Source organism: Agelaius phoeniceus, chromosome 12 (assembly GCF_051311805.1).
Source record: "Agelaius phoeniceus isolate bAgePho1 chromosome 12, bAgePho1.hap1, whole genome shotgun sequence".
Classification (NCBI taxonomy): Eukaryota; Metazoa; Chordata; class Aves; order Passeriformes; family Icteridae; genus Agelaius; species Agelaius phoeniceus.
In genome coordinates this window covers 12,880,001-13,012,002 of record NC_135276.1, presented here as the reverse complement: position 1 = coordinate 13,012,002, position 132,002 = coordinate 12,880,001, and the positions used below count along the sequence as shown (strand labels likewise).

The 132,002-nt window shown below is 41.3% G+C and overlaps 5 protein-coding genes and 1 long non-coding RNA gene across 11 annotated transcripts; 3 read left to right on the top strand and 3 right to left on the bottom strand.

Moving 5' to 3' along the window:
* Positions 1-16,737: 16,737 nt before the first annotated feature.
* Positions 16,738-33,309, bottom strand: DUS2 (dihydrouridine synthase 2). The gene is made up of 15 exons (XM_054640686.2): positions 33,153-33,309; positions 32,203-32,248; positions 31,402-31,493; positions 30,511-30,554; positions 29,777-29,837; positions 28,626-28,673; positions 27,962-28,027; positions 26,290-26,360; positions 25,802-25,888; positions 25,528-25,696; positions 24,449-24,570; positions 21,675-21,818; positions 20,426-20,513; positions 19,735-19,808; positions 16,738-18,530 (listed from the first exon to the last, which is right to left on the bottom strand). Exons 1-15 carry the CDS (start codon positions 33,273-33,275, stop codon positions 18,293-18,295), a joined length of 1,473 nt encoding a protein of 490 aa, XP_054496661.2. The 5' UTR covers positions 33,276-33,309; the 3' UTR covers positions 16,738-18,292.
* A 380-nt stretch (positions 33,310-33,689) lies between these two features.
* Positions 33,690-36,002, top strand: DDX28 (DEAD-box helicase 28). The gene has a single exon (XM_054640683.2). The coding sequence runs from the start codon at positions 33,717-33,719 to the stop codon at positions 35,349-35,351; it is 1,635 nt and encodes a 544-aa protein (XP_054496658.2). The 5' UTR covers positions 33,690-33,716; the 3' UTR covers positions 35,352-36,002.
* A 689-nt stretch (positions 36,003-36,691) lies between these two features.
* LOC129125301 (galanin receptor type 1-like) lies at positions 36,692-49,478 on the bottom strand. The gene is made up of 3 exons (XM_054640685.2): positions 48,417-49,478; positions 47,492-47,557; positions 36,692-38,139 (listed from the first exon to the last, which is right to left on the bottom strand). The coding sequence occupies exons 1-3, from the start codon at positions 49,122-49,124 to the stop codon at positions 37,822-37,824; spliced, it is 1,092 nt and encodes a 363-aa protein (XP_054496660.2). The 5' UTR covers positions 49,125-49,478; the 3' UTR covers positions 36,692-37,821.
* An 8,518-nt stretch (positions 49,479-57,996) lies between these two features.
* LOC129125292 (dipeptidase 2-like) lies at positions 57,997-71,181 on the top strand. Of its 3 annotated transcripts, none has more exons than XM_054640673.2 (11): positions 57,997-58,244; positions 61,187-61,463; positions 62,263-62,389; positions 62,865-62,994; positions 63,314-63,455; positions 63,906-63,975; positions 64,468-64,644; positions 65,149-65,236; positions 65,825-65,900; positions 67,524-67,659; positions 68,903-71,181. In XM_054640673.2, exons 2-11 carry the CDS (start codon positions 61,330-61,332, stop codon positions 69,086-69,088), a joined length of 1,266 nt encoding a protein of 421 aa, XP_054496648.2. In that variant the 5' UTR covers positions 57,997-58,244; positions 61,187-61,329; the 3' UTR covers positions 69,089-71,181. The 3 variants fall into 3 exon arrangements, with proteins under 3 accessions (XP_054496648.2, XP_054496647.2, XP_054496649.2); XM_054640672.2 differs by lacking the exon at positions 57,997-58,244 and adding an exon at positions 59,396-59,615; XM_054640674.2 differs by lacking the exons at positions 57,997-58,244; positions 61,187-61,463 and having other exon boundaries at positions 62,891-62,994.
* A 2,476-nt stretch (positions 71,182-73,657) lies between these two features.
* On the bottom strand, positions 73,658-79,040 carry LOC143695135 (uncharacterized). The gene is made up of 2 exons (XR_013184076.1): positions 76,673-79,040; positions 73,658-75,383 (listed from the first exon to the last, which is right to left on the bottom strand). It is a non-coding gene; the product is annotated as an uncharacterized LOC143695135 (long non-coding RNA).
* A 1,069-nt stretch (positions 79,041-80,109) lies between these two features.
* SLC12A4 (solute carrier family 12 member 4) lies at positions 80,110-127,298 on the top strand. Of its 4 annotated transcripts, XM_054640904.2 has the most exons (26): positions 80,882-81,105; positions 81,992-82,120; positions 96,528-96,805; positions 100,233-100,327; positions 101,615-101,746; positions 107,625-107,771; positions 108,346-108,400; positions 108,735-108,865; positions 109,493-109,734; positions 111,516-111,730; positions 112,627-112,791; positions 112,871-112,969; positions 114,603-114,660; positions 115,464-115,638; positions 116,031-116,149; positions 116,633-116,731; positions 117,035-117,154; positions 117,895-117,999; positions 118,943-119,111; positions 120,347-120,542; positions 121,226-121,395; positions 121,573-121,704; positions 121,801-121,908; positions 122,588-122,772; positions 125,693-125,826; positions 126,143-127,298. In XM_054640904.2, exons 3-26 carry the CDS (start codon positions 96,634-96,636, stop codon positions 126,232-126,234), a joined length of 3,315 nt encoding a protein of 1,104 aa, XP_054496879.2. In that variant the 5' UTR covers positions 80,882-81,105; positions 81,992-82,120; positions 96,528-96,633; the 3' UTR covers positions 126,235-127,298. The 4 variants fall into 4 exon arrangements, with proteins under 4 accessions (XP_077041345.1, XP_054496872.1, XP_054496879.2 ...); XM_077185230.1 differs by lacking the exons at positions 80,882-81,105; positions 81,992-82,120; positions 96,528-96,805 and adding exons at positions 80,110-80,379; positions 123,498-123,512; XM_077185231.1 differs by lacking the exons at positions 80,882-81,105; positions 96,528-96,805 and adding an exon at positions 123,498-123,512 and having other exon boundaries at positions 82,063-82,120.
* Positions 127,299-132,002: the final 4,704 nt, after the last annotated feature.

Sequence of the window (132,002 nt, the reverse complement as noted above, 5' to 3'; positions counted from 1 at the left end):
TCAGACAAAAGATCAGACTAAAAATAGTTTCCACATTGGTATTTATACATCTTCAGAGTATTAAAAATAGTCTTACTGGATTTCTTGGAGTTTTTCTCATTGGGGATTCCCTGACAAATAATATTGAGGCTGTAATAAAATTGATTGTAAGAGTTTAAAATTAAGCTTTAAAATTAGTGTAGAAAACATTTGTAAGCCAATAAATGTTAGAGCAGAACTTGAAAGAAATCCAAACTTTTTAAGGCATAGAATTACACATAGGATATCCAAGCAATGTTAACTCTTTCCTATAGTAGTCCTTTAGTTGGAAAATAAATTTGATCTACTTTTTAATATGCTTTTAATCTGAGATTACAATCTCTTCTTACAGTAAATGATGTCAAGCATTGGCTATTAATGTACAGCATTTCTGATGTCAATAACTTTGTGAAATATCTAAAACTCTTCAGTTAATTAACTGTAACATCAATTGCCTGTGTGAGGCTTCATGTTAGGAAATAGTAGCTATATGTGGTTTATATTGCTAAGGGAATCACAAATAAGAAATCCTAAAAGGAAAGGAATGGTTTCCAGTAAACTGTACAAGACCAAAGGTTAAGTAACTCTCAGAACATGAGGTTATGGGTTGAAGTAGTTAAAGGGGAAATATTCCAGAAATACATTTCAGAAAATAAACTAATTAACCCATAATATCACCAGAATGACAGGTATTTAAACAAAAGGGAAAGGGTGGAAATAATCCCTTTTTTGGGAAATCTACTTCAATATTTATAATTTAACCGGCCCAAATATGACACAAAATTAAAAATTTAATTAGAATTATGCAGGATTTAAATTCCTTTGTACATTATATCCTTGCATTTCTCAGTAGTGGCTCAATTGCTCAAGAAAAAACAGTATTCTGGAAGGGAAGTTTTTCTGTTTTTTCTGCTTCCATTCAGGGTGTTTTTCTCTAACACCTTGAGCCAGCCTAATTTACAGTTGCCACAGCCTGGCCTCCACCCTCCCTGTGCTGCTGGTGATTTGTGCTGATGCGAGCGCTGCGCTCTGAGGCAGCTCAGGGAGCTCAGCCAGCTGAAGGCTCCTGCTCCAAAGAAAGCAACTTTTTGTCTCAGTTCCCTGAACTGGCTCATTATCCAGTAGCATGAGTGGCAGCAGGGAGGGAGCTCAGCCAGCTCAGCTCCAGGCTGGTGTGAGAGGAGGTCCCAGAGAAGCCTTGGGACCCTCAGTGTTGGAGGTTAACCACCCTGCTGGGAGCCCCAGAGTGATGTGAACTGTAATTACCTTTGGACAGGTAGTAAATTAAACAGATGAAACTTCACCAAACCCGAGGCTTCCAACACGGGAACAGTAACATCTTTCAGCAGAAAAGTCACAAATGGCCCAGCATGACTTGTTAGAAGTGGTTTGCTGGAAGCAGCACAGTAGAGGTGCAGTGGGATGGATGCTCTAGTTGGACATTTCCCTGTGTGGAAAGGGGGTTTCCAACACTTCCCTCCCTATGACCCCCCTGTATGAGAACTGCCTAAACTCACTCAACCAGATGGAAATGTCTCACTCACTTTTGCTGTGGTAATTTTCTGCCTGGGGCAGAACAAGGTGGGAATGGAGTCATTTTCTTTGGAAGCAGGTTTTTCAGCTCAACTCAGCTCAGCCCATCCTGTTCTCTCCTGGGCTGGGGACTGCATGTCCTGGTGGGATGGCTCGGGGAAGGGGTGACCTCTGCCAGGCACCCACAGCTCACTCAGTGACACTCCCTTGCAGTCACTATTTAAATAAGCCACATTACCCACACAGCTTAAACTGAAGATCTTTCCCTGTGAAAATCAGGATGGAACCTGTATCTCAGTCACAGGTTTATCTTTATCACCTCAGTTTTCACCAACAGCCCACCTGCCTATGCCTCAGAGCCAATTCTCTGAGGTATTTGATGGGTGTGTACCAGAGCTCTCTCATTATGCACCAATTTTGCAATGAGGCCACAACAAACATGTAAAAGACAGGGCTTTGCATGTAACCTTTTCCTGTTCCTCTATTGTTGTGTCTCCACACCTTCTCCATAAAACTAAAACAAAAAGAGCAATTTGTATGAACTGAACACATCCAGTTTCAAAAATCAGGTACTAATAAGGATAGACCTGTTGCTTCAACAGAAATTGTCAATTGCTTGCCTTGTGCCAAACTGCAGAGAGTGGAGTGAGGAAGAAAAAAAGCTTTTAAACCATGAGGTATCTGAAGGTTTGATCAAAGAACAAAATATGGAGAATGAATGCAGGGCAGCAAAGGCATAATCACAGGTTTCTGACCTACAAGACTTGCAGGAAAAGCCAGCCCAAGTCAGGTACAGTACAGAAATCACTGGAATTGGTTCAATTTGACTGAATGCCAGAGCACACTCTAATCCAGGGAACAGAGCCAGACCTGACCCCATTTGCAGGACCTTTGTTGCTGTTTTAAACATGTATCTTTACTGTGCCAGATAACAAACCAAAGATGGTATTAGCCTAGCAATTAAAGAATAATCAGCAAAAGAAGCAATGCTTTGATCCATACCAGTTACTTAGACTGCCATTAATGCCAACTGGGGTGTATTAACTATGGATTTTTCTCTAATGATGTTTTAATAAATTTGAATAAATAAATTAATTTAGGCTACATGATAAGTTATAACACCTAAGTCTCAAATCCTCCTCCCTTAAAATCAGCAGCCTAGCCATTAAAATAGATTGCAGTTATAACTACAAGTATTAGGAAATAAATTTAATATTTTCATCTGTTTGTACTCTAAGGCTTACAAGAACATGGTGTTAGGCAATGCCAGTGTAATGGTTTGCTCCTTCCCTCTATGCCCTGCAAGCATCCCATCTGCTCAGCAGAACCATTTGTGAGACCACCCCGTGAGCCAGAGCAAGGAACTGACCCAGCTCTGGGCTTTATTTGGGGAGAGGGGAGGGTGGTCAGGGCTGGCTGAGTTCCCCTGCTCACGTCCCCACAAAGAGCTGTGTCAGCAGGGCCACGCGGGGCTGGGCCAGCGGCTGCAGCAGGAGCACAGAGCAAGGGTGGCTAAAGTTAGTGCTGCTGTCATGAGACAAAACCACAGGAGCAGCCTGGTCACTGGCCATGCCCACGGCAGCCCCAGAGAAAAGCTCCAGCACTGAGGCAGCCACGAGCCCACAGCAGGAAACACCCCCTGAACCAGCATAGGGAGGATGAACAGATGGCATCTCCAGGATAAAGGCTGGGAATACTTTGCTCTACAGTGACTTTAGGAGAAAAGCTGGGATGAGGTTGATCAGTAGTGAAACTTGGAGAAAATGAATCTGAAGAGTACATAATGAGGCTTATTGGAAGTGATAAATACAGGGCTATTGAATTGTTTGCTAAAGAATTTCCTCACTTTATCCTTTGTTTTAAAGACATTTTGCATGCAGTAAAGAAAAGGATAATCACTTTAAAGGATCATTGTCAGAAAGATGTATATGAAATAGTAAATCAGGAAAAACAGGCTAAAGCTTAGTTCAAATAGGAGAGAATCTTTAAAACACTTAGACAAAAATTCATCAGCTTTTCCCCTCCTCACAATTCATAGCAGTAACTTTGAAAACAAACAATTTATCCACTAGGGATGATTGTTGCTCTAAGCCATGGCCCTGATGAATGTATTTTTTAGTCTCAGATATAAGGAAAGCTACAAAAGGTTAAAAAATGTGGGTATAGTTTAGATAAACATCTCGGAGTTTGGAAATTCATCTGAATGCTTTCTATCAGGAAAAAATGTGCTGTAAGTCTTGTGAGAAAAAAGGCTTATTTGTGATGTTGGCTCTTTTATTTCTGTTCTCAGCTGGAATATGATGAGAGTAGTCAACCTCACACATGGTGTTTTGTCTTCAAGAGTTGTGGGGAAAAAGTTCAGTTCTAAAAATAGAAAATTATGGTGAGACTTTCATCCTACATAAACTCACTTAGCCTCTTGTGAGAGGCAGAGACAATAGGATAGCAATGTAAAATTTTGCTTAACACTGAAGAGTTGCATGCAGTTAAAGAACAGAGAATTGTTTTCATTTTACAAGTTCAAAAAGCCCCCATCTATTCAACTGGAAATATAACTTTTGTTCTGATTTTTAGTTTCATGGCACAAAATCAAAGATGCCTCTCAGCTGACTTGAATTGTAACTGACACCCACCAGGTTCTTATGACAGTGCCTAGAGATGAAGCTTGACCATACACAGCAGTACGACTGGGTCTTAGCAACAAATGGAATAAGTAGTCTACCATCAATAAATTACCTCCAGAAACTACATTTCATTTCCAAAATGCCTTAGACATTTTTTTTTCATTTTAAGTCAGCTGGATGTGGCCTCTAATATTAGTCATGAAAATGAAACTTGAAATTTTAAATTACTTCAACTTATTGAAATTTTCCTACCAACAGTTTTATATGATAAATGCACATATGTGCAGGGAAAGGCCATGGTGTACATGTAAATTCTGTGTGCTCTGCCTCACCAGGGGCAGCTGAAGAAATCACATCTCTTCCATAATGGCTATTCTCCCTTTTGATAGATCAGGAGCTTTTTTTATCCTGAAGCAAATGGGTTTGGTTTGTATTTCCTTGGACTAACTCTGCTGGGAAGCCTTTAATATTTCTAATGTCACAGATATCCACATCAACAAAGGTATCTACAGGACACAGTCTGATAAATGCTGCTTTTGCCAGCAGTTCTCTCTTAAACCATCCTTATCTCCAGGCTCCTTGTTCCTTCCTTTTCTTTCTGCCTTGCTGCCCTCAATGAACTGTTTGGAGGGGGGTGGCAGTGATGTGGAGAATACAGGTTTTAACCTGCAAAAGCTCCCTGATCCACTATAAATCAGACTTGCACTATTAGGACTGAGGAGATTCCTACTTAAAAAGGGTCACACACAGCCCTGCATGGCCTCTCCTTCTCTCTCCCAGCCTGGATAAGGTTGCAATTTCACACTGCTTTTGTATGAACCAGCTTGTTGTTCCTGACTCTTGCAGTTTATTGGAAAATTAAAAATTAAAATATGCAGACTATTTTATAACCCCACATAAATGTACAAACTTCCAAGATTCAGTATGTTTGCTGTCCCCAAACCAGATACACAATATAGGTATTTGTATGTAAAAATTCATAGACCAAATTTTAAAGGCTGTATAACACACAAAAAAGAGCTGTCAGGCAGCTGCTCATTCCCCACTTTTATGAATAGAGGGCTGAGTTATGACTCCATATAATAGAGTACTTGTTTTTCCATGAGGCAGGAGGTAATCCCTAACACTTATTCTGTTTACAGGTCATATCTGCTTCCCCAGTGATTCTTCCAGGGCCTGGTATATTTTCTGAAGGGCAGTGGGACTAGACTAAGTACCTTTCACATACCAACCAGGGTATATGCTCCCTATTTAGAACTCTATAAAGAGATTCCAAAGAATATGCTTTTGTTTTAGGGAACAGAGGCACATTTTTGTTTTGCTCCTCCCCTCCCAAATCTTTTCCTTCAGAAACAACTCTTGGTAATCCTTCATGCTTGTGTTTTTTTAATCTATAGACAAAAATCTGGAGCCAGAAGTCAGAAGAAAACTCAAATGCATAAATCCTTTTAAAAGAGCTTCTATCTTATCTAGGCTTATATACATGTGGTAGGAACGTGGAGACTGGAGCCAACTGTATTATTTTTGCCAATGTGCCTTCAAGTGTGAATAATGTCCCAAAAGTTTATATGCTTTCCTAGATATATGTTACATAGCTCACAGATAACTGTGTAGTTTGTCTGTCACCTATCCCAGCAGCTGTGAGAAATACCTGGACTCCTCAGGAAGACATATTGTTCAAGATGTCATCACCTCATTCATTTAGAAAATAATAAATTCTCAGGAGCAGCATCAAAGAGTAGTGAAAAAAGGTTACTGTGGATCCTGGGACAACTTTTTTTCAGTTCTCTCCCCTGGATATTTTCCTTCCCCTTGCTTTTTCTATCCCTTATGCTCTTTGGGACCTGTTCAATACAGAGGATTGCTCTGCAAACCTTGGCTTCATTCACAGTCAAGGAAAGCAAAGGATCAGACTCATCTGCATGTCTAGAGCAATCAGAACTTCAGATTCAGAAATCCTACAGACCATAAGCTGAACATTTATTTGGCCTCTGTATCACAAGGGACTTTGAGAACAGAGTTTCCATCTCCCCTGCCTTGATCTGAGATGGAGCATTACTGAATTTGGGGACATGGTGGGAGCTGTGCAGCTGGTCTGTATCAAGGGATGAACTCCTTCACACCACCAAAGCTGCCAGTCCTCTCAGATCTGCAGTCTGACTACACATGGAGACACTCCCTAAACTGGTTCTGTCAAAATAATCTGCTTTTTGTGGCAAACAATCAGAGAACCATAGGAAAGGAATGAAAGAAAAATGTTCCTTTTTGTTGGCTCCTGTTACTCCTGGGACTGGACAAGGTTCTCACGGACAGTTGGTTACCATGGCTATAAATACCTTGATAGAAAGTGAATGAATACCATGATTTAGAAGAAAAGTGAAATCTCACTAGGAATATCATAGGAGTAGGCAACTGTATAGTAGCTTCTTTAAAGAGAGTAATTGATGGCTATTTGGAAAAAAAGTATTTATATTTAATGATTGCAAAGTTTAGCCTCTGGCAAAACTATTTAAAGATAATCTTACAATTAAAACCAGTTAACTCAAAAACTGCTGCACGATGAAATATATTTGTTCTCTTGTCCACACTTTGAATTGGCACAACTTTTTTTTTTGCTGCAGACTGACTTCCCTCCAAACATTAAATGCTGCTATCTTACATAGCATAGAGAAGAGGCACAGCATCTGTTACCCAAGTCAAGAAACAAGTCTGAGTGCTTCACTGCCAGGAAAGACAACTCACTTTGTACAAGAATGCTATTTGTCTGTTAGACATACAAGAATCCACTTAGCTTCCATTTCAGCTCATTTGTAGTTGCCAATATCTACCCTTTAAGTACTTCCAGCTGCCACTTCTGTGTTGAAAAGGTATCTGTTTTCATCTTTCATTTAGGACTGAGACATTGTCCAAAGCATCTGGTAATGTGAACTGTGGGGCCCTGGGTAGCCCAAGAACTACATAACCTGGTTCAGAGAGGGGAATAAAGGAGATTCCTGAGTGGTTCTTCTGGTCCTTTGTTATCAAAAAATTCTACCTAACAAACCCACTTTCTTTTGCAGGCTTGTTTTTAACCCTGCATCAGTTCCCCAGTCAAGCTGGCCAGATAGCTGTAGACACAGCTGCACTTGCAGAACTGAGAGTGTAATGCAGGGGCAGGGAGATTTCCACTCTACCCTTCTAGAATTTCACAAGTCACACTTGTAAAACTGACTTGACCACAGTGCATCCAAATCATAGACAGAGGACTTCAGCCTACAGAGACACTAACCCAAACCTCCTCCACAGCACTAATTCCTCAAGCAAACATCTACAAATAGGCTGTGGATTCAATAATGATTTCAAAATGTTTGTTTTCAGGAAACAATAGTGGGAGGATAAAGGAGGTAAAACAAGATATTTTAGATCCTACACTTGAGTGAACTGTTTATCAGCTGCCACGATCTCTATTGAGAGCTAGCAAGAAGTAATAAAATATCTAGGGCTTAAAAGATACAGTCTTCCCTAAAATCACCATCTAGGCTCAGAAAAGCAGATTTCCATCACAAACTTGCATTGCTGTCATATGCATCAAAATCAATGGCTAGTCCACCTGGCCTACAACTACTTTAGCCATTCAGTAATGGAGATACTGCCCAACAACTCCCCAGTGTGTCTGACAGTGTATGGACACTCAGTGTCTGGACACTGCAGGCATTTTTAGAGCTACAGCTCATGAAAGCACAGCCAGCCTGGCTGTAGAGCAGCTGTTGTTAGCAGAACTCTTGCAGCACAGATTTCATTGCAGGGGTGCATGATGTTCTACAAAACTGAACAAATACTTGAGAAGTATTATTAGCCAGCTCAGAGATCTGTTTCAGTCTAGCTCTTCTGCCAGTAGCCAGTTATTTTAACTGGTATTTTAACAATACAACTTCAATTACATGGAAATAACATTTGTCTTAACTGCTCCCAGAAATCACAGAACTTACAAAGCAAAGTGTCTCCCAAATTCCTTGTTCAGAAGGGCTCTTTTGCCATGACTCTCATCATCTGTAGGGATAATTTGATGTAAAAAAGTTACAAGTCTCATTTGACTTATATGAATGCTGCCCATAAACTGCTGGGAGGTATTTCTCTGGAGCTGAAGCTAATGAAGCTGTGGCTGTAGTGACCTTTCCTGGTGACTAATACAGGCCAACAGTCCCCATTTTCCCTCTTCAGGCACTCTCCATTCCCAGGTACTGTTTCTCACTGAGGTGCCATCCTTGCTGTTCTGCCACCACTGAGACTTGTTTGGTCCCAGAGTGAATCAAATCAGGGAACTGATTCAGCTGAAAAATAAAAGCAACCACAAGCAAGTGTCGGTGTTGGCAAAAGGGAGGAGGTAAGAAGCAGAAGAGGCTGCAGTAAGAAGCAGAAGGCAAGGACTTGATACCTTGGTTGAAACCACAGCCTATTACATGAGCCTTGCTGACATAGTGCACCTATTCTAACAGAGGATCTGGAACTGTAAAGGCGTGAAATTACTGCTGAGTGGGAAAAGGTCAGTTAAAGGGTTCAGAATAGATGTCAAGTCAGCCTTCATAGTCCCTTGCCTTAGTTATAGCTCCACTCTTTCCTCTCAACAAAGAAGGAATTTAAGAGGTTTGAATTCAACAGTACAAGAGGTTTTTTAGTAGCTTTGAGTGTCTCTGAGAAGTGTGTGCTGTTTCAAGAATAATTAGTCCAAGAATATACTGGCAATATAGTTCAAACAGGGTCCTTCCAATACATTTACATGACTCAGGGGCAGGTACCAACTTCCTTAACTTTTTGGCATTCTTCAGTTCACCTCCCATCTCAGTTAAATACAATAAATTTCATGAAAAATCTCATGCAGTCTCCATGAATTACTGCATATCAGTTCCTTCCTCTTAAGCACACAATTAAAAAATTTCAAACAGAAAAGAGCTTGGAGCAAAATTCCTTAGCTAAATAGCTTTTAAGTTTGTGAGAACTTAGATCCAAAGTATGTTACTGTAATCCATCTAATTCAACCAGCATTTCATCTTTATAAGTAATTCAGTCTAAAGCTTTATACTAGTGAACTAGTGAAACTTGAAAAAATGCTGATTTCCATGTTAAAGAATCTCCTGTCAACATTCATATATAAGAAAGTACATCAATACTTCTCATGTATATAGTAGGTAGATCTGAATTCAGGACATCATCCAGGATTTTGAAGTCATACCTAAATTACCAATAAAAGCACTCATGGAGATGGCAAATAATTTTCCCCTGACATAAATATTGCTTCATATGACCCCAGTTCCAGATCCCTGTTTCTGCTCACCAGTTCATCCACAACACAATCTTTTAGCTGCTTTGTATAATGGTTTTCTTTCTCCTTTGTCTTGATGATACCATGAGTCCACCACATCCATTCTTGCCACAGAGCACAAAAATGCAAAAATATGTACTCCAGCTTCTCCTCTACTCTTGTGAAAAATGGGTCAGTCAGCTTTGTGCTCCTCCCTACCTTTCACCCTTTGTAGTTATATCCTGTCTGCTCTATTGTTCAGATTTCTTCTCCTAGATGGTAAATTCTTCACAGCAGACACTCCATATACACTCAACACTTGGCCTATTTTGGATTTTGCTATCATACAGAGGATAACAGTATATTCCATACAAACCTCAACTTTTTCTCATATGAACCAAAAAACCCCAAACCCTGTGCAAAATTGCCAATGTTTTTGAGTCAGAAAAGTAATGTAGGAGTCTATTTTTAGACACTGTGTTAAGTTTCACTCACTTCTGATAATCTGTACTTTCCTTTTATGGAGCTATGTTTTGTTTATGGCTTAGAAATTGTGCATGAGATCTCACACGATGACCTTTAAAATAAACCAAGTTTAACATCTTGATATCCACAGTGGCGTGGGAGTCTAAAGATGTGGTTGCAGATACCTGTTTCTCGTTAGAAGGAAGCTAATGACAGATCATGCCACTTCCTCACTTATCAAGGAAGATCCTCTTGATGCAAGTTTTGTGTTAACTGCAACAGTTCACCATGCACTGAGGGTGTATTTCTGTTCTATGGATACAAGTTGTTGACAGAACTCAATACTGTACATTGTTCATCAATTGATTAATCCATAGAAATGAATAGAATATATTTAATACCTATGCAAAGCTCACGAACTCGTCTGCACAATATTGAGCAGGCAATAAATGTGAAGTACAGTGGATAGAATTTCCAGACATTTTCCAGTTCCATCTCTTCAATCACAAGGAAGCATAACAGAAAAATGCATCTGTTGGTCTGTATGTTCTGATGGCACTAATTTCTCTGCTAATTTGCATAGAAGTGCCAAAGAATGAAAATTATTACATTCTTTCAGGAGATGAGCTACATTACAGACAGTAACTGTACAAACTCCACAGACACCCTTAGCACTGACCCGAGTCCTGATCTGGACATACTGGAAAAGACTGAGAAGTATTTTAATTGTGCCCTTTCCTTTTCCTGCCACTGATGTTTGTGCTGAGCTTGTCAACAGGATGTTTTGTACACACATGTTCTTGAGGATCCCAGCTGCAGTGAGAGTGAGCAATGTAAGGAAAACCAACACTGGCAGCAGTTGGATGCTGCCAACTGTGCCCTACAAACCTCAAGGAAGAAGCTCTGTAATGATCTCTACTACAGAAACAACCTTTGCAGACCAAAGACTGGAAACAACTGATGTACTTTTTTGTCACCCCAGCTAAAAATCTTCTTGAATGGAAGTCAATACCTGCACAATACTGTTCAGGTGTAACAGCTGCATCCCAAATTCATCTTAGTTCTCCTGGGGATGGGTAAAGAAAGGCTTGCAATGGAAATTCCAGGATTAACAAGGTGACTATTTATGTTCAGCTAAAAAGACTGGTCAGCTTGACATGCCTACTCTAAATACTGAAGTGGAAGAAAAGAAAGGTGTTTACAAAAGCTAACTTTAGCCTAGTAAGGCTAAGAAAACAACTGAGCAGAAGCTATCCTGATTTACCATTCGAAAACCCTCTTCCCAACCCACACAGACCTGAGTGAAGAGTACCATCAATATGCTAAGATCAGTTTTTGTCAATATCCCAAAATCTGTTAAAAAGTTGCAGATGGCTTCTTTAAGGGCTGAGTTGTATTTAGTGAAAATCAATTTCAGTTACAGTCCTAGAACAGCCAATAAAAATTCCTAATGCAAGAAGGAATAGAATTAACTGCTCACTGTGAGTCTGCACTGTCAGTACAGTGACATGGAGGGTTCTAAAGCACAGGGGAAGTGAGAGGAGTGAGCTGTGTGGGTGAAATGTTCTCTCTGACCAGGTGATCCCGTGAATTCGCAGCCTGGGCTGAGAGGAAAACAGTACACAATAGCAGCCAGGCAGTGATAGGTGAAGATGCAAGATGTTTTCTAACAGGATGAGGTTAGCTCTTCCTTTCATGAAAATATATCAACTTTTTCTGTAAAACCTCCTCTTCATCTAAATTGATTTTTTTTTTTATGAAGAGGCATGAGGAAAATAAAGTGTGGGTGGATCAAATCTGTTTGTCTTCAGTTTCTCTATGAAGTTAAATGGAAACTCTTCCCTCCATCCTGTGGAGAACACAGAAGCTGTGTTTGCTTCTGTAGCATAAGGCATCACTTTCAATAAACACTGTATTACACACTTTACCTCTAACAAAGAATGGAGAATCTTACTACAAAAGTGAGTTTAAATACTAAAAATAAACACAATAAAAACAGGTAAATGTTTAATCTATGGGTAAATGCTGTACCAGTATTACTGCACAGAAAGACAGCAGTGACTAATCTTATTTCTTTTCTCTCTCTGTCCCTTCAGCCAGCATCACTGCCATTATGGGATATGCACTCTCAGGTCATGCTGCACAGTCATGCATGTTACCCACACCAGTGAGCAAACCAACACTGATTTCACAGTCTACATTGCAACACTTGGCATGCTGATAAAAGTTAATGGGAGAGAAGGTAATTTATTAAATCCCTATTAATTCAGCATTCATAATGCAGTATTTCTATAGCCTACAGGCTATAAACTTTCTAAGAACTACAACTCTTTTCCATGTTCAGGCACTGCAAAACGTGAAAGCTGCTATTAGCTGTAATAAGAGAATGTCACAGGGCAGCATGACATAATTCCCATGCCACTGATGTGACAGGTAGGCATCATGGTCTAACTGTACAGTGATTTACTGCCTGAATCCTGCAGTCCTAATATTGCACCTCTCTGAAATCAGAGCATTCTGATGCCCTTGTGAACACTCCACCTTCCATTCCCTTCCACCTACAGATCTGAATACACAATGTTAAATTAACTGCTAAAAAAAACCCAAACCCTTACAAACACCCCTTTTGTATGCCATACAGGGGAAATAAATGCACACTTCTGCTCAAGTGAAACTGTCTCATATTGTATTTAACACCCTTCAGATCTCATGGGTTTTGTGGCTCGTGTAGGTGCCTCAACTCACACATGTTTACTTGTGTTCTGTCTGGTCTCCAGGATTTGGCTCTATTTCAGCAGTAAATAAAACAATGGCTTCAGCTTTTAAACTTTTTGTTGCCTGGGATTTAGTATGGATATGTAACTAGAATGGATACACAGATGGCCAGAAACTTTGCTTTCAATTTTATAGCAATTCAGAAAGCTAATGAAACAGTAAACTACCCCATAAATAACCAAAAAAACACCCCAAAAAACAAAAACCCCCTTTTACTGCCTGAAAAACTTATAGAGAGCAGCAGAGGTCCATTTCTTAAGTAAATAAGCACACACTGAACCAAACCAGGTAAGTCAGTGAGAAGCTTCCCAATGAAGTTCAATTACAGCCTCTTTTTTTTTTTTTTACTCACAATCTTTGACAATGCTTAAGATTAGAAAAGATTAATTGTAGATAAATATCTTTATAACGCTCACTTTTCTTTGACCACAATGAGGGAAACCACTTTATCAGCTTCTGTTTAAGAAGTTTAACATGAAGGCCCATGACCAGCTGCTGACAACCCATGCTAACACCTGTGCACAGGCAGTGGAAAGTGCACAGGCATACACAGCAGCCTAACACTGCTTAGAGAAGTTTGCAAATCAACAAGAAAAGTACTAGTAAAGGGAATGTGTTTATACTGTTTTAAACCAGCTAAAAAGCAGGTTGAAGATCTGTATTCAAATCCAGTTCTGCCAGCTCCATGCAACAGAATACTCATCAAAAAATGCATGTTCACAAATGTACATAGATTATATCCATTGGTTGCAATCACCAAGCAATAATTTTTCAAGGCAGCTGAACAGGAACACAATGACATATTGAAGCATTAACAAACATATGGAGTTTATCAAGGAAAATTAAGTTAAAATGAGTAAAGTATCAGATTTGTACGACAGTGCTCTTGCAGACAATTTTCTAAAAACAGAAAACAGAGACTCTCCCACCACACCAGGGCAAGGGAAAAGTATTTATTTGTTTTACTGATAGATGTTCAACAGCTGATTCACATTAGCTCCTGCAACACAGTTTCATTTGGGAGCGAAGTGAACACAAGTGAGGCATTTTAAGGCTCCTCTCACAAACCCCAACTGAGGCTGGAGGTCCTTGGAATATGGGTGACAGAACCAGACTCCCCCTGGAGCTCAGCAGTTTTTCTCCTTAACTGACCTAGAGAAGTGTTTTTTAACAATGCATGATGCACTCCCTCCTCACCAAAGGCTTGCTTTCCATGTTTAGCTTTTAATGTTTTTCATCAGCTTTGTCATCAGCACCTCTGACTCAAAGCCTCAAGCGTTGCCCTCCTGCACAGTGGCACAGATGGAACTTAAGCCTTACAGGCCATCTCATCACTCCTTGACTCAAAGTCCAAATATAAGCAGGTTCCTGTTTAAAAAGCCAATAGCTCTCATTATGTTGAGCTCCTAGGTTTGATTAAAGAATGGCAGTAAAATGCCTTTGTGAATGAAGACTTTTTCCAGCTAACACCTGTGTGGGACCTCTCTCAATCTTGCCAGCTGACGTGTTTGAAAAGCACGTTCTTCTGCGTGTCATAACGGGTAAGGGAAAACCAAACCAAAACAAAACCCCTCCCACCTCCCCCTCCTTCCCCAGCAACCCGAGGCATGCTTATTCTTTGAACTGGAGAGCAGCTGAGCTGACATGTGGCTCACTTGCCAGTTTCTGAAACTGCAGTGCTGGGCAACTCTAGGATTTTGATATTCAAACTCTGTATTTGTACCGCCAACATTTAACCTCACATTCCAGGGCGGGGCTGGGCTCAGAGCCTGGGACATTCCAAAAAGCATTCCAGCCTGCAAGGCCCTGGAGGTAGACCCTCACTGAGTGCATCCACACTAAAGGCTGGTAAAAATATCTCTGCATTCCCATTCACATTGCTAGTAAGCAGAATACAGGGAGGACAAGTTACACTTCTCCCCATACCCATGGACCAGACTTTGGCAGGTATCATTACAAATACTCTGCAGCATCACTATCAAGTAAAAAAAAAATACAAATGCTCTTTTGTTGGTTGATGGTACCCCTGGGACAAAAACCCCTCCAGTTGCTTCACAGAGTTCCATAGGATTAACAGTGAAACATTTTCACTAAGCAAATACTTAAAATAGAGCACAGCTTTCATCAGTATTGACCAAGTATTATATTCGCACTGCATTAAAATTAAAAAAAAAATATTCTGAAAAGTGAAGCTAAATATCCTGCAACCCAGCTGTGGTCTCAATTGCCACCCTATGCAAGAATGTTGAAGTGCAACGGCTGGATTGGTAAATACTGCAGAAGACAGTGTATTTTTGTGCCAACAATAAAAACACCTGCCACCTTCTGTTTCTGGAAGGTACAGCAGGGATGAGAAGCACGGCAGAAACTCACACAGTAACCAGTTGCTCTTTAAAAGCAATGTGAATGTAAGGATTTCTAGGAGGAAGGCATTAGTCACTGAAGTAATTACATTCCCACCAGTGCTGAGAAAGGAACACACATGATAAATAGAGTTGTCCTATCTGCAGAACTGGTCAGGACGAATTCAACGATCAAAGTCGTCACACATTAGTTGTAACAGAGTTACAAGGAATGAAAGTATGTAACAAAATGCCATTAAATCACAACATTCTGGCAAGCACACACACACACACACATATATATATATATATATATATATATTCAAGTGCAACATTTCTTTGGTTCTTCCTGAAACTGATCAAAGGTGTCAAATGTTACACTTTCTAGCCATTTGCCAGAATTACAGCCCTTCTATATTTAGCATTAAAAGCTCATTCCAACAGAGTGACTCCTCACTCTCATTTTCACAGGCTCTGTTTGGCCTATCCATAGATACAGCACAGACAACCCCATTAGTGTGTGCAACCACTGCAGAGAGCTATGAGAAGTAAGTGTAACATTGGCAACCACGTAATAATTTCAGGAAGGATTTGAAAACATGAGGTTATTAATAACAGAAACATCCCCCCCAAGGTTTAGCACCCATTTGATTTCATAAACACACTTTTCAGGCTAGAGTTAACACAGAATTTGTTTCACTCACAGCAAACTATGCAGCCAGCCTTATCCAAATCTCTCCATCAACCAAGCCATGTATTCTGTGATATAAGATGTGTACTGAAGCACCTCCAGGCTGGTATTCATGCAACCTGAGTTAAGGTATCTACCTTCAACTACAGTTACATGGGAATGTTTGACAGCATCCTGCAGAAATCTGCTCAGTGATCAAATGAACCCAAGATTTACACCTTCTCAGGAGCACTGGAACACCAAGCTCTCACCACAAACTCGTGCTCTGAATTGCATGGAGTCACTGGCTGAAGGAAGCAATATGAAAAGTCTGCACAGGCTGTACCTCACTAAGGAGGCAGGAAGAGGCACATTCACATCACATGACAAAATACCAGAAATAAAATCCCCAAGGTACAAATACTGTTATGAAGTCTTGGCTCCTAAATTCAATGATCCTTCTGTAAGAAGTTCAAGTCAGCAGAACAATTTCTCCTGAGTAATTTTTTGGGATTTTCTGGGTCAAAAAACGAAATAACATGCTTCTCATGGCTGACCTATCTATAAACTCATCCCAGTCCACTGGAACTCCCACTGATCCACAGAAATTGCTGCCATACAAGTCCACCCTGTACTTTCAGGCACCACCACCTGTATTACCCAAAGATTCAATTTTCATTTTAGACAGACAATGATTACGAGACTAAGCCAGATCCTTCTGTGTGGCAGGACAAGAGGCAATGGGCACAAATTGAAATACAGGATATTCCATGTAGAAGAAGGAAAAAACCCCCACTTTTGCTTACCTTAAGGGTGCTCAAACACTGGAACAAGTTGCCAAGAAAGGTTGTGGAGTCTCAACCCTTGAAGATGTGCAAAACCCAGTTAGAAACAGTCCTGAGAAACCTGCCCTAGTTCACCTTGCTTTGAGCAAGGAGTTTGGACCACACAGTCTCCAGAGGTCCTTTCCACACTCAAACATTCCATGATTCTATTACATTAGACCAGGCAAATCACACTGGTAGCAGGACCTAAAAATTACTTTTTCTTTATTATTGTGGCTTCAAATAGTTCTGACAAATGTAAGATATCCAGATAGAACTTATAATAGGAAAAGGGCTACTACTGAAATTTCTGATTAATACTGCAAATTTTTTTAGTGCTTCAGAGTAAAGTTGTAGCACTAAAATGATATCAAACATATTAAAGTGCATTTACTGTAATGTACAAATTGAACAAGAAAAACTTCCTCCTTCCTAGACTGTATAGATTTACTGTTGATTAATCTAAACAGCAAACATTTTAACTTCACAACCCTGAGTATTGTCTGATGAGATATTGTTTTTCCTTTTTAAAAGAATGGTTTAATGTGGCACTACCACTTGAGGAAAAGAATCAAATTTTTAAATAGAAAGATTCTTTATGAATTACAGCCAAATGAATTATATCTTGTACATTCTTTATACAAAGTACTTTAGAGATCATGGCATGATACATCGCCATCATTTTGTTTTCAGACCAGAGCTGATGACCTCAAGATCCCCCACACTGTTGAGGGAAACTAAGCCACTGTTTCAATAAACTGCTAATAACAGATCTCTCTGAATTCTTTTGTCATTCTTTTGAAGATTCAGAACTCTAATTTGAATCAGACAAGCTCAGATGAGTTGTCATGAATTAGACAAGGTCTGTATCCTCTCCTGGCACACAGCATTTACTTACAGTTTACTTTGACCAAGACCCCTGTATCTCCAACAGCTGATTGCTGAGACAAACAAGGTCACATTTCAAGAACATAGAAGGCCATATTTGGGTGGCCATTACTGCAAGTAATCTCCTTGTAGACATTTACGAGGATTTTCAAGTTCAAAAGACAAAAAGGACCTTCATTCAACAAAGTCAGTGCTACCAGGCTTGGCTCCAGTTCCTTACTGGAAAGACACAATTGTTAACACCTAAGACCAGAAAAGGACAATTCATTCTACTGCCTATTTCTGAAGGTAAAATGTAGTAGAAGTTATCACAGAAGAATGTTATTTTAATGCTTGTCTTACAATTAAGTCCTTCTTTCCACAAAAAAACTTTTTCTTGATACATGAGGGGTGTAAACAAAGCTTGCAAAACATGCATAAAACTCAATTGACACAAACATGTCTACTTTGCTACTAATTATTTTCCTACATTGATTTTTCTGATTAACTACACAGTTCCAATACACAGATTCCTCTGTTTGTGGATGATGTATCAATACATCTCTTACCCGCACACTGTAGACTTATTAAAAATAAAAAAACAAGTAATGAAACCAATGACAAAGTTGCTTTGAAAATACCTGATATTTTAAAAAAGTTTTATTACTGGGATTACCTTCTCCATGTTGTTTAAAATCAAGTTCCTAATTATCGTCTGAAAGGCACCATAGGGACAGTGAGTGGTGAACAGTAAACATCTCAGTGGCTTTTTTTACAACTGGGAAATTTATCTGTCTCTGAGAGAATCCAAATGAAATGTGAACAGCAAGATATACAAACAGGAGCTCATTTGTAGCTGCATAGGCATGAAACCTCTAATTTCCATTAATTCCATGCTATCGTGGCATCTTCGGCACATTGATGTCAGAAGTTTCTTCAATAAAATTGGCTTTTTTATGGGAAGGCTCAGCAAGGTCCTCTCCATGGTCTCTGCTAATCAAGGGCTCCTGGTCCCCCCTCTTGCGTTTGTTAATCAGGTGATTTTCTCCCTCACAGAGCTTTCCCTCTGGGACACCCAATGCTCTCAGACACACAATAGCTGCAGCCTGTTCTGCCAGTTTCTTGGACTTGTCCCTGAAGAGCAAGCACACAGAGCACACGTGAAAGTAGAAACTGAGGTCTCTACACTGCCAAGAGACAATTTCCTGTCTCTGATGCAACATCATGAAACAAACAGCATTTGTAGTCATCTCACAGCAGAAAAACAAACCAGGTCAGTTCCAGAAATTATTTCAATCTTGCTAGGTGTCAAGTGTTGATGCATCACTCCTGATGCAATATTCCTAGAAAATCTGTCTCTATCAGGGCTTGTCTCTTGAACACTCTCCATGTCACAGGTACACAGCCAATGTGTGTTTGCCCCACAGAAAGGAGGCTTTTACCAATCTGATCACTAAACAAAACTGAGTTATGAAGGATCACTTTTCTTGAAAGAGGCTCAGGGGTAAGTACATTCTCTGCCAGCTGTACAAGTTCATTGATGCTGACAAAAGCAGGAACTGTTCCGTAATAATAAAAATTCTGTCATTTCTGAGAAAGACTGCCCATCACACATTTGTGGAAGTCAGTATTTGAAAACGTTTTCTTCTCAAAATTTCGTATCAGCTAAGCATAACTTCCTAAAGTCTCTGAACAGGAAGGCTGCAAAGCAGTTGTGTGTGCTTGTCCTGTTTAAAATGTTCAATGCTGAGCTCCAGCTTTGCAGTTAAATCAAGATCCCCTTAAGTGCAAATGCCTCAAATCAACTCTGGTATTAATAGATGATTATATAAAATACCATCAATAAACTTTAGAGCAGGCCTGGATGGAGCTGCTAATTAACTGTGATCTCCAAGAACTCAGTGCACCGTCCTCTGCTTCACTGAATACACACTTAGTCCTGACTTCTTATTGGAATGGATCTGCTGCAGTGGCTGAAGACATAACCTGCTCCAACATTCCCCTCTGCCTCCCTTGGCTTCTTTCTGCACTCATCACATACAGAATGGAACTGGGTCACCTATTTGCTCCCCTTCCAATACAGCTTGTGGACTAACACAAAGTGAATTAAAATCTGTTAACTTTACTTGATTACGCCAGTGCTTACTTCCTCTTGTCACATTAAATTCTCAGAAGTTCTTTATCCTTTTTCCCTCCTAGAAGTAGCTTTAGGAGGTAGCTTTTAGTGGACCTTTATCAAAGCCAACTGGAATAAACTGAAATATCCTTTTAATACAAGATTTTAAGCAACATTTCAGAAACAAAAATCCAGCTGAAAAACCCATTAAGGATGGCTTACCACAGAGTTGATCGGTATTTTCGCTCAGCTACTGTCACTACTGAACAGAATAACCTATCCAATGGTCTTTGAACCTGTAGAAAAAAAGAAGTAAAAGGAAAGGGGTTGTCAAAAACCAGTCATGTAATTTACAGGAGAAACAACATCATCAACATTCCTTCATATTTATAAAGACAAGGATAACAAGTAACATAACTTTAAAATTACTCTAATTCACACCACAAATTTCACCATACATATACAACATTAAAAAATTAAGAAATTGTCCAAGTTATAGATATTTTTGCTTTACAAAAATAAAAAGTAATCAAATAATGTTCCCATGTAACCAAACAGGTGCCCCTGTCACATACAGCTCCTATCTGTAACAGTGTGCAACAACAGAGAAAACATTCCAAGACTTAATTCTTTACTTCACAGAAGTAGTAGAAGAAAGTCAGTCATGGGCTCCTATATAATGACCAGAAAGTTACAGTAACTTCTTTCAAAAATCAATCAAAAGCAGACTGAAGGCCTGACTTTGGATTTTTTATTTTCTAATAAAATAAGCCATTACCATTTCTGCAGCTGCTTTCTGAAAGAGCTACACCAGAAAGCTGAAGCAGAATTTCTCACTGCCTTGAGTCCTAAAATACTTAATGTCATATACAAGGCAGAGGGAGAGGTTTGAAAGAGTGTTTCATTGACTCACAGTTTCATAAACAGGCTGAGGATGCTTTTCTTTCCTACACCATTCCAGAAGATACATTTTTGGAGTGATCTGTGGTGGATATTCTCGCCTAGACAGAAAAATTTGTTGTCAACAACTGTGCACAAAGTTCTATTTTAAAAAGACAGTGATGCTTTCTGTATTACTTCTACCAGTAATTTGAAGTGTAATTTTACAGCTCAAATTATGAAGAAGATGCTGCTTCTTCTTCTTCTTCATTAGATAACTCAAGTAATAGGTGTGACAAAACATCTAAAATAAAATCCAAAGTTTTCCTGAACATTTACATCCTGTAGTGATATAGCTAGAAAAGACACACTTAGCAGAAAGGAGATTCTAACAAAATATGTGATAGAGATGAAAGATACAGTTTGCTATTGCTTATTATAATCACCAAGTAAACACTAGTAGAAAAAAGGAGAAGTTGCTTCTGTTACGAAGCAGTAATCAAATGAAAAAAGCATAGAAAACATAGGAATTTATTCTGTTATTGACAAAGAATTACAGACCCTCACACATGGCAGAAAAAAACATGTAAAAAAATCTGTATTCAGTTCTCAAGGAGTCAGGTAATATATCCTCTAAATATTAAAGCATTATGACTGCATTTGTGGAGGATTTTACATATCACACTCTTCTTGAGCTGTTTGAGAGGCCTATTAGCAAAACCAGCAAACACGAGTTTAACATGGAAAGTAACAGCAATTCTACAGGCTTCAGAGATTATAGTTAAAAATTATATAAAATAGAATTCAACTCCATGAATTAATTTTTCAAGAAATAACTTATGAGTGGAACACATTTAGAAGACTTCAGATGGGCGTGTTCTCTGCTTAGAAGAGTATTAAGAATTTTTTTCAGTATTTTTTATAGAAAAATTATGTTTTAGGCAAGTTTCACTAAAAATAACTGAACTCTATATTTGTAACACACTTTTCTACATGGAGATGTTATTTTTTAAATTTTCTTTTAGAGCACTCAGCACTTTCAACAAGTTAAGTGAGAGAATTAAGCAGTCTCAGGAAGCCTGGAACTAAAGAACATCTACAACACCCCAATGGCACAAGAAAAGTGGTGATTATGAATGATGTTCACTTACTGCTTCATAGGAATTCACCCAGTAAGTGCTGTTTTGCAAATCATCATTTTCAAAAAACTCTTAAGACACTGTCAGCCCCACAGTTATTATTCAGAGATGCGAGAGAGTGAAAAACTTGATTTGCATACTTACTTGTCAAATCTAACAGCCATTTTTATTACATCTGGATCCTCTGTTTGGTCATCTTCATCTTGCACCTTGGTTTCTACAGAGGTTTTCTTTGCTTCAAAAATAGCTGTGGTTTCTTCATAGAAGTCACCCATTTCAAAGGCTTCACTATTCAAACAGAATTCCTTTATATTAGAGATCAGTTTATACATTTTTGAATCACATTATGACAGAGAAAGAAAATGTAGAAATCAATTGTGTTTACAGTATATGTTAAAGAGGACAGAGAAAGAAGTGGAAGTGTGGCTGTACTCTGCACAGTGACATTACATTGAGCTACAAGTAGGAAAAGGATGTTCTCATTTCCAGCACTACATATGCAATTTGTAGCCTGGAAGTGCAGGCAGAATCAGTCAGAAATACAGGTCCTGCAATGTTCAAGTTATGAGTTCATTTAATAACTTGCAGTTGGATGAATCAGCAAACAAACATCTCAGTGTGACTCCTGGTGCATCAGCTCCACAAGGGCAATACAAGGAAAAAGTAAGAAAAAGAATCTTCTTCTAATTACAGTGATTAAAAATACTATAAGCAATAAACACTATAGCATCCAAACCCCTCAAAATCTCAGATTTTCTGACTTCAGAGTATTATTCACAAGCCCAAATAAAGAGAAGCAGCAACCAGGATTTTAGTCAAAGGCAAAAGCCTCAAACCCTTTTAAATTTCAAACTCATGGCAGGCTGGATCTACTTTGAAAAACTGAGACTAATGATTTTCTGCAGATGATAATGGCAAGAAAACCTGCAGCATAAAAGAAACTTTTACTTTTGGTTATGAAGATGCTGGTTGATACAGGACTGCTCAATGACAAAATGGATTCTGCCCACAAAGCCATCTCCAATGCTCCAAGCAAAAAAGCAATGAAGCTGAAAAATAATAACTTATGTGCTTCTAAGGGAAGGCAATTTATTACATACTGCTATGCAAATGTTTTGTGGGAAGAGCAGCAGGCTGTTCTCTTGCATTCAGCACTGAGGTTAAAGCTCAAATGGCTGTAACCCATCCTCACCACCAGGAGACAGCAGAATTATGCACTATGATTGTCTGAAGATAAACTGGTGCATTTTAAAAACTGAATGTTCCTCAGTTATCTGGACATGAAACAGGTTGTTCAGAACAGGGGTTAAAAGACCAAGTTTGCTGGCAGAAAATAGTTTCATAAATTTCCAAATGGCTCTCTCTGTCCCCCTCTCCTGCACACACATTGCTTTAGCCCATTTTGAAGTTGGTATTGCATCACATGTACAAAACCAGAGAGTTTGATTTTGGAAGCCCCTAAAGAATTGTTAGGCATAGCACATAAACCCCATAACTTTACACTAGATCTCTATCCAGTGTTTATGTGTATGAACTGTGACACCTCTAATTACCTGTGTAAAACTGTTACTTACAGTATTTATTTTACATGCTCTGCATTGCTATTCATGCAGCAGAAAACACCACCACCCTCTGGGCTAAGACTTTACTGAAGTTGCAAAAGATTTGAGTTCTAATCTATACTTTATTTTTTTTCCTAAACTCAAAATCTATAATCAAAATAGACAGTCTGTTAGCATACTAAAACAAGTTAAATCCTTTAAGTTGCCCAAATGAAAAGTAACTTGCAAAGTTTAAATGTTGTTCATGGATTCCACTGCTCCATGAAGAATAATGAAGTCTAGCTCCCTTTATATATGCAATACAAATTCCCTTCATTGTACTGTAACGTAATAATCATGGACAGAATTATTTCTAGAAAGCCAAAATTGGTAAAAAGCGATAAAATGGCAAAAGGATTGCAGGCATTTCCATTCATTTTGAACGATAACAGAATGCTGAGTAGGGTTTGCTAGAAACCAATACATTCTTTTTCAAAATATTTCAAGCTTTCAACATTGCTATTCATTTTCATACACATTAGATATCAAACAGTTTCAGACTGTTCATTTTATAAAAAACAAGGAGACTCCTCCCCTCCCTTCTATCAGGAAGATAATTATAACACACAACATGAATATGACACATGCAAGCTCAGAGCTTTTTGTTCCATTTGAAATGTGTCCAAACCTGAATTCTCCTAAATCAGTGCTAATTCTTTATTCATCTGCCTATTTTATGGTTTCTCCCAAAATTTTTGTTCTTTCATTTCTGTCTCTCCCACTGAGAAATTTCATCCAGTCTGTTTCAGATATGCAGGATGATAAGATTCTTTAAAGCTACTATATGTCCTCAAAAAGATTGCCATCATTCCTTAAGGTGCTCCAGGAATAAAAAGCAGCACAAAAAATTACAATTAAGTACCAGACAACCCTGATGCATGTTTCTGTGTTTCTAAGTGTTCATTTTAAAACAAATACGTTACAAATATTCCAGTAACATTACAAACCTCACATGCAAGTGGGAAAGCTAAATCAAATCCTTGGAAGAAGACAAGTTCCACAAAATGTCAGACAAGCTGAAATTTTTCTTAATCACTTCATGCAAATACTGGATAAATGCTTGTCACTCAGTGAAGCACCACTCAAATGAGTGTGCTGAATATTGAGAGTTTTAGGGTTAAAGATTTAACATCTGAGCATGGAGGAAACCTGAAAAAGTTTACTCTGGTATTTCACATCTCCCATCTGGATTTTTGGGGGTTATTTTGGGGGTTTTTGTAACTTCTCCTGACAGTGTGACATGCCAGGCAGTGCTAGACAGAGAAGTGGTGTGCAAGTTTGACAGAGTACAACTCTTTTTCTGAAGTCCATGCTTACCAGATCTCCTGTGTGGACTGTGCAGCGTGCAGCTTCTTACCCTGAGTAGTTTCCAACTGTTCTCTCAACATCTGACACAAGCAGTATTTAGTGTTGGTGTAGTGATTGTCATATCTCACTGCCTGATGGAAAGAGACAAAGAATTCAAAACCACACCAAACAAATTTATCCTATATACTGCACATGGTGTCTTGATGACTTCCCCAATCATTTTTGAAAGGCAAGCCACAGTGCAGTTTCCTCAGTAACATATTCAACACTACCCATGAATGTGACTATAATCTGATTATTTTGGCACGACTTCACCACCTAAAGTTCAACTGACTCATACACTTCTGAAGAAAGAGTTGACCTGTTTACATCATTGACTAGCAATGCACTGATATTTTAGTAACTCATTAATAGCAAGCTCAAATTAAAAAAAGGAATTTGAATTGATGACACGATCAAACTTCAGATTTCTGACTAATTTCCTATGACATTAAAATTTTTTCTTTTGAATAATGGATAAAACTTTATACATTAGGTGACTTGGCAAATGGAACTATAGTACTACAATACAGTAATTTGCCAATAAAGTAAAATTACTTTATTGGCAAATGATCCCCTTTGCTTTCCTACTGTGAATATTTCTTGACCATATTTGTGAAAAGTAATTGATTTCTAAAAGTGAATCTAGGAACAACTGATTCTTTAATACTCTTCCACCTTTCTGTTCAATGTTGTAAATTCAATATTGTATACTGTATACAATAATCTGCTCAGTTTGTACAACTGTGACTTCAAAAGGGTTGGACTACGTATTTTTAGATTTCTTTACATTTTTAGATAGCCTGGTAAGCCTCATAAATGTTCCCAGGAAACAAGGGCTAAAAAGGATGTTTTCTGCATACAGATTTCTAAACAAAATCAAACAGAGGAAGCAGGGATTGATTTGCAAGGATCATGTAACATGCACTATGTTAAAATATCCCCAGAACGAAATCTTTGAAATTAAGAGGAGTTAAGATACTGCAGTAAAATTTGGATTAACAATTCTAAACAATGATCTTACAAATAAGATCTTCATAAAAACATACATATTTGATGTAATCTTGCATGACATCCTTCAAGGGGCAAAATCCCTCTTTTCTGAAGACAGAGGGGTTCCACATGGCAGCACGAGCAATCATGACTGATGAGGCAGCTGTTGCTTTCTGGAAGGTCTCAATGTCTGCATATTCCTTAATGAAGTCATGAGATCCTCCACTAAAAATTAACAACACTAATATAATTAACCATGCCTCTTTTGCCTGCCCTTGGAAATCTTAAGTGCAGGCATCTGACCAGCATGAGTTAATTAGTCCAGCTTACTTTGCTATTACTGGAATGGAGACAGCTTCAGATATGGCCTTGATCACATCACAGTGGACAGGGTGCTGAGGCCTCTCCTCCTTCTTCCTTTCCAACAAAAAAAAAAACAAAAACAACACAAGACCAAAGATTTCCTGTGGAATTTATAAGATCTCTAAACCACAGCAGACATGACACAAGGATTATTAGGATACATTTGTTTCAGCTTATTTATTTTATATATTTGATATTTTAGATACAAAGTATGCAAGATAATCTTAATTTTATTTGGTCTTTGAGAAAAAATATTTAGGAAAAGAGCAGAAAGCAGTTTAATTCCCTAATTACTGACTTGATTTCCTAGAACACCAATTCAGTTAACAGTTGAAATCAGAACCACATATTAGATTTAGTGTATAGAGGATACTCATATCAGTCATATCATACTGTGGTACAGTCATCAACAAACTAAAAAAAATCTAAGTCTTTCTTGCCTAAAATCAATTTACCTTCCATGGACTGCAATAGCAGCAATGCCAGTTTTCTCTATCCTCTTCACCAGATTCACAGTATCCTCCACCTGAGGGATAAGACAGTCTGACATGATTTTAATTCAATGCAAAAGGAATCATTGAGTGACCACTGTACAAACAAATGCTGGAAGTCTTCTTTTCTCAAGAGGGATGTGATTCCTGCCTTTCATCAATAACATAACATGTACAACCATTTAATATATACTTCAATTAAAGAACTACTTTTTCTGCTATGGCAGAAAAAAAGAATCCATTTTCAATGCTTCCTTGAACCTACAGATTACAAACTTTCTCAAACCAGGTAACATAATACTCTGTAGCAGGAGAATATTTTCCAAAGGTTTTCAGACTGTCAATTGAAAATGACTGGAACATTTGATTAGCAAGTCCTCTCTAATGACTACTCTGTAAATTGTAATTAAAATGCTTTTCAGAAAGAGGATGCCTTCTGAAATCAACCTAACATGCAATCACACAACTATAAATATTTCTCTCAGATGTGCCTTAAAAATTTTAACCAGCATCTAAAAAATTCTAAGGATATTCTTACATGCCCAGTATATCTTCAAAGAGGTAAATGCTCTTAAAAAGCAGAAATAAAATTGACACACTGCTGCACTAGCCCATCTTATGCATCTTTAGGGAAAGGGAGAATAAAAAAAAGGCAAAAATTTTCTTTTCAAAAGCTGAAGGAATATCTGTGGCTCATCCCAAACATATCAGATTCAGTCTGGAAACTGCAACATGTCCCAGCTGGCAGGGATGCAGAGACAGAAGCTCACCTGCTGTTCTGATGGATGACATTATCCAAAATTAGCTTGAAACAAAAAGGAGAAGGCTCTAGGATAAAGGTGCCAGTTCTCTAATTTAATACTTCAGAACCAAAATGATCTGAGACTGGGTTACTGATTCTTTTCACACAAGCTTCATTTGTTTATCCCAAAACATAAATGACATCTGAACAAACCTGGCTCAGGTACAGTTCATCCATCTACTGAAATATCTGTTTAGGTCATATGCAATCATAGTATCTAGGAAGTAATTAAATACCCAATTGCTAAATAATCAGTCTTTAAAAGAGAAGGTACATAAGGTTTAAAAACATGTAGAGAATTCATCTTAAAAAAAGAAAAAAAAAAGCACTAAGGAAGCTACATCAGCTATAAAAAAAGTCTGGAAAAAGATCCTGAAAAAGACAGACCCCATAACTTCACTGGCTGTTCTAACTGCAAGAACAAGAAAACAGTATGGAAGAAAAATTAGTCTGAAAGAACAGAAAACAATTACCTATTGGCTACCCCATGTGAAAAATAGGAACTAACAGCATCTAGTGGCTGCTTGAGGGTGCTGTCCTACACCCTTTTGTACCTCTATGACATAAAAAATTACTCAGTTGAGAAATTTAGAGGCTAAAAGCCTCTGTGCCCTTGCCTATCATAGAAACTGAGAAGGCCCCAGTCAGAGTCTCTGTGCCCCTGCAGGTCAGATTTAGGCTGGGACAGCATCCCAAACAGAAATTGTAAGTTCCAAGTGCTATTTCACAGCAACAGGCATACAGTGAAACATACTAGAACACAATATATTCTAACTGATAGCAAATCAGAGCAGTAACAGCTGAACAGTGCAGCACAACAATTCATGCTCTTACTGAGGGCAAAATGCGGATTTTGCAGGTTACTGGTTTACAAATTCCTTTAACAAGGGTGGTCAATATCTGAAAAAAAAAGAGAAGACAAAAATCTGATCACAACAGTGGCATTACTAAAACTCTCCTCCTTTCTCTCTTGAAAAGAAATTAGAATAATGTAACATTGTTTACTATTCCTCTATAAAGAATCTTACATGCTAGACAGACATATAGAATCTGTAACTGAATATACAATTTTATCTAGTAGATACACAAGACTACTTATAGTCCAAGACATTTTTACTGCCACTTCTTTGTTGATTTGAACTGGATTTTTAGAGAGCAATTAACTGCTGCTGGAGTTTCAACAATGCTTTTAATATGGCATGACCAGTGAACTCTGATTTCAAAAAACATGCATAGACACATAAAACTCACAAATACTCCACTACACTGAAAGTTTTTAAACTGAAAAAAAACCCCCAAAGTAGCAGTTTTATAGTCCAGATAATGGCAAGAACTAAGTCAGGAATATTTATCTATAACCTTAACTCCAGTGTACTAAACTGAGTATTCCACTCAAGCAATCCCAAGTTTGTTGTCTGTGCAACTCATTCCTGCTGCCAGTAGAGCACAGTGCACAATTCCTCCCAAGGCAGCTCCAACCCCACCAGGTGATACTTACAGACTCTATTTTGTCAGGATCAGACAGCAGTGCTGCTCCCATACCTCCCTGGGAGAACAGAGAGAAACTGTTACCCACTAGGCAAACACATTTTTCAACTCAATTGTTTTGCCTAATAGCAGACAACAACAAAAGCACAATATCATATTAAGGAAAAAATGGCAAAATTTAAAATACAGAAGCATTACTGAACACCTTGGTGCTACATTTCTTAGACCTGTATCAGAATAATTGAGCAGTAATTTAGGGATCACCTTGCTCTCATCACTTTAGGGAGCAGACAGGATTTCAGAAAGCTATTTTTAGCAAACATAATCATCCATTTTCCCATTTTTCATCCATAACATAATTAAGAACAAGTTAATATTTTAGTTGTTCTTCCCACACTGTTTCATCTGCATACATAGATGCAGAGGCCAACAACTGTTTTGTACAAATTTTTTTGATCCAGAACTATTGTTGGAGAATAACCACACACCAGCAGTTGTACTCCTGATCTTTCACCCTAGTACAAGATGGATATTTTGGTGTTTTGTGCTTAATTACAACTCTCTGGAGCATTTGACAAGAAAATGGAGTGTCATGGTTCAATTCATTGATCCTTTATCTCTGCACCAAGTGGCTTAACAGTCCTAACAACCAGTCTGACTGCTCTGCTCTAGTCACAGATACAGGACTAATTTAGAACAGCATGTGCTTTATTACAAAACAAACAAACAAACCAGGTTTTAAGTGATCCATTGTACTCCCATTTAAAACTGACAAAGAATTGAATTCAGCATTACTAAGTTGTGACTGTATTTTGCCAGTGATTTGCTCAGATGAGAAACTGTGATTTCAGTTTTTATTAAGGCTAGGCAGAACTTATTTCACTCATCCAACAAATTAATGACTTCAGAAAAATATTAAAAAATCCTAAACACTTCATTTTATCTAGCCTTTAAGAATTTAATTTTCTAACATCCTATGTTATTTTACTGTATTAGGGCCGTGACACCTTCTAGAGTATTCTGTTTACTACAAACAATTACATTTCATTTTTCTCTGCATCAAAATTTTACTGCTTGAATTTGAAAACCAGACCATGTATTCCACACTCCATACCTCCAAGACAGAAAAGGCTCATTTAAGGGTAATCAAAATCCACTTGCCTTAGTAGAATATTCTTTTGGGCATCCCATGTTGATATCAATACCAGCCACATCACTCTCTCTGAAAGAGAAGGAAAAATCAAAATATTTTTTAGCATATTAGAACAAGAATCAGATATCTTGCCAGGTAATTTGTTCCACCATCATAAAGGCTTAAATGAGAACTTAAGATAAACTTGAACTTCTGAATTTTTAGCTTCTCACTTATTTAAGTTAAATATATAAATCTTAATGATGGTCTGAAGATCAGACTGTTCACAGGTTTCAATAATCAGTGCTGTGCAGAAGCTGCAGATACTCATCTTAAATACTTTCTATGTACTTAATACTATATGAAGTATATCCACCACTAAATTCATCACTACAGTAAGTCCTATTGAAACTTCCATCTATTTAAATGGAGACTTAAAACCGCCTTTTTAAGAGCCACTTGTGGTTTCTGCACAATACATTCCTGGAGGCTTTAAACCACAAACAGTAAGGGACTTTTTCAGGTATATTGGTCTTGCAGCTGCGCAATACCCAGGGAAATTCATACTGGGGAGATCAAGGACACACTTGCACTAGCAAGAAGTCATCCCAGCAGAGAATTTAAGCAGCTGAACTTTTCCTGGTTCTATCAAGAGCTACCTTGATGCTCTCAATTGCAAAAATCTGTCTTCTACAATAATTCCTCTGTACAAAAAATCCCAGGCAAACCCAAGGTGGGAAGGGGCTGAGAGAAGATGACTTACACAAGTTTAGCTACTGCCAGGGCTCTTTCAGCATCTGCTGAACCCTGTTGGTAAAAGAAGAGGATTTATAATTACAAAATATCATCAAATCAATTAAAAACCAAGGTGCTTACTTGCACATGTGTACAACTATATTTGTTCTGAACATTTAGTACAGACAGAAACCCACTCAGAGGCACACTGGATACTTCAAACATTTACCTACAGCACATAGTGGAGTCAGCCACTGGATGATAAAAGGTGATACAAAAAAGGATCCAAAGAGGTCTGTCTGCCCTCTTCACCTACAGCAATATCAAATGTTCTAAGCCCCTCAGCAACAGATATCTATTTTAATGTGCATAAAAAGTTCCACTAATAACAATTCTACAGACTCTACAAGCAACTTATTTGAGGGCTACATTACCACTGAAAAAGGTCTTTTCAGTGTCTAATGCAGTCCACTCATGCTTCCCCCTCCCTCCAAGCCCATCATCTCTTGTCCTCCACAGAGTGGTCTCTAAGAGCAAATTACTGTCATTTTCTCTTCAGCAGAGAGAATCTTTAACCTATTTGTGCAAAGCCAATGCAATCATTAATCCTCTCTTATCTATACTAAACAATGTTGCCTCTTTCAGTCTTTCCAGTGAGACTGTTCACAGGACAGTGCAAAACTTCAGTGTGTGATCAGACATCAGCACAATTTATATCCACATCCATAAGTTCAGAAATACCTAAGATACCTCTGACAAAACCAAGCTGCTGGAGAGCACAGAGGTTATCTCAATCACCTCTTAGGAGAATTATAATGCAGAATCTTCTTTTGTAGTAACAGCTCAGAAATTCTGCAACACCTTTGGTGTGAAACCACCTCACTTAACTATGTTCTTAGAAGAGCATCTGGTTTCTTACCATTTGGAAGACAACACGTTCTCTCTCCCTTTCACAAGTTCTGAAAACAACTCTGTCATTAGGTGCAACAAAGTCCACTGTTTCAAGTACTTCTGTATGAAATGAGAAACAGATAAAAAACAGGCAAAAATTCTGTACAAATGCAAAAACTAAAAAAAGTCACATGACTACATCATTTGTATATAAATTAAATGCCATCAAAGTAATTTGATGTTCTTTGAGAAGTATCAAAGCCCAATGATGACTCAGCCAGAATGAACAGCATTATTTTTGGGAAGGGGCAGGAGGAGAGAGGAGATTTGTAGTAAATTTCTGTTTCCCAGCAGGGACACTGCAAACAACTGTTTCTATGCCACTCAGACAGGGCCAGGTCTCAAAGATATCTTTTTAAGAAGTTGAAGTGACAATCATATTATTCCAAGTCCAGCCCATGGACTTCAAGTTAATAAATGAATGATAAACAGTGATGTTTGTGTGTGTTGCTTTCTTGTTGCAGTAGACTAAAAGGGGTGTATGTTATCATGTCACAAACAGCTAACATTTAAAAAGACACATAAAAACTGATGGAAACTGTCTCTACTGCAGTCCAAACAAACTGGAAGTTTAAAACTAGAGCAGCAGACAGGTCTAAGGTAGCACTTCAAAAGCTTACTGTAAATCCCTAGACACAATTCAGTGAGATTATATGTACTGATAAATCACTATAATCACTAGAAAAATGCTTCAGAGAAATAATTACCCTTTCTCTTAACTAGTAAAGAGACTTCTTACAGGTATTATCAAAAGAAATGCCATACTTACCATTTATAACCCTCTTACACTGCAGCATCTTTATGTCAATCAGCTCCTGAGTAGAAAGGATAAGAAAAATCTCAGTGAGTTGCATTGTTTCAGCCAGTCAGCTCTAAACAATTGCCCATTTTATTAAGTAATTATCTAGAGAGATCAACTTCTCTGAGCAACCTGTCCCAGTACCTCAGCACCCTCTGGTTAAAGAACTTCTTACCAATATCTAATCCAAAGCTCTCCTCTCTTTAGTTTAAAACTGTTCCCCCTGGTCCTATCACTATCTATCCTTGTAAAACGTTCCTCTCCCTCTTTTTTAAAAGCTCCCCTTTAAGTACTGGAACGGTTCAACTAGGTCTCCTCAGAGCCTTCTCTTCTCCAGAGAGAACAATCCCAGCTCTCTCAGGCTGTGTTTGTAGGGGAGGTGCTCCAGCACTCTGATCAGCACTGTGGCCTCTCTGGATCCACTCTAACAGGTCCACATAGTTCTTGTGCTGAAGACCCCACACCTCAATTTCAGGCAGCTTAAAAAAAAAGTGTTTAAGAAGCAAGGAGAACAATGCTTAGAGTGAAATACATGGAGGCACAGCGAAACTAACCAGATGAGACATGAAGTCAGTCTTCAAAGTTCCTTCAAAGTTCTGACTCTACTGAAACAAAATACAAAAAAAAAAAAAAAACCAACACCCTAACCCCCCCAAATGCAAATAAAAGTACAACTTGAGGAAATTGTTATGATGTTTTGTCTAAATTACTTGAAGTTACTGAGCAGCCTCAAAATATGGATGTGCCATAACTTGAGAATGGCTCAGAGAAATGCCTCAAGACATCGAGATTCTTCTTTCCTCGTTTTTAATGGAAAACTACATGTAAAAAGAACAAGTGAAATGAAAAAATTCCATTTTGTACTTTTCTTAATAACAATGTTGTCAGATAAAACCGCCTCATCTGCTCCTTCTCCATACCTCGCAGTACACGATATCGGCACCATAGTCCAGAGCAAGCAGCCGCATTGGCAGCGTCCCCACTCGCACCATCGGAGCCAGGATCTTCTTTCCGCTGAAGCACAGCGGTGTGTTCACCGTCATTCCCGTTGCTGTACCACCTGAAAGAGAGAGCCCGGGGCACTGCCACGGAGTGTCATTTCCCACCCGCAAACACAGGCGCGTCCTTTGCCGGGAAGGGGCGGTGGGTGCCCCGCCAGGTGTGAGGGGCTGGCCGGGCAGCGGGGACCGGGCTCACCAGCGTGAGGGCGCCGGGGGCTGCTCCCTGCCCCCGGGCTCTTCCCGAGCGAGGGGCCCCGCGCCGCCCCGGCCAGAGCCCCTCAGGGCCGCGACTGCTCCCGCGGTGGCGGCGCGGGGAAGGCTCTCAGCCGGCGGCGCAAAAAGGCGAAAGAAGGGAGCGGCAGCGCCCACCGCACTCACCCTCCTCGCGTGGCTCCGCCGTGGCTCCGCGGGGCGGGGAGAACCGGGGCCAGCGCCTGCTTCAGGCGTCATCGGGCAGCGCCGCCGCCCCACGTGGGGACCGCGATGGCGCTGGGCAGGGCCGGGCCGGCGCTCGCCCTCCCGCTGTTGCTGCCGCGGCGGCCGGCGGGCAGCGGGACAGCGGCGGCGGCGGGGAGCCCGCAGCCCCCCGGGGCCGTGGTGCGCGTCCCCTGGGCCCTGCGGCAGCGCCTGCTGCGGGGCGCGCAGCGCCGGCGGCGGGAGCAGCGGGAGGCGGCGGCGCCGCCGCGTTCTGGGAAGCTGCTGCTGCGGAGCCGGCGGCCGGAGCTGAGCCAGCCCCGCTGGCAGACCGTGGGGCGCTGGGAGCAGCCGCCGCTGGTGTCGGCGGGCTGGAAGCACCGGAAGGCGTACGGGGATTACTTCCAGCTGGAGCCCTCGCAGCAGGCGGCTCCCGCCTTACAGGCGCCGCCGACTGAGCTGGGACAGGGCCCGACCTTCGCCGAGCTGGGGCTGCAGCCGGCGCTGCTGGCCGGCCTGGAGCGGCTCTCCATCTGCCGGCCCACGGCCGTGCAGCGCCTCGCCATCCCTGCGCTGCGCCGCGGCCGCAGCGCGATGTGCGCCGCCGAGACGGGCAGCGGGAAGACTCTGGCGTACCTGCTGCCGCTGCTGGAGCGCCTGCTCGGCCGCCCCGAGGCGCCGGCGGAGGCGGCGGGGCCGGCGGCGCCCCGCGGGCTGGTGGTGCTGCCGTCGCGGGAGCTGGCGGCGCAGGTGGGCGCGGTGGCGGCGGCGCTGTGCGCGCCCGCGGGGCTGGCGGTGCGCGGCCTCACGGGCGGCGGGGCCGCGGGCGGGCTGCGGAGGCAGCTGCGGGCGCCGCCGCCGGGCCCCGCCGTGCTCCTGGGCACCCCCGGCGCCCTGCGGGAGGCGCTGCGGCGGCGCTTCCTGGCCCTGGAGAGGCTGCGCTGGATGGTGCTGGACGAGGCGGACTCGCTGATGGACGAGTCCTTCACGGAGCTGCTGGAGGAGATCTTGGCACACGCGCCCCTGGCCGCCGGCGCTCCCGGGCCGGCCGGTCCCGACGAGGAGAGGACGCAGGTGGTGGTGGTCGGAGCCACCTTCCCCGCGGGGCTCAGCGAGACGCTGGCGAAGTTCACTGACGTGGGCCGGTTTGTCACCCTCAGCACGCAGAGCCTGCACCGCCTGCCGCCTCACGTCCAGCAGAAGTTTGTCCGCCTCAAAGGCCGGGACAAGCTGCCCGAACTGCTGCAGCTGCTGAAGGAGCGCCCATCGTCAGGCGGGGCTGTTCTCATCTTCTGCAACAGTGCCAGCACCGTCAACTGGCTGGGCTATATCCTGGACGACCACAAAATCAAGCACCTGAGGTTGCAGGGGCAGATGTCGGCGGCTGCTAGAGCCGGCATCTTTGCCTCTTTCCAGAGGGGTGATGTGTCTGTCCTTGTCTGCACTGACCTTGCCTCGCGCGGGCTGGACACCAGCAGTGTGCAGCTGGTGGTCAACTATGACTTCCCAGACACCCTGCAGGACTACCTGCACCGGGCCGGGAGAGTTGGCCGGGTTGGGAGCAAGGCACCCGGAGCTGTGGTTAGTTTTGTCACCCATCGGTGGGACGTGGACCTGGTACGGAAAATAGAGACTGCAGCCCGGAAAAGGACAGGTCTCCCAGGAATGGACTCTATTAATAAACCTTCGCCTAATGGAGGTTGATTCAGGTTGCCAGGCATTCCTGGTAGGGGCTTACCTTGAGGCCATTAAGGCAGAGTGAATGAGCTGCTGTGTGTAAGGCAGATTGAAAGAATAGAGCAGAGTTTCAGAACCAGGTGATCAGGTTAACTTTGTGCACTGTTCTGGAAGCTGCAGTATTCATATGCACAGCCATCACAACATGTGGTTTTCCCAAAGGAAACTAGTAAGTGAGTAACAGAATGCTTTTGGAGAATATTGAAGAATTACTTCATCAGTTGATTTGGTTTACTTATTTCGAGACATCATTTAAATTCAAGTCCAAATGAAAGTATGTTTGTATGATACAGAGTTCTATTGCATTTCATTAGTGCCCACCACCATCAACTAATATTCGTTATTAAAACCGAAAAATTTCTACTGTGGCAGGAGAAAAAATCTGACCAGTTACAGACACAAAGGACGAAAGGACGCTTGATTTTCTTGTGATGTAGCAGTTCATTTAGAGAATTCTAGACCAGATACCTGTAAAGTACAGTGGGAATGAGAAGGTACAATAATGCTTCGGGCTCTTTCAAGGCCTTAATTTGTCATTTTATGGTTACCTTTCACCGAGAAATGGGATCTTCCTCCTTCATATTATATTAAATAAAAAGCCCTAAAGTGTTTCCTGTACATTTTTTTTTCTGCATGCTGTAGTGACATGTAGTTTCTGAACTGATTGTAAAAAAAACAAAAAACCCCAACCCCAGCACACTGGAAGATGTCTTCTGTTAAATAAAAGTGTGTTGACTCACAGGTTCTAGTGACTCTTACCTAACAGAGTGAGTGTAGGATTTCTTTTGAATGTTGTACTTTTGTCCTATTTTGCTTTCAGCCAAGAGAGTTGAAGTGAGGCTGAGGTTATTTCATATCTAGCTGCTAGTTTGGATCCATGGTAAATAGTCACACAAATAAGCATTTTAGCTCTGATTTCTGTTGCAGTTATTTGCCACAACCCTTTCTCTTGGTGGCTGTTTTTGCTCTCCACTTTAGGCTATGCAATCACTGGGAATGTAGTAATAGCAGATTTCTACATTATGGTAAATGAGAAGATCACAGCATTGGATCTAAATCTAGTTCTAAGGAAATAATTCACTGGAGCTACTCTCCAGAAAAAGTTAAACAAAGAGAAAACTTGTGCAGATGGTCACCCAAGGATCAGGCAGTGACTTTTTCCTGTTGTACATGTGCTCTGCTCATATAGCAGTTAGAGGGCTCTTAAAGGAAGTTACAAACCGCAGTAAAATTATTTAATACGATAGCTCCTAAGTTTTAGAAATATAGTGAAAGAGTGATCCATTTGGAGACTGGAAACCCATTCATTGCATGGACAGCAAATAAATTGTAGTTTAACTTCTGTAACACACATTTTTACAGTCTGGATTGCAGCACACAGAAATACTGAATTAGACAACACAATGAAATAATGAAATTCTTTCAGCCATTTGCTTCCTACTTTTGAAGTAATATGCACTTCATATAGTTACAAGTAATAACCTTGAACTTGGTACAATGCCCTTACCTTTTGTTGCTAGGGCACTGTTGATCACAACAGTTTGTCAAAAAAAAACCCAAACAAACAACCCAAACAAACCACCACAAATGTCAGGTATTTATATACTAAGATGGCTAATAAAAAGCCACTTGGGTAGATAGAGTCAAGAGAACACTATTTACCACAAAACCTTTTGTAAGTACTTTCAAACAAAGCCACAGTGTTTTAAGCATATATTGAGAAATACCACATTCACATTGTTGCTCACCAAGAGACAGTTGCTGGAGCCAGTGATTAACAGCAGTAATTACACACAGGAACACACAGACACTCACTCTGGGATGTATAAGCTGATACAGAGCCACCAAATGCAGACAGCTACACCACTGACACATCATGTGAAAGATGTAATTGCCCAATAGGTAAATGCTACAGCAAAGCCTTCAAGGGGATTTAGAGACCCTACCCCCAGTAGTGAGCTAAATGTGTATGCAGCTCATACTTGGTCAAATTGGTTGAAGAAACGAAGACATCCAAAGACTTTAGTTTGACTTCTCCCAAACTGCTTTCTGAATGTTGCATCACTCCTTGTTCACATCTCAATGACTGTCTACAGATGTAATTAACTGCTGCCTTCTTGTCTGTACACATTCTGCCTTCTGCATAAATTTTACTTTAGATCCTATGGTCATAACTACAACTTCATTTGGGCTCTCTCTTATGGGCATTAAGGTAATTCTGTTGCACATAGCCCAGTGTCTAGCAAGATACCGAGGACAGGCTCTGTCACATGTCCTCACAGTGAGAGGGAAATATGTCTCCTACCACTCCAGTAACCTGGCAAAGTGCACACTTTTGCAGACTCCACCGCTCCCTGGAGTGCACCTGCATGCACGTTCTCCCCAGACAGAACCCTCTTCCCTCCTCTTCCTCCTGAAATGTATTTGTGAGCCCAGCTTACACGTTTGTGGTGGAGTGGGTGGTGGAGAAGTTCTCCATGCGCACTCTGGCCAGTTTCTCAGCGGCCACCGGCCGCAGGAGGAGCTTGCAGGTGAAGACTTGGCGGCAGGCCTTGCGGAAATTCTCCGAGAGGAAAGCGTAAAGGATGGGGTTGATGCAGGAGTTCCCGTAGGCCAGGCAGTGAGAGATGATGCGGAAGGTGAAGGAGATATTGTTCAGGGGAAAGTGCCCAAACTCTGCCCACATGGTGATGATGTGGTGTGGCAGCCAGGAGAGCAGGAACACAGCGACCACGAGGAGCACCGTCTGCGCCGTCTGCAGAAGAGAAGATCGTGTATTAAACGGTCACGGTGAGCAAGCGAGCCTGTGGGATGAGGGTTTGCTTTCCTCTGTCAGGCAACACTGACAACTGCCAGGTGGGCAAATCATGACAATATGAAAAAGGACACTAAAAACCCTGGTAAACTTGAATTGATTGGTTTTAGCTCAAGCAAATAACTATAGACACTTGAGGCAGTGCCCATAAAACTTCAAACAGTTCAAAGGCTGCAACAATGTGTTACAAGGAAGAGTGGAAATAATAGTTCCTAACACTTGGAGAGTGAGGAACATTGAGGCTATGGAAAATAACTGCAGGGGAAAACAACTTCCAAGTAAGCACACCACTGAGAGGAGTAACAAAGGCTGGCCTGAGGAGAAAGGTTTTTCCAGTATCTTCCCTATTACAGAAGAAACTCAGAAAACCAATGCATCGAGGATTTTTTTTTTAATACACAGTGCTCACTGACATATTCCTAGCTGGGTGATGACCTGAGGGAGGCTCCCTGTGCCTGTGAGATCCCAGCCTGTGCTGCCTGGGTTAGAGGTGTGTCCCTGCAGTGCTAGTCTAGGTCAATGTTTCTGTCAATAATTCCCTTGCATGATTTCAAGTGAATAGTGTAAAGTTCCTTTCCTAGAAAAGGGATAATTTTCTAGTGAACAGAAATTTGTTTAGTCAGTAGTTATCATGGCTACATTTAGTTAAACCCATTAACCTCTCTAAGGAAGATGTTATTACTTTAGATCAAGACTACAATACAAGTAAAAAAAGAGATTTCTGTCAAATGGGTCTCTCAAATAAGGGTCTATTAACTTTGAAAGGCAATAACCTGTAGGTCCATTGTGTACCTGGCATGCTCCAGGTGCTTCCTTGTTTCACCTACCAGAATGCTGTCAGACAGCTGAGCTAACAATGTTCCCCTAAGAGTGAACAAACTACCCTGCCAAGTGTCCTCAAACCAACCATGCTGGGAGCCAGATGATGTCCTTAAAAATAGACTGGAATGATTAGGAGTTGATGACACTGAAGGACACAGACCTAGCGGTCCTGTGGGGTCTGGCTCACCCGCTGTGCTACGATGGGTACCAAAGAAATGATTAATAAACAGGTCCCATCATTAGCTTTCACCAGCAATAATGGTGCTACTTCTTTACCCTCTAGAAATGTTAAGCAGCTTAGGCTTGTTACCCAGGCAACCTTTCATAGCATCCATCTGCCTAAATTAGGGGGCTACAAGCACTGAAATATGCTTTTGAATAAGGCTTATATACCTAGTTTTTCCCCCTTTTATTGTGAAATAACAATTTAACGTAGGGCTGAGTATTACACAATGGGTTTGCAGTTGCTATGTAATAGCACAGAGCTGTTTCTGGGGTCCAGCTTTTTGGGATTTTGCAGATGGAAAACACAGACAATACTAGAGCACTCATACATAATTCATGACTCAAGAAACAGATTTTGGAAATGGAACTTCTGTCTGTTTTTTCAAGTTAGGGAATACGTAGTTAAGACAGAGGAAACTGAAACAAAACACTGTTTGGATTTTAGTGTGGTAACTTTGCTTAGCTTAAATACTGTTACTGTAGACTGTGACCAGCTGTGGAGGACTGATCCAAATAGGTTGTGTACTGTTTGAGCTTCTTCCATGAGCTGTGACAGTTTGCACAGTTATTGCATTACTGTTGATCAAGCTGTCCCCACTTAATGCAAACCTTCTGGTTCGACTCTGAAATTTTGGTGGGTCCATAATAGAGCTGTACAATGACCACTATTGACTACTTAAATCTCTCTTACTACTCCTAGAAGTCTGTCAAGCAGCTCCAGGATATACTTTACAGTGTATTTGTTGTACAGGCAAAGTAAGTGCATTGAAACTGTGCAGTGAATCAATAGCATGGTGACAAAAACAAGATCTTTTTGCTTGTCAGATAATTAGATGAATTTCTGTTATTCCTCCCTTCCCCCCTGCCCATTTCTGTCATGTGCAGATTGTGTTGAATTTACTTGCTTATTCATTTGTTATCTTTGTAGGTAATCTGCCTCTCATTTATGCTTCCCAGCATTTCTTTGTCTGTTTTGCCCTTTGATTACTTTTCCCCCTGGCCCTGGACAAGCTATTTCTTGCTTTTAGCCTTCTCCCATCCTTCAAAAAGCATTGGAAAATGTGTTTAAAAAACATTTTGGGTGAGATACCTCATTTGGGAGGATGATGAAGTCTTTAACATTTAATTGTGTTTAGAGCTGTTGTCCTTGATAAGATTTTAATGAAGTTTCTTGCTTCAACTTGTCAGGCATCTTGTCAAAGGCAAAATTAAGATTGCCTTTAATGAGTCAAATGCTTCAAGTATTCCATGGATTTACATATTTTAGGAAGAACCACCTGAATGTTAGATTAATGAAAATTCCCGAGATTAAAATATAAAGTGGGCAGAACAGTCTAGAGGGGTAGAGGACTTGTCACTTTCCTAATTTAGTCCCAGTTGGAGACAGCTCAGCTGCACATCATTTTTCAGAGCTGATCAGACCATCCATTTCTACTGTGTACCTCAGCCACACAGAAATGGGAAAGAACATTCAATTAGGTTTTTATTAAACAGTACTGGCTTGCAGACAAACTGGGCTTCATTAGTGAGACAACTGCTGCTTCCTGAATATGGTGAGATTATTTTTTCTTCTTTTTTTCTTCCATAATTCTAAATGAAGATGCATAAAGAAGCCCGTGCCAGTTCTTCCACACTGTCTTATCAGAAAATTACAAATGACTCTTCCTTTATTACTGCTTTCTAGGAGGATATCTGATTATGTCATTTACTGATAAATCTTTTCTCCTGATATACTCATCTCTAACTTGTAGATTCTTTTCCTTAAAGTTTGAGAGACAATTGGTGCACATTTTTACTACCCCATACTTCACTATGGTAAACTACAGAGTTACAGACTTCACTATATGTTGTAATTTACTATAGTGAAGACTTGGAAAATATGTAGTGACCCACGGTGCCTTAAGCTTTTGTTTTTAGATACTGCAGGTACCCGGTGTCAGTGCCCAGGAAAGACATGTGGCTTAGTGCAATATACCACTGCACTGCTGGAGGAACTTACCAACCTCTGAGGAAGACAATTTGTGTGGCTTTACATTCAGGGACATCCAATGGAGAGCATCCCTTTGCTCAGAGTCCATCTGTGAGCCAGCATGCAAAGTGGAAACTGCCCCTTCCTTCACTGCTGGTGCCACCTTCTTGTTTGCTTTGTTGGCAAATCTGACTTGCCCTGATGGATTTGCAAACATTCTTTTCCTTTTTGCGCATAAAGTTCTGACAGAAAGGTCCCAAGCACAATCCAGAAAGATGCCCATAGCTTAGTGATAAATGCAAAATGTTTAGAAAATGGCATACCTATTCTTAAGTAATTTAAACGTTGGATAGCAGCTGTCTCTACTTCAGAGCACACTCATCTTCTAATTACTACTGAAGCACTTCTCGTTGCCCTTTGGTCTTTTTTTTTACTACACTTAAGTCTAATTCTACTCTTCAGTGATCTGAAAACCACACTGAAAGTATTGTTTTTTATTGTTCTGTCTTTTTTTTTGGAGCCAGAGATGGCAGCTGAATGTCATGAAGAAGAGGAGGGACTGAAGTAAATATATTTTCAGATGTTATCAGCTCATTTTGATTACTTGCTTTATGTGCTGAGAGGGACTCTTCATTTCCCAGCAGCTTGCTTGCACTGTTCCAGCTGCTCATCTGCACACCTCTCATTCTGGGATTATGCCACTAATCTCCTCTGTTGGTGCCCTTGAAATTTATTCACTTTCTATTCATAAATGTGTATGAGCATTGTGATATTTCTATTACCTCCTAATTGGTAATGATGCTCTTAATTCCTGCTGCCCTGGGCTCCTGTTAACCAAACAATCTGCAGGATAACACTTCTGAGGATCTTCCATGTTCCTTTGCTGTATTTTCTGTTGTTCAAATGCCAAGGCCTTGAACATCACGATCATTGCCTACATGAAAACCTTCAATTTGCATGAACAATAGCCAAATAATTCATTTAGCATACAGAGCATTTGCTCAGTACACAGCATTTGTTTAGTACACAACTTTTATCTGCCTCTCTTGGCCAAAATGTTCAGGAGTACCCATCTACCTTGAAGGAATTCTGTATCTTTTACCTCAGGCTCTTGTATGACCTTCAAAGTGCAGCACTCCAGGGAGTGTCCCAAATAAACTCCACATGTCTTTATGGAAGCAATGAACAGCTGATCTGCTGACCCACCAGGCAGGCACGGCTCACCTTTCTGTTGTAGCTAACCAACAGAAAACCATGGTACTAATTTGTTATCTTTAAGTGGCTCATTTGGTCTGTTAATTGAAGCTTTTGGCCTCAAGGTCCCACAACTCCTTCTATCCTATCAAGGAAGCTTGCAAAATTGCTGTAAAATTCACATCCCCAGACACATTCTTAAACTTGAAAAATAATTTCAGATTGTTCAGTTTGCAAAACTTGTTATTTGCTCTTTAAAGATGCACAATACAGAAGTGAGTAAACACTGAGGAACCCTGGTGTGCTCCAGAGGCCAGTAAAACACCACAGGGCCATGCTAGACCTTAGTTTGCATTAATTTCCATCATTAAATCATCTTATTTAAGGCAGATGTAAGACCAGAGTTCCTGGGGCTGGGCTCTTATGAAACATTTTGCAACACTGTCAGACAGGGAATCGTTAACTTTCTTTGGAGCCAAATTACAGACTTGCTGTACTCTGAGTAGCTGAGAAAAGAGGTAACAGAACTGAAATATACTTCATTGTCATAGAGGGGTGCACAGAATTTCTTAGCATGTGGTCTTGCTGGCTGGCCTCAAAAAACGATTATCCAAGACTTCAAAAGAGAATCCTGCAGCATCACACAATCTGATTTTCAAGGCTGGCAAACTGGTACAGCTAGTATGGCATTAAATGGGGAAGCAGCCAGTCATGCCTCTCTTCTGCAGGCACAGTCTTAGTTCATCATGCAGAATTTCAGCCTAGGCCTGCAAAAAATTCTAAACATCTTTCTTGCTCTAATGCAGAGATGGTACAAATGGAAAAGCATTTTAAATTGAGCATGTCCCTCATTTGACGTGTAGATGCCAAAGTTATACAAAAATTTCAAAGTGGGAATCTGAATTAAGGGTCAAATTCTTCTGATAATGGAATGTGAAGTCAGGATGCAGCAAACTTTGTGCTTGGGAAATTTTTGCAAAGTTTCATGTGTGCACAAATTGAAAAGGTTGCTGTAGTTTGAACATAACCATCCTGCAAGTTAAAAGCTTAAAGATCAGATCACAACCAAGCACAAAATCTTTTGGGTTTTTTCTTTTTTTTCTTTTTTTTTTTTTTTCCTTTTTTTTTTGGGGGGGGGTGATATGTACCTGTATGGCATTTGTAGGATTCTGCTAAAGACAGACTTGTTCATTTTAGCAGGGGTTTGAACACTGACTTGGAGTGGGTGACAGCTGTCAGAGCTCTCTGGGTTATTCATAAACTGGACCTATTCAAACAAAATCTAGTTGTAACTGACTTTACAATAGAGGGTCTAAACTTGCCCGTGAGTAGTTTGTCCTAAAAACCAGGGCTCTCTTAGGCTGTCCTTTTAGTCCCTATGTATCTTCAAATACCAGACCTTGAGTACAACGTTGTGGCAAATGGGACAGTGACAGACAGTAGAAAGACCAGTAATGGAAGAGAAAGGAAAAGTGACTTTACAAACATTGTACAGGAAATAAAACCCACACTGAAAGCCCAGCTATATCTTGTGGCACTGTGGTCTGGGAGACAACAGCAGGGTCTCAGATCCTGGTGACATGAAGCCTGGTGTTGGAGACTTTGTTCAGAGATGATGCTTCATATAGCAGTGAGAACTTCTTGACAAGACCCCCATGAGAGGAAATGGGGTGGTAATGCCACTCTGTAGGTGCACGTGTCAGAGTTCCCTTTAACTGTGGATAGCCAAACCTCTAGCACTGATTGAACTTTTAGCTGGGTTTTGTTTCCATACTGTGATAACAGACAGAGTTATCACACACTTGCCTGCTCGTGCAGCTCTGGGGGCCCTGGGCAGCAGGTGCTGCTCTGCTGGGAGCAGGCAGCACACACCAGGGAGGGCAGGGAGCACAGCTGGAGGGAGCACAGCTGGAGGGAGCAGGCAGCACACACCAGGGAGGGCAGGGAGCACAGCTGGAGGGAGCACAGCTGGAGGGAGCAGGCAACACACACCAGGGAGGGCAGGGAGCACAGCTGGAGGGAGCACAGCTGGAGGGAGCACAGCTGGAGGGAGCAGGCACTGGGAACCATGCTGTCTCACAAAAAGGCAGAAAGGGGTAGAGGATCAAGCAAGAGACTTCTTGGAAAAACAAATTCCTAATACGCTGTTCATTACGCTTTGTTTCCTGTTTCCCTAGGTTTGATTTATTAAACAAAAAAGGTTTATAATTTTTTTTTTCATTTTAAAGGCATAGATACAAATTACTGGTACAGTGTGACCTTTAAAGGAAGAGGTTGAGCTACAGTATCAAGTACCTGGGCTCCAGTAATATGCTTCACATACTTAGAGTCAGTTAAATCCAGGATTATTTTGCTTTCTTTGCTACAGCAGTACAGCTAGGAAAATCATGCATGTACTTGCACAACACTGGGACTGTTCATTTGGCCATGCCATCATCATCTCTTTAGAAATCACCTTAGGTCTACATCCAGCAGTGTCCCATTTGTTCTGTAAGTGTTTGTCTTATTGAGGTTCACATGCTGTTTCCAGATTTCCAGGGTGTTCTAATAGCAGACAAAATACCAGCTCCTCTATGACCTTTCAGGTGGCTTTACCTTGGATTTGTCCCAGTAATGCTTCTTACTGTGTGCTATGGCTCAAACAATGTGAGTAAGAATGGTGTCTCTTCTGCCTGTTATCAGTGTTATAGGATCTGGGGGTGGGGAGGGACTGGTGTCACACCAGGACTCCAGCAAGGTCAATGAAAGGTAAAGATCCTGAAATAAGTCTTGACATTTAAAAAAAATCTTACCTGGTAAAACTATTTTTTCAGAAGCAGATTATAATGGAGAATAATAGCAATGTGTTTCCAGTCAGCATGTGGAATGCTGCTTATGGCAAGACCATTCCCTGAGCTCTATGTCATTTGATTTCTTTCTTAACTATGTTTTATCTTGAAGTGTTCAATCTTGATGAGAGTTCTTATAGCTTCTGAAATGCAGAGCAAACTGTTTGCAGTGGTAATGTTGGCAACTGTTTCACTGGAAAATCTTGTTCAACAAGGACTCTGAGTCTGCAATTTGATTCTTTTGAGACCTTAATTCACATACAGAGCCTATATGAGCATTGGGAGATTTGAACAAAAAACTGTTTGCAAAATTTGCTATTTAACAGTTTAAAAACAAAACAACACTAGACCCACAAACCAAACAGAAAAAAACCCAAACCAAACCCAAAGGGGAAAACCCAAAAAGAGCAAACCCACACCCCAATCTCTTGGGGGTAGAAGTAGGATAGTAGCTCCAATGCCCTGTTTTCTTGAAATTGTAGGAATGAAGCAGGAACTGCATGGTCATAATTTCAGACTATCCTCTTTTTTATGAATATGAGATCTTGTTTTCCATATCAGTTTGGTGAAGATGCACACTGTGAATTAACAGATGTGACTCAGACAATTTTATCACCTCATGTGGGAAGACTTGGCTGTTGTGCTACACCTTCTCTCATAGCTCAAGGCAATCAGGGTTTAACCACTGAAGTCACACATATTTCAGAACAAACTCAATGTTCTGTATGTCCTAAATTAACCTTCCAAATGTGGATCAAGATTCATTTGTCAAACATTTTTCAGCTAAATAAACAAAAGCTCTTCACTTAATCCTTGATGAGGTTTATGAATTAAACCCAAACACAGCTACCTTTACAAATGGACCCACTAAGTACACATGAAGGAAGCTGGACTAACAGAACTGACAGCCATCTATGAGTTTCTCACTAGCCTCTAACATTAAGTGTTCTTAAGAGGATATGCTTTAAAAACTGGCTCTCACTCTTGTGTTTCAAGTATGCTTTGAAAGAATATACAAGAATTGAGTGGGAAGTGGGAACTCAAGGAAGTCTTCCTGAGAAATATTGAGTAGCGTTTGCAACAAAAAACCCCTTTAAGTACACTAAAGGAGATGTTTGGCATGCAGGAAGGCTAGATGGACAATTTCTACACAGACAAGGCTGGAAGAAGACATGTTGTGAAGGATGATGTGTGTGTGTGTGTAGAGTCATGTATTTAATTTTTCTTCTATCTGAAAGGATCACCTATTTAACTAGGCCTGACTGTGCTATATGGAACAAGAATTGCTGTTGGGTGTTTCACAATTATGGCCAGGGAAATACTTAAGGGGAGGGAGGAAAAAGTGCTGCACCACTAACTTGTTTGAACAGCTAAAATCAAAGGTGTTTTGTAAAAATGTATCCTCTTGGCAATATCTAATAACTAAACTTGAGACTGAAGAAACTGTAGTGCTGTTTTTTTCATCTAACTCTACAGAGCAAATCTGAAAACAACACAAGTGGATACATTGTCATAAATGAAATTCTTAACTTCTTTACAGGGAAGTAACAGTAGTAATTTTCAACTGTTGGTAGTATTCTCTTAAAAATTAGCAACAAAATAGATAGTGTGCCATTCATACATAAGTAAGGAAATTCTGGAGGGAAATTTAAACCGATCAGTTTAGGGATTTTATGGTGATTTTGAGACCTAAAGCAATTTTTCAAACTTGTGAAATGATTCTGTGTGGATAGACAGTACTTCTTAGCACTTTGCTGCATTTTACATTATCAAAATTGTCAATACATCTTGGTTGCCTTTTCTCATAGTAGCTGTTAAACACACAAAACTCTGACTCTGCTTTCTCTTTGTAGTCTGCACTATTGATCCAGAGAGGAGAGGGTAAGTAACACCTGTCTAATAAATATTGTTGGTGGTGTATTATAACTGGGACAGTTATTGTGTTATGAGATAATATTGCAAATACCAGTTGAATTCTAACCTTGCAGACAGTGTAAGTGCAAGACCAATTATGAATTGGTCCTCATAAGTATATTGCAAACAAAACTGAGTGTATGCTAGTGAATGTAATGAAACAATAGAAATTAATACAACCTATAGTTAAATCTGGTTAGGATTCATAGGCAAAAGGACTAGCAGAAACTGTAAAGTCTCTAAATCAGCTGGGATCAGCACAGGCCAGGCTGATTACTTTATAAACCTGGCATATCTATTGTATTATAGTCAATATACTGATTAAACCAAAGATATTTACCTTCTTCTTTGATCTCTCTGACTTCTTGGAAATGTTCTTTACTTTCGTATGGAGGTGGTATAAAACCTTGGGAGGAAAAAAGGAGCATATATTGAATGGGAAATTGAAATTTGTGTATTAATACTAGAACTCCTCATACAAGCACCAAAAATTTGAAGTAATCATTTTAACACGACTTCAAAGATGACTTTGATGTTTCAGACTTTTAATTCTAAACTCTCAAATTTCTCTTTCAAGAAAAAAGGTTTGGAAAGAGCATTAAGCCTGCTAGGCTTTCAGTAGTGCAGCAAATATTAAGAGCGCAGCTGGCACTGTGCTGAAATCCACAGGAGTTTTCAGATGGACTTTGAATTTTATATTGAGCCTCAAATTGTCTTCATTTATTCCCTAGGCTGATGATACTCATGGGCAGAGAGCAGGCTGCTAGTCCTGTGCTCTGGTGGGGCTGTCCTGTCACTCCTGGGGGCAGCACAAACAAATACAGTGGGTCACCCTCCAGAGGGAGGGTCGTAAGGAGTGTTGGAGCACTCCAGGCAATTCTCAATTAACAACATCTGGATCTAGCTTTTGAAACCTGATTACAGCACAGCAATAACCTGGAAATGTTCATCCCTTCATAGGTTTTCCTCTTGCCAGTAGCAAACATTTGTTATTTAGAAAGAACAAAATGAAAAATATGAAAAACAGCAAGAGCCTTTAGGGGGTTTGGGTGACAGGCTGGGTGTCATCTTGGTAGTTTTAATCCTTTTTGTTAGCTGGTGTAATTTCATTCTCTGTTTTCCTTCCCTCCCTCACCTCAAAAAAGTATTCTGTACCAGGAGAGGATATGGAAAGGGTTGGCTGTGTAGTTGTGTACGCACACAAGCCACCAGGAGTCTGGGATCTTTCCCTCCATTTAAGCATTATTCCCATCCCTGGCACCCACCTTGGCATAGCAGCAGGTGATGAGCAGCAGGGGCAGGAGGTATCCCACCAGCAGGATGGTGATCTTGTACATCTGCTTGGCCGTGGAGCCGTTTGCCCAGTGCTCCCAGCAGAAAGAGCTGTTGGGTGCCTGCTGGTGGCCGCTCATGAGGGCCTGGTGCTGGGCCACGGGGATGGCGATGAGGAGGGACAGCAGCCAGATGACAGCCACGCCGAGGGCAGCGTTGCGCTTGCTGCGGATGCAGGGCGAGCGCTTGGCGTGGACCACAGCAATGTACCTGTCCACAGACATGGCCACCAGAGTGAAGATGCTGACCAGCATCGTTGCCATGGCCAAGTAGTGAACCCACTTGCAAAAGAAGGCACCGAAGATCCACTCTGGAAGGGAGTAGATGGTGGCCTGGAAGGGAACGCAGAAGAGCAGGAAGGAGAAGTCTGCAATGCTTAAGTTGAGGATGAAGATGTTGGTGGCACTGCGCGATGGGTGGCCCCCAGGCCGAAGACGCCCCAAAACAAACAACACTAACGTGTTTCCCACCATTCCCAGGAGAAAAATCAACCCAAAAAGCACCGGTACAATCACCACCTCTGGGCCGCCCCTGGTCGCTCCTGTCCAGCACGTTGGGGCCTCTGTTTGGTTGGTCTCAAGGCTGCACTTGCTGGTGTTGGCTCCAAAGGACAGCACAAAGTTGTATTCCTGCTCCTCCATGGAGCCAGGCAAGAACAGTCACTGCAGCCCTGACTGCTGACTATCTGTGCTTTGTTAGGCCAGAAGTGAACTTTTGCCTTTTCCAATGCTGTGTATTTCCTTTGAGGAGTAATTTTCTTCAGACGATTCTTCCGAGTTCTCTCTGTCTCTCGTGCAGTTTATTCCAGGAACTGGCAAAAAAAGGAGTTGAGGAATTTGTGTCATCCAAGAGGTGACATCCAGGTTGGGCAGTTGGTGCTGGTGTGGCAGAGAAAGTCTGTGCCAGAAGAGCAGAGGATGAGGCTGCCCTGGGAGCTTGGAGCAGCAGCGGAGCAGCAGCAGCTCGGCTTCCACATGCTCCTCCTCTTCTGCTTCCCTCCCACACTGCCTGCATCTGTGGCTGTCATACCTGCTTTCCCAGCTCCACCCTGAGCTGTGGCACAGGGAACAAATGCTGTCTGTGACCTGAGCCCTTCAGAAAACAACCCCTGGCCAGCTTTGTCCCCATGCATTACTGCTCACAAGGGGGAAGAGCAAAGCCACAGTTCTCATCCAAAGGGATGGATAAGCAGCAGCTGCTGAAAAATAGTGTGTGCAGCACAAAATTCTGTGAGGGGCAGCACTGTTACTGGCTGTATAAGACAAAAAAAAAAACCCTGAACCACTTTATTTTAATCAACAGAGAATGATTTTAGTTGTTTATTTGTTTCACAGTATTCAATGCTCCCATTAGAGCATAAAGCCATCTGAATAGTTGTGTTTCCAACACAAAAAACTGGGAGAGCTTTAGATTCAGCACCAGGCCTTGCCACTTCTGGGATATCTGCCCAAATTCCTTAGTGCCTGAATATTCATGGACCTTGTTGATATAGCTTTGAAGTCATTTTAGGATCAGCCCAGTAGTGCCAACAGCATCTGCACTGGAAAAGGAAATGTTCAGTCTTAGTAGCTGCGAGCAGCTGTAATATTCCCTGTCAGGGAACAGAGATAGGTTTGGGGGTTTTAAACAGTTTTACTTAAGATGATTGGCTCAGTTACTGTGGTTATAATGCTTACTTATAAAAACAGCACATATGTTTTGGAAGGTAATAAGCAGGTTAGCTCTAATGGTTTGTTTCCTCACAATTCTTGAGGGATTCTTCAGGGAACAAAGTTTAGGCAAACATTAACAGTACCTGCACACAGTGATTTATGGATGCAGCACAGCTGCCTGCTAAGAAGAGTACCCATCTCTATTTTCAGTGGTTACAGCTCCAGGCACCTGGTCAGAGTGGAGCTCCACTGGCTCTTGTGAATGGGAGGGTTTGACTGGGGGAGCCCCTTAATTCTAGGAGCGAAGTTCAGGAACTGAGAGTTGCTCTGCCTTGTGATTTTTTCTTGTTGAAAGGTGACAGTGCTGCCTTCTGTAGCCTGCTCTGATTATACCCTTGCTTAAAACTGATGTGGACCTCAATCCCTTATTTCCCTAACAGCTTTGAGGTAGTTACAGGGTGAGGCCAGGGAGGGAAAGGTGTCTGAGCCACAGTGGAAAAAATTATGTCCCCTTGTCATGGGCAGATCATCGTGGCTGGACCTGACACCACCTGCAGCTCCACAACCTGGCTGCCTCAAGTGACCCAGGACCTCAGACACCTCTCAGTGACCCAGGACCTCAAACACCTCTCAGTGACACAGGACCTCAAACACCTCTCAGTGAAACAGGACCTCAAACACCTCTCAGTGGCACAGGACCTCAAACACCTCTCAGTGACACAGGACCTCAGACACCTCTCAGTGACACAGGACCTTGGACACCTCTCAGTGACACAGGACCTTGGACACCTCTCAGTGGCACAGGACCTCAAACACCTCTCAGTGGCCCAGGACCTCAAACACCTCTCAGTGTTCCAGTTCCCGAATGTTTTGTGTGTTCGCCGGGATCTCTGCGAGCTGTGGGGCTGTGCTGCAGCCCGAGTGCCATCTGCTGACACTTTGCCTCCTTTGCTGCCTTCAGGCAGCTCCATTCTTTCCCTCAAACATTGTCAGCTCAATAATCACCTCTGTCTGCTGTGCTTCTCTCTCGTCCTTATGCACACCCACCCCCCACCCCCTTAAATCATCAAACTTGAATATGTTTTCCTTTTTCCTTTTGTGATAATATGTGACCACTCTAAGGCTAATTGATATTACTCATATGCTACATGCAGCATTTGAGAAAAGTTTATTGAAAGTGATTCCAATGGCTATCTTTGTATTTGTTGATGCTTGGGGTTTTTGTGATTTTTTTTTCCTCTTTTCTTTAGTGGACAGTCGTACCAGAAAGAATTATTTAAAAAGAACCTGTAACAATCATAGCAAATGAGAGCATGCATTTAAATCTTCTAGTGGGTTTGGGAAAAATAATAGAAACTGCAGAATGTGTGGCTTCTGCTGCAGGGGATTTGAGACAATGCATTCAGGAATTTAAGAATTGCTTGTATGTGTCACCTGCAAAACAAACACAGCTTTGCAGATCTGAAAGATCTCCTGGCATGCTAAGCAGAATTTGGGCAGAGAATAGCACAGTTTTGGCAATGAGGAGGGACCAATCATAGAATTGTTTAGATTTGTTAAAAAAATAAAATTCAGCAATTACCTAAATTCTTACAGAAGGAACACTCCAGTTCTATAATAGTATTATAACTGGAGCAGGGGGAAGAAAGGTGAATATTCTGGATAGAAAGTGGCAAAGTGGCAGTCACCTGCTGAGTTAGACATCCAGAAAGCTAAACTATGTGCAGGAACTCAGCTTGTTTTCATTAGGGAACTGAGATGCTGCAAATCTGATTTCAAATGGAGCTTGGCTGGTGTGGAAGTATTCCTGTCTGGCCTGACACACAAGGAAGCAATTTCCAGTGTTAATTTACATGCTTTGCTGAAAACTTATCCTGAACATATGTTTACCATGGCAGTCAAAAGTCTCACAAAGGTAAAGATTCCTTCTTCTGTTTCTTTGATTGTGCCACTTCTCCACTGCTTTAAATCATGTGGTTTTGACAGTGAGAAATCTCCTCTCCCTGAGAATTCCCAATCCAAATACACACAGAAGGGAACTGACCATGCCAAGACAAAGTACTTGCCATAAGACCTGTTCATTAGTCCAACTAGCAGAAGGTCAAGTCTTGAATAAGTACAGGAGCATAAATAACAAGTGAACCTGTAGTGTCTGATTTGCTGGGAACACTCACATTATGTGTGGTATTTTAAAATTCACAGTGTTTCATTTGGAAATCAGAAACAATTAATGCCCTGTGGATTGAGCTGCATGAAATAGCTCAGCTGTAAAAATTCTGCTGTTCTTTAGAAACTCTGTTGCTTCTTGGAGGAAGACAACAAATATTTAAACATGAGTGGGAGGATGTAGCAAAAGGACACTGAATAATCTCTGTGAGAGGAAAAAAAAAGTAGAAGTCTGACAGCCATCACTGATGATCAAGATCAAGATTGAACTGGAAGCCAGATGCTGTTGCTTTTGTCTGAGTTGATTTGGGTTAAAAGCATTGGATTTTCATCTCTGATTAATGCCTAAACAGGCATTAGGTGTGTCTTTTTGAGAGAGGAAACTACTGGACATCTATGAACAAATTTGCAATCCCAGAGTAAGGAGAAGAGTGGGAGAATGTCAACCCTAAGAATAAAGGTGGGGGAAAATACCCCAAAAAATTACATAGTAGTATTTAAATGGTAACATTTTTAGCTTGTCTAGGTACAAACTAATTTGTCCATTTTCTGATTGCTAATGGGTGCTTCAGCTCCTAATTGCTCTGAATATCAGGTATGTTGTAAACCACTCCTATTGTTTTGATAGTCATGGTTCAGCTTTTTGATACTTGTGCATTAGCTCTCTAAGCCTCTTGACTCTGGAGTGGAAGGAGGGCACTGAAGCATAACAGCAAGCAAGAACCTTACTGTCACACTTTTCTCTCTCTCTGGAGAATGTGGGTTGCATCTCAGATTCAGATCCATTTTAAGAAAAACAAACATCCAGATCAAAAGCCTATTTGTGGCTTTATGTTCAGCAGCTCTTGGTGCTTTTTGAAAGGCTGATTCAGGCTGAAAAAGCTCTTTAGGCTGACTAATGAGCTACCTGGATGCAACTGGCAAACAAGCAGTGGTAGGTCAGAAATCCTTGCACTTGGGTCACACCAACCCTTTCCCGTTATGATCCCGAGGGGAAAGAGAAGGTGCAGTGGCCATTCCTCTCAAAGTATGACCCCAGGAGAGGCAGAAGGTCCTGTTGACTGCTCTGTATATTTGTGTCCAAAAATGAGTGCCAGATTCAATTCATTTCCTACTCCACATAGTCCTTTTCCTGAGTTGCATCTGATAGCTCCTGAAGGCACTGAAACCTTCATCCCCCTAGAAGTTACTTGTCCACCAGGCCCCAGCCCAGCTGTACAGGGTAGCTTTGCTCATGGGGGATGATGAAAATATGTAAATACTTCACCTTTTGTAAGCTTTGATCCTTCAGTGAAGGATCAAAATTGAATTTATGTATCTCACTCTGGCCGTTAAGTCCTCACACAATTTTCTGTGTCATCCTTACTGGACAGGTAGCTGTGTTACAAATACCTACAAATTCATTTTGCCTTACCTAGAATTTATAATAAAAATAGAACAACTTTGTTTAAACAGCCAAAAGCATGTTCCCAAATGTTCTTCTGCAGTATAATTTTTGATAAGGCAGGTAAAATTGTTTAACAAAGTTTGTTATTCATTTATGACCAACCAACCGAGTAAAAAATAATTATTTTGGTTCTACCAGAAATTATGTTGGAATAAAGTTACAAAAAGAGAAGTGTGTTTGGCATACAGTGTTGGCAGACACATATAAAACTAGGACAGGAATATGTCAAAACCATAATGAACCTCAAAACAGGATGCTTGTAGATGCTTGTTTAGTATTCTGTAGGGAATAGGGAACGTGTTCTGGCTTATGTCAACAGATTCAAGCCAATGTATCTCTTCCTGTGTTCTCCTGTGGTTTTGTGCACAGCACTTCTGTGAGGTCAGAGGAGACAAACTGATGTGGGTGATCTCTCAGAGTCTGGCTTTAACACAGAAGAACAAGATGTCTTTATCTGGGTCCTGATATGGTATATTTGTAATACATCTGTGCCTCTGTACAAAGCACAGCCAGACCCCAGTGCAGAGTCTGAGACACACTTGTGCTGTGGGAGCCACAATGTCCCCCTGGAGAGGTGCTGCTCCCCATTCTGTACCACATCTGGTGTTTGAGAGGGAAGGTAAGGAGATACCACAGCTTCACTGGAGTGTGTGAGCTTGGTCCACCCTGACCTGAAAACCAGATCATTCTGTGACAGCATGAGAACATTTAGTTAGCTTCTCGTGGTGATAAACTGATTTAAGGCCTGTTTTCCCTGTATGTGTATCAAGTTGACTTTACCAAACTGTTTGGATAAAATCACTTGTCCACTCATCTCTTAACACTTTTCTGTGTGTAACAAAATGTGCTGTCAACTGGCCAGCTCTGCAGCATAACAAAATCCTGCAACAGTTCTGGGCAAGTCCTGGCGCCTCATGTGCAAATAACCCTTTTACTCAGTCACTCCAGACTGTATCACAAAATGCTGTCTATTACAAAAGGAGAGATGTAAGTGTACATGCTGTGCTTTAATGCCATCTTAGCAAAAAGTTTCCATGGTGATTTGCTCTCATTGCTGCAAGGGAGCTCTCTTTCCAATAGAACCATGGCAAATTTCTATCTACTGCCTCATTGAAATTACTGCTAAATTCCTGAATTAAAGAAATCTCTTCTTAAGCATCACAATATGTTTAGAAAAACACCTCAGAAATAATGGATCCTAGGTTGATAAATTTTCTGGTCTAATAAAAACAGCCCAAGACAAAAGTACTTGGAAGTTTCTTAACACTTACATTAAAAAAAAATTACTTAGGATCTCTTAGTTCCACACAGCTCAATGTTTAAGAATATCTGATTGTGCTTCCTGTTAGATTCTGAGACAGCTAACTTAAAACCATTGCAGCAAATTCTAGATTTTTCTGGAAGTCTCTGACAGACTGAATGAACAACTTTATTTAGTTTCCAGTTTGTTCACTGTGGTCTGAACAAGAGACAAAGCCAGTAAATTTATTTCCATGCTCCATTTAGCTTCATAATGCTTCTGAGGTAGGAAAATAAACAATGCCTGTATGTGTGCCCAGCACAGGTGCTTGCAGATGCACAGCAAAGAGAAGGCATTGCTTGAGCCTGTCAGGATTGCTAAGGAAGAGACTGGCACACAACTGATTATTTAGAAAGCTGATATAAGAACCTACACTCTTCTAATATCCTAGCATGTGATGACAAGCTTGCAGTTAAAGGTGGTTGAAATGTTCTACTCATAAGCATAGGAATGAATAAGAAATCAGGCCTTGCTCAAGGATTACCTGGATACCAACTGCACATCAGGCAAGGATGGCAATTTTCAGGTATCCCTCCAAAACTCAAAATCCTTGAAACACAAAGGAAAAAAATAGACCCATTATTAGGTGGCAAAAATGAAGCTAAGTCGACTTGCTCTTTAATTGGATTTTCTCATTGATACCAAAATGATTGGCTCTCCTCAGAAACCTGTGCTGAACAGGAAATGTGGCATTCAGTGGAGCCTGGCTGTGGCTGCCTAATGCCTCAAGGGCAGCAGCTGCTTTAGATAGATATGAATGGCTTTGCTCTTCCTGAAAAATTGGAGTGGGAAGTGACAGAAATAGAGCTTTGAGAATTCTGCTTTTAAACAGGCAAGTTTGGTTTTTTTTCTTTTATTTTTTAAGTGTTTCTGGAAGCCTTTTCAGATAAAATTCTCAAACTGAGTAGGCAACAACTTCTGTTGTCCTTGAGGCTTTCATGACCTCTTCAACTGCCTTTCAAAAAGATTTTTCTTTTTATTTCCTTGGGTGGGCGAACAACCTCCAAACAAAACAGCCCACCTGTCTGAAGCAAGCTGGTTTGCATCCTGCTTCTCAGAATTCGTCTCCAGTCCTGCCAATTAGCAATCTGTCATCAGATCACAGCCTAGGCATCAATTTAATGGGGAAGCTCCTGCCACCTCATGGCAAGAACTTTCACCTTGCTTGAATCAAAAGAGTTAAACTGGATACCTGATCCCTTTGTAGAACAAGTGTATAGCTAAACAAACAGAAGCCTTGCTTGGTTTGCTTTGCCATTTGGGCATTATCAGTTGTAAATATTAATGCTACTTTAAAATAAACATAACGTAAATTACTAGATAAGCTCTTGCAGCTATTTTTTTCCACTGCTGCTTTCTCCACCTTTCTTTCCAAGAAAGTACAGAAATTAATTCTGTCAGAGTATTGAGCCAGGAGAATCCACAGCAACTTTGGTATTTTTAGAAAAACTTTTGACAAGACACATTAATGGGAGTCAGAATAGTACTAATTTGTGTTCATCCTGAAAGGCCTCTGCATTCATTTTGGACAGCTTGCTTTCAGCTATAGGCAGTGTTCACCTCTAGATTCCTTCTAAGGAGCTTTGGTGATATCTTCATGTGCTTCATGAAATGTTTCTTCTGTGAAGAGAACAACTTGTCTTGGTACTTCCTGTTTCTTTTTGTGTTTGAGCAACAGAACTTCCTGTTTCTTTTGTGTTTGCTAACTGGTGCCAGTTGATGTGGTTCTGTATGTTCATGTCCTGAGAGGGTTTGGCACCCTCTGAGCTGCCTTCAGGATGTTGGTCAAATTATTCATGAAACTGGGGCAGCTTCGGGCACCCCCAAAGCAGAGCAACAGAGCAAAAAGAAGTTTTTTCCTGACTTGGTTTTTAACCTTTGATCTCCCAAGATTAATATTTCTCATAAGGTCTCATCTAAGAAATATGTTGCAACCATGCTGATTTAAACAGATTAAAATTACCAAAGGACCTCCCATTACCACTCCTTCTGAGTGTGAACTCACTTCATTTTAAGACCTGAAACTAAGGCTGAGATGAGTAGAAGAAACAGATGGAACTCAATTTGCAATAGTTAATTCTGCCTGTATTGCTATTTTTATGCAAACTGAAATCCTGATACACAGGATTTTCTCTCCCTAACATGTTGTAACAATTTCTAGTTAAAACACTGATACCTGCCCTCAAGAAATGCCAAACTGACTGCCCTGGAGATTGCAATCTTCACACAGAAGGACAGCAAGTTTAAATACTTGATAAGCAGGAGTTACAATACTATGTTAATGTGGCCTGTCCCTAAGCAATTGCAGTGGGGTTTTGATGCTGATTACACACAAAACTATCTCCATCCCAAATCCTGAAGTGCTGTTATGTAGTGTAATTGATGCCAGGAGCTGGTAGAAGAGAAGAATTTTATAGAAAACAAAATTGCAGTTAGAAATGACTGCTGCAAAAGGCATCTACATGTACAAAGTCCTTCTTTCCCAGCTGTAGTCATCTACAGTTCAATTTGTGCTGGCAGTAAAAACTGCCAGTGGTTTGGATGTGTAAGTGCTGAAATCAATGAAGAGGCTCTGGGCTGGAACAAGCCTTCCTAGTGGGAAAAGTGCTTCCAACACATAATGTTATCCCTCTGCCTCCTGACAGCAACTGATTTGAGTGTGAGTGCTGCAGTCCTTTTACAGCTTCTCAGCCTGCTCCAAAATATGTGTGAGGTGAATATAACATGCTAGAAACATAGGGATAGCTATTATCAGGGAGAGACAGCTGTGTAACAACATTCTGGACAATAAAGATAGCTCCTGGGATACTGAGCAAGAGATCAGTCCTGCCAGATGAACTCTGCAGGAAGGATGTACATCACAAATGCCACATTGTAAGAACTATAATGCACAAACAGCTGCTAACACTAATCCAGGGCTATTGGAATAAAGTTATAGAAGAAACCTCGTGATGAGCCAAAGGAAGCATTTAGCAGCTTTAAAAATCAGTTATGTTCTGAATCTGCAAAGAAGTGAGCTGTTAAATGCTCAAGAAGGTGCTCAGTGGAGCAGCAAAAACTGTTGTTGAACAGGGGGTTGGTGACCTTAGCTTTTCTGCAAATGTGGAAGAAGAGTTTTAGGTAGAAATCAGATCAGAGATTCAACTTGACTTTGCAAGGAGAGAAGAGTCAGAAAATGGGAAAAGTAAATTGCAAGGTATGTGCTATTTAATTACTCTGGAAGATAGAGTTGAGAACCTGAAAAATGTAAAATTAACAAGGAAATATGGGCTAGAACTAGACCATAAATGGAAAAGGAGTCTGAACCTGATAACTCTGCTTTAATTTCAATATGAAAGATAGTTTCTTGTCATAGTAATAATAATGGCTCTGGCCTGGATCAAACTTCAGGTTACAAAGAGAAAATATTTGTCTTTTCTCTTGTTATTTCATTTGCATTGTTTAGGGCTCTCTAGTCCAGAGAAGTGGATAGTAAATGTTTATAAGTGAAGTTCACCAAATTAGCAATGTGCAGCAGAATTCCCAGGGATGTGGGGGGTTCTGTTTAAGTTTTCCAGTTAGTGGGAAGTAGAGGATTGATGACAAATGTGTGTTCACTTAAGACATGACTTGCACAACAGGTCTGTGGGAGATTGGATCATGAGACTTGGTCATTTCTCTGCAATGGAATCCTAAACAAAACCATGATGCCCTTTTGGTTTCCGGTAAAAAATATGAAGTGAAATAAAAATTATGATAAGCAGACCACTTCTTGTGAAACTCTAGCATCATGGTTTTGCATATATTTCCTTGTTTCTAAATTTTTGTGTTTGAAAGGGAGTGAAAAGTCACAGTAGGTTCAGAGACTGAAAAGTCACAGTAGGTTCATAATTATTTTTGGAAATGTCACATGTACCTTGTGACTGTTTTGACCTTTGTAAATATAATACAATGGCACTGAAAGTCCTGAATAAAGTACAGCAGGTATAGTAACACAAAGTAGGCATTTATTGGCTGAGGTATAGTCAATGTGAATAAGCAAGCACTGGAACAGGGGCCTGGAAAGGTTGTATGTTCCTTTTCATAGAAGATATCAAATATTCCACTGAATGAGGTCCTGAGCAACTTGATCTAACTTTGGGGTTACCTTACCTGGGCCCAGGTGGCTGGACTAGATGACATCCCACCAAAAACCCCTTCCAACCTAAATTATTCAGTGGTGAGAGGCACCTATTTCTGAACCACACAAACAGTGATTTTAAGACATCATCTGCTAGTGAACAGAGGCACTGTGGACTGCACAGCCAGGCTGCCACGAGAGGGAGGAAATGCTGGGTTTTTAGCAAGGCACAGCAGCAGCCCTGTGGGACTCCCCCGTGGGTGTAGCTGAGATGAGAGCTCGTGCACAGACCCTGCCTCTCAGAAAGCGGCAATTTCCAAATGCCTGCGGTGTGTGCAGCCTGTGACACCAGCTAAAGGGACACAGGAGGTTTCCTGCTTGCTGCTGTGATGCCAGGCAGGTCCAGTGCCAAGCTTTAGCTGCTGGATCCAGCACAGAGGAATGTGGATTTCGACTTGGCTGAAGAAGGTAACTGCTCCAAGGAGCCTCTAGATAAACAAGAAAAGCTATAAATCTTATTTCAGCTTCCACTTCTCAGCTCTGCTCAGTCAGCATGGGGAAAAGTTGTGTGGATTTTGTATTTCAAATGTTGTTTAAACAGGGATGCAAATATATCATGTTCTTAATTTTGTGTAGTGCTTGCAATACTCCTTCAATTTTCAAGTACTGATCTCTGAATGATGATTTAATTATGAGTCTTTTTTTATACCTAAACAGTTTCAAAGGCAAATGAGTCTTACTGTCAAAGTATAGAGAATATTTTGCATGAAACTGAGAAGATAATTTGATATAGCAAATTGATAGAAAATTCTTGAATCTACAAAGAACTGCATTTTTGTACACATACACAGAAAGGGGATTTGGTAATGTATAGATGAAAATAATTTATTTTAGCAGTCAAACCACTGGAAGAACACTTAGTTCCTGGTGAAAAATCTTCCTGAAAATTGCTGTTGAATTCATGGGAAAAATTCTAAATAATTGGACCAAAATCTACACTGTGTATCAGTTTTTATAGCCTCAGAACAGTTTTATTGTGTGAAAAAGGTTTGCTACATTTTCATTAAGCAGTTTGAACTGACACGTTATATGAACTTCAATATGTATATGAGGCCACAGCAGATAAATCTTAGTTTTTCCTTTAGAGTCCTTTTGTCAGGATCTGGCAGAGCTCTAGAGATTCAGGCTGCAGATCTGTCCTGGATTTTGGCTTGAGGAATTTGCAACCAAAACATGTCTACAGAAACTAATTTGCTTTTGTGGTACTAACTTGTCAGAATTCTTCTGCTTGGGTGGTTTTTTGACCTTGTCTTTTTAACATTTCACATGCTGAGCTGCCACAAAAAAATTTAACATTTTCTAGATTAGAGATACAAAGATTTTTTTTCCCTGTGATAACAAAGTCTGCATTTGTGGTAAAAGGGTAAGTCTGTATTTGTGCTGTGACATTTGAGGGAAATCTCTATGGTTGCCACAGAGCAGAAAAGAAACAGCTTCTGATTGCTCTCCAAACTTTATGGTTTTGTAGAAGTGCTGTGCTACTAAAGTTTTTGGGTCTCACAATGCAAGTATATTTCTGATGAAAAAAAACTTCTAAGACTCTACTGCTATCAGAGGAAGGATTTTGAGGATGGTTTTGTCTCTAGCAATCACTGTTCCTTTCATCCCATCTGATGTTCTGTGTGTTTTAAGTTCACTTCTCAACTTTCTCAGAAAACAGTTTCTGTGCTCATTTCAGTGTGACATTTCCCACAGAAAGAGAACAAGCAAGCTAATATAATGAAAAAAACCTATCTTCTTCTGCTGTTTTGGAAGCTGGTTTTGGGTGTGAGTCCAGGGTGTAGCAGACTCAGCTGACTGAGCAGTTGGTTCTCTTCAGCACTGAGCTGGAGGGAGCAGCAGAGTTTAAGGAGAGGTCATATGTGCAAGAGCACAAATAGCCAGAGACCCTAAAATCTTTGGGACAAGTTTCAGACTTTCCAATGCTACCTTCCCTTCTGTTTACTATTATTTCTTTGTTTTTTTCTTTCCTCCTCCAGAATTCACAGCAGCCTTATCAGAAGGAGGGACATTCAGCTTTGCCTGCATTGTTAAGCCTACAGTCTCTGCAGATTTTGCTGTTTCATTGTCATCAGTGAACATCTGTGGTATCCCTGTGCTCTAGCGCTTTTTCCACTGGAAAATGGAAAAGAAGAGAAATATGGCAAAGTTGTTGTGGTTGCTGATGTTCTTTTCTGATATTGTGCCATTCAGCAATGAGAAATCAATGAGAGAAAGAGCTATTGAGCTGATGCAAGATGCACGTTTGATCGATGGGTATATAAAAATATTCAATGAAATCCTCTTTGTGAGTCTGACAAGTGAGGAGGAAATGCTGAAGTGTCAGATTAGCAGAAACATGGGCTGTTATGAGCACACAGCACTGAGCTACCATTGCAGTGGTCCATTGGGAAGGAATTTTGGTTCAGAGGGTATTTAATGTAGGATTGTGTTACCCTAAACCCTGTTTGATTTTCTGGCCAGGTGTCATGGTTTACCCCAACTGAGCCCCACACAGCCCTTGCTCACTTGTCCCTCTGGTGGGATGAGGGAGAGGGTCAGAAAAGTGAGAAAACTTGTGAGTTGAGACACAGGCAGCTTAATAAGGAAAGCAAAAGCTATGCACAAACAAAGCAAGACAAGGCATTAATCCCGTGACTAAGGCGCTCAGTCATCCCCAGGAAGCAAGGCTCCATCATACAGAACATTTTCTTAGAAAGATAAACATCAGGATTCTGAATGTCCCCTGCCTTCCTTCTTCTCCCAAACATTATATGCTGAGCATATGGTCTGGAATGTCCTTTGGCCAGCTGGGGTCATCTGTTTCAGCTGTGTCCACTCCCAATTTATTGTACACCCCCAAGCTGATCACTGGTGGGATGGGGGGAGAAGCAGAAAAGGCAGAAAAGGCAGAAAAGGCAGAAAAGGCAGAAGAGAGACTTTTAGGCATCTATTGCTGGAAGGATTATTGGCAATTAATGTTCTAAGGGACTCCAAACAGTGGAAGAAATTACCCTTGGGTTAGAAAGGGAGCAACTTATTTCTATCACAAGCCCTGTTTTTTTTTCCATTCTAGCCACAATGACTTTGTACTACAGCTGAGAATACTTTACCAAAATAAAATCAGTGGAGTCAACTTAAGAGACCTCAACAGGACCCACACAAACCTTGCAAAACTTCAGGCTGGTTATGTGGGAGCTCAGGTATGTACTGCTGTGGTGGTGGGGCTCAGAACATATTTCTACATTTGCTTCCTTCCTAGCCCTGATTTTGGTTCTTTATGTTGAAAAAGAAAAAAATAATAGAACTGAAAAGCCACAGACACTCACGAAAGTTGTGTTTCAAAAGTTTGGGTTTTATAATTCAGGTACTCTTAGTCAAAACAGCAGCATATGTATTGTGATATATAAATTAAAGGAAGTTTATACCTGCTTTCCTGCATGTACTGTGGAGTAGCTGAGTGTATCAGGAGGCCTTAATTTGGAGTGGGTGCTTTTTTGTCTGGAGTGGGTGCTTTTGCCTTGCAACATAACTCTTTCTTCGGAGTAAAAGCTGCAGTGGCAACTCCCTTGTTAACTGCAGGAAGTTATTTTGGTCTGTGCTCCTGAACTATGATCAAATGAAAGTTTCCAAGTCAAAAGACAAGTTACCTGGTTCACTTGTCAATGTCTCTTTCAGTTTTGGTCAGTGTATGTTCTTTGCAGCGCTCAGAACAAGGATGCTGTGCGCCTGACCTTAGAGCAAATTGATGTTGTCAAGAGGATGTGTAACAGCTATGAAGAGCTGGAACTTGTGATGACTTCCCAAGGTGAAGCTCCTTCTTGTAAAGGAATTTTTTAAAATGTGATTGCAGGAGGTGTGTTCAGAGAGACGCAAGCAGACAAGTTGTCCTGCTTTAAAGAGTAACTTCAACATTTCCTCTGAACCACAGCCATTGACTGTGCACAGCCCTGGTCCATTACAGTCATGAAAAAATTTGCCATATAAACATGTACTCTGTAAGCTCCAATTCCATGAAAATGTCCTTATTATTGCCTGCTATTTACACAGACATTTGCTGCTTGGTACTGCTGGCTTCTTATCTGTCATGGAATTACTTTGGAATCATCTCCCTCTGTGTTTTCCAGGTATCTCTGACAGTAGAAGGATTGCATGTTTGATTGGAATAGAAGGTGGCCACTCCATTGACAGCAGCCTGGCAGCACTGAGGATGTACTATGACTTGGGTGTTCGTTACATGACTCTAACACACACCTGCAACACTCCTTGGTAACTATTGTGCATAGTTTTGTGTGACTGTCTAATGCAAAGGAGTGGCAGCTGCATGATGGGAGACCTATGGATTCAGACATAAACTTATCCTGTGAAAGACTTTGAACCAATTCAAGGTGATAGGTTTTGGGGATAAATAGTTTTCTATGTATACGGTGGGAGACTACATCCATTATGTAGTGCTTATTATGATCATAACTCAGGCACTTGACAATCTGATTGTCTTAAATTCCTTCACAAAAATCAACCTTAGTGAACCTCAGAGCAGTTATGAACATAAAAAGCACTGCCTGAACAAGATTCCTATTATGTAGCTCATTATCCCCACATTTGTGGGGCTATGTGACATTGTAATTTTTCTCTTGTGTAGTGCAAGAGTTCTCAGCTGCTGATACTGTATTCTCCAGAATAATAAAATGTTTCTTTTCCCTCACTCCCCTTTTTAAGGTCTGAATCATCATCTAAAGGAATACACAACTTTTATCCTAGTGTTATTGGTCTGACTGCATTTGGCCAAGTAAGGATCTCTTTCAAATGCTAATCGGGGCAATCTGTCATGCAACTAACAACTTCTGGCCTTATCTTCTCAAAAGCAAACTGACATCAAAAATTAATTACTGGAAGTTCTTGATAGTTAGGAGGTGACCAGGATTTAGTCAAACCAAATTCCCTGTGATGCTTCTTAGGGTAAAAGAAGTGTTAGATTTAATTACAATTGTTTAAATACAGATTAGATGTATGAATTCGTATGTGCGAGCAGTAAGATGTGAGTAACACTTCCAATGACTTATTTTAGATTGATTAAGTTTTCTAAATTTTGAGCAAGCTGGCTAATTTTGAGTGAATAAATCACTAATGAATCAATAGGTACCTAGCAACCAATAGAGGCACAGCATGTTTGTGACTAGCTGACAACTGCAGAATTAATCTATCTGTTTCCATATACCAGCCAAACAGCTTCCTTTCAGGAAACTTAATACTGACACTGTTGTCTGTACATCTGTTTTAGGAAGTGGTAAAGGAGATGAATCGCCTGGGTATGCTGATAGATTTATCTCACACCTCATACTCCACTGTAAAAGCTGCACTCAACATCTCAAAAGCACCAGTAATTCTCAGCCACTCGGCAGCATTTTCTGTTTGTAAACACTCAAGAAATGTTCCTGATGATATCCTCCTACAACTGGTGAGTGATATGTTCTTGGGTTTGTTTTTGGAGGAAGGAATTTGCTGGCTTTACTTCTCGGGGGTTTTGTTTTTTCGTTTTAATGGCAATGTTTGCATGGGCTGCAGCAAACCTGCATTCAAATCATGATGTTTACTTTCCACCTCCTCATCCCTGAATTTGATTTAGAAGCAGATCCTTGAGCAGCAGCTTACAATTTCTTCTGAGTCATTTTCTTTGGGTTGTGTTTAGCCTTTGACTACAAAAATGAAGTGTTTGCAAATATTTTGAAATTCCGGTTGTTTGTTTGATGTAGTCACTGCACTTCTGCTGATTCTGTCTACATGAAAGTAAAATGAACCCAGGGGAAAGGACAGAGAGGCAAAGCCTTGTGTTGCCTTCTGAACTTCGACTTAGTGTTGCTGTTCTCACTGGTGGGTGGGTGTAGAAGATTCTACATAAGATGCCCACGAAGTTTGCGGGGCACGAGTGTTCACGCACCACCTGTCTCTTCATATCTTTCAGAAAAAGAACAAGGGAATTATCATGGTGACTTTCAATGCAGATGTACTGGCCTGTGGCAGAAAAGTTGTTAATATTTCTACCCTTGCAGGTTTGATATTTGCATACTTTAGTTTTTATGGGTTCTACAAATTTGTATAAATTCTGTGAATATCCTGGGGCATGCATCGTTTTCAAGGCTGTGTAAATTACACTGCTTGTTTATTCCATCCACACCTTAGCCCAGCTCTAGGTACTTTCTGAGCTAATTCTCATTAAACAATAACAAGAGGTACAAGATGTGTGTGTAGCTGGAGGACACGATGCTCACAAACAGAGCCAGCAACCATTAATCCCAAAGTAGTTGTTACTTTCTGGAAAGCACCTTAAGCCTATGTAATTAAGAGTGGGAAGCATAGCTGTGTAATGGATAATGAAAATTCTATTGGTATAATTGGGCTGCTTGTTAGGAATGAATGCCCTGTGATGATCAGGTCTCTTTCCTCGTTTGCATTTCATCAGTGTAGCTGTTATTTTGAAGGTTGCTGCCTGATGGGGTGTCTTTGGACTTTTTTAAAAAGGATTTGATCAAGAACCCACGATTAAGGAGAGCTGTTACCCAGTGCCAATATGTGTGAACTGTAATATTTCTTTTTTTGCTAGGTGCTTAGATGTTTTTTTCCTTGATATTTTCTTTCAGATCATTTTGACCATATAAAGAAAATTGCAGGCTCAGAATCAATAGGAATTGGTGCTGACTATGATGGAGTGGAACGGTGAGTAAAGTTGTACAAACGTTGACATCTGCTCCTTAAATTATGTGGGTTTTGTTTCATTTAAGGGTAAAAAAGAAGGCAGACTAAAAAAAAAGTGGTATCAGATTGTCTTGTAATGAGCACTAACCAAAGTTTTATCAAAGAGGGGCACAATAATTATTTTTTAGAACTGCATGAAGCAGTGCTACAGATGGAGCCTCATGCCCTCTGAACTCTGAAGCCATGTGTTCTAGGTGGTGATTTGGGCACACAAAACCAGTGATAGAGGCTGTTTTTCTCCAAAAGCCACTGATGAATGGCAGAAAAGCTGCCTCAACCTTTATATGGTAAATGGTTCAGTCTAGAGAGAAGCTGCAAAACTCTTTCCTCCACTCTCCTTGGGGAAAGCCCAAAGAGTTTTGGTGCTGTGAAACCACTGCTGCTTTTGGGAAGTGTTTGAAGCAAGCAGAGAGAGCCTGGTGAGCAGCCTACCACAAAACCTCTCCTCACTCCTGGACCACTGCACTTACAGCTCAGGAAACAAATGCAGATTGGGTGGCATTTGCTGCTGTAACCTTAAACTTTTTTTTTCTTTTTATCTTTCTGTTAAATCATTACCTCCTTTTTCTTTTTTCTTTTTCTCCTGGAGTCAGGCCTGCTTGGGAATGAAAGTCAGAGTCAGGCCCTCATCTGTAAAGTACAAACACAAACCTGTTGTGTCAGCTGCCATGAGATCATAGCTCTGAAACGGTTATTTTCAAATTAAAAACACAGTTTGCAACAAAAAGACACATTTTATCATGACTTTCTCAGAGACCATCAGTTAAATTGGTGGTGGAGTTGTTAAGGTCCTAATTCCTGCTAGTACTGCCACAGATTTTTTGAGATATGCTTATCACCAGACCTTCATGGGACAGAAGAGTAACAGAAATGTTAGTTGTCTCAAAACAACATCAAAGTCTCATGGAAATACAGCTGTTTGATGCAGGTTTTGCAGCCTTTTTACTTCTAAATTCTTTTTATTCTGACAAGAATTAGCACAAGGCATAGATCAGTTTTGCCTTTTTGTAATTTCTTCAGTAGAGGGCTCTGAATAGGTTTCTTTCCACTGCCTAAACAATTGGCTTAATTCAAACTAATATTATTATTCTAATTGGGGTATGTTTTTGTAAATAGTTTGTAAACAACAGAGTTCACAAAATTGTCTGCAACTCCAGAGCTCCTCATGTGTTTGTAGGTTTCCTTTTGTTCTCAGTTACACGAGTGGATTGCCCCAACTTCATGTGTGATGCAGCTGTTTCCTCTTGCTCTGAAGTCCTGATGGAAAGTGTGGATTACCATATACATGAATTTCTGGTTATTTTTTCCCCTTTTGTTCTTATGTCCTCCTATGCTCTCATTTTGCCTCTGTAGAAGTGCATCTTCATTCCAGTTGTGTTCTGTTTATTGGGTCCTATGAGAAGAAAAACACTTTTGTTGTGTCCCAGTCCTGTTTCTGTTTGTCAGCTGAATTCCCAGAGGAAGAATTGGGTCCAAAGTCAGCTCACTTCAAAAGTCAATATGTGCAAAAGACTTATTAAAACCCTTTTTCTCCAATTTGTCAGTGATGTGTGTTGAATGTTCTTGTGTGATTCTTGCCAACAGCTTTCCTGAGGGATTGGAAGATGTCTCTAAATACCCTTCTTTGATAGAGGAACTTCTTAGAAGAGGATGGAATGAAACTGAACTGAAAGGAGTCTTAAGGGAGAACTTTCTCCGTGTCTTCAGGGAAGTCGAAAATGTAAGATTAAAATCCAAACTGAATCTTGATCCTTACCAAGAGGGAAAGATGAGCTGTTGGTGTTTTGTTGCTTATTTTTGGGTGGGTTTTTTTCTTTGTTTTTTTTCCCCATTTTATGTGTTTTGTTTTGGAGAGGTTTTTTTGTTCAATGAGAGAGGGAATGTAAGCAACTAATTCAGTAAATCCAAACGCTGGGAAAGAAACCAAGATGGCAAGAGAGCGTTAGCAGCATAAAGGAAAACGAGAGAGAGCAGACAAAGCTCTTTGCAAGTTTTTCTCTCTGCAGTAATCTGATAAACACACATCAGTGGCTTCTAAATGGAATCACTTCATGGTTTGGAGAAGCTGCGGATGTACCAGCATCACAGCCTGGCCGTGCTCGCTGGGGCAGCAAGGAATGTTGACTCCTACAAATCAATTTAATTCTTGTCATGGGATTGGGCCGCTGTTCAAAAGGCTTCTGCCATGGCCATGCCACTAACAAGCCATAAACATAACAACTAAATCTCAATGAGCTTTAAGTATAAATTGTAAATTTTAATCCAGAAGGATGAGGGAGGACAGGAGGGAAGGAGACTGGATAAGTGCAGGGCCCCCTCAATGGTAACTTTTACAAATGCCTCTGCTGAAACTTCCAGACTGCTTGCCTCCTACTTTTATTGACAGGGATAGGTAAGTAGATATTACACACAAAGCCTTATAGACAACAGATATTTCACAGTGACCTTTCTTCCACTTGTCTTTTTCGGGCATGTTGGATGAACTGAAATTAGTGAAATTTGAATTATTCCAGTTAACCTGCCAAAATATCTCCATAATGCTGACCTCATTGTGTGGCAGACTGACATTATGAAGAGGTTCAAATTGACACTCTTAACCTATCTGTGGGATTTAGTAATGCTTTTTCCCTTCTAAATTAGAGATGTTGAAGTTCTGTCTTGAGAGTGAGAAGCTCTTGAGAGCTCCTTTCAGGGAAGAAAGTTCATGAGTTTGTTTTCTCCATATGTGGAGAGAGCCAAGACAAAGAGCAGCCAGACCTGTGACTCTTGCCTGTAATGTGCTGAATTCTGGGAAGTGCTTCATAGGAATGCAAACAGCAGAATAATGATATTGATTTCCTCACACTCAGATGTTGGTTTTGCAAGCTTGAGTTGGGTAAATAGCATTGAATTTGCTAGCTGCATAAAGCTTTTTGCTGTTGTGCCAGTCTGGCTTTCAGGGACAACCTTTTGAATTTTTGTAGGTGCGGAACACTTTTGAAGTCATGGGCGTAGGTGAAAGTGAAATTCTGCAAGAAGCAAAACATTCCTGTCGCCTAGACCTACGTAAGCCTCAGCCTCAGCCATCCAAGTCCTTTGGATTTCCTTCTGTGGCACAACCTATCAGTCTGACACTTGTATCATCTTTAATGCTGTATTTTGTATCATAAGATTATGGAGTCTAGACAGATTTTTGGAATACTCTGCAATGCAGCTACTTATCTTTCTGTGATTTGTTAGCAGAAGACTATAATAAATTTTAAGCATGATTTCTATAAATTCATCTGCATATTAGAAAAGTCATGTAAATTATAAATGATGTAGCAAAAGTGTTTAGAATTTCAACTGATCAATTCTGTATCACCTTGGCTGGACCAGGACCAACATTGTTAACGGAAAATATTCACATTTAAAGAATAAATTCTGTAATACTCAATGCATGGTTTTGGTACTCATATTGTGGAATAAAGACTGGAGTCCAGAACCAGCAGTTTCACACAGGAACTAGAGATTATGATTAAGACATCTGTGCCAAGCAGTTTTCAAATATTTCTTCTTGCCAAGTAGTTTTCAAATATTGCTTCTTGTTAAATCATACAACTTCCATCGATATTTGATGGCTTACCCAGAGAAGACCATCCCCTGCCTTATGGAGAAAAGTGCTTTTTTGGTTTGCTTGGGCTTTTCTTTTGTTTTTTAGGATGACAAGCCCATTCCAGCTTGAACTGCATGCCTACAACTAGCTTTAGAGACCCATCCTGCAGTGCTAAACTCCTGTTCTTGAACCCTGACCAGGACAGTGGGCAACTGGACAATTACTGAAGGGTAGAGGCAGATCTCTTACATTCAGGTGCAGGCAATGCTGTAGATACTTTTCTATAATTTGAGGAGAACTGTTTGCAGCATTTTCATGGTGATGGGAACAAGAACAAGTCAGGACAAAGCAGGAATTCTGGCTAGTAAGAGGGTTGTAGAAATCTTTTTGACATTTAAACAATTATCCTTATCAATAACATGTTTTATTATTTCATTTCTATTCTAGCTGGCTAAAATCAGACCATGGTCAGTGGATTCATAGACATGAGATTAGACAGAGATGTTTTTATTTTAAATCTGCTGTTTTGGCCTTTGGAATAAGTTTTGAAATACACAAGCTTTGTGGGGATAGAAGCTCCTGTTGCAGAGAAGAGCATATATTGAAATAGGCCTGCTCTTCTTAGGCTCAAAACTGACATTTTAGTCAAATATACTGAGATTTATTATGAAATTATAAGATGGCAGCACCACATCTTTGTATGGTCAGTGCTTGCTGGCAAATGCTTTCCCATGACACTTGCTGTCAATGGTGATTTTATGATACCAATTTTTATTTACTGATATGACATCTACAGAATTTAGACTTAGTGTGGAATAAAAGCCTTGTAATTGATCTAAGGAAAGCATTTGTAAACACACAAAGTATTTAAACAACAAGAGAAGGCTGAGCATGAACAGGACGAAAAAACAGCAAATTATTTTTTTTCTAGAGGAATTCAAGATTGTTCCTACCATCCATTTCTATAGTCTGTGTACAAGTAGGGTTTATGGAAGGACCCTGCTCTTTTATAGTGTCAAAATTAAGTTTCATTAATTTTTTTGATAAGATGGTCTCCTTGATAATTATATTCTAATTATACTTCTGTACATTACCAAATTCTTTACAAATCATGGGAAACAATCTAGCTGCACAGAAGCCAACTTTAAAAGAATAGTTTCTCAATAAATACTGATCCTGGATATTCATGTAGAAAGGGGAATTACTGATTCAGAAGTCTGGCCTCCCTGATATTGCTTGACAGTAATGAGAACACGTTTTACTGGTAAAGCGATTAATTCAATATGGCAAACATTTAATTCCCATCAGTACTTCTTCTAATAGGTTCATAAGCCATTGGAAAACTTCCATACATGGTCTATTTTCTCAGAACTAGGGCTCTGATATTTGCTTCATTACACAAAATGTAAGATGTTTCTTTACTCTTTCCAGCAGTTTTCTTTATACCGTGTTGTCACTTTACTGCCTGCTAATTTTTACTTTTTTACCTTCCCATACTACAGCATAGACTAAATATATATATTCTGTTTCTTAAAGATACATAAAATACTTTACTATGACTTCATATCTATAATGTATTGCACTTGTTTGTTGACTGTGCAACAAGTAATTTCTAACCTTGTGGCAAAACAGAGACATGAAATTTCAATAAAGTATTGTTTAAAATTGTGTAAGGATACTGGTGTAATCTCACCAAACAGTGTAGATGTTCAGGGGCCCATGAGACCCTGAAAGAACCTCACACCCCTGTGGCAGAAAGAAGGCCAGAGTAACATGAGGACTCTGGGTGATAACAAAGGGAAGGGTTGCCCTTCAAGCCCCTGCTTGAAATCCAAGTAGGTTTAATCCTGGATGTAGGCAGTCAGCCTCATCTCAATTCAGATCCTGCTAAACCCATCCCAGCAAGTGCCCCTGGGAAGGGATGAGTCACTGCAGTGAGTCCATGAGGACAGTGGAACCTGCAGCAAATCCCTGCTCCAGCTGGCACAGAGAACAAGGCAAAAGGGGAACCAGGTGGGGTTCCTGCATCAGGGTTAGGATAACCTCTGCCTCACAGCACTTCTCACACATTTCTGATCTGAAAGCCCCTTTTCCATTATCAGTTACGATGTTAATTCAGAATGCTTCAAATAAACTGCTTGTGAGAAACAAAATCAGAAGGCAAACCCAACACTGACTATCCATGTTATCTAGCTTATTTAATATCTGCAGCTAATTTATTTTTCTTAAATGATCAAAACCACACAACTTGAAGCATGGTAGGAAGGCATCTTATTAGAAATTAATTTCAAAAGTAAAACTATATAAGGTGCAGCTGTGACTGCTCTCAGAAAAACTAGCGACCCTTCACTCTGGTGCCAGTGTCTCCAGCCCTGAGAACAACTTGTAGTCTTCACAACTTTGCATTTGTAACAGCTCAAGCACAAAATGATTGTACTCTGTTTTCTGCCTCCCAATGGGAGGATGATTCATGCTGCAATTGAATGCCTTTGCCCTGCCCCAATTAATAACAGTCATTTGCATTGGTAATTCGAATGCATTCAAGTTCAGCTGACAGATTCTATTATGGCTGCTGGTATCAGTGAAGTACCAGATGTAATTGAGATGCAAACTTTGTAATAAGCTCTGTTGGCTGCCAAATGAAGGAATGCAAGTCATGACTTATCTCTTCTAAATAATGAGTTGTGCTAACATGAATTCTGAAAATATTTATTAGTATTTCTGTAAATCTCAAAATCTATGTACTATGAAGCACCTTAGGCTGATTTTCAAAAGACCCAAAATTGAAGTCATCTTGAACAATCAAAGGCTCATGCTTTTACATATGTGATATGAGCAGCCAAGAACTACAGGGATAATATTGATGCAGACTATTGATTTGGTTCTAAAAGGCTGGTGCCAGGCCCTTCCCCCAGTACTCTCCTTTTCCTGACTAATGGACTGTAGCATTCACTGAAATAAATAACTTCACTTCTGAGTTGTCCCATCTGGGCAAGTGGTGATGCTAGAAACCGAACCTCCAAAGTCTGCTGCAGGTCTGACACACATGACAGTTCTGTCACCTAAATCTGAGCAGTTCAGCTCCTGTACCAAACTTCCACCCAGCAGGTGACTTGTCTGGGCCATGCAAGGACTCCTGCATGTTTTACATTGGACACAAACTATTCAGCTCTGCTGAACACCCACATTCCTCCGTGCATGTCATTGGGTTGCTCAAGCAACATGCCAGCATATTTCTGTTTCCAGGTCATCAAACACTGTGCCTATGTGCACATAACCACCTATATGCATATGAGCTTATTAACTGATTTTGATTTTACACCAAAGGTTCAGTGAGCACCTGCCCCACAGAACCAACTTTGCCAAGCCAGCTGTTGCATCCCCTGCTGCTGTGGGGTGAGGAGCAGTGCCCCAGCAGCTCATGCCAGAGCCAGCTGTGCCTGCTGCCCTGCTCTGTCCCTGGCTGCAGGTTGTGTCCCCATTCCTGGAGGGAGCACTGGTGTTTGTCTAAGCTGGTTCAGTGAGCTGCTCTCGCAGAAAACTTTTCTCCTTTAAGGGATGAGTTTCCCACTGATGGTGTCGGTGATTGGGTTAACCATGCTCATTGTTCGGGGAGGGGAGGAGTGAAAAACCAGAGTGAGACTGCAGCAACTTGGATTTGTTCCATTTGCTATTGAAAGCAGCAGTTCTGTTTGCTCTTCTCTGGATTTATACATATGGAAGTGATCAAATTGCTTCAAATTCTGAAAACATAACATGTTTAAACTACAAAAGAATTAAATAACCAGAAGATTCTTCCCACTAATAGTGGCTTTTATTTGCTCTTATGATTTGTTTGATTCAATTTGCAGACCCAGAGCAGTATTTTAGTTGATCTTCTGAACCATTTCCAGGGCAGACTGTGGTCCTGGATAACCCTGCTTGGACTGTTCTGGAAGGCTTGATTCAGTGGTTCAAGAATTATTGTTTTCTTTTTTTTCCTTCTTTTTTTTTTTTTTTCTGGTCTTCATTTTTTGTCTTGCTATCTTACCTAGAAGCCTTACGTCTACATAGAACAACTTGACATGGGAATGGTTATTTGCTGGTATTATAATTATCTTTTTTTAATCTTCTGACACCAGAGAAATGGAAAAAGTTCCTCACATTCATGTTTATTTACAACTTTATTATGACTTTTTTTTTGTTTGCAAACAAAAGCAACAACAAACCCCTCTTTCCAAAAACTGTGACTCAGAGAGATATTGGACTTGGTTCAGTTGCTTCTCTGTCATGAGACAACAAATAGTGGAGGGGAAAAAAACACAAGCTAAGTAAACAAAGTTCAGCATTTATCTTTCAACAGAAAAATGTGGCTGCTTCTAATTAAGGCTCTGGCCCTAACAATCAGAACTCCAATGAGAGGGCACTTAATTCTGCTCTTTTGCTGTTGCTTCTCCCCAGATTGTTTTATAAACTCCATTAAGATGATTCTTTCCTCTATATAATGGATATTTTCCTCTGAAGCCCTTTCTCAGCACCTGGTCTATCTGTTTTCATAAAACATTTCTTTTGTCAATTCTGCAATTAAAGGAAAATATAAAGCCCAGGAAACAAGAATTCAAGGTCCCCTGAGGGCTGCTGCTGAGAAACAAAATAAAGATCAAACTAAGTAAGATTAAAACTGAAGCTAATACATGTTTCATCACACAAATCAAAAGGTCTCTTTAGTCTGGAATACAAACATTTGAAAAAAGTGTAAAACTGTAATACAGCTTTGGATTTGGATTAATCTTCCTGAGTTTCCTCCTGTAGATAAACTCAACATCTCAAGAATCTTGTCCAGATCTGTGCTCAGTTTCTTCTCTGAGCCCTTTATTAAAAATTAAATAGACCATGACAAATCTACCCATGCTAAAAATGCAACTGATCTGAAAATTGATCCACAGAGTAGTATTTTTTTTTTTCAGCATCTTAATTCTACTCTAAAAATTACTGCCACATTTAACAAGTTTGTTGTAGAAAACCTTGATATAGTTGTTCTTATTTGAATATGCAGAACTTGGGTGAGTAGGAAAGAAATGGTATCCCAAAGACTAAGCAACTTTTCAGTTTCTAAAGATCAGATCAAGGTTTTTTGTAGAAATGGCCAGTCTGTGCATCAAATACAGTTATAATTTTACAAGTGAAGCAGAAGTTCCCTAAAGTAAATAAACTTTGAAGGTAAGCGGCACCATAGTGTCCTCTTGTGGTCTTTTAATGTTTAAGCTGTGATATGTTTTCCAGCAGAACAGCAAAATTTCCAGTTGTCTTTAGCAGCAGAGGTCCTGTCTGCCTCAGTGTGGCCTTTCCTTGCCTCCCTTTTCTCCTGGAAATGGCCCATGGAGGATTGCACATTGCATCTCCTACAAGCATTTATTACATGGATGCTCCTGTCGTGGTCCTCTCCAAAGGATCTCTTCCTGTCCTTGCCATGGGCACTGGATCCTGCTCTTTATGAGTGGGAAACCTTTACAGCCAGGCTGCCATTCCAGCCTGCCTGGTGGGATCTTCACACGTGGAGAAGCAGGAATGTGCTGAAAACCAAAGTTCACTCTGGTGAAATGCTGGCCATGAACTGGCAGAATTTCTGCCAAGCCCGATGTCCTGGGAAACTATGCCTTGGCAGAGGTGAATTTTGTTTTGTTATTTTATTTCTGATGGTCAGCTCTTGGCCATTTGTCACCCAGGCTCCGCTCCAGAGGGAAAAATCTTTCAAACCAATGAATAACAGTTACAGATTCCCTGCTGTGTTAGGGGCAACATAATTTTAGAGATGAATTAAACAATATATCTGAATTGCAGTGTAATGACTTATTTTTACAGATGATACTTTTCACTTGGTCTTGATTCTCCTAGAAAAAAATGAAAAGCTAAACTTTAGTTTAGTTTTAGAAAAAACAAAAAACTAAACTTTAGAAACAATGAAACTGCTTAAAATTAGATATTTCCCCATGAAATTCAGGAATAATAAAAGATAAGAAAAGCTGTCCTCAAACAGAGTTTCAGATGCTGTGTTTATCCTTTAAACAAATGGGAAATCACTTGCTTTGAGAAGGAATTGAAATGATGCTGCTTTTGTTGTTTGATTGAGGTTAACATCCCACATTGCAAGTCTGGAAGCCACCAACACCCCAGAGCTGTACAGGGCCCTCCATGTGTGCACCACACCCCTCCTGAGGGCTGAACCCTTGGAAAGGCTGAAAACCCCTGCTGGGAATGCTCTCCTGGGAACCTCTGAGTGCTGCCTGCAGGGGAGGGAGGAGCCCCCTGCACACAGAGCCCAGCCTGTCTGGCAGCTGGGGATCTGTGAGCCCCTGCTCATGCTGGGCTCTGAAAGCCAGGCTCCTTCTTCAGTGCTTCAGAGGTGGGCACTGCTGTCACAGACATCTTTTATGAAAAATCCTTTCCTTATGATTTTTTCTCCTGAGAAGCTGAGAGGCCTCAGGAGCAAAATGTAACCAATGGTTATCTGCTGCTGTGGAATGCAACAGGTGATCTGTGATTGGTCTCATGTGGTTGTTTCTAATTAATGGCCAATCACAGTCCAGCTGTCCAGACTGTCTCGGTCAGTCACAAGCCTTTGTTATCATTCTTTTTCTATTCTTATCTAGCCTTCTGATGAAATCCTTTCTTCTATTCTTTTAGTATAGTTTTAATATAATATATATATCATAAAATAAAATCAAGCCTCCTGAAACATGGAGTCAGATCCTCATCTCTTCCCTCATCCTAAGACCCCTGTGAGCACCATCACACACCTGCAGTCAGAAGCGCTCAAGGCAAATTTGACCTCACTCGCCTGCCCTGAGGATTTCTATCATCAGGCTCCACAGCAGTTGACTAAACTGCCCTTCTGGAAGACTCAGAGTTTCTCACACAGCCTTTGAACAACACAGTTTCTACTGTGGAAGGGCACTGACCTTTCAGCTGGAAGCTTTACCTGCTTAAGGTGGTTCACAAATATCCAGTGGCTTACTAATGAAGAACTGAACTGTGCCTTTGATTACATGATTTGCAGTTAGGACCAATATAAAAGCAGTTTCTGGTTGTGTATCAGAGGGGAGATGATGAATTTGCTGATCTTTAGGCTGCTGATTTCACTGATGCTGTAAATGTAAACTAGACTACTGAAAATACAGACTTTTTCTCTTCTAATAAGATTCTGCAGAGCTGAACTCCTTTTTCTTGCTGTGGAACCACCAGGCTTTTTTCTTAGAAGTGCAGTTTTTCTCTGTTGATATTGGAGTGGGGTGTGTAGAAAGATTAAAAAAAAAAAGAGGAAATTAAAATTATTGTCTCTGCTTTTTGTTTTCACTGACCAGTCTGCACGTATATGAAACCATAATCCCAAATTCTATTTAGCTTTGTGAAAAACAGGTAATTTTCATCCCTTTTATTTAATGAGACGATAGCAGTGCTGTTTTCAGGTAAATACTGTAGTACTGTAGATCATCCAGTTTCATTCCAGCATCATATTCATATCAGACAACTTTTGATGGCCACTCAGAGTGGCCATTCAGAGTAACAGTCACTTATTAGCCTCACCAAAAAAAAACCAAAACCAACAACAACAAAAATCAATCATCTGGGTTGAAATTCTGTTCTCTTAAAAACCAGAAGCTAAACAAAGTTGATCTGGGTAGATAACTTCTCAGCTCTAAACACAATCTTTCTGCAAGTCAGTAAAGACGCCTTGTCCTTAGACAAAAGAAATATTTTTGCTTCAATAGACTTGAATGGTTTCCTAGGGCTCAATTCTCTGCTGACATTTGGATACAGCTTCCATTCCAGAGAAGGGAGTTGCTGGTATATGTGCATGAGCCTAAATTTTAACTTTTTCTGCTCATGGGTTATAATTTCAGTACCACTGATTCTATGATACTAAAATGTTCTGTGATGGCATAGACACAGTTTTGGTGCCTAAAGAGCAGTGTCTCCTTGTCACATCTGCTTTCCAAAGCACCCACTTTAATGTTTCTTCCTGAATAAGCAGGACTCCAAAGACATTACTTTGGAGACTTATTTCTTGCAGTCCCTGCCTCCTTCTTCTAGGCCAGCTTACTTAGAGCAGACACTTTCACTCAAAAGCTTTATAAAGTAGAAAAGAGGAAAGAAGACTGAACATGAACAAACATGCTTAATGGTGAATTAGCATCCTGCCCCTATTTCTATATATTGTCCCCTATCAATTAATTTTCCTGTTTTCTTGGTGGGGTTTATCTTGTTAGGTCAAATGTTTCATGAACGCTAATGAAATGTAATTCAACCATTGAGGGTAAAACAAAAAATGCTACTTTTTGGCTCATTGTTCTACTTTCCTCTGAGGGATAAAATTATTGCTTGCTCAGAGGAATTTCAAGTAAAACTTTATAGATCTCAGGGGATCACATTTGCAAACATGCTCACTTCAGGGTTACTGGAAAAAAATCTCAACCTAAGTCTTCAAGAAACTAGGAGGTTTCAACAGAGGAAATTCTGGTTTTTTTTTTTTTTTTTTTTTTTTAAATCTCCTCCCAAACTGATAAGGCTGTGTACAGAGATACACACAGCCACATGAAGATCCTTGTTGTTTCCCCCAACAGAGGTAAGTGTCAAAAGTAAAATGTAGGTTATATGAAAGCACAGGAGTCTTAGAAGTCTTTCCACCTGTCTGATCAATACCAAGAGGCAGAATTACCCTGACTTGCCCCAGAGGTGGTGCACCAGCAACCTTGTGCTAAATGAACTGAGAGACCTGTACCCCCTTGGCAGCAGTCGCTCCACAGCATGGATCCTTCACGTTCATTTCAAATCCCAACTAATTAAAAGCAGACTTATTAGTCAGTTCTCATGAACAAAGCATTCTCCCTCATGTTTGTCTCTCTCCTGCTCATTACAAATTTTTCTTCCTGTCAGTGACCTGGGAGGTGCTTTTTCAGAAAGGCAGGACATATTCAGAAAGCTGGGGGTAAGGTGGAAACACAGGAAAGGTGCAGCCTTAGTCCCTTCCTCTGCTCTAAGCTTTGCATCCTCCTGCAGACTCCTGTGTGATCCAAAGACAAATCTTATATCTGTGCTGGAATGTCGTGTCACTGTACACCCACTTCTTCATTAGGGAATGTTTCAGTCTACAGAAATCTACAGAATTAGTTACTGTAGATTACTGTAGATTACTGACACTCCCCAGTAAAACACACAAACTGTTTTGCAGAGTTTTTTCCTGATGATTACACAACACATCAAAAAGAGATCCTTCGACTGTCAAGGCCAACTTTCAAATGCAGACAATAAATGGCATTTACACTCCACGTGAAGGCCAAGATACCCGCTGTTGGTGCCAGCTTCTACAAATGTGAAGGCAATATCTAATTTTGCTCACTCGGGGGGTGGGGTGGCTTCGTGCCCTGAGCTGTACGGAGGGGATGTCACCGCTCTGCCTCCAGAGTGGCACCGAACAATGGTGTCCCCCGGCTCCGCAGCCCCGTGTGAGCGGCAGGGCCACACCGCATCCGTCTGCTGCCGTAGCAACTGCCTGCGCTCCCGTAGCGCTCCCCGCACGCCCTCAGCGCTGCCATCTTCGCCGTTCCCGTGGGCTGGCTCCGCTTGCCACGTCCCCGCCGAGGGTTTCGTGTCGCCGGAGCGAGCACAAGGGAAGCGCGGCGCTGCCACGGCAGCCACAGGAAGCGGGGACAGCTGCACACACCCGGTACCGGCACCCTGCACACACCCGGTACCGGCACCGTGCACACCGCCCGGTACCGGCACCCTGCACATCGCCCGGTACCGGCACCCTGCACATCGCCCGGTACCGGCACCCTGCACATCGCCCGGTACCGGCACCCTGCACACCGCCCGGTACCGGCACCCTGCACATCGCTCGGTACCGGCACCCTGCACATCGCCCGGTACCGGCACCCTGCACACACCCGGTACCGGCACCGTGCACATCGCTCGGTACCGGCACCCTGCACACACCCGGTACCGGCACCCTGCACACACCCGGCTCTCCGGGTACCACTGCGCCTTCTGCCTGTCCGCCAGCACCACGCCGGGCTGGAACCCGTGATATCCCTAACTAGGGATAACTACCCGTGATATCCCTAACTAGAACTCTCACTGCCCGGCCCGGCGGGGCTCTCGGGTCCCCTGCCCGGGGCTCACTTGCTGATGCTCGCCCGCACCACGCCGTCCCTCCAGGCGCTCCTGGACCACCCTAACCCATCCCACCGCCGCCCTCCGCGCATCGCTCCCGCCTAGCAAATGGCGGCGGTGGCAGGGAAGGGAGCCCGGGCCACGATGGGGGGGAAATTTCCTCCCCGAGGCGGCCCGGCAGCGCCCGCAAGGGAGTGCGGCGGCGGAGGGCGCCCGCCCCGCCCCGCTCTGCTCCCGCCGCCCCCGGGCCCGGCTCCTGTCATTATGAATGCAGGAGGAAGGCTTCCCCTTCCCCTCGCCGGCCTCGCCGCCTCCGGCCCCTCCTCCGCGCCCCCGCTGCCGAGCGCGGCCGCCCGGCGGAGCGACCCCCGCCCCCGCGCCCGGTGCTGGCGCGGCGGCCCCGGGGGCGGCGGGATCCGCACCGCCCCGGCGCTCGCACTGGAATGGGTGGAGTTGAGGAGCGCGGTTTCCTGAGAGGAAGTGACCGCACGGGGCAGGAATGCGCCGCCGGCTCCGCGCCGCGTCCCGCCTGCCTCGCCGCGGTGCCGCGGGGAGCCCTCTCCGCCCCGCCAGCCATGCCGCACTTCACCGTGGTGCCGGTGGAGGACAAGCCCCGCGCCGAGTACGACAGCGTAGAAGGGCTCAGCTGGGTGGACTACCGGGAGCCGGCCGCGGCGCCCGCCCCCGGCGATTCCTACGACACCGTCAGCTCCGACGGTGAGCGGGCACGGCCGGGCGGGGGGCGGCGGTGCCCACGCTCCGGGGCTCGGGGAGCCCGGCTCCCGCCCCGCTGCCGCCGCTGCGGCGGAGACAAAGGCGGGGGCGCTGGCGGTGCCTGCCGGGCTGCTCGGGGCGCCGCGCCCTGGGGAGGAGCCCCCCGGGTGCGCCGGGTGGCGGCGGCTCCGCTGTTGCCACGGCCGGGACGCGGAGCCCGGCGCGCCGGGGCAGCGCTGCCGCCCGTGTCAGCCCGAGGACCGGGCCGGGCCGAGCGGGGGCAGCGCAGCCGGGGATGCCCTGGCCGCGGGGTTCCCCAGAGCCAGCCCGGGGTTCCCTCGGCCCCCCCGGCGCTTGGTGATAGCCCGGGGTGCGGCGGGGAGCGGGGCTGGCCCGGGGTACGGCTCTTATCGGTGCTCCCACAAGCTGCCTTCTCCAGAGGTGATAAGAGTGCGTGGAGATAGGCTCAGATGTTTTCAGTGCTCCACTGCGAAAATAAACGGGTGATAGATGCAGTTAAATTAGCCGAATTTAACGGTGTCCGCTTTGCTTGTTTATATCATCTTAAAAAACGCGGCTGCCCTGCAAGGTCTCTCTCCTGCAAACCGGGCCCTTGAATACTACAGCAAGTGCTTTGTGCCTCTGTGGCTCTCTCAACTGCTCCTGCCAGGCAGAGCTGCTGCTTTTTCCTGGGGGGGTTAATTTATTCCAATTTCAGAAGAAAATCACGTAAGTAGGAGGGGATTTTGGGTGGTGAGAAGTACATTCTTTAACTAGGCAGCTGATATGAGTGCTCAGCCTGTCTTGGTGTTTTGCTGTGACTTTTAGATATAAATCACTTTAAATACAGTGAGTGTTTCTAGTGGGAATGTGAAGGACACTTAGATTTGGGCAGTACTATAGTCCTGGTACAAGGTTGTTTTAGCTTTGTGCAATCTGTTCCTTTTTTTTTTTTTCCTGCCTTGGTTATGTTTAGCTTTCTGTAACCTTTAGGAAGAGGATCTTCCCATGGGTTCATCTGGTGAATCTGACTTACCCTCAGTGAATCATGAGTGACTCTAGGCAACAAAAGACAAAGCAGTAAACACCTGATCCGATCTTCCTTGCCTGTGCAGTCAAACTTCTCAGACTGCAAATGTAACTGAATGTACAGTAATCCCTGAAGGGAGCCTGCATGCCTCAGGCCTGTGCTTAAGGAAGGCAACAGGGTTGTTTTGCTGAGTGATACTCAACTGTCATAAGAACCAAGTTCAGTTCCTGCCTTGTTAACTTGCTCATTTCTCTGAGAAAATGCTTTTCAGTCTCCAATATTTGTGCATTGGGAGTTTCTTTCTTTCTTTGTATCATTTTCAAGGAAATTTTAGATTTTGAAGACCAAGTAGCTTATATAGCCCTAATGCCCGTTCTTTCCATGCCTAGTGTGGGTGTTTTAGGGTGATGAAAGGGAGGTGCTTTTCCCAAGCTGTCTGTTACTACAGACAGTGAGAGGCACTTGCCCTAAAGGCTGTGCAGGGCCTTTAATTTGTTTTGTAAAATAGGACTGGTTTACTCTCAGGCTACTTACCATGCAGTCCCTGTGTGTATGAAAGTAACAGGTGTTTTTTACCCGTCTCAGCAGGTCGAGGTGGACACCTGGAATGCTTTTTCCAGTAGCTAGCTTTGGCCATGGGTTGGTAAGTGTGGCTTGTGGAAGCTGCTACCATGGTGGATAAAGGAAGGCCAACTCAAACCACCTCTTATTTAGGTATGAGGCTGCCTGTAGGATGTGTGCAACCAATCCACTTCAGGATACCCACTCAGCTCCTGTCACAGTCCATCACTCACTGGCAGGCTGTGGCCTCTAATGTGCTGCTGTCCCAGCTGCAGTGCACAGCCATGCTGCTGGAAGTTAGCTGAGTCTCTCTATTTTAAAGCTGATAAATATCTAGTAATTTCTCTACTAATATATGGTAGCTAGTTCTGTTTTTGTTTGAACTCTTAACTGCCTTCCATTTTTTAATTTACTTTCACAGTAATTAAGTATTGTTTCATATCCTCGGGGTGTGTGTATAAAGATACGTGTCTTGCCTACCTGTCCTGACAAGCATGTTCTTCCTCACTAGCCTTTTCTGTTTTTCCCTGGGTTTCTTTGGTTTGTAGCTCTGTAGAGGGGAATTTGAGTTCAGTCTTGTGTTATTCCTTTCGGTTTTGGTGCTGGGTTTCTACATCCTGTGCAGTTCCCCTGGCCCCTCACACAGGGGGTGTTGATGATGTGACACAGCAGAGGTAGCAGCTCCTATTGAAGGCAGAGTATCTCAGAGCTGTTCAGCACTGGCTGGAGCCTGCAGACTGGAGGCAAGAGGGTGACCCTGCAGAGCCTTCTGTGGCAGCTGATTACAGGGCTCATGGAGGGATTTGTTGGTGTTGGGGATGCCCCTGATTGGAGATAAGATAAACTGTGTGACTTGAGTGCAGGGTTCAAGTTGTAGCTTGTGGCCTTACCCAAGTGCACACAGTTGTTACTGGCACATGGGTGCACACAGAGCTGTGCCCATGGTCCAGCTGTCTGTGCCATCAAATAGCCCACCACAGGCAGTGTGAGAAACTGGTTGCAGTTGTTCTGGTGAACCTTCTGCTGGGAAGATTTTATTTTGTCATCTTGCTATTCAGAACCTGATTCCAGGACTTGTTTGGATTGCTCAGTGTGGTTGGATTGGTTGAGGTGACTCAGTAAGGACATGGCCCTTCCAGAGTGTGGCCATGGCGCTGTAGCTGTTCATAGCTGCTCTCTAACAGTCTGCAGGCTGTGCTCTGCAGTACTCCTTGCACGATATCTTAGGCTGTTGCTTATGATTCTGGTGGATTCTTTTTTTGGGTTTGATCTTTTTACCACTGCCTTCATTTGTCATGTCTCTGGTTTTGAAGGCTTTTTTTTTTCCCTGAATTTTGCTTTTTTTAGGACATCAAGTTTCACATCTGCAGATGTGAAACTGTTCTGCCACAGAATTTATTGTCAACCATTTCCATAAGAAGGCATTAGTCAGTGTGCAATAATTTAGCCTTGTCAGATAGTTCCAGTGCTTGCTTATGAATAAAATCAGCCTTTTATTTCTAAGTAGGTTCCACTGACTGCCACTGCTTGTAATAGACTTTGACATCTTTCATTTAGAAAAAGAAGTACAAAGAATTATCCTGTGATCCTATGATAAACACGTGAGCCCTTCTTTATGGATCGGCAGGGATGAGAAATGTGAATTTGGCATCCCCTCTGTCTTTGAAATAAAGCCAGCATATTAGGTTGGGTACACAGGGCGAAAAGAGGGACAGTGGGGTCTGAATAGTGTTTAAAAAACCAAATACACTTTGCTTTAATAGAAATCTCAGCTCCACAGTCATTGTGCACCCAGTTAACCAAAGTGTGGCAATGTCATGTGTCCTGTGGGAAGTTATTTATCTTCCCTTGACTTTTGTGTGGAAATGAGACACTAATCAGCTTGGTGTCACTAACTAGCCTTGGTCAGCTCCCACCCTTGGTTTTGCCAAGGAATTGCTCTGCTTATGTTCCAGTTATCACATGGCTTCCTCCAAGCCCAGAGTTCTCTGACTAGACTTGAGACCTTTACCTCGAGCCTGCATTCTGTGGCAGCGTGCTCAGGGTTCTTGTGCAGCAGCAGATTGTGCTGCTCGTTTGCAGTGAGCTGCTTTGGGAAATGTGGGTAAAGTTCTGGTGTGATAGCAGCGTGCTTTTACTTTAAACTTCCTGGTTCACTGCTTTAATCTGTGGTAACTTACTGTAAAGATTTTCAGTCTTTTGCAAGACTTTTGCAAGCTCACATGAGATATGTCTGAAGATACTTTTAATGGGGACACATAAATCATTCAAAAATTCTTCTTCAAAGTGCCTAATTCTTACATGTAGGTGTTTTGGCCAAGTTCAGAGATAAGATAAAATTAGTCACGTAATAAATTAGACAGTAGGGCTAAATAGGACAACAGAAACATGTCCAAATTTCATTTAAGTTATCTTAAGAACTTCTTCTGGCAGCAGTGTGGCTAAATGGCACTGTTATGGTGGTCATAGTGGAATATTTTTGCATAACCTCTGTAGCACAAGCGTCTTCAGCATTTTTTGTGTTGCCTAAAAGCTGCAGAAGGGTCATAGAGGAGGCAGCCTGGGGTGGAATTGAGGCAGAACCTCTGAATTGTTTCAGAGAAAAGAAAGTAACCTGAGAATAGCAATACTGATGTCAGTGAACTGTCTTTTCTGGTGGTTTGTTAATTGTTCTCTTACTGAAAATGGAATGGAGACTGCATATTTTTCAGTGTAGCGGCATTTTGATGGGAAGGGGTTTATTTTTCCTGTTGTGCTGGCATCTGGTTTCCCTTCTGTGAAAAGTATGATGTGTAAATTTAGAGATATTAAAGGTGTCCTGTCAGTGCTAAATATGTCAATATTGATTTCTTTTCAGAAAGAGTTACCTGTGGGATCCACAGTGATAATTATGATTTTCAATGCAGATCCTGAAAGAGGTCTTAGCAGCAGGGTCATACTTTAGAAGTCCTGGAAGGTTTTTTGTTGTTAGGGCTTTTTTCCTTTTCTTTCCTTTTTTCTTTTTTTTTCAATTCTTTTGCTTTCTGTTTGAGCAATCAGCAATTAGCACAGCGATGATTGCAGTGCTAAATTCCAGAATGCTTTTCTCAGCAATACAGGTGCATAGAGAAGTGGACTCTTGCTTCAGACAAGGAAAGATAAGAGTGTGGCATGTGAAAAATGAGAGTGGAAAAGTGCTTTGTGACATAATTAGCTGTTTATAATAGCTGGGTGGGTGAAGGAGGTGGTATATACTTCTTTATACCCTGGAATCAAAGGAATTCTTCTGAGGAGCTCATTTTCCTAGAGCCCGTGGTCGATAACTCTGTTTTATTTTATTGGCTTGTAGTCTAGTAAGGTTTAATTTATTAAAATGCTTGTCTAGGAAAACAAAAAAGTTCTTGTTGCTGCATAAACTGCTACTTTTGCTGAGCATGTCTCCTACTTCTTCTAATTTGTGCAATGATTAGGGCTGAGCTGAGAGGCTGCAGCTGTCCAGTACCAAGGGGATCGTGGTGCCAGCTGCTGGTGAACAGGAGACCTAGCTAAATATAGGAAAACATGGGCCTTTTTGTGGGTTCTCTGGTATTTCAGTTATTTGAAAAAGCTCTGGGAAGAATCTCTGTGATATGTCTGAGTGATGTGAAAGCAGCTCCCCTACCCGCGTGTGCGTGTGTCTGCGTGGTGCAAAAACCTAAGGAAAGGTTGTTGAAAAAACCCAAAAGAAAAATCTGCAGCTGGTCTTTTGCAGCTGCAGATTTTTGGTGTTTTGGAGAACACCTGCATTAGAAAGCCAAGCAGTTGTAGAAAAGAAAATCCATGAAAATACATGGATTTTCTAACTAATTCTCTGCTTGCTGAGCTGCCGTTCCAAACTTGAGTTGAGTCTAAGCTTGGGAATATTTTAATAATGCTGAAGTGATATCTCCTATACAATCTCTGAACTTTTCTAAAGAATTTTAAGTACATTTTTGGGTGTCTTGTGTTTGTATTACATCTCTCTCTCATGTATAAAATTGATCTGTGTGTGTTATTCAATTTCCCCTTACAAATTTCTTGTGTTTCTCTTCCTCAAAGAAAATAGTGACATCTGCTTTCTTTTTCCTGCTGTGACAAAATTAAAGCATAAGTTTTTGCGTGCTTTTCAATGTAAATTTTAATTTTGGCTTTTGCTCCAAAGTTCTGTGTAGAATGAAGACTAAAGTAGTTTGCAGTCTCGTTGACTAGGAAATGTAGCCAAACCTAATAAATTTAGCCTTGTAAATGTAGCCAAACCTAAAAATGTAGTCTAATAAATGCTGTTGGCTGAGGTTGGAGCAACCACCTTGAGAAAGATCAGAGTTAGTGACCACTGCCTTGTTTTGAAGTGCAGGTAACAGCATGGGGGATACCCAGTGCCACAGGGAGAGGAAAGCTGCGTTTGGTGACTTTGCCCTTCCAAGACCAAGTTAAGGATTTACATCTGTTTTTGTTTGTGATGCAACAAATAACGTGCAGATTGCTTTAAATAACAGAAAAATTGCTACTAGCACCAACACATGGAGCAAGATTTCTTTGATCAAAAGATCCATGTCTTCAACTCGTTGGTTCGAGGTTGCGCTTTAAATATTTGTTCTGTGACCTGAATTACAGAGAAGATAAATGCACCATTTTAAGACCTGGTTTAAAGCCTATTTGAATTACAATTTAGGGGTGTTTCCTTTGTCTTCAGTAACCTCTGAATTGGAAATTTTGCATCTCTTAATTGTGCTAAGCTGATTTTTATTCTCAGATAATAAAATTTCAGAGGTTCTTTTTTTGTTTGGTTTAGTAAAACCTCTTTCTTAATTATTAGTTTTCAATAGGCAACTGTTTAAATGCTGCCAAGTGATCCCTTAGCAATGGGTAGTACTGTTCTTGTTCTCTCAGTTGAGCTGCTTTGGATGATTTCTTTCAGCATACTTGGATTTTGTCATGCATGGAGCATCTTTCACAGTGGCTGCTGTAGCAATTGCCAAGCAAACAATATCTTTGTTTTAAGCAAGCAACATAAAATACATACACACAAAAATTAGTCTTTTCACAGACTCAAATACATGACAGTTAAAATGTCTGTCTTTAAATTTAAAAGGTTTACACAAAAATACAGCCCTTACAATGCATGTAGGATAAACCTCTGGAATTTGAATATGCCAACATTTTGTATACTGTAACTGTATATATATATATATGTAACTGTCTCTGGAGGTTATTTTGTAGCCTGTTTACGGCCTATTTGTTCCCTGTAGCTTTTATTTTAAACGCTATTTCACAACTGTCACTTCTGAAGCATATAAAGATGTTCTTGGAGTGAATGGAGTAGTATTTTTTTCCTAACAGGCTTTTAATAGGGCTTTAGATTTTGTGGTGGGTTCTAGGTATGGCTTGGAAAAGAAAGTTGTTTACTTTCCAGCAGTGTTAAATCATGTCTAAGCAGCAGAGGTACAGGTCAGAACAGATCTGGGAATACATTTTCTCAAATTTTTGTTGCTGTTAAAGGTACCAGGTGGAGTTCTTTCTTAATCATCTTTTGATCTTCTTTGTGCTCTGTAGGACAGAGAGATGCAGAATAAAGTGCTAATTGCCCCAAAAAGCTTTTACTCGATTAGCTGATGGATGAATGGGGAAGTTTGATAACTTGGCACTTATGCTTTGCTGACTGGATGCAGCTTTAGACTTATGGGAAGTACAAATGAAATGGCATTTTGCTGAGCAGAAGATGAGAGGCCAGTGCCAGGCAGGGCAGGGGGTGAGGGAGGAGGTGGCTGGGGGTGCAGAAAGGGTGATCATCATCCCACCTCTGTGTGATGGCCACAGTGCTGTGCCAGGAGGCTCCTCTGTCTAAGGCATGGTCAGCATTTCCACAGGTATTCACATTTTGGGTTTGCCTCATGTCTCCTGGGTTTTTGGCCCACAGGTCCATCCTCTTGAATGCAGAATGCCTAATTTGCTCCTTTCTCTCCACCCAAGTGACCTGCATTGTCCTAGAAACCCAGCTCTTTCATCGATTGGCACATGATCTGTCCTGTCATGAGGATGCAATCCATCGATTGCTTCAGAAGGAGAATCAAAGCTGGGAGCTGCTGCTGGAGGCTGCCTTGCAGGAATTGTGTAACCACATCCTGGCAGGGCTGGGTGTAGGGCAGAGGCGCTCTGTGCTGTGCATAGGTTCAAGGTAATTATGCCTCAACAAGACTACATGGGATTTTTTCCCTGCAGTCTAATTACCAGCCTTCAGTTTCATCTCCTACCAGTAGCCAGCAATTCCTTCTGTTTATCTGAGGGATTAGGAACATCATTCAATCACTGCATTTACCCTCTTATCATGAAGCAGACCATACAACCTTCTGACTTTCACTTCCATGTCAAAGGGAAAAAAGGATTTTTATGGTGTGCCATTAGAAGCTGCTCATTTGCTGAGTTAAGAAGGGCAAATTTGTTGAGACTTGCTCTTGCATGCTTTACATTGCTGATTGCTGCAGTTAAACACAGTTTTTATGCCTTGCAGTATAATTGTTTTCCATGAAATTATCTATAGCAATGCTACTTTGTTTTATGACCCTGTCTCTGCAAGCTGAGTAGCCCTGAGCTTAGTTACTGTGTGCAAAGTCCAGCTCTGGTCAGATCTGAGTCAGGATTGGGGGTAATTCTAGAGGATGGCAGAGCTGCTGCTGTCTCTGATGGAGGAGAGCACGTTACTGTTTCTCTTCTGCCTCCCCTTTGCATTCAGGAGCTTTGTCTTGCTGATCCCCTTCTAAATAGTACAATTGGTCTTACTTTTTCTACCACTTGCTGTAGTATCTATTTGTGTCTAGAACTGACACAAAGGTACAAGTTCATTAATTGTCTTGCAGATCTGATTTTAGAACCTTCTGCTCCTGTATCTTTTGGGCTTTGTTCTGCTAAGGTTTTAACTGCCCAGTCTGTGATTTCACAATGTGAAGTGTTTGGCAGTAGTGCCACTTGGCCACTCCCATCCCCTCAACAGCATCCTTTCCTTTCCTTTTGATTCCTGTTTGTGTTTTGCACCCTGTGCTGGGGCAGGGCTGCTTTGAGAGCATCACAAGCCAATCCTTGCTTCAGCTCCTGCATGGAACTTTTACTTTGTCTTCTTTGTCTAGGCCAGCACAAACCACTCACTCTTGATGTGTTTGTGTTCCAGGAAATCTGGTGACAATGTCAGGGGTTAATTTCTGACACATGGTGGCCAGTCATGAGAGGAGGTACAGTTGAGCCATGTTTGGTGAATCCCAGTTCTGTGTAACAGACAGTGGGATGATTATCTGCCTTGTGTTAAAATGCCTTTTAGCACACATGCAAGGAGCTTTAAAGCTGTGACTCAAGGCAACACAGAGAGAATTATTTAATTGCAGTATTTTGGCTTTGCCCTTTTAAGAAACTGTATTGTAGACTTTTTGGTAGAAGCATATATTTAGCAGGAGCAAACTCACTGTTCTACATCTTGGAGTGTTTTCTGACTTAGATTGTGTTCAACTGCCTAATTCCTGACTGGTGAAGCAGAAAAGTGATCTACTGTTGCTGATTGCTCTTTGAAGAGTTTCTCTAAGCTATTGTGTTATACCCACTTTGCTCTGGTGCTCTTGCAAACAGATGAACTTTCTGTAAAATGATGGTAAAAGCCACTGTGGCTTCTCCAGATATCTGACATCTGTGCTGTGCTGCACCGTGGGAAATGTGTGCTGCTGTTTTGTGAGACCTGTGGGCTCTTTGTAAATGTGTGTCAAAATATTTGTATTTAAGAAGAGCAGTGGTTTTCTCTTTATCATGTGCAATGTCAGAGCTCTCTCCACCCTCTGAGATGTTCAGTGGGAAGGAGTGACTCTCTTTGCTTGGAGAAGTATCATGTTGATTTGTAATTTCTCTAAGTATTATGACCAGAGTTTTAGTGAGTTTTGGCTGTTTGTAGCACTTCACATTGAAAGGTCATCCTTGGATTTGCTTAACTTTTTTTTTCTTTTTTTTTTTTCCTCCTCCTTGAAACACCCTCCCCTTTCCTTTTTCCTTGGCTTAAAAAAAACCAAACTCTCATGAACTTTGTTTCCACATGGAACACAGTACTTCTCAAATGGAAGAAATATCTGATGTTCAGCACTTTCTGTATGAGTTAACTGATTTAAAACCAATCACATTCGGGGTTTTACAGTCAGCTTGGAAGTGGCTACCAATGTCTTTCTGCTGTCTTCCAGGAATGGATGATAGTAGATAGATGTCTGTGAATGTACATTGTGTAATATGCAATACACAGAATGTACATACGTTGAAATGTTTAAAATAATTAAATCTTCTTTCTTCTGTCATTTTCTGCATCTCTGGAGCATATTTAGCATCCTGGCTCTTACCTTATTTCTTTCCACTTGTTCCCTGTAGGAAGTTTTTTGAGGTGGTGGCAATACTGGCTTTTAGTGGTCACTGTTCCCATCTGCTTTCTCTCACTCCATGGTTTGTGCCTGTACAATTGTTTCTTTGCCCTGTGTTGAGCTGGAGGAGGGAACAGGTACATCCAAAATAGTGGTGTGTCGTTTTGGGCTTTTTTTGTTGTTTTCTCTTTTCTGCTGTGAAGCCGTGGTCAGTTGCACATGTGTAGGACTGAAAAGAATTTTCTGTATTTGGTCTCAGAAAGAAATGTGAGTTTGAACTGAATATTGCATGGAATCTGCATACTGGTCTCATAGATGTATGTTGCAGTCTTGCAGAGAAAGTGGAAACATTTTGTAGCAGGACAGGAGGCTTTTCCTGAGGCAGGGAAAATACCAGAATGCTGCTCCCTGTGTTTTGATAGAAAGTGTGCTGTATCTGAGGTGCCCTCATGCATGTGAAGGGATGGAGTTTCAGGGAGGATAATCGTGAGAAATGGTTCTGGAGCCGTTGCACATGAAAGAACCTCTGAAGTGAAGTGGATTACAGTGAAATAAAGGTTGTTTTTATAGTGGGATTTTTGTTTCATCTGGCAGTGACAGGTTATCAGGTTATATTATGAAAGCTCCCAAGTGATGTGAGTTCCTGAATCCAATTTCTCAAAAGTGCCTTGGCATCTTTAATTGCACAGGCATTCCTGGTGACTGCACCTACCTCATCATGTAGCAAAGTCTTAGTGAGGGGTGTGCTGGTATGCAGAGCATCTCCTTCTGCATGGGCAGAATGGTGGGGGCTCTGGGAATTATGAAGTGCTTAGAATCAGTAAGTTAGTATTTCTTGTGTATCTTATATAAACCTCCCATTTCATCCTGCTGTTTCTATTTTTTTTTTTTTTTGTGATCTCACATGTGGTTCATCCATTAATGGGTCATCCTAGTCTAATGTATTGAAGATGGAAAGAAACAGATCACTGTTTTCACTTGAAAGCTGGAATGCCTGCAGGGCAAACGTCACAGAGCTCCACTTTTCATGGCACTAGCAGGTTTAAAACCCTCTCTGGTTCCACACTCAGCAAGCAGCAGATTTGTGGCACACTTTTCTGAATAAGTGTGCAAACAGCTGCAGTGTGCCTCTTAACTGTGGCTGGGCTTGGATTTCACAAGCAGCATTTTCTCTAAGATCCTGATATTTGTGTATTTTCTTGGTGTTGAAAGGATTATAATGCCAGGATTATATCAGTGTCAGCTTAAGTTTCTGTAAGGACCTTTTTCTTCTTGGAAGAGATCAGTCCAATTCAACATTGCAGCCAGCACTTTGTCATAGTAGGTAGAAACAGTTCTTTTGGAAATACAATATTATTAAAGTTGTCCTATCCTCAAGACTTCACAGAGGAAGCATTTACTAAAGCATGTGCTAAGAGCTGGAAGACGAATAATGGTAAATCAAGTTACTGAAAATGTCAAAGAACTGTTGCTAAAGGGTAAGTGTTTTATGTTGATATTAGCACTTGCAAAGAATTATAAGTGTTCTGCAACTATCAGTGTATCTTAACTGAAAAATAGTCATAATGCTTTCTGAAACACAGGGTTATTAAATTGTTACATCCTTTGAGTTGTGTAGGGTCAGACAACTTGATGGGCAAGGCTGTTCTCTAATCCAGTTTTGAAAAGTACAGTAGAAGTCTTCACATGTGTTTATCTAGGGATAAATCCAAGATCTGTGCTTAATTGTATACTTATTTTTGTACTCTGCTCCAGCTTATCTTTTGCATAGGATATTGTCTGGGAAAGTTTTGGCTGTTCCTTTCAAGCAGAGCACAAGCAAGTGCCATCTTTTAAATTCTGAATTGGTTCAGAGGAATGGCTATATTATCAATAATACAGCTTTTTATTTTCGTTTCTGGGTACAGTTATGCTTTGTTTGTGTCACTTTTATAGGTGCCATCACTGTTGCTGATGATAAATGTGTACTGCAATGTCGTATGTAATAAGTCTTAAGAATCACAGCTTTACTAGTTGGGTAGAATCCAGTGAACTCAAAACTATATTGACAGTGTCAATTAACAGTGAAGTAAATAGTGTTATTACATAGCATCATAATGTTATAATATACTGGTAATGTGAGCATGGATGTCAATAGTTTGGTGTTTAAGCTGCAGTTTCTGATGGAAACGTGTCTGGAGCAGACAGTGAGTGTTCAGTGTTGCCAGTGAAACTGATTTTTTGTGTTTCAAGTACAGAGGATCTCAAAGCTCTCCAGGGAAAGATCTGTCCTTTCATTCTACTGTGCTTTCCTCTCATAAGCCTCATTGTTGCATGGGTTCTTATCTAGAGTGACTTTGGCCTTTATTTTGATAAAATACTGGGTCAGCTGGGATTTTACAGCCTGTGCTTTCCTCCACCTTCAGTGAAAATGACCTGGTAGCCCAAGGTCTTGTGTGAATTGGCATTAAAAGATTTCAATTGGTTATTTCACTACCAATGCCTAGCTGTGGTGTGAATGAGTTTTGTCTAACTAGATGCAGTAGTGGTTATTTCCTGTTTCTCCTATTTCTGGTGTAAATATAATAATCCTATTAAAAAAATCCCCACACCTAAACCAGCCCAGCCTCAAAACAAGAACTTAGTGGAGTTTTCAAAACATTTTGAGAAATGTTTTTTTCTGAGCTTGGAATGTCTCTTTGCTACTTTTGTTTTTTTCCTACTGCAAAATAAAGGAATTATTGTTTTCAGTTTTTGAAATATGGATGTTAAATCATAACTTTCTGTTTTTTCAAGAAAAAAGTGCTTTGGGTACTACTGACTACTTTGTAGCTAAAGGGGAAATAAGTATTCCTTGTTATCAGATCCTGTAATGTCAGCAGCCTGTTCTGCTGCCATAAATGAGTTTGTAACCAGAATTCTCATTTTAGAAATTCTTTGTGTTTCTGGCTAGTTGTGTGTTATCCATGGAGAAACAAATTTAAGCAATAATAAAAAAAGCAGCCTATTAGAAATACTTATCTTTATTTTGGACTGCTGCTGATGTTGGATTAGGATTTTTGCTAAATTGTTGAAAGTAATTTAAGAAAAGAAGCAATGTCTGATTTCTGTTAATGAAATGTCAAGGTAGTAATATCTGCAAAAGCATAATTGTGCATTGAATTATTTGGTATAGCCTCACAAATGAACCAAGAAAAATATTCCATAACAGTTCTGAGAATGGATGAGTTTTGTTTAGTCCAGCCACATATGAGGAACCACATGAATAGAAGCAGACCTGGAATGTATTTGAAATCAAATTGTTGGCTGCATGTTTCTTAGGTTATCCTGGAATGGGAGTCTCTTGGTTTACTCCAGCAGCACTCCTGAGTGCTTGGCTGCTGACATTGGAGATACCAGGGTTCTTGGGCAGCTTGGTGAGGATTTTCTGTTTCTCAGCAATTCCCAGACCTGCAGGTGCTGCTGGCCTGTGAGTGATGAGCAGAGCACCCTGAGCATCACACAGCCTTTGGGAGGAACAGTGTGAGCATGATCCTCATTGACATCTGGGAAATGGTGTCTCAAGAGCTGTTAAAAACAAACCAAACCCCCAAAGTGTGCTAAAAATGGGCATGGACAGCTTTTTATATGAAAAATTTATCCATAAGGCTGTGAACAAATAAATGCCCTCAAAATAATCTGACTAATAAAACCTGATTATGCAATGATTTCTGTTTGGAGCAATCCCATTGTTTCTCCATTTTTTTTTCCTAGTAGAATACCTACCTTGGGTGTATTCATTTGCTTCTAGGTCTTATGAGAACAGTTAAGTGCAGCAAACCATATTTTGATTTTGTGCTCAAAAATCAAAGTAAATTGTGTCTGAATTACCACTTGTGTAGAAATTTGCAGAACTTACTCACACATGAACATCTGAGAAGCACAAATAAGTCAGAACAGAATTAACTTGCTTTCCAAAGTGGGATACATTTTGCCTGTCCTAAAATATCTGTAAATCAGGGTTTTATTTAGGTTGGGCTCTCTTTAGAGGTAATTTGCAGCGTGTCAAGGTGCATGCACAGGAGGGGCACTCCAGGGGTCAGCTAATTGAGCCATCTCCTCCTGAGTGGGAAGTGAGCCTTTGTGATTAGTTGGCTTTAACAGCCTGCTGTTAGATTGCTCATATTAAGGGAAACTGCAGCAGCTACTTGGGTATCAACTCTGATTTTAATCTTAGATTCCAGTGTTACTGGTAGATTAAATATTATAAGTATGAATTTTTTTTTTTTGTAATTTAAAAAAAAATCAAGTAGCGTTCCCTGTGCATGAAAATGGCTCAGTTTGTGCCTGTAACTATCCCAGGTTTTGTGGCCAGTAATACTTGTGAAATAGTATCTGAATAACTGCAAAATGTGGTGTTAACTGCTAGACAGGCTATTTCATCACAGTGTTTGTTACTGTGGTGGACACAAAGGAGCCTGTACACGTATAGTACAATTACAAGTGAGATACTAACTCTACACTGCTCCAGAAATTAAATTACATTGAGGGCAGGAGTGTTGGGCTGTCCTTTGAGCTGGTTTTCTAGGAAATACCTGCTGTTTGTTGTTTGTCAAGGGGTAAATAAACCAATGTGTTTCTTGGTCAAGCTGAGCATTTCAGTTCCAGCTCTGACTTGAACTCTGATTTGCACTGAAATGATCTGAACAGATTTAGTCCCTCACTTAAGACTTGGTACTTGGGTCAGGGAGGGTTGAGGCAGCCCTGCATTCCACCTTCCCCTGTGGCAGCAGTGTCTGGAGCTCTGTGCAGCTTTGCTGCCTGCAGAGAGTGTTGGAGGCTGTGTTCCCCCTGAGCTGCTGGGGGCAGGCTCTGGGTGCCTCTGCCAGCTGCCATCAGCTCGGCTCTGATGTGCCCGGAGAAGCAAAGTGGCAGAAGTTTCTTAGCAAAGTTCAGCCCTCTTCAGAATTTGCTTTTTCTGAAATGTTTTAGCCTTGCTGTAGCTTGATTGGCGTTGCTCTGTTCACTTTGTTATCTGTGTGGGTCAGACTAAAGCAGGGCAGGCTCTGTCCATCTGTGCCTTCAGCACGTCTTAACTTGCCAGGTAGATGAAGTTTCCATAAGTAGGTGAGCATTTCTGGGTTAGTCATGTCCTGATGGCAGAGTCTGGAGTTTTTTAAAGATGTACTAATTTCTGCTTCTTTATCTGAATGTGATGAAGTAGGGGAGTGGTGGTTTTTTGTAAGGGAGTTTAGAAACTGGTAGTAGAGAAAAATAAAACCTCGACAGGTCAAGTCATGCAACTGCTCTTGCCACCTTCTCAATGATTATTTTAGTCTGGCAGAGTAGGCCATATCATTGTGAAGCTTCCTGGTCTTTTCTCTACAATATTGTGTAAAGTATGTATCACTGTGCTGAATTGTTCAGCTTTCATTTATGCTCTCTAATCTGTCTTTTAGTTACTTTCATGTATGTCTTTTGTTTGTCATTCTCTCTAAATTCTGGATTTCATCCCTCAGTTACTTAAGAAAACACAATGGCTTGCACAAAAGGCTTGCATTCAGCATTGTCAAGCAGTGAAACTGTGTCTGTCTGGCCTAATCCTCTTCCAGAAGGAAAGCAGTAGCATGAATAGTGTCCTCCGTGTTCTTAATACTTTTTAATTTTATTTTTCTTTAGTAAAGACAACATTAGCCTTTTGGAGAAGAGCAAAGTAAAACCAGTCAGTAGAATATCTGCTACGGTTTAGTCACACTGTTTTTGCTTGGCTGTGATGCAGAAGTTTGGACATCCATTTATTGCTTTTATTCTGTTTCCTGAGCATGTGTGTTTGCATGTGTGGGAGCATGCACACTTGAGGGTTTTAGGTTTTGTTCCATGGATCATCTCTGATGTTTTAAGGAACTCAGGTTATCCACAGGATGAGGAACTTGTTCTCTGGACCTCTGCCCATATCTGAGTAGGGGAGTAGAATGTTCAGGGAACTCTGCTGGAGATGTTTAGATAAACTATATAGTTGATGTGGTGTTTGAAAATAGAATTATCTGTTTTGGAAGAGAACTGGTAGCATTCAGAAATAAAATGCCTTAATTATTGAAAGATAATGAAGACTGAGAAGCAATGAAACAAGTGAAGAGGAAACATTAACCTACTTGGAATACAACTTGAATACCTCAACATTTGAGATTAATTAGGGACTAAGGCAAATAAATTATTCTCTGTTGCAGAGTACTTAGCTCCTTCTTTGAGCAATGTTCCTTGCAAATCAATCTTGCATGATGAAAAAACTAACACCATAGCTGCTGGCCAGGACCAAAGACTTGATAACTAAGGATGTGGAGCAGTGTGCACATGTCACAGGATGGTGCTTGCCCAGGAGACTTGGTGCCTCAGGATGTGAAGTGTCCCCGGGTGCAGCTGGGGCAGGAATTCCCCAGAGTAGCTTTCCGAGGTCACATCCGCTCCCTCCCCAAGCTGATGGAGATAACGCGCTCTTCCCGTGCAAGTAAGTCTCTCTGGAGCTGCTGCTCTTGCTCACTGGCACAGGGAATGATATCAATTCTATATTTCCAGTCACAAGTAAGTCTCTCTGGAGCTGCTGCTCTTGCTCACTGGCACAGGGAATGTACTGGAGAGTTTTTTCTGCACTGTGCTGTAGTCTCTGGTGTGTTTTGTCAAAGTACAGTTGTGATTGTTGTTGAGGAAATGGTTGTTTGCTGGAGGTTTTACTCCTGGAATGGAAACACAATATGAGAAGAGAGAAAGTGAGAGGAATGCTTTGATTTAGAACATGTCTGTAAAGAAGGGATTGCATTGAATGTGCAGCTGTGGTGAAAGTGATTTTTGGCTGTCATTTAATTAGCTGTATTTAAGTTAGCAATGCAGGAGTCTTGAATTAGCACACATCTCTGCAGCACCAGTTCTGCTTATTCTATCTTTGTGGAACTAGGATGTCACTGTGAAGAACTTGCATATAAACTTACACTCCTTTACTTCCTATGGAAAGTGTACAGTGTTTGAGAGGGACTTTAAAGTGGCACTTCAGTAGGTCAGCAGGAAAGTTCACTTTTATTTTTGCATTGTCTGCAGTAATTCATAGGTATGTTATTTCAGGACAATGGAGCTGGTGCTGTGAATGTGGTAAAAAGCCAGTAGTACTTCTCTATCATCTGAACCATCTAGAAGAAAATGTACCCTAGCAATTGCAAAATCAATACTATATTTCCAGTCACTAGTTCTACTGAATATTCTATTCAGTTTGGGCTTCCTGTGTGCAGGATGGTGTATGAAGCCAGCATGCCAAGGGGTCAGATTTGGAAGGACAGTCTAATGGGAAGGGTCTGAGTGATGATTGAAGATGTAAATGAAGAATGAGAGAGAAGATGGAAGCTCTTTAGAGAGAGAGAGAGAGAGAGGTCTTCTGAACAGATCAATTGTGAAAAATTCGCTGGTGGTAAAATGAAGATGCATCTAAAAAATAATAACAATCATGCTGAAGATTCAGTTTAAGTCAGGCTCAAGGAGATGGTATGAAGTGATCTTTTTTTTTAACTAAGGAGAGGTTATGTGGATTATGGTAACAAGGGCATTTAGAAAGAGTAAAAGAATTATAATCTTGTTTAAAAAACTGAGATGGAATGTATGAAGGTACCTTGGCAACAGTGGGATTTTGTACATAAAATGGTTGAGAGTTTCTCCAAGTGTTATAAGTAAAAGAACACCCATTATGCTGACTTGAGACAGTGATAAGGTAGGGTTCCCAATGGAAGGAAGAAAACTAAGGCAGCAAAGAATTGATTTAAAAATCACTCAGTGATAAAAAAACAGGCTGATATTTCAGACATTGTCACCAGAACAGTTGAATTTCCAATCTAGTGTATAATACAGGACTTGAGGAAACAAACCAAAGTTGCTCATGACCTTGCTGTGTTTAATAAATGTAATGGAGAAGATACTGCAGAGACCAGAGTCTTGAGGAATCAAGCAGACAGTATTTCTGTTGATGTCATAATTTGCACCATCATTTGTGTCCAATTTAATGAGTAAAAGGGGTATGGCAGATAACTCCATTTCCTCAGCAAAAATTGTAAATGTGCTTTAACCACAACAGGATGGGGGGACTGCAGCACACTGCAGCAAAATTGATCTGGTATATTCCAGTATAGGCATAACAAATACAGCAAGCAAGCAGTTTTTGCAGATTTTAACCTTTGCTTAAGTTGATAACTGTTTGATTTTGATGCTGTGTTGTTAAGCTTACTGATGTTTTTCTAGTAATGTAAAAAATTCTACAATTACAGCAAAGTGAGCATCTCTTACATGTAGGTGGGGTCAGCAAATAAACTGTGCCCCCTTGTTCAAGGCAGCTGCTCATGAACATTTTGGGGTCAGTTGTCAGAGCTGTGAGAAGGGCACTGGGCACATAAACACAATAGGCTGCTCTTTTCATATATTTTTGGTCAGCTAGTATTTACTTACAGAAGCTTAAAAATCCCTCTGTTCTTTGTGAATATTGTTTTTCCAACAGTTTTGTTCAAAGCACCTGTCAGCAATTTCCAGAAAATTGTGCTGCTTTCCATGCATGCCTTCCCCTCAGTAAGAGTAGGACTGAATGTTCTCAAAATTTTTTTGCTTAAAACAATTACTTTTGTAACAGTGTGGTTTGTGCTGATCACTATGTGTAGGGGAGGACTCTCCTTTTGCCTGTTAGGTTAATTTTGTAAGTTGATTCAAATTTCAAAATGCAGAGAGATTTTCACTTGAATTGTATTACAATAATTTAGTGTAGCCTTATTGAATTGATTACTGTAATCATTGAAAAGATACACCCAAAAATCCAGATGTTTAATCTCTTGCTTTTGGTGTATTCAGTGTAGAGTATTTTAACTTGTAGTATTTTCATTTGAGATAATAATGTCTTTTTCTTTAATTTTTAATTTCTGTAGTGGTTACATCTTTTGTAAATAGAAAAAGGTATTCTTGGATTAATCCTTTCTTAAGGAGATGCTCTTGGAAATAATTCATTTGTATTGGCTGGGAGAGCAGGGAGTGAAGAGGTACAGGCAAAAGAGAAGAATTTTTGTTTGCTGAGCAGAGGGTAATGGGAGACATAGGTCCAAGAACTTATTTTGAAGATGGAAGTCAATTTAATTTTTTTCCCCCTCAGAGGTTGTTTTAAACTATAGTGCCCTTGGTGGTTTTTTTTTTGGTTTTTTTTTTTTTTTTTCTTTTTGTTACTACTTGCTACAGGAAACTCTACTCATCTTCCATGTTCTTTTTTTTTTTTAACATTGTTCATTGCATATAGGAATGCTCTGATTTTAGTGTATATTATATTAGGTTTTAATATAGGAGTATAAAAGGAGCCTGAAGAATGCACAGCTTAAATGTTCAGAACACAGTAAGGGTGTTGAATGGCTGGGGATTAGTGGGTGTAGTGAAAAACCAACAGCATTTAAGAACTAAAAAGGTGCTTTGGGAGCTGTTTTGTATTGTCATTACAGAATGTGTCTTTGAAGTGTTCAGTCTTACTAAATGTATCTAACTGGGTTGGGCACACAGCTCAAAGGCTGCTCTTACCATTAGCAGTCATTCCTAAATGCACAGGAGCTGTCCCAGTGCTTGCCACTGTTCTGTATAAAAACAGTTACAGGTATGAGCACACACAAGGCAAATACAGCATTGTAGCTGTGACCCTACTTGTAAATTTTACTTTGAGGTGACTTGTTATTCTATTTTAATGAAACAGAGGAGTAGAAATAGAAATAATTCTACCTTGAGAGTAACACCTTTGATATTGTTAACATTGTATGACTTGAGATAGTAAAAAGAAACATGTTCATTTTACCAAAGGAGTTTTTCCCTATGCATTCTTCAAGGTTACAGTATCATTCTCTGCTTATCAAAACCTGCTTTTTTTTTTTTCTTCACAGGTCATGGCAACCATAAAGAAAACAGTCCTTTCCTGAACAGTTCAGAAGCTGGCAAGGGAGGTGATTACTATGATAGAAATCTGGCCTTGTTTGAGGTAATTTCTAGCTGGTTTTTGTACTTCTAGTGTGATTTGGGCTCTTCCATGATGGAAGGGATTGAGCACATCTTTCTCCCCCACCTGCCTGTCTGTGGGTGTCCATCTGTTGTCAGAGGCACCGGTGGGCAGGGAGGTCCTGTGTGTGACAGAGCTCAGGTGTGGTGACATCCAGGTCTGTGAGGCAGAGTTATAACTCTGTGTAACTGTAAACACCTGGAATTAGGGAGGGGCACACTCCTGCTGGAGGCCTTTTCCATAGCACAGGACCACACCAGGTGTGCAGGCTCTTCTGTGGCACTAAGTAAAAGGAGGATCCACCAGGATCCCAAAGGCCATGCTGCTCTCCTGAACAGGAGGTACATCTTGTCTCAGCCCTTTCTGGAAGGATTTGTAATCAGGTTTTCAAACATGTCAGCTGCAGGTCAGATCACAGGAAGGAATATGAAAAGGGGTGCTTGGCTCATGTCATCCCTTCAGGGGTGACCCCATTTGGGGTCCATTTCTGCATCATGTACAAAGCACATCATGCTACTGATCCCACCAGAAGCTGTTCAAGGTGATACCTAAAGATATGATAAAGCTGCAGACAGTGAAATCTTTCTCAATTGGTTTTTATTTCCTGTGTGGAAAGTTGTTTCTCTTTACCATGCAATTTCTTATTATGCTATCAGACATGCAAGACTTTAATTTTAAAGAGAAAGGGAAAAGGAATGATTTTGGTCTGGGGCTTTTTTCCTCCCCCCTACACCAAACCAGAAGCAAAATTGGATGGGCTGAGTGTAAAGGTGGGAGGCCCTCCATACGTGTGGCTTTTGGGAATTTTGTGTAGATCCACATGAATTAGATAACGTAGTTTGGAAAATGTAATAAAATCATCAGTACATACATGTCTACAATAAGCAGAATTTAATCACTAAATCTCTGATTTGTTTGGCAGCTTGACCTTTTTAAAAGTATATCTGTTGATGTAAGTTGACATTGGGGATACATGCAAGCTACACATTCATTTTCTCCCAGTTCTAAGGCCCAGACTTCTTCATTGCTGTAATTATGCTTTTCAGCACCTGAGGAGAATGATTCACATGGTGCAGACATTTTGGCCTTTTCTTTTCAGAAAATTAAAACCTCTCACCAGTGGTTGAGGCACAGTGAAATTGTCATTTCCTGGATGATTTTTCTGGTGTGTTCTCTGGTAGCCTCAGGCATGCCTAGGAAGGTGTGATCCCAGCCACTCTTGAGAAATGCTGTGAACTGCAGAAGTTGACTTGTTGTCTTCTTCCACAGGAGGAGCTTGATATACGACCAAAAGTGTCATCTCTGCTTGGCAAGTTGGTCAACTACACAAATCTCACTCAAGGTGTCAAGGAACATGAAGAAGCAGAAAGTACTGATGGATCGAAGAAGAAAGTATCAAAAGTAAGCAAAGATTCTCTCCATGGCCAAAACTGAGGATTCCCTGTGGGATTTTTGGGGGACTGGCCTCCCTTTTGCTTGTTCTTAACCTCTCTGAGGAGCCATGACAATGTTGCAAAGAAATGCCACAGAAGCTGTAGGGTGTTACAGGAGCTGGGGCAGATGTGGTGGCTACAGCTGCACTGCAGGGCAATTCCCTGTGCTTGGTGTGCATTTAGATAAGAAGGCTTTCAGTGGGCTACAAATAAAAAACTTAACAACCCCCCAGCTTTTTCCTGGTGCTGTTTTAGCTGCCCAGTGGTATCTGACACATCTCTGCAAGGCTGGTAGGCAATGACACAGGGTTTGCAGGAGACAACACCTGTCTGGAGTGGAGGGTGGAGCTCAGATTGGACACCCTGGGGCAGCTCAGGAGTCATTCTGGTGTCAGGCACTTAGGCAACTGAATTCTGTCCCAAAGCATCTGCATTTAGATGGTTGGCCCACGGGGCTGGCCCTGGAATGGCTGCAGCAGGTGAGGTTGGATTGTTGGTAGCTGATTTCTATCAGGAGGGCAGTGTTTAACTGCTCCTCTCCCCTCTGGCACAGCTGCAGGTGCTTTGGTTACTGCTGCACCTGCAAGTGGTGTGCTTGCATTTTATGGCTTGCAGGCCTGTCAGTTTGTTTACAAGTTCTGTGAAAAGAAAGGTTTCCAAAAAAGCGAAGATAGCACTTGAATTCTGCAGGTTTTCTGGCACTGCCCTCCAAAGCTTGAGCCATCATCAGAAAGAGATGGCAGTGATAATGTTGCAAACCAATTGTGCTCTCAAGGAGCAAGCATGTTACCCCATGCTGAATGCCCTTACTCTGCAGTTTTACTCTTGGGATAACAAAATTCTTTTGTCAATGTGAAGCTTAAAATTCAATTTTATTTGAGACCACATCCACTGAAAGTGCTGCAATATTGTGGTTAATTTTACATCATGCCAGGACTGAGCTAAGGTCACCTGGGTGAAGTAGCTGCATTCTGGTCCTATAAGCTGACATTAAAAAAATAATTTAAACATTTTAGTTATGATTTTCTTTTGTGTGGTACTTGCTATTATATTAATGGCTGAGTCTTGTCCAAAGTTTTTACCTTCACAGTACTAATGAGGAATGTCAGCTGCATCTCTGTTTTAGCATGCTTTTGGTGGGAATAATGTCAGGCATCAGCTTCTAATATGGTATTATTTCATAATCTAAAATAATTTTCATCCTCTTGCTGTCCGAAGCAGATTGATTATTTCCCTGACAAAAGTAGAATGGTGGAGGATACAATAGATACAGTTGTTGAGATTTTGAGGAAGTTCTGATCACTTTTGCTCTTTATTCCCTTATTAATTGACTGACCAGAATACCAGGGTAAGCTGCAGAGCAATCTGGAAGTTAGTCCCTTGCTTCCCTGATAGAAAAAGGATTGGGAGAATTTGGCAATGGGACTGCAGTATACAGTTGGTTAAAGCAAATGTGTATAAAACTTCACAAGGTAAAAATGGGGCAAATACCAGAAAATTGAGAACTTCTTTTCAGTCCCTGGTGGAGTACCATGCATGGTATGGTGTTAATATTTCTGCATTTAGGTATGATTCATGCTTGCTTGTTTTCAAGCTGTTTACTGCCATTAAAAAGGACTATTATCTTTATTAAAGCTTTGCTTCTATGGCAAAATGGAGTTCAGGTTTAATAACTGTGTTTTCCTGAATTATGCTTTCCCATGTCCCAGAAATGTGTGTTCACAGACTTCTCAGATGTTTTTGTAGGATGGGCTTGGTGACCTTTCCAAAAGTGACAGTATCAAGCTGTATTAATATCTCAGTGTTTTCTGTGTAAACACTGCAGTTTCCTTAGGCAAACCTTTGTCTGCATGTCTGTCTCTGGGATAAATTACATCAGCTGCAATATCATAACTGCAGCTTGAATTTCTTCTCCCTCTCTTGCCATAAGCAATATAAAATTTTAGCCATCATGCAGAATATAAGACGACTGAAAACCTTGGCCAATAATTATAATCATTAAACACAGGAAATTTCAAAGCAGTAACTGGACAAGGGTATGGATTGAAGGTATTCAGAAACAGTGCAAACAGGGTTCTTCTACATAATTCTCTTTAGTCATCTGTGCAGTATAAATCACTGTGCTGCTGTTACCTTGTCCTTCCCATTTGAGCATGAGAACAGAAGCCTGGCAGTGCATTCCAGCCCCAGCAGCTCTGTTTGAAGTGGATAAACCCCTGTTAACCCTCCCTTGGTGGATAAACCCCTGTTAACCCTCCCTTGGTGGATAAACCCCTGTTAACCCTCCCTTGGTGCTGCTGCCCTGGGTGTGCTCAGCTGGTGTGACAAGGAGTGACCTGCCTGTCACTTGCTGGAATTGGCATCTCACAGGCAAGAGCTGGAGCAAGGCAGGTGAGCAGGCTCTAGATCTGATATTTAAAAATGAACTGAGGAAAGCAATCCTTTCAGCAAGTGACTGTAATTCTCTGAGCAGGTAAGGCAGGTCTCTCAGTGAGGACCTTTTGGGACCTGGCACAGCCCTGCCTGCCAAATCACATCCTTTCAAATTCATTTCAGTGCAAGACATCTTGATATGAACATTTATCTTCTTTCAGTGACCCCACTAAATATTTTTGGTAGTAGCATTCTCTGTTAGGCACATATCAGGTAAAATGGACACAACCCCAATGTAATAAGGTGGAAATTGGGTTGCTTTTTCTTTTCTAAACACAGTTTTGCAATAAGTCACTTAACAGTCACAGTGCTATAGAAGTATCCCCTTCTCATGATGGAAAAAATTAGACAAACTGTTTTTGTTCATGTATCTTTAACAAGGCAGTTAATTTCAAGGCAGTGCTGCTGTCTGTCCTCATGCTAGAGAGCACCATGAGAGCTGTCATTGCTGATCAATGTCCCTCAGCCCTGCAGCCAAGGGCTTTAATAACCCATCACACTGGCACAATGGAAATAGTGTCCTTCAGACTCAGATCAATATTTACATAAATTATGTGTCTGCAGCTGATGAGAGTGAACAGAAACATGATCTACATCACTGAAATTGAGCCTGTTTTTGAGATTTTTCTGTCCCTTCTGGGTTGTTCTAAAATGGTGTTCTTCAAATTGTCTTTCTTTCATTTCCTTCATGCAGCATGGGGTGTTACATTTTTTCATGTGGTTGCTGTTGAGGCTGAACATAGTAATACCCTTGTTTAAGGTCACATTCTGTTGAAACTTCAGCACTGGTTTAGTATCATTTAGTGATGAAAAAAAGGATCAAGTCACTGCAGATTAGTGGTGTTAAATATTTCTGTGAACAAGCTGCTTCAAGTAATATTTGTAAATTGTTCTTTCTTATGAGTAACTTTTTTTCCATTGGGTAAAATAATCCAGACTAAACTCTTAGGCCTGAGATACAGTTAGTAATACTTGCTTGAGCAGACCCTTGGGCATTTCCTAGGCTGCTCTGCTCTGCAGTGGTCTCACAAGTGGACAACTAATGCACAATTTCTCTTCCTCTGTGGTTGAAGTGAGCTTGTAACTTGATAGGCTTGAGAGGCCATTTGGGAGGGTGGGGGAGAAGATAATGGAGCAGTGGAGCAAAGCTGCAGGGACCACATAGGGCAGAAGGTAGGAAAGAGCTGAGCTGAAGTGGATTCTCATGCAGAGGAAGCAGGTGTAAAGGGCAGGCTGAAATCTCAGCTGCTTTCCTAGTGTGTGGAGGACTGACATGTAGAAAACCCAAAAACCATGGTGTATTTACTTCTCCTGTGGAGGAGCAACAGGATGGGCTTCTTTTCCCAGATGCCAGTTTTGACAAACTCATTAACTGCTTTATCCTGAGGTAGCCACATATCTGATAAATTCACCTGATGGGCTCAGAGATGTTGTGAGGGAGGGACTGATGGATGAATGGTCACATAGATGCTGATAAAATTGTGTGGAATGTGTCCCTGAGAGGCAAAGTGGCAGTGGGAAGCCCCTGTGCTGAGCAATGTCTATTTATTCCTTTCTGAATTTATGTTTATGTTTAAAGACACAGTGTAAATCTGATGAAAGTGTTGGAATCAAAAGCATCTACACCTTCCTTTCCTTGAGGAAGCAAGTACACTGTAAATAATACTCCATGAAGATCCTCCTGAATTATAGCAGTGGAATAACTCAGTAAAAAATCCTTACCTTGCGCTGATCAGGACACTTATGTAACATGTGTCATTTCTGACAACAATTCATTTTTTCCTCATACATAGTCCTGGCAAAGCTGATCAGGTTAGATATTTAGGATGGTAATTTGTAAACAATGGCAGGTGATGGTTTAGGGAATTAATTTGTTTTGGTACTGTGGCACTGGAACAGCTGAGGAGCAGCTCTGGCCTGTGCTTGCAGGTCTCATAGGGTAACTCCCCTGCAAACCCTCAGCACAAGATTCTTCATCCACTTTCCTTCAGGAGGTTCACCTGAGCTGTGGTGTGTATGAGAGAAGTCTGATGGATCTGTTTCAGTTTTAGTCAAGGAATTCAAAACTGACTTCAAAAAATTCAGCCAGCAGCTCCTGGCACTTCTAATGAAGAACAGTTCAGATCATGTTCTTGGGCACAGTTTTGTTTCATGTCTGGCAGGGCAGGTTTCTAGTGCAGATGAGGAAATTCTGGATTGTAACATGTAATTGCAAGTTGAAGCACTAAATTCCTTGGTTGCTTTTGACCTGGTGATGTTAAACATGTGATTCTTTAAGGGTTTTGCTTTGTGTAATGAAATACACTCTTGAATTACCTTATGTAAAGTTCTTGGCACACATTTTATTGCTTGTCTTATATACTGTTGCTTTGGGTTCATGACTTCATTTGTCTATAAAGGTGCTATTTATTGTTGCACCTAGTTAATCCTGTGTGGAGTCAAATTTGAACAAGTTTTGTCATCTCCCTTTAATATCCTTCTCATTTGAATGATGGTTCAACGGCTTCTTTAAATGCTGTCTATCTAATGTGTTTTGGAATTCATGTTTATTTATAGAAGGGAGTATGAAAAAGGATGAGCCTTTCAGAAGTAACACTCTATTCCCCCTGTGTTTTAGAATTCAGTATAATTTTAAGTGCAAAACGAAACCTTAAAAAGCAGAAGCAATGGAATATCTTGGCAGGAAACCACAGAGATTTGGACTCTGAAATGCTGCTGGTGCCAGGTACACCAATGCAACAAACATTTTTATATTCCTTGGAATAAAGTCCTCACCAGTGGCATTGTGATGCCATTATTTTGGATGATTTTTCTGCAGGATGCTGTGTTGAAGGCCAGTCAGGTGCAGTTCCTGTGAATTCATGTAACTTGTGTTTTCTCAGTCACTGACAAAAGAATTCAGAGTCTGATGCTGACATTGAACTTAAGAAAGGGTAGAACCATTAGTTTTAAATGAAATGTATAACATGGAAGAAAATACATTATCCATGTCTCCATATTGGTTCCAAATCTTTTCTAGTTGTAACATGACAAAAGTATGTTTTCCTTGAAACTAATTTGTGAACTCTGGGCAGTAGGTAAGGATCTGTCTTGGGGTCTGCAGCACTTGACATGTTTCATATTGAAAATTCTATGGATCTACAAAAAACCAAATAAATGTATCTCCTGTCGTTACTAGTCAGTGTTAAATATTGAGGTTAATTAGTTAAGTATGTGACAGGGACAGCATTTTGTTCAGAAATTCATGATTTTGGAGTTTATGTTGTATTTTGTTCAAGTCCTGCACAACACTATTTGAGTGTGTCTACCTTAGGTTTCCCAGGTTTCTACCCTTTAAAAAAATGAACTTCAAGGCCTTTTTGGTTACCTCTGCTTTGAATAATTTCAGTTAAAGAATATAATTTTTTTTCCAGTCACCCAGCATGGGCACCCTGATGGGGGTGTATCTGCCATGCATGCAGAATATCTTCGGGGTCATTCTCTTCCTTCGGCTGACTTGGATGGTGGGAATGGCTGGAGTTCTTCAGTCCTTCCTGATTGTATTGCTTTGCTGCTGTTGTGTAAGTACTTAGGTACAATAATGCATGTGACAAAACCTCTGTGAAACTACTGGGAAACTTGGGGAGGCAGCATTGTAGGTGTTTGTATAAAGAAAAGTCAGATTTAAGTCAGGCACTTTTGCCATGTTCGTAGCTGCAGGATTTTTTTTTTTTTTTTTTTTACTGTTACTTCTAAACTGGCAAACTGTAGTGTAAATGCAGTCTTACAGATAGTGTTTGTTCAGCAAATAGCTGTTTTCCATGCCTGCCCCAGGTGTGGGCTGCCTGCTTTGCTGGACCAGCCTTGGTGGGAATCGCAGCTCTGCAGATGGAGGAACACCTGCATTCCCTTATCTTGCTCTGTCTGCAGACACCCACTGCTGGACCTGATAAAGCAGGGGCCATCTCTCAAACAGAAGTCTCAACAGCTCAGTGATTAAATTCCTGCTGCCCTTGTTTTCTTTTAGATAGTGAGAGGCAGAATAAATAGAAATGTTGTATCGTATATGCAGAGGCAGCTTATTTTATCAAGAAATAAGTTATGTTTTAAAAAATGGTGTTGACACAACTGCTTCCTTTTCCCTGTTTTCTCCAGACTATGTTGACAACCATATCAATGAGTGCAATTGCCACGAATGGTGTTGTTCCAGGTAAGTGTAGTTAGCAAGTGTCTCAGTTGTGTTAAAAGGTAAAAAAAACCCTCAAAACCTAAGTTGCTATAAGCTGTTAACATGGTTTTATTCTACAGAAATTTGCTTAACCCAGAATACAAAGCCTAAATTAATATCTAATATTTCTTCTTGTTATCAATCAAGCTAAAGATCAATTTATTTGGTTTTTACTCATGTGCCAGCAAAAATGATACTTCAGTTGAACTCTAAATAGTAGATACAATGTATATAATTCTGTGGTATTCTTTTTGTGAATATTTAAACATTTATAGCAATAAATTATAATTTTGCTATCACTGTTCTTGTTTCACAGCTGGTGGCTCCTATTTCATGATATCTAGGTCGTTGGGCCCAGAGTTTGGTGGAGCTGTAGGGCTGTGTTTTTATTTGGGAACAACATTTGCAGGAGCCATGTATATCCTTGGTGCCATTGAGATTTTATTGGTGAGTAGTACCAGAGTAATCCTGCTTTAAAGACAAATAACATACAGAAAGTGCCCCAGTACTCTTGTCCCATATTTGCATACACATTAACAAGAAGAGACTGGAAGGTCTCCAGTTCCTTGGTGTGCAGTTCTTTACCTCTGGTGCTTCCCTTTGGAAGCTGCACACACTGAGTGGACTGGGAGCTCTTCTGACAAGACAGATGAAAGTGCCCTAATCCAGGGCTCATGCTCAGCTTTGATAGAGGTGGCTCAGTTGTACTGCTGACATAGAAAGGGCTGTTATCTCTTGACTTTTCCTGGAAAAGATTCCCAGTGAAGAGCATGCTGCAGAATGCAAAGTGATTTACATTTCTAGTACAGTACACATTCCCAATCTACATATGCACTGTTGAATACCTTAAAATACCCTAAAAAGTGGCAGTGACTGTAGTTGGTCACTACTAAAAAAGCAGATGTTTTCCTATTGGCTGTATTGCCTTTGATTTTAGCTGTCACTTCTGTAGTCTTCCAACTGTGGAGCTTAAATACTGAAGTTATTTAAGCAGTTAATAACTAGTTAATAGTTATAACATAGAGTTCTGTGCTGGTGTTCCTCCAGCTCACTTTTGCTTTCTCTTTGCTCCAGACATATATTGTGCCACAAGCAGCAATTTTTCATCCCTCTGATGCCCACGATGCATCCAGTGCCATGCTGAACAACATGAGGGTCTATGGCACCGTGTTCCTCATCCTGATGGCAGTGGTGGTGTTTGTAGGTGTGAAATATGTCAACAAATTTGCTTCCCTCTTCTTGGCCTGTGTAGTGATATCCATCCTGTCCATTTATGCTGGAGCTATCAAGTCCATCTTTGATCCACCTGAATTTCCGTGAGTAACCTTTCTGGATGTGGGTCTGGAAGTTGGTTACTTTCATGTAGGTTACTTGAAGCTTGTGCCTGATACAATGTTTTTTTGTGAATTACTTCCAATATTTTTAGCTGTGTTTAATGACAGTGTGCAGAACTCATGGAACTGAAGTTTCTCAGGCTAAAATGAACATGTTATTACACTTTTTATACTGTTTTGGTAGAAGGAAGTCTCGTGGTGAGGCTGATGGAGGCTGACACTGCTCTGCTTCCTGCAAAGCCAATCCAGTCTCTTGGCCTGCAGCTGTTGGGGTTGGAGTGATGGTGTTGCTGGGTTATTTGTGAGCTCTTAGGGAGCAGTTTGGCAGGTCCCTTTTCCCCAGCCACTCAGACACCACACACTGCTTTTATGGCTGGAAATTCCTGGTGTGGTCAACTCCTTGCTGAGAAACTGGGCACCTCTTGGGAGTGTGATGTGGGGCTGTGTGAGGCTCCCCAAGAGCTTTCCCTGTCTGTGAGGAGCCTGCCCTGCACCCAGCAGGAGCTCCTTGGCGTGTTGGAATCAGCTCCCTCAGCTCAGAGCTGGGGCAGCACTAATGTGCATGTATGTGTTTTACCAGGAATGCAAACTGTTTTCTGATGCTGCTGACAAGAGATGAATGGAATGGAAATAGGGGAGTTGGATCTGCATAATTATTCACATCTTGAAATGCTTTGACCATAACTCAGTGCTTGCAGCCCTCAAGTGTTCCCTTTGGATATTTAAGGCCCAATGATTACAGTGTTTTACAACAGTGAAGGTTTACAGGAGTAAAAGTAAAACAATGTCTCTACATCCCTCTTATTATCTCTTAGATTATTCTTGAATGTTTTCCCTGTCTTTCTTCTTGGAGTGTAATCCTTTTTTTTTTTTCTCTGAAGTAACAGGATAGTGTATTTATTTTTAATTTTATAGGGAAAGGCTTCTTGGAAGTTACAGTTCACAGGCTTGCAAACGTGCAAAAACAGCCCTTGTTTTTGTGTCTTCAGTGATAAATAGGACCTGTGAAACAATTAAAATGGAATTATAATTAATTAAAATTAAAGAAGCTTTATTTTCCTGTGGGTGTTTTCTGACAGTGGGAAGAAAAGCTAAATGAGCTTTTAGGAGCATGAAGCTGTTACATTACATCACTATCTGGTGGAATTGTCTTTAGACAAGTGGATTAGAAGTTTTTCAATGCTGAAATAAATGATGTTTGTGGTTAGATGAAATACAACAGGCAGTGGAGGATTTTAGCAATTAAAGACAGTATCTGCTGACAAGAAGAACTTTTGCTTATTGGGATTTTAATATATGTTCCTAATTTTGAATCCAAAATGTCTATATTGCAATTCAAGTGTTGCAGTGTAGAAACTGGGCTAATGAGATTCCAAATATCTTTAGATATTCTAAATATGTAGTAATTTTAATTCTAGTACTCTTCACATTTCTTCCACTCCAGTAGTTCTGTTTAATAAAAAAAGAGAAACCAATGCCAAACAACAAAAAAACCAAAAGTTGATCTAACTGTTCCCTTTTATTGTTCAACATAAATCAATCAAATTCCATAAATCAAAAAAATAGCTTTGTATTTCTGGCCCTTAAAGGGAACAGATACAGTCTTTGTTGTGCTACCACCATCCTTTTGGAGGTGAGAAATGATGTAGCACAGTAGAGTCACTGGAAGTTTCCACATGATATAAAAGAATAAGTATGGATAAGTGTGGATTTAATTTTCCCATTTACATTCAATAACTCTAGTGTTCATGTTTCCCTTCCAGGATTTGCATGTTGGGCAACAGGACTCTGTCAAGAGATCAGTTTGATGTTTGTGCCAAAACTGTAGTTAAGGATAACATGACTGTGGCCTCCAAGCTTTGGGAACTCTTCTGCCACAGCACAAACCTAACCACGGAGCACTGTGATGAATATTTCCTAATGAACAATGTCTCGGAGATAGCAGGAATTCCAGGAGCTGCTAGTGGCATTTTAATAGGTATGGTAGAATCTTTTTTCCCCCTTAAAGAGGAGGCATGCTGAGCAGCTGAAATGGGTCAAACTCTTCCCTGCTGGTTAGGAAAAAAGGAATGAAGAAATGTAATTACAGTGAAGAAAATGATCTTCAATATAGAAAGTCTTATAACCTTTAAAAAGAGGGGATGGAACTTTTGTGCTGATACAGTACTTGTGTCCTGTAAAATTAATTAAATTTCCCTTGTTCATCTCATAATTTCAGTATGAAGTCAGCTGTAATTTTAAGTTATACTAACATGAAAAAGTTATTAAAATTTTTCAGAACTCTATAGTGACAGCTCTCTTCTTTAGACAGGTTAACATTATGCCCTGAAAGATAAGAGTACTTGTATAGAAATAATGTGTCTCCTTCTTTACTCACCCCTGAATAAAGTATAATTGAAAAGTGTTCATTATTGAAATGAACACCAGAGAGCAGGTGCTGAGAGCCAGAGGTTCCCATTTCCACACAAACCAGCAGCCTGGTTTCTAAGATTACAAGAAGGCTCAGCATTTGTTAGTGAAATTTCAAATGCCAAACATATAGTTCTGTAATTCTTCCACTGACTGAAGAACAAGCCCATTTCTGTCTAGAAAACTGGTTGATATTGCTTTGTATTCTCTGAGCTACTGTGTTGTGTGGTGGCTCATAAAAATATTCAGTGTATTTCCTTTGGTTGAAGCAGGTATGAGGTTAAAAGGATGTTACATTTAGTAATAATAAAGTTTAAGTTGCTTAGACTTCTATGGACTATTGATACATGTTTGTGGTTTTCCTGTGTTGATCACTGAATTGCAGTTGTAATTTTCAGTTGTAATGAGAACAGGTTTGAACTGAAACATGCTTTTCTTTTCTGTGGTGTGATAATAACCTTGAAGACAACTTATGGAGCAATTATTTGGAGAAAGGAGAGATACTGGAGAGGGCACATCAGCCCTCTGTGGATGTGGCAGGCCAGAAGAACAACCTGCACCTGTACGTGCTCTCAGATATCACCACGTCCTTCATGGTGCTCGTTGGCATCTTCTTCCCTTCAGTGACTGGTGAGAATGCTGGCATGAGGGACCTGCTGGGGCTCTGAGCTTCCTCCTGCCCTCAGATCTTACCAAAATGTGCTTTCAGGTATCATGGCTGGTTCAAACAGATCAGGGGACCTCAAAGATGCACAGAAGTCCATCCCTGTTGGAACAATTCTTGCCATTGTCACCACATCACTAGTCTGTATCCTTTTCAAATTACTGGACTGCTGGGACATCGTGTCTGATTTCTGGAACTGCTTTCAGCTCACCAAATTATCAGTGCAAGTATGATTGGCCAGTGGGGGAAAAACCCCAAAACAACAGAACATTAATCCTAGAGCTGAAAGAATTGTAATTATTATCCTGTAACTTTCCATCCCCTTTTTTGTGGTGGGTTCTTTTCTTTTGCATTCCCATTGCTGTTCTTTGCTACACAGTGATCTCTAGCTTTTCATGCTGGTGGTGTACTTGGAGATTTTTTTTTAAGGTTGCAGTGAAACATTAAGATGAGGGGAGTCTTTAATGGTAGAGTTCATAAATTTCAGTTCTGTTTTCTATAAAAAAAGCCTTTTCTTTGGAGTGACGTTAAGGAGTATAGGTTCTCTCGAACATTTTAGAACAAGATAAACTGGATTCAGAAATTAGACAATGTTCCCAAGTGTTTTTTCAGCTCTTCAGGGCTTAGGAGAACAGGAGCTTTGCTTAAGAAAGACTGTCTTGATCTCTGCTCTCCTGCTCAAGAAGAGATGAGCCAAGATCTTTCAGCTTTATCTAGCTCTTGGTATCCTAAAGGACAATTTATCAACATAGAAAAAAAATCAAAAGAGCTTTCTTTTTCACCCTTTGGGTGAATCAGTTTCATCCAAAGGGCAGCTGGCTGAGATGGTGACTGTTTTGAAAATTATGCTGTTTCATTCCTGTTTTTTTGCCAAGCTGTAAATCAGGATGCATCTTGCTTGTCCCAGCTCTTTAGGAATGCAGCATTTCCCTGCTGTCACTTTGGGAACTGACCCTGTACCAAGAAGTCAGCATTTCCTCTGGATGTAATAAATATTAAAAGAGGTCACAGGCTTAACCCCCAGCTCTGCTGGCAGCTCTGGCCTCACCCAGTGGGTGACTGGATCTGGATGTGTCCCTGTTCATGCCACACCAGGGTGACACTGTCACTTTCAGGAGCAATGTTTCTCCTGTAATTGCAGTTTATAACTTACTAGTTGCATTTCAGGGGTAGAATTCAAGATTTAACCATTTGTGTGAACTTTATTCACAAGGTCAAAAACTTTACTGGAATGCCAGATCCAACAAGCCTGAGGGGTTTGTACGCCTCAATGCTGAAGCAGTACAGTTAATAACAAACAAACAAACCTGATAGCCAAAGACTTATTGGTGATGTGAATGCCAGCAGAGATTAAAAAAAAGAATGTGCAAGGTAATGGTTTGCTGTAGTTCAAAATATCAGACACAGGAGAAGGAGAGAGAAAAGCAAGATTTTAATATCAGCTTCTGTATTAGTATTAATAATTCTGTATTAATATCAGCAGAAGATTAAATTGACATTTTAGTACAAAAATGGTTCATTTGATTTTTTTTCTCCTTTATCATAGCATTTAAACTTGTCCTTTTTAAAAACTGAAACTTAAAAGAAGCTTTCTCTGTAACATTAGGAGGTGCATGTGAGCAGTGAGACATTAATTTCCTTGCCAGCTTTACCATGTACTTGTGGAGAAGCTGGAGTGCAAGTGCCACAGGATGGAGGCACAAACTGTCCTTTCCACAATGCTTTCATCTGCCATGTCTAAATAAATTCTGCTTCCTTAGCACACTCTGTCCTCCAGACTTCAGTTGTGTGTTATTATTTGGAGCCTGCATAGAAGGTGTTGTCCTGAGAGATAAGTAAGTGTTACTGCTTTAGTGCTCTCCTTTGTTTTACTTTTTTTACAGTGTAGGTGTGTTCTTGCCTGTTTTCTCTGTGTGCCCCACTCCTCTCCTTGTTGTTTTTTTCTTTTTAATTAATGGTGGTGTACTTTGAGATTTTTTTGTTTTTTAGGTTGCAGTGAAACATTAAGATGAAGGGAGAGTTTAATGGGAGAATTCATAAATTTCAGTTCCTTTTTCTAAAAAAAAAGCCTTTTCTTTGAAGTAACTTTAAGGTGTATTTTTAATTTTAAAAAAATATTTACTTTTGGGTGCCTTTTAAACCATACTTGTATGTAAAGTGTGACCACAGTTTTTGGAATCTTGTATTCCATTTGATATTTTCTGGCATGGCACCCTCAGATTTTCCATCCTGTGTCTTAGTTCTTGCCTTTTTGTGATAATAATACAAGAATTTTAAAATATGTGTAATGAAAAGAAATGTTGAAATCAAGCTGCAGACACTTCCAATCTGTACATCAGAGATATTTGATTATTTGCTTAGATATGAGATATTTGATTAGATATGAGATTATTTGCTACTTTCTATGTTCTCTAGTTAAGAAAATAATATAGTGTTATTAACAATACACTATAACATATTAAAATACGATATCAAAATATTAATTAAATATGCATGATATTAAATATTAACATACCAATTAAACTATTATATTATTAATAATAGTATTTAAATGACATGCTAAAAGTGCCCTGAAAGCCCCAAGGATGAGTCTCAAAGCGGTCCTTGGGGTACGAGAGCGGGTGTGTTGCCGCTGCAGGTTCGGTGATGCTGTGAACAGGAACCTGGTGGTGGGGACGCTGTCCTGGCCCTCGCCCTGGGTCATCGTCATCGGCTCCTTCTTCTCCACCTGCGGGGCGGGGCTGCAGAGCCTGACTGGGGCCCCCCGGCTGCTGCAGGCCATCGCCAAGGACAACATCATCCCCTTCCTCTGGGTGGGTACCTGCGCGGGCTGCCGGCCCTGCTGCCTCGCCAGCTGCCCACACTGACTGCCTTCGTGCCCTTAAAATCAGATTTATTCTCCCCACTTTGCCCAGCGCTGAAGGGAGTGGCAGTATTTTTTATTTTGATGGGTTTTTTGCTTTTGTTGGAAACAAAGAATACTTTGAAGGGTTTTTAACTAGACTTACGGGGTAATTTTTTTCTAGAAGTTGAACATCTAATTTTGTAAAGCATGGCAAGCCATTAGAATAATTTGACTTCTTACTCTAGAGAAGGAAGTATGTAAGAGAATTACTGTTGATTAAAAAAAAATATAATTTTCTTTTTTCCAATTACAACCTTATGAAGTACCAGGAGGATGTGCTTAATGTTTCTGTTTCTTCAGATCTTTGGTCACGGAAAAGCGAATGGTGAACCAACGTGGGCTCTTCTGTTAACAGCATTAATTGCTGAGCTGGGAATCCTTATTGCTTCACTTGACATGGTGGCTCCAATTCTCTCAATGTAAGAAACAGCCTGGTTGCTGTCTCGTGGAGGGTAGAAATGCTCTTGAGTTTTGCTAGTTTGATTGTCTTTCAGAACTATATCTTAAACCAGTTAAGCAGATTTCCAGAGCCTGAGTTCCACATCTGTAATTTCTATGAATCCTCTGACTTCAGGCTCTACATATAAATCTATTTCTTTCTGTTCTGGACTATTCTGTGAATAAGCAAGTTTTTATTATGTTTTTGTTTGGTTTTAAAAAAACCCTATTTTAATCACAGAACAATGACATCATTATGCTGTGAACAGATCTAACTTGATCCAATTAAAAAATTGTTCCAGCTACTTTATGCTAATAGTTCAGGCTAATAAAAATCAGAGGGGTAGGGGTACAGGGCATGGGACAGTACAGTGGGGTTTTGACTTGAAATCAATCATGTCATCATAATATATGCCAGGATCTATAAATGTGCATGCTAAAAGGTTTTGCACTCTGTTTTGCAGGTTTTTCTTGATGTGTTACCTCTTTGTTAATCTTGCATGCGCAGTGCAGACACTTCTGCGAACCCCGAACTGGCGGCCACGCTTTAAATATTACCACTGGTGAGTGGAGGGCTGGCCTGCAATCTGCACCTGGGAACCTTCTCCAGGAGGGCAGGGAGCAGCTTTTATTGCTCTGGGTACCAGTTGTACACGAGAGCCAGACTCAGATATGTCATGGCACAAGAGTTTCATTTCAACAACAGGGCACTAAAACTGGTGGGACTGGGGACATCCAGTGGAGGCTTTGCTTTCACTGCCAGTTCAGCACAGACAGTTTAAAGAAAAAAGAGCAAGAATATAATTGACTTGTTTTTTAAGCTTTTCTGCCCCACTACTTATTAATACCTTTGCTTTCCATTTTAGGGCCCTCTCATTTTTAGGCATGAGCATTTGCCTGGCACTGATGTTCATTTCATCCTGGTATTATGCTTTGGTGGCCATGCTTATTGCAGGCATGATTTACAAGTACATTGAGTACCAAGGGTAAGTATTAACTGGATAAGAAAGGGTAAGAGAGAGGCTGGATAATTTAATGAATTATCTCTAGAGCCTTCACATTTGGAAAAGGAACTGTCCAGAGATGACTTGGAGGGCTTTCCTTATTAGTTAATTTTTGTTTTCATTGTTTCACTGTGTCACTGCTAAGCAAAAGCCCCTGAAATACTTTGTTGTTAAGCCTTTAAAGTTGTTAGGTGAAACATGAATCACAGGAAGTAGAAAGCTGGTTGGGAACTATCTGCTGTACTGCAGGTGATTACTTCAGGCCCAGAACTGCTGATGCCAACCATTATATTCCAGTTTATCTGCAAAGTTCTGTCTAGATCAGTCCTTGAAAATTTGAATTGGCTGCTTGGGTTGCTGGAGATCAGCATTGGATGGAGTCAGGCTGTAGTGTGGTTTTCTAATTTAATTTGACCTATTAACTAAATTGAATGTTGAAATGCCAGATGTTTGTATATGCTTGGGAAGCCTTCTCTGTAGTGTTGATTACAAATTAAGCCCAGAATGGTGGTTCATCATATATATATTTTACTGAAGCATCTTCACTTTTCTTACGTGATCTGTGATATCGCAGACATTCATGCACAAATTATAAATATAGATGCCATACATGTCATGTTATTAAACCCACTGTAAGGTGCTCAGAGCTCTATAGCCTGATGTAAGTGTGCAGCTGAGTGCTCCTGGAGCCATGTGGTGGCTGAAGTGTTTGTTCTTCACAGGGCAGAGAAGGAGTGGGGCGATGGCATCCGGGGCCTGTCGCTCAGCGCTGCCAGATACGCCTTGCTCAGACTGGAGGAGGGCCCTCCACACACCAAGAACTGGAGGTACTCACCCTGGACTGGTGAAATGGCTGGCATGGTTCTCTGCTTACACTCAAGGAATTAAACTGGACTCTAAACAAGAGTGTGAAATAATTTAAATGCCCAGGATATTAAAAAAGGTGTTGAGTTTGCAGTAAGCTGTCCTATCACTGTGTGGACCCGGTATGGACAGACCTTTAGTGCCCTTTGGATCTTTAACTGGACTCCAAATTGGTGAATTCAGAAGTGGAACCTGGGGAAACTGGAGGTCTGTGAGTACAGAGGTGTAGAGACCAGGAAATGAGCAGTGGCCAATGTTATTCCTTCTGAAGTCTTCCCTTCTTGGTGTTGAAAACAGAGTGGGCAAGAACCCTCTTGGCTGGGCATTGTACAACCCTTGGGCTCTGAACAAGAGCAAGAGGAATCTATCAAAGACAGAGTTTTATAAATCTTTTCATACTTGTTCAGACAGAAAGTGACTTGATTGATTGTGTAGCAATACCTTAAGGAACAGCAGGCAGGTGGGATCTGAGTTTAGATGAAAATATTTGTGTTTTCCCTATGCCAGGTTTCTGGAGACAGAATACAGATATTTTCTTGGCACAAGTATCCAGATAGATCTGGGAGAACAGCCCTACAGTATGAACACTATGTGTGCTCCAGTAGTACTTAAAAGAGCCTTGAAAAACATGCCTGTAAATAAAACAGATGCAAGCCTCTCAAGCTGAGTATATCAGCAGGTTTTATTACTGTCAGCACAATGCAGCAGCAGAATTCCCAGTTTCACATCTACTTTAAACCAAGAGAAAGAAAATATTAAGTAAAATCCCTCAAATGTGTGAGAGACAGAAAGAATGTTTCAGAGTTAAAATTTAAGCACAGTATAAGTGATGAGAGGCAGTTTTTTAACATGTGTCATTGTTAAAACTTAAGTTAAAAAATGCATTGTCTTTTTTATTTTCTCCAGGCCTCAGTTGCTGGTGCTTCTGAAGCTTGATGAAGATTTGCATGTAAAATACCCTAGACTGTTAACATTTGCATCCCAGCTGAAAGCTGGTAAAGGTTTGACTATCATAGGATCAGTCATCCAAGGGAATTTCTTGGAAACTTATGGAGAAGCCCAGGCTGCTGAGCAGGTCAGTGTCCTAAATCCTGAAGTAGAAAGGGGTGAGTGGGCAGGTAATGCAAAATTTTGTTTCGTAATCATACATGGAAAAAAGCATCTTGATAAGGCTTCCATGAAACACAGAAGAAGTTCAGCAGTGCTACAGCTGTTCAGGAAGGGACTTGCAGAAATGTTTCAGCTACCAGTTGTGCTTTTGGTGATGCAGATCAATGCTCACCATTGTAAACAGCCTTACTGCATAAAACTGCCTTCATTTATAGGAAATAATGACTGTAGAAGTTTCTGAATGCTGCTTAATGGAAGGAAGGGGACTGTTTAGTTTTCTGAATATTCCAAGTAAAAAGCTTTTTATGGAAAGAGTGATAAAGCAGTGGAATGGTCTGCCTGGGGAGGTGGTGGAGTCACCATCCCTGGATGTGGCACTCGGTGCCATGGTTTAGTTGAGGTGTTAGGGCATGGGTTGGACTCAGTGATCTTAGAGGTCTCTTCCAACCTAGTGGTTCTGTGGTTTCAGTAACTGTTAAACTTAGCAAATGTATTGCTTTTCAGTGTGTTGATAAATTTATTACAAAAAGCATTGAAGGATGGTCCTGAAATTTTTTTAATAAATTACTTAATTTTCCTCATTGTGTAAACATGACATCATAGCCCTGTTTACATCTGTATAGCTTCAGTGTATTCACTTTTTCCCCCCAGAGGCTTTTTCTGTAGGAAAATTGTTACAAAAGGAAAGCTAATTAATGAACTATGTGTTGATAAGTTTGTTTTGTTTTTAAACAAATAAAAGGTATACTTGCTAGTGTGTGGGTTTTGGTGCTTATATTTGTAAATTTAATATAATACAGCATGTTACATGGGAATCTGAAACTGGAAATCCAAATGAAGTCAATTGGCCTTGGGTTTAAAAAGGTGAGTGTTATAGAATTAGAAAATGGAAAGTAAAATAGTAACACAGATATCACTATCTACTACTATGAATAAGAGATGATACCACAAACCAAAAAATCTTTTAATCTGTTAGAAATGCTGATGTTTGGAAAGAAACTGTGTTTTAAACAAGTGGATGTTTTCTCTTTTGTTTTATGAAGGAAATGTGATGAGCAGAACTTTGCATTGTAATATGCTTTACCTGTGGACATGTGAACCAGGAATTTCCATTATGATCACATGACAAAGAAATATCCTGTCTATAAAGGAGTTCATTTTGGAAAGGAAAACTGAGATTTTTCCTTGTCTGTCTTTCAGACTATCAAGAATATGATGGAAATTGAGAAGGTTAAAGGATTTTGTCAAGTGGTTGTAGCCAATAAAGTTCGAGAAGGAATTGCTCACTTGATCCAGTCCTGTGGACTTGGTGGCATGAAGCACAACACTGTGGTTTTGGGGTGGCCCTATGGCTGGAGGCAGAGTGAAGATCCAAGGTCTTGGAAGACATTTATAGGTGAGCTTTAAAGGTTTGGTGTGATCAGACATTGTGAACAGAGATGTTTATTACACACATGGGATTTTAACAGAAACCTTGTAAGATTGGTTTTGAGTTTGTCTTTTTTTCTAGTATTGATGGAGAAGTAGGTATTTTCTCACAAAACTGCTCTGTTTGAAATACCATTTCCTTTAGGTAAAAGACCTAAGAAAGATCTTCAAAGATTAATCTAGCAGCTAAAACTCATGTATCTAATGACTGGTTAAAAAATCATGGGCTTGAGACACGCCGGTTTTGTGGCAAACTGTAATTTGTTTCCTAGATAATCTCTGTTTTGTCACTGGTTCTAACCTATCCTTCTCTAGTGGATAACACTCTCCTTGCCTCTATCTCTTTCATTCTACTGTGGTCCAGTTACTTAAACAAATCTGAACAGAGCAGATGCTGTTCCTCATACTTAGCTTTGAAGGTTGCTGCTTTACTTTCCAGTGTGAAATAAGGTTTGTGTCCCTGTGAGTCTGCTTTATCCTGGCTTTGTCACTGGGACTGACCTGTCTGTGCAAGCCTTGCTGTACATACTTTTCTTTATTTAAGTGATGACTTTTATGGTTTGCTGACACTTGCTCAGTGAGTAGTGTTTTTCTAGCCATAAATGACTCTTGCAGAATTGGAAGTGACTGTGTTCTCCCCCTCCTGGGCAGGTACTGTTCGCTGCACAACTGCAGCTCATCTGGCTCTGCTGGTTCCCAAAAATGTCTCTTTCTACCCCAGCAACCACGAGCGTTACAACGAAGGCAACATTGATGTGTGGTGGATTGTGCATGATGGAGGCATGCTGATGTTGCTTCCTTTTCTTCTCAAACAGCACAAAGTAAGCAGCTACACAGAGAATGTCCCCCACCTATTTCTGCATTCTTTAGTTTAAAGAAACACGATCCAGTTGTAGAGCCTGTATTGATAAATGAGAGTGGACATGTTGCTAAGTTTCTAATTTGTAGAGCAAAGTGTTATTGGTTCAAATAACTGAGAGTTGGTGTTCCCTCACCAGGTTTGGAGAAAATGCAAAATGAGAATTTTTACTGTTGCTCAGATGGATGATAACAGCATCCAGATGAAGAAAGATTTGGCTACTTTCCTCTACCAGCTCCGAATAGAGGCAGAGGTAGAAGTGGTAGAAATGGTAAGGGAATTGAGGCCATTTTTCATTTTATTATGCACATGATGATGTTTGGTTATGACTTGAATACAAACACAATATTTGTCCTTATTTCTGCAGCACAATAGTGATATCTCAGCATATACTTATGAGAGAACTCTTATGATGGAGCAGAGATCTCAGATGCTGAGGCAAATGAGGCTGACAAAAACTGAGAGGGAAAGGGAGGTATGTCATTTGTGGTTGTTCTCTATGGGCTGCTGAGGGTGATGACACAAAGTGCCTTCCTAGCAGTGTGTTATGTACCTGCTGCTTAAATTTAACTCCTGTGCTCTAAAGATGTAAGGAAATACATCTAATGTAGCTTTTTTTGTTTCCCAAAATTGCATGTAGTTCTTGGTTTTTTTCTTTATATCCGGTATTTGTGTCAATTTATAGCATATCCTGTTTTCCTACTGAAGATGTCTTTCCAGTTTGGACTTAGAGGCCATGTGACTGTGATGTCTATGACATGTAGCTATGAAAGATGATCCATCTTTTCTGCATGGGTTTGTTGAGCTTTTTTTTTTAGTTGTCCAAACTAAAAAACTTTTTTTTTGGGCTGGTCTTGTCTGCTGTTCCTGACCATGTCATGATGTGAGCTGGGCTGACATTTTTTTCTTGTATAGATACAGGCTTCTGTCAGTCCAAATTCTGCTTGGCTTACACCCATCAAAACTGTTAAAAGTCAGTTTGGTATGTAAGACTTTTGGCTAGGGCAGATGCCTGGTATCAGAACTCTCCTGAAGGCTAAATTGAGTGAGCAAAATAAAAGTTACAACGGAAGAAAACGTCTATAATTATTTAAAGCGCACCAGAGAACATAAAATAAAGTCTGAGTTCACCTGGTCACTCATGTGCCCTCCAGGCTCAGCTTGTCAAGGACAGACATTCAATAGCACGTCTGGAGAGCCTCTACTCAGATGAGGAAGATGAGGCAGACCCTGTTCCTGAGAATATCCAGATGACCTGGACAAAGGAGAAATGTGATGCTGAGAAGCGGAACCGAGGCAGTGCTGTGGGGAGCTTCAGAGATCTCATCACCATTAAGCCGTGAGTCTTGTCTAAGTCTACTCTTGGCACCTCTTGAAGCTCTACATGTGCTGTGCTTTTAATTATCTTTTGTTTCCTAATCCTTGGTGTGTACTTGTGCTATAAACATTGAGACCTGGCTATGAAAAGACAGCAGTAGCCTCCTCAGAAACCTCTAACCAATCAAATGTGCACACATCCCTCAGTATTTCACTTGGTATAGCCAAATGCTAAATTGGAACTGGTAAATCCTGTGACAACTTCCCTACTGTCTCCCAATCCCTCAATAAAACACACTGATAATTTCACTGTAATCAGAATTTAAAAGAAGAGGTGATAATTTCACTGTCTAGCGTGTAGTGTGGATGTTTAACCCATAAAGGAAGAAGCTGTGGAGATGGTGATGAATGACTTGGAGCAGCATCTGTGTGTGATAAACCCTCTGAGAGTTGCTGCTGCACTGGAGCACTGGCATGTAATAACAGCTGGGGTACTACTCACTGAAGAGTGAGAAGTAAAGGTCTATTTTGGCTTTGTGTAAAACTGTGTGAATCTCCTGTGACTTCTCTGATTTCCTACATCTCACATGAAGAGCTCAGTCAGTTTTGCATACTTGGCAAAGTTCCAGATTTTTTTTTCCCCCTCATAAATCAGAATTCAAATCTGTTTTAGGCTGAATCCTACTGTAGAAATTCTGCTGAATTTGGTGTTAACTACCTGTACTTTTTCCTCTTCCATGCTTTCAGAGGGTGGGAAATCGTGTAAGTTTGTTATTTAAATTAGAAGTACATTAAGATGGTTGAGAGGAAAGACTTCTTTTTTTCAGATAAAAGCAGGAAAACTGTGTGTACTGATGGAAGAAAAGGCACTAGAGTTGAGCAGTCTTAGCAATGTTTTAAAGGGAGCAGGATTAGCTACTTAAGCTAAGTATCATTATAAGTAGGATGTAACAAACTACAAGAGTTGTCCTGATGAGAACTAAGGATAGAAAACAATTCCAGTCTGAACCTATCTTCCTAAACAGAGTATGACACAAGCAGGAGGAAACATTACTCATTTAGAGAAGCTCTCATTGCACAACACTGCTAGGATGTTAGTTCTGGCACTTTCTGGGCACTAAACAAGCCCTTTCTTGTAGCCTACACCTTCAGATCACTGGGGAGATGCCAGTTTGAAATATCACCTTAGAGAAAACCACATGTTTAGTTTTCAGTTTCCTTTCCAAAACTATACATAGCTAACAACTGCTACATTCCTGCTGCTGGTTTTTTCCTCACTTCCTGTAAACATAATCTGGCCTCAGTGTCGTCCCTGGCTTTCTGAAGCTGATGTGGTGAAGACAGATCCTTGATCCAAATTGAATAAGAACATGGAGTAACAGAGAGGTAATTCACAGTGGGTAAATTAGTGTAATAAACATGGTTCTTCCCACCACATCTTCGTTCTGTGCATATAAATTATTTCTTTGCAAATCTGAATATTCAGAAGAGCAGCAAGGTTACTAAAGAGTTTCACTCATCATGCAAAGCTGAACCAATTAAAGCACAGATTCATATTTCATTTGTTTCTACTAATACTTATTTTTATTACATTCAAATGAAGACAAAAGCTCAAGTAGAAAAGCCTCAAAAGTATAAATATATTCTAATATATAAACTTCGACAAGTTTATTTATTTCTGTATTCCTTTTATGTTACCAAAATAATGGTTGATTTCCTGTAAGAAGGCTTGAAATCCCCAAAGGTTACTTTTGAGTTTTGTTCTTGCATGAATTGATGTTATTTTGTGTTAATATATTCCAAATAATTAATGCTTTTACCTCTCTTAGCCTGGATTCTTAGGGAGCGGAGGTGTGTGAGATTATGCTGCACCTATTTCCCTTTTCTCCCCTAACTTTTGAACTAAATGGCTACTCAAGTTTGAAAGTGTGATTGATATTTTAGAGACACCTGGGTAAAAGTGTTTCTTGTAAACAGCCAGTCAGAGAGGTTGATTAGTGTTCTGAAGGAGAGCTCAACATCCCTATAACCCTCCAGAAAAGCCCCTCACATCCAGCCTGCTCTGGGCTGCCATCCTGTGTTTCCCCATTATGTCACTGCAGTCTGTAGTGGCCCAGCCTTTCTCTGGAGATGCCAACTCTGTTCAGCACCAGGAGGGAAGTGTGCTCCTGGCAAGTGAGGCTGAGCACGGTGCTGCCAGGCCCCTGAGAGAGCTTGGTGCTAGTTCCCAGGCCCCTGAGAGAGCTTGGTGCTAGTTCCCAGGCCCCTGAGAGAGCTTGGTGCTGGTTCCCAGGCCCCTGAGAGAGCTTGGTGCTGGTTCCCAGGCCCCTGAGAGAGCTTGGTGCTGGTTCCCCGGCCCCTGAGAGAGCTTGGTGCTGGTTCCCAGGCCCCTGAGAGAGCTTGGTGCTGGTTCCCCAGCCCCTGAGAGAGCTTGGTCTGGTTCCCAGGCCCCTGAGAGAGCTTGGTCTGGTTCCCCGGCCCCTGAGAGAGTTTGGTGCTGGTTCCCAGGCCCCTGAGAGAGTTTGGTGCTGCTGGGGCTGGAGAGGTGCCTGTGCTGCCCAGGGTGAGGGCTTCTGGCAGGGCTGCCTGCATGGAAGGCCCTGCAGTCACAACTGTTGAAGAGCACATCCCCTCGTGCAACTGGGTTCTAATTTCTTATGCACCACTAAATCATCTTTATCAAGAATGCTTTTTGAAGAGCAGTGTAACTTTCTAAACTGGACTTGGCTCCAGAGATCTTAAATTTAAGACTAGCTGTACCTAAGTAAGTCTGGAAAATGTCTTATGTATCTTCATCATAAAGTTTGAAGGAAATCATTGTGTTGAGTTGACATTTAACAGGGTATTTAGGAGATTTGAGTGTGCTTTTAGAGGACCTTTTTAATAATTCAGTGCTCAGAGGTGTGTTTCTAACAGTGAGTGTGAATGTGCTTCTCCTACAGGAACCAGTCCAATGTCCGAAGGATGCACACAGCAGTGAAGCTCAATGAAGTCATTGTAAATAGATCCCATGATGCCAGACTTGTGCTCCTCAACATGCCTGGTCCTCCAAAGAATACTGATGGAGATGAAAACTGTATCCTTTCAGGCAAGGCCTGGGCCACACAGAAGGTTTTTCTTTAATCTCTTGGTTCTCTTGAATTCATTTGGCCACCAGTGCTGTTGAGCTGTAATATGTGACAAAGATTTCCCTGAGTGGAGGGTACTGGCTTGTGGCTGTAAGGTGGTAATTGCTTAAAGGAAAAAGTGCCACAAACTCAACAGTATTTTGGTCCTTAGAGGGGTATCTGCACTAAGTGAGATCAGAGCTGAGGGCTGCGAGCTGGCCCTGGTCTAACCCCCCCTGTGTGTTGTGGTTTTGATGCTTTTTGTCCTTGACTTTACTGAAACAGACATGGAGTTTCTCGAAGTCTTGACTGAGGGTCTGGAGAGGGTACTGCTTGTGAGAGGTGGTGGCAGAGAAGTCATCACCATTTACTCCTGATTTAGAAGCTTCTAGCCCTGGGCTACATTTTCCTTCTTGGCCATTACGGACATTCCAGTTTTAAACAGAGAAGAAAAAAAGGTTTTTTGCCTAACTTTCTCCTCATCCAGTCCTGTTCATTGTTTTTCCATTTGCAACATACATATCTTTTGGGATTGCAGTATTTGTTACACCATCCAATTTGCAACATAAATTGTGAAGCTGCCACATTATTCAGTTTCTGCTTTGGTACCCCAGCATTTGTGCATGTAGTTTTAACACTAAACCTATTTTTAGTCAGCACTGCTATGTGCAGTATTTTTAGTAACTGTATGTAAAGTTAGGACATGAAAGCCAGTTACTGTAAAAAGATTTAAAAAGCTTTTTATATTAGGTTTGGGGAATAGAAGTGCATTATATAGCAGCTAGTTTCTGCTGAAGTTCAGCTATAAAGCATTTTCTAAGAGCACACTGAAGTAAGAGAGGACTGAAAAAGCTTTCCTTTTCTGGGTTTATTTCCAGAACTAAACTCTCAGTATTGGGTAAGAATTTATACTTTTAATACATTTATTGATAGAGATTTAAATAAATTATGTTGACATAGTTGAAATTATGTATGTAGCTTGCTAAAAGTTTTGTTGCTTCTGAGACTTCAGGTTCTGTGAGGCCAGATCCCTATTTATTTTTGTATTTATTTGTCAGAAATATTGGATATGCAGATGCAGACTGTTTAGGAGAACAGAGATCTCACAATAAATTCTGAATCACCAGTGGATTGAAGGACCAGTCCTGTGCAGTTCTTCCATGCTTTAAATTCTTTGCAGACCATCCATCAGAAGTACTTTGGGCATTTTGGAGTCCCGTGTAGAGCCAGGTGCTGAGCTGCACACACAGCCATGGGATTGCACTTGCACAAGTACAGGGACCTGCTTCTTCATTGTATGCTTTATGCCCTTAGAGGGAAAAGAAGAAAAGAAGACCTACATTAACCAATAAGTCTCTGGAGATTTTATCAAGCCCATTAAGTTGTACTTTATGTACAGAACATTCGTATTTTTTCAATAAAATGTTGCATACACTTTGAAGCTGCTCTCTGTTCTGTGTGTGGGGTGGGGTGGATTGTGCAGGAGGAGCCCCTGCCCTGCCCTGGTCCAACACTGGCACTGCTGGACCCAGCAGGTGAGGGCCAAGGGGCTGGGTGCTCAGCCAGATGGCACAAATCCTGCACGGGGGAGCTGCCAGCTCAGACTTGAGAGCAGCTGGGTGTGTGTGAGGAGTGGAACCTCTGGGGCACTGCCAGCACCCCCAGCCACACAGAGCTCTGCTCCTGTAAACTATTGAACACACACAAACTGCTGTACCCTCAAGATTTCTGTGTCTGGGAGAGTGGTGATATCCAAAGCAGGGGCAGGTGTGAGCTGACATCCCAGGGTCCTGGAAGAAAGGAAGGGATTGAGCCATTTCTGTCCCATGGGCTCTGGCTAGGTGGTGTGCTCTTCTGCTGTGGTGGTACTGCTGGGTGTTTCACTGATCACAGCATGACCATTTGTCTGAGAGATCCAAATCTGAGAAACTATCCAGGCTTTTATTTTGAATAACTTCATAAAAATGCTGTTCATAGGGGTTTAATAGTTAAAGCCTGTTCTCTCTGTAAATATACCTGATGAGATCAGGATGGTATTCATCTGTGCCAGGATCCCTTTGAGACAACAGCCAGGAAATATCTCGGGGGTGTGCTCTCTATTGGGTAGTTTTTTATTTTAACAGGTCTTTGCTTTTTTGATTTTGAAAGCCAAAATTAATATAATGCTTTCAAACCAATGAAAAGAATGAAGCTTTCTTATTTGGAACTACTGTGCTATTTGTACAGATTATTTTTACATCTTCAGAGCACTGAGTGGTGCAGTGCAAGTGTACAGCAGTTTTGATAGTTAATATCTATTTGCAAACATTATTTTATAGGAGTAATAATATGAAATCTTTTGTTCTTCAGACTTTTACCAAATGTGATCTCATTCAAGCACTCTGAGAAATACATCCACCTTCTCCTTATGAAATTTTATGCAATTAGATGATGACTCCACCTCACAAAAGGATTTCAATGCCATCTGTTACCTGACCCAAGTCATCTGTTTGTGGCTCATTGTGTTTTAACATCAAAGCAACCAAGTGAATCTCTTTACAAATACAGTAGATTGGGTTTTCAGAGGCGATTAGTCCCTGTTGGGGACTAAAAACCTTCACACTAATTCAGCAGTGTGGGGACCCTAAGGGTTTCAGAGATTCCAGTTACGTAAGCCTTCATTATATCCAGCAGGTTCATAATAAGCTCCTCTGAGACTTTGTTCACAGCACTGGAAACAAAGTAGCATGGAAAAGTTTGTGTAAGAAAAGATCACTGGAAAAAAAGGTAATTTCTATGTGAGTCATTTTGAGGATACCTGAATGGTCATCTTCCATTTTTGTTCCTATGCTAGGACCTTTTCTGTTAAAGAGATGAGAACACAGCAACTAAAATACAGCGTGTCAGAGCTGATTTAAACTCTTCACCTGTTGGTATAGGGAATTGCACTTATAACATTAAGGGTGCAGCTTTAATAGTGAGTCATTACAGACATTCCTATGGAAGCACGGAGATCACTGCAGTGTGAGAGATCCCTTTGAAGTGTCAGAGATCCCTTTGAAGTGTCAGAGATCCCTTTGCAGTGGGAGAGATCGCTCTGCAGTGTCAGAGATCCCTTGGCAGTGGGAGAGATCACACTGCAGTGTGAGATCCCTTTGCAGTGTCAGAGATCCCTTTGAAGTGGGAGAGATCGCTCTGCAGTGTCAGGGATCCCATTGCAGTGTCAGGGATCCCATTGCAGTGTCAGCGATCCCATTGCAGTGTGACAGATCCCTTTGCAGTGTCAGGGATCCCATTGCAGTGTCAGGGATCCCATTGCAGTGTGACAGATCCCTTTGCAGTGTCAGGGATCCCATTGCAGTGTCAGGGATCCCATTGCAGTGTCAGGGATCCCATTGCAGTGTCAGCGATCCCATTGCAGTGTCGGGGATCCCTTTCCAGCGCGTTCCTTGCGCTCTCCTCGCGAGGCCCCGCGGAACGGCTCTGCCGTGCCCGCCAGGGGGCGCTGGCCGCCGCCCTTGGCGCTCCCGGAGCGGCTCCGGCCGGGATCCCCCGTGTGCGGATACAGCCCCGCGTGTGCGGATATAGCCCCGTGTGCGGATACAGCCCCGCGTGTGCGGATATAGCCCCGAGTCTGCGGATCCCCCCGTGTGTGCGGATACAGTCCCGCGTGTGCGGATATAGCCCCGAGTGTGCGGATACAGTCCGGCGTGTGCGGATATAGCCCCGCGTGTGCGGATACAGTCCCGCGTGTGCGGATATAGCCCCGTGTGCGGATACAGCCCCGCGTGTGCGGATATAGCCCCGAGTCTGCGGATCCCCCCGTGTGTGCGGATACAGTCCCGCGTGTGCGGATATAGCCCCGAGTCTGCGGATATAGCCCCGTGTGCGGATCCCCCGCGTGTGCAGATATAGCCCCGAGTGTGCGGATATAGCCCCGCGTGTGCGGATACAGCCCCGCGTGTGCGGATATAGCCCCGTGTGCGGATATAGCCCCGTGTGCGGATATAGCCCCGAGTGTGCGGATATAGCCCCGTGTGCGGATCCCCCGCGTGTGCAGATATAGCCCCGAGTGTGCGGATATAGCCCCGCGTGTGCGGATACAGCCCCGCGTGTGCGGATATAGCCCCGTGTGCGGATATAGCCCCGTTTGTGCGGATATAGCCCCGTGTGCGGATACACCCCGTGTGTGCGGATATAGCCCCGTGTGCGGATCCCCCGCGCCGCTCCGGGAGCGCTCCCTGCGCTCTCGTGCGCTGATAGCCAACGAAACGCGCGAGGTTACAAAAGTTCCACTTTCACTCTCCTCCTCCCCCGTCCCCGTTTCCCATTTTCTCATCTGCGTCATCCGTAACAATGTTTGCTTCTTCAGTAGTTCCCCTGGGAAGGGAAATGTGCCTCGTGCTTTGCTCGGGAGGTCGCAGGTTCCCATTCCATCCTGGAGTAAAGATCCCCCTGAAGAGCCGCTGGCTCGGGTCACGCAGGGCATCTATAGGCAGCTGCTGCCTATACAATGTGCTGATGTGCTGCCTTTCCCTGGGGAGTGGTTCCCCTTGCTCTGGAATTCCCGTGTCAGACAGCACAGGCAGACCCACAGCAGGTGGTGGGTTTTGGGAGAAAATTCCCACTGGAGCCACAGTCTGTACTCCAAGCTCTCTGAACAGAATACACCCTGCTAGTGGACAGCTGACTGAAATGGAGTCAGCAACACGTGTCCAAAATTCTCTCTCCACTCTTGAAATAGTGCAGGTAGGGCTCTTGCTGCTGGGAACAGCATCATTGAGGACACATCTCTTCCTCTAAACCCCTGCCTGTTTTGTGCTGGCACAAGCAGCTCTCCAGCCATGTAGCAATGGATGAGGCCATGCTTCTTGGCTGCAGGGTCAAGTTTTGCCTATTTAAACTGCAGCACTGGATGTGAGATAGAACTTAAATGTCTGGCAAAGTCAGTTCTCATAAACTGATGCTTTTTAGGAACCAAAGAGACAATCCAGCACATGTTTTGCCTGCCAGCTCCAAGCTGGGGCATGTCCTTTTAATGTAGCTTCTTCTCTTGCCAATAAAATACTACTGCTAGGAGAAGCCAATATTGTCCATAAACCTCCAGACATAAAGAACTCTCCATGGCTCAAACACAGCCAAGTATTGGAGGGATTTGAACCATGGCTGTCAGAGTGCAGGGGATGGATCACACTCAGAGGGGGGATTCAAGGGAAACACCAGCTTTGTATTTTATTAGATGAGATTGGCCTGTCCTTGGTATGTCTGCAGGAGGTCAGGACAGTGAATCTGACTGAAAGTCCAACACAACCCAGACATCTGAGTTTCAAAAAGCAGTACCTTTGAAAAGCTCTTCAGAAAACTTTTATTATTTAATAGTTGAGGTGAACCTTCCTCAACAAATGCTGATTTCCATGTGCCTTCATAGAAGAGTGTCCGTATTGTACTGACTGTGATTTATATCACACATGCTTATGATGTATTTGATGTTGTCAGTGCTAAAGATGAGCAGTTCCTCTCTGACAATTCAGTCCTCTGCACTGTGTGTAAACAAGAGGAAAAACCAGTAGCCAGCAAAGCACATGAATATAAAATAGTTTGTAGAAATAAAAAAAGAAAGAACCCAGTGTCAAGAAGCTTATGGACAACTCTGTTATTGCTCCTCAGTTTCTTGTAATTGGTTTTTGGGAGTTCAGTTTTGCTTGAGTCATGCATTTACTTCTACAGAAGACCCACTCTCAATCTGCAATCAACAAGGATTATAAAAAATCACAGCTTAAAATTATAAATTTGAGACTTTTTACAGGTAACAAGCTAGCAAGTCCTATAAAAGTGGTATTTGTCAAACTTGCCTCCTCTACATATCCAAAGACAAAGGATTTTCCTGTTACATGTCTGAAACAGTTTGCTAAATGTAGCAAAAAATTTGACCCTGCTCTTAAATTTACAGTTATGATTAAAATTTTGATTTGCTTTCCCTTAAACAAATAGCTCCCTCTCCCCAAACTGGTTAATAAGAAACCAATTGCTGAGGCTTAAAAAAACAAGATTCACTACAGGAACCTTATAGATCTAAGTGGAATATGTAAATAGTTCCCATCAAAATAAGCTGGCTGCAATCAGGACTGAATATATTTTTATTTGGCTGCTTTCATGTCCTTCACCA

Coding starts and splice junctions, on each gene's coding strand:
- LOC129125301 (XM_054640685.2), bottom strand. CDS start 49,124: ATGGAGGAGCAGGAATACAACTTTGTGCTGTCCTTTGGAGCCAACACC. Junction 47,558..48,416: donor TCACCTGCTGCTATGCCAAG/GTGGGTGCCAGG, acceptor TTTCCTCCCAAG/GTTTTATACCACCTCCATAC. Junction 38,140..47,491: donor CAGAGAGATCAAAGAAGAAG/GTAAATATCTTT, acceptor TCTCTTCTGCAG/ACGGCGCAGACGGTGCTCCT.
- SLC12A4 (XM_054640904.2), top strand. CDS start 96,634: ATGTGGAGCAGTGTGCACATGTCACAGGATGGTGCTTGCCCAGGAGAC. Junction 101,747..107,624: donor CGAAGAAGAAAGTATCAAAA/GTAAGCAAAGAT, acceptor TTTTTTTTCCAG/TCACCCAGCATGGGCACCCT. Junction 112,792..112,870: donor CTTCTTCCCTTCAGTGACTG/GTGAGAATGCTG, acceptor ATGTGCTTTCAG/GTATCATGGCTGGTTCAAAC.
- DDX28 (XM_054640683.2), top strand. CDS start 33,717: ATGGCGCTGGGCAGGGCCGGGCCGGCGCTCGCCCTCCCGCTGTTGCTG.
- DUS2 (XM_054640686.2), bottom strand. CDS start 33,275: ATGACGGTGAACACACCGCTGTGCTTCAGCGGAAAGAAGATCCTGGCT. Junction 32,249..33,152: donor CCGATATCGTGTACTGCGAG/GTATGGAGAAGG, acceptor CTTTCTACTCAG/GAGCTGATTGACATAAAGAT. Junction 18,531..19,734: donor AAATACCGATCAACTCTGTG/GTAAGCCATCCT, acceptor CTTGCTCTTCAG/GGACAAGTCCAAGAAACTGG.
- LOC129125292 (XM_054640673.2), top strand. CDS start 61,330: ATGGAAAAGAAGAGAAATATGGCAAAGTTGTTGTGGTTGCTGATGTTC. Junction 62,390..62,864: donor CTGGTTATGTGGGAGCTCAG/GTATGTACTGCT, acceptor TGTCTCTTTCAG/TTTTGGTCAGTGTATGTTCT. Junction 62,995..63,313: donor ACTTGTGATGACTTCCCAAG/GTGAAGCTCCTT, acceptor TGTGTTTTCCAG/GTATCTCTGACAGTAGAAGG.